At 42.6% G+C, this 105,763-nt stretch overlaps 7 protein-coding genes and 3 long non-coding RNA genes across 14 annotated transcripts; 3 read left to right on the top strand and 7 right to left on the bottom strand.

The window, feature by feature from the left end:
* The first annotated feature begins 4,522 nt into the window (after positions 1–4,522).
* LOC140581947 (uncharacterized) lies at positions 4,523–8,692 on the top strand. 3 transcript variants are annotated; one of them, XR_011985006.1, is made up of 4 exons: positions 4,523–5,576; positions 5,940–6,042; positions 7,253–7,338; positions 7,626–8,692. It is a non-coding gene; the product is annotated as an uncharacterized lncRNA (long non-coding RNA). The 3 variants fall into 3 exon arrangements; XR_011985004.1 differs by lacking the exon at positions 7,253–7,338; XR_011985005.1 differs by having other exon boundaries at positions 7,253–8,692.
* A 661-nt stretch (positions 8,693–9,353) lies between these two features.
* On the bottom strand, positions 9,354–19,849 carry pex1 (peroxisomal biogenesis factor 1). Its single transcript, XM_023811947.2, has 24 exons — positions 19,417–19,849; positions 19,063–19,209; positions 18,510–18,593; positions 18,281–18,395; positions 17,511–18,199; positions 17,192–17,311; positions 16,916–17,039; positions 15,678–15,784; positions 15,190–15,275; positions 14,802–14,934; positions 14,475–14,571; positions 14,176–14,346; positions 13,720–13,874; positions 13,440–13,629; positions 13,028–13,194; positions 12,811–12,945; positions 12,639–12,703; positions 12,418–12,560; positions 12,162–12,265; positions 11,456–11,632; positions 10,528–10,758; positions 10,187–10,384; positions 9,887–10,017; positions 9,354–9,715 (listed from the first exon to the last, which is right to left on the bottom strand). The coding sequence occupies exons 1-24, from the start codon at positions 19,633–19,635 to the stop codon at positions 9,631–9,633; spliced, it is 3,873 nt and encodes a 1,290-aa protein (XP_023667715.1). The 5' UTR covers positions 19,636–19,849; the 3' UTR covers positions 9,354–9,630.
* A 53-nt stretch (positions 19,850–19,902) lies between these two features.
* Positions 19,903–23,180, top strand: rbm48 (RNA binding motif protein 48). Of its 2 annotated transcripts, XR_011985028.1 has the most exons (6): positions 19,903–20,074; positions 20,274–20,464; positions 20,573–20,718; positions 20,877–21,406; positions 21,888–22,560; positions 22,664–23,180. XR_011985028.1 is itself a non-coding variant. In XM_023811948.2 (5 exons), exons 1-5 carry the CDS (start codon positions 19,952–19,954, stop codon positions 21,954–21,956), a joined length of 1,059 nt encoding a protein of 352 aa, XP_023667716.1. In that variant the 5' UTR covers positions 19,903–19,951; the 3' UTR covers positions 21,957–23,180. The 2 variants fall into 2 exon arrangements, 1 of the variants encoding a protein (XP_023667716.1); XM_023811948.2 differs by having other exon boundaries at positions 21,888–23,180.
* clxn (calaxin) lies at positions 21,927–24,231 on the bottom strand. Its single transcript, XM_023811950.2, has 6 exons — positions 23,959–24,231; positions 22,959–23,114; positions 22,645–22,749; positions 22,401–22,552; positions 22,199–22,303; positions 21,927–22,108 (listed from the first exon to the last, which is right to left on the bottom strand). The coding sequence occupies exons 1-6, from the start codon at positions 24,032–24,034 to the stop codon at positions 22,058–22,060; spliced, it is 645 nt and encodes a 214-aa protein (XP_023667718.1). The 5' UTR covers positions 24,035–24,231; the 3' UTR covers positions 21,927–22,057.
* A 1,761-nt stretch (positions 24,232–25,992) lies between these two features.
* LOC111843941 (progranulin-like) lies at positions 25,993–28,323 on the bottom strand. The gene is made up of 5 exons (XM_023811951.2): positions 28,230–28,323; positions 27,393–27,530; positions 26,665–26,949; positions 26,286–26,456; positions 25,993–26,197 (listed from the first exon to the last, which is right to left on the bottom strand). Exons 2-5 carry the CDS (start codon positions 27,528–27,530, stop codon positions 26,189–26,191), a joined length of 603 nt encoding a protein of 200 aa, XP_023667719.1. The 5' UTR covers positions 28,230–28,323; the 3' UTR covers positions 25,993–26,188.
* A 19,472-nt stretch (positions 28,324–47,795) lies between these two features.
* LOC111843974 (progranulin-like) lies at positions 47,796–50,246 on the bottom strand. Its single transcript, XM_023812021.2, has 4 exons — positions 50,046–50,246; positions 49,734–49,871; positions 48,373–48,744; positions 47,796–48,251 (listed from the first exon to the last, which is right to left on the bottom strand). The coding sequence occupies exons 2-4, from the start codon at positions 49,869–49,871 to the stop codon at positions 48,126–48,128; spliced, it is 636 nt and encodes a 211-aa protein (XP_023667789.1). The 5' UTR covers positions 50,046–50,246; the 3' UTR covers positions 47,796–48,125.
* Positions 50,247–51,303: 1,057 nt separating this feature from the next.
* On the bottom strand, positions 51,304–59,329 carry fam133b (family with sequence similarity 133 member B). The gene is made up of 11 exons (XM_023812019.2): positions 58,923–59,329; positions 58,114–58,211; positions 57,648–57,726; positions 57,167–57,247; positions 56,920–56,952; positions 56,697–56,762; positions 56,383–56,472; positions 54,997–55,053; positions 54,813–54,902; positions 54,664–54,714; positions 51,304–52,045 (listed from the first exon to the last, which is right to left on the bottom strand). Exons 1-11 carry the CDS (start codon positions 58,944–58,946, stop codon positions 51,959–51,961), a joined length of 756 nt encoding a protein of 251 aa, XP_023667787.1. The 5' UTR covers positions 58,947–59,329; the 3' UTR covers positions 51,304–51,958.
* A 205-nt stretch (positions 59,330–59,534) lies between these two features.
* Positions 59,535–61,342, top strand: LOC140581834 (uncharacterized). Its single transcript, XR_011984850.1, has 2 exons — positions 59,535–59,791; positions 61,114–61,342. It is a non-coding gene; the product is annotated as an uncharacterized lncRNA (long non-coding RNA).
* Positions 59,864–101,386, bottom strand: cdk6 (cyclin dependent kinase 6). Of its 2 annotated transcripts, none has more exons than XM_023811861.2 (8): positions 100,782–101,386; positions 99,636–99,882; positions 93,997–94,132; positions 88,886–89,053; positions 72,864–72,973; positions 66,419–66,469; positions 65,247–65,382; positions 59,864–65,118 (listed from the first exon to the last, which is right to left on the bottom strand). In XM_023811861.2, exons 2-8 carry the CDS (start codon positions 99,854–99,856, stop codon positions 64,975–64,977), a joined length of 966 nt encoding a protein of 321 aa, XP_023667629.1. In that variant the 5' UTR covers positions 99,857–99,882; positions 100,782–101,386; the 3' UTR covers positions 59,864–64,974. The 2 variants fall into 2 exon arrangements, with proteins under 2 accessions (XP_023667629.1, XP_023667628.1); XM_023811860.2 differs by having other exon boundaries at positions 99,636–99,981; positions 100,782–101,377.
* Positions 77,853–79,270, bottom strand: LOC111843898 (uncharacterized). The gene is made up of 2 exons (XR_002838271.2): positions 78,717–79,270; positions 77,853–78,368 (listed from the first exon to the last, which is right to left on the bottom strand). It is a non-coding gene; the product is annotated as an uncharacterized lncRNA (long non-coding RNA).
* Positions 101,387–105,763: the final 4,377 nt, after the last annotated feature.

Genomic DNA, 105,763 nt, shown 5'->3' with positions numbered 1-105,763 from the left:
ACACAGTTCATGTTTTTGAAGTGCATTATAAAGTACTCTGTCAGCTTAATTTTTCCGGCAGTTGTTCATCTTTATTCTATTTTAAGTTTGAGGATATAAAAATTAATTTTTAATGTTTTGAAGTGCATTTCAGTGCAGCGTGAGGGTTTTAAAAAAATGTTTAAAAACTTTGTGAAGGTGAACAAAGTCATTGTCAGACATGCTGAGTTGCACACAGCCCTCCTTGAATACTAAACCGTTTGCATGTTGTTTAATTGAACCATTGCCTGTTTTACTTTCTGAGATTACACTGGTCTGTTGTTCAGTTTCTCTATGATGAATTGCTTTTGTAAAGTCTAATCTTATACCTTCTAGGGAAAAAAAGAAATGGTGTGGGCATATCTGACACTTCCGGTCAAGGGTGATTCATTTCTTCCCCTCTCAAGTCCCTGGCTTAGACGCCCCTTTTTCCCAGCTGTACGGACTGTTCCCTGGCCCCCATTTTCAGAAGCAGGGGTGTGGAGCGGCAGTTTGCTGCCGGGTGATTGGCCTGCTATGTCACGATCTCATTAGTATGCGCTCTGATGCTCTATGTGTCATTTGCACAAGTACAGGTACATTGGAATACTCCTTTGAGACATACACCAACAAATAGAGCTGAGAGCGAAGGTTGGGGTCTGAATCCAGGGTGGGGCTATTTATCTGACACCCCCGGAACATTTTAGGGGAGGTTAAGAGTGTTGCTTAAGGGCCCAACGGAGATTATTCTGCCTATTTTGGCAAGCACATGATTCAAATTTGGAAGGTTCTGATGACAAGCACAGAGTCACTGAAGTCTCCTGACGATTGCCTAATTTGGAAAGCGGGTGGGGGGGGTGCACCCACCAGTGCCGACACTCAGCAGGTCTGCCGGGACACTGTCCTGCTGAGATCACATGGCTACGGTACGCTGAGCTGTAAGCTGACCTGAACTTTAATATGATCTACACAGCATCACTTGTGTTCAGCGAAGTGGATTTCCTGTGCTTATGACCGAGCTGTTACTAAAAAAATGAAATTATTATGGGATTGTTTTCTGAGGCTGCTCATTTCCTTTAATAAAAGTCCCGTGAGATGGTTGATGGCCACACAGCTGTCACGTGTGCTAGTACTGCATCCCCATTACGGGCCTTTCTCTTTTTGGCTTCTGACAAACATATCAAATGCAGCCCTTCCGGGTGCTGAAAATGGTCAGATGTTACTCTGATCATCCGCGGACACAAGCCGTACCGGCCTCTGGATCACGCAGAGCTTTGGTTTGGGTTCCAGGCTGAAACGTCGGCAAGTTAAACAGCACAGTGACGCTCTGATTTCATTATTTATAGGACGTCGTTCCGCTCGATGCCCGGTAGATGAAATGCACGCCGGGTCTGAAAATGAAATAACTGATCGCTGCAGCTTTGCGCCAGTCAGATCAAATCAGCGACTTCGCCGATGAGACGTTCTGTACCCCGTCGCACCGCACAGACATGGCTCCGCATGGCTGCTTTTACGAAGTGGAGTCCGGCCGCCCGCAATGGGAGGGGGCCGCCGCAACATTAGCATGCTGGAAACCGCTGCGTCTGGCTTAACCCGTGATGCGTCAAGTATAGATGCAGCTGCTATTTATCTCTTGAAAATTAAACGCATTCCTTTTGGGGCCGTTCTTATTAATTGCAGTTCCATATTAAGATATCTGGGATTTGCTGCTGATTCTTAAAATGATTATTTTGTTAACGTTATATCACAACGACTGTCAAGTATATCAGTTGTACAGAGAGCTGTAATTAATAATAAGTGTACCCCCACGCTTTTGTATTGTACTGACTTTGAGCTTTAACTGACTTTGTCACAAGGCACATCATGTCCCAGGAAAAGTTATGCAGTTCGTTATTTTTAATTTATTGCATTTATTATTTTTAAAATAATGAATAGACTTATAACCCTAATGTAGACGATTTAAACGTAGCAAAAAAACAAGGGGGTATTTTTCAGTTTTGGTCCTTGGAAAATCGTCTGATGTGCTTGATAAGGACTAAGTCTTAAAGTGTAATAGTAGAATGTACCTTTACATTAAGTTTAATATGGAGGGAGGCTGTTTAATGTGGTACAGGTACAGAAACAGATTAGAAAAGGTGAATCAATCAAAATATAAAATTATTGGTCAAAAATTATTAGTCACATTTCTACATAATGAAGGCATAGGACCTCTATTAATAGTTAGGCTTATATATGAAAAAATTTTACCAATGCAAAGATGTTAGAAATGGTGCAACCTGAATTCATCTGTAATTATATCCAGTGCACATTTTCTTAATCGGGACAATTGCATTGCAAAATTTATACCGGTGCACCGATGCCAATTTTACCATCCCTTAAAGGCATTGATAAGTGATGAAGATGAACTGTTAAAAAATGACAAAGTGCAGGACTGAATGCCTGTTCATAGACTTGCATTAATGAGATAGCATTGAGTTACATCAAGTGTGCTGGTGTATTTTCTCAAAGGGGTCCCAGGGACGTTGCGTGGCATTTGTTTATTTATTTGAGTGATTCCCTTTATGAGTAGGAAGCTATTAAAAATCGGGGCAAAGTTTTATCTTTTAAAGGACTTCTTTTGGGTTTCTTTCCCGATCCATCTTTGCGTGGAGTTTGCATGTTCTTCTCATGTTCACAGTGGGTTTCCTCTCTATATCACAGTTTCTATCCATGGTCCACATGATCTTCTTAAGTATAATTTTCACTGTAACGCTGCACTGGATGAATAGTTTTGGAGAAGCGATGATGGATAAACCTATTTTCTTATGCTTTATTCTCTAGGTACAGAATTATACAGGAAGATTAAAACATCTCTTCGAAAATAATTCCTGTCCCCCAGGGCCTTGGGGAAAGATTAATATAGTGCTGTGATTTAATTAAATGTTGCACAGTTCAGGATTGGTTTGTCATGACTGCACTGAGTGCGGCAGAGAGGTATGTGCTGCCTGCCATAGGCTACACCCCCCCCCCCAACACTGGCCAATGCATGAGGTGGATGGATGGATGGATGGATGGATGACCACACAATTCTTTTTAAGCTCAAAACTTAAAACAGATAATTTGGGCCTTGTGCTTTTAATGAACCATTTGATTTTTGGTTTCATCATGTGAAGGCTGTTTTTGACAAACTATAGTGTAACAGACACATCCCTTCACCCATCCATCCATCCATCCATCCATCCATCTTCTAACAACTGCTATCTCATGCAGCACAAGGCTGGAGTACACCCTGGACATGGGATACCAGTTCATCACATCCTTAAATTGCTAAACCAGTTTGCGAAAACACTTTTGCCTGATAGAGAATAACTAACCTAATCTTGTGAATCTTCCCTAAATGTAAATTGTCTGGTTACTTAAAAAGTGAAATGTCCAGTTATTCACTGTCAAGGGTGCGAGTCACTTAAGACTGTTGATAAGAGGACTAATGTGATCCCAGCTAGATTTTTTGAGGCCAGGGTTGGTGTGGATGAATCTCTTTACTGAGACAGCAATTTAGCCTGACCTGCTGGGGAACTCAGGCGCTTCATATGTCTGTTAACATACCATCTGTTATTTGAAGCAATTAGCTTAATTGTCGATGACAAGTGGAAGACTGTAGACTTGGGTCCTTTTGTGTATAAATGGAATTGTAAGGAGAATCAGTATCATTTGAAGGAAGATTTATTTAAATATCTGTTTGAGTTTAAAAATCTCCAAATAGCTATTACAGTTACGGATAAAATGGATTACATATGATTTCACCAAAATTTCAGGATCATGAATTTTCAGCTGACACGGGAAAGTGAATCCCGGGCATGAATTCTAACTGTAGGTGTCAGGAGGATTCGACCATTTTATGGGGGGCAGGTATGAAATCAAAGCCTGCAGGAAGGGCCCAGGCAAACAAGAAGAGGAAGTAGATGGCCATCTGAAGCCAGTTAATCCGACTGCCCTGTGCTGTCCTGCCACATGCAAGGCTGTGATGTCCCGGGCTGACATCATTATGAGGGTGAAAGAAATCAACAAAATGGCTGGTTTTCTCTTAGCTTAAGGAACCAATGTCAAAATGTCTGTCTCTTGTGCTGAGGCTGAAAAACGAGGTGCATGACGCACTTTGTCACTAGTTGCCATGACACGGCAGGGTCAGATGGTCAGATCAGCAGCCTACTTTCAATGCCCGAGTGCCAAATGTGTTTCGTAGTCTTGCTATGAACAATGGCCAGCTTTGCTCATCAGTAAATCTGCCTCGCAGAGGGATGCTTAAAAAGGCCTCTTATGACGCCGTCATTTTTCCACTCCCCCTCTTTTTTTTTTCATTCTCTTCCTGAGGCAGCCAAAAAAAAACTGCTGGGTTTTTACATAAAGCTAGCGATAGGAAGATCTTGCAACTTTGCCAGCAGAACCATGCTTAGCAACGCTGCTGCCAGATGCTTGTAGATGGGTCTGCATCTTTCCCCTCTGGGCTTGGAGGAGATAATATTGAGGTGAGTTGAGTAAAGGACCATGTAACCAGCACCATCCGTATATAAAACCCAGCAGGGACCTGCTGACATAACTATTCCCGAAGCATCTTAATTACTTGAAATGCTCTATCATATGAGCATCTATTATGGAGCTAAATTCAGCATTTTTTGGGTGGGGCTTTGAGGAAAATCATCTTTGAAAGAAGTTTGACAGAGGCTTTGTGGGTATTGGTGTTGTGAAGTCTAGCCTCAGCTGTGTGTGTGTGTGTGTGTGATGTGTGTGTGTCCACAATGTGATAAAAATCTGTTATTGTGACCTTTTGGTCCCTGCAAAGGGAAACTGAATTTTATAAAAACCTGTGAATGCAATGAAAAAACTAAACATGCCAAAAGTCTTGTACTTTGTTTGGTCACTTATGGTTAAGGTTAGAGCTGAATAGGGGTTAAGGTTATAAGCGGGAGAAAATGGATGGATGGATGGTTATAATTGTTGGGATTAAAGTTATGCCCGTAGACATGAATGAAGAGAAATAAGATATAGATACCTAATTTGAGTGTGTGTGGTTTTCATGTCAGTCCATGTTGTTGTGAGCTTCTTCTGTGTATGCTTGTCTTCTCAGACAGTTCAGGGACACCTTGCAGATGTGAATTTGTTACTTTCCATCCTGTGTTTCCTGGTATAGACTCTGCGTCATCATTTCCCTATCAGGGTTATTTTCGGCATAATTCCAATATTCCTTTAACATGCTGAAACAAGCCCGGTGCAACTCTGAAGCAGTGCTGAACTGAAAACCCAGGCTCTCTGTGTGTCCAGGGAATCGTGTTAAGAATGATGTGAGGGTCAGTTACAAAATCCATCACTACCTCTTTACCCAGATTCTCTCATTTGAAATCCCAGTTTTTAATTATATATTGTGTCATCCCCAATCCGACAAAGTCTTCGCTCAAACGCAGTGGTAGGAATCTATAATGCACTGAAACTGGGGTGTAAGCAATGAATGCTAACAACGGCTTCCGACAGGAGAAAATATCAAAGAGAATAAAGAAATCAGGAAGTTATCTATTACCAGCACCTGCTTCTTCAGTCCCATTATGGTAAGATTTCATGAACATGCTTCTCCAGTCTGCAGTTAGATGGACAGTGTCTGGTTCTCTGGAGCTTCTGCATCAGCAAACACTCTTATGCCTTGTGGATGAATGCTGGCTTTTTGTTCCTCATAAAGCTTAACAGCTGTCTAAGGTTTGGCTCTCTGTTAACAAGAGTATCAATCTGCCAGTATGCTGTACTGCTAATCTCAGTTGCACTATAGAACCACTATTATTAATACACTCCAGCCCACGTTTGTTGTGTTATTTTTTTCAAAGAAGTGGAATGGATGAAAAACGCTAAAGCATTTAACAATGTACATGGGAATTTATGAAGTGGCTGAGACTGTAAAAAATCCATTCATTCTCCAGCCACTTATCCAGCAGATGACCACAGAGAGCCTCAGCCCAGGAAGTGCAGTGCAGGAGGACGTGCTGGATGGGACACCGATCCTTCGCACACAAACACACACAGGTAAGTTACAGACTGAAATTCACCTAACGGCACACTGCGTGGGAGAAAACATGCAGACATGCAAACTCCACACCCACGGAGAAGGAGGGGGATTTGAACCAATAACCATGCAGGTGTGCAACCATAATGCCACCTAAGGGCATAATCCTCACCAAAAAAAAAAAACATTTATTTTTAATTGAAGAATTGTGCCTCCGTGAATTTCACTTTGGAAACCGAAAAAGCTGCGTAAACACAACCGTGAAAATAAACAATGCGGTGTGAAGCGCATCTTTACAGAAAATACCGGAATGTCCGCACACCACGAGGCACCTTCTCTTAGCAGAAGGGGGAGGCCACAGATTTCAGCTAGGTGAGCATTCTTACAGACACTGGACTCATTCCCAGTGAGAGATGGGACGTGGGAGAACTGGCCGTGATTTGCTGTGACTTGCTAATTAGGCTCAGGTGCAGGCCTGAGCTGCACTCAGAAGCGGCCACGTTCAAACCTGTGCTTTTATTCCAAAACAGTTTGCACAAGACAGATGGGACCTTAATGGAAGGATGGGTAGTATAGATGTGATTCGAAGCATGGCTGCCTTCTTCTCCCCCATCTTCCCTGTAGTGAAGCAGGCAGTTTGAATTTGATATGCCGTGTTAAGGGGTGCAGTAGGATGGGATGCGGCTGCATTTTGTCGGGCTGAGCTCGTTGTTAACTCCATGTGTTCAGTGATTATCAGCTTGTGGTTGGCTGAGTAGTAAAGTTACATTGGATGGCTGCAAGCTAAATAGAGAAGTGTAAATGCTGTCTGGGAACAGGACAGACCGACTTGGGTTCTGCCCTGGGATTCTGTTAATGAATTGCTGAATGCATGTTTCTTGTTTATGTAGACCTAGTCTTTGGAGGATGTGAGCCAGATCATGGCCGCCTCGCGCTAAGATTTCCTTTTGTTCACAGTTTGGTAAAAATATACTTGATAATTGGCAGATGTGGAGTTTCGGCGTCACATTTAATGTTTTTATGGGAAGTCTGGAAAAGAGAAGACATTTAAAAAGGGACTCGGAAAGAATAATTACATGCAACAATTCAATGTGAAACCCTGAAATGATACTGCGGAAATGATCTCTGTCCCGCACATCTCACCGCAGACGGAGCTTATTCTGACACTTTATTTCAGGCATAGCAAGATGTGGCCCTTCATTTCACTGTTTTGAGCATGGCCTCTTTTAGGTGCAGAATGTCCATCCCTTCAGACAGGAGCCTGGGCCGTGGGAATGAGTCCAGGAGCACCGGCAGAGCCTGACCACTGTGGTCATGTATGTTTTGAGGGAATCAAAATGCTGCAATTAACTTAAGCACAGATAAAGGAGAGTGATCGAGTGTTGCATCATATAACCAGAGGCGGACATTTCAGGTCCAGAAAGTAAAAATCCAAACCAGGATTTTGTTTCAACCAACCAGTTGAGATCCTGCTCAACTGGTTGGTTGAAACAAAATCCTGGTTTGGATTTTTACTTTCTGGGCCTGAAATGTCTGCCTCTGCACTTAAGCCAGACAATTTCAGTTTGTAATTTTCTTTGTGATACGCTTTGTTCTAATTAAGGAACTACTACCGAACACGAGAGGACTTTTTCTGCAAAAGCAGGTATGAGGACCTGGAATCTCAAACTGGAATGAAGACCCCACTTTTCTGTGCCTGCCTGCTGAAGCGCGAGGAGCCCAAGAACCCAAGAAGCAGCCACGTGCTTTCCTGGTGCTGCACTGTAATCAGGAAATCAGCCATGGCCATGATGCACAGGAATGAGGGACAGAGATGATCTGAGGCAATCAGACCCACAGAGCCTTTTACGTCTTCCCTTCATGCAAAAAAAAAAATTAAAAAATGCAGGATCTTTGCCCTAAGCTCCATCTTCATTGGTTAAATTCATTTGCATATAAATCACATGAGCCAAGATTTAAGGAACGAAGTCAAATCTGGAGGTTGCAGAATCCGTCAGGAGTGGGGCCACATCCTCCCACTAGAATCCAGCGCCACCTGCTGTCGACAGCCGGCCCCCGGCCTCGCTTTCCTCCAGACGTGAGAATTTACCCACACACATGCCCCTGATCCCGAGGCAGCGAATCCAGAGCAGCCAGAACCTCCACCGCGAATGTGTGAGATGGCGGTCTTCCTGATGGAGGTGCTCCACAGTCAACTTACATCAGGAACCCACAAAACACCCCAGAGCACAACTAAATGCCAGGACACGAAACCAATCAAGGCTATCCTGACAACTGTAAACGTGGAGTATCCCTTAGCAACCACGGGGCACGTGCTGGCTGCACAACATCAAAGCATGGATTATATAAAGAGGCAGGCAAAAGGCTTCAGAAAAGTAGGGCGGCCAAAGTCTTTGGACAAAAATGGAGACAGAGGACACACGGCAATACGAACAAACGTGATTGGGCTTTTAAAATCCAGATTTAACGAGATCTGACTTGGGCAGCCCAGGGTGATTTTATTGGAGTACTATGAGGAAACATTTCAGAAGTAGCAATATAATGCAAATGTTAATGTTAGTGTTGCTATGAGTGGCAGCCCTTCGCGGACAGCTTACTCTGCAAAGAGCAAGCTGAGGGAGGCGTAAAGACAATTTCCCCACGGGGACAATAAAGTATCAATTATCATAACAGATTGTGTGCTGCTTTCTGTTACTTTCTGCTACGTGGAGGATACTTTCATGTTCTGGGTACTGTTAAGGTATTAAATTCACTCAGTGTTTTGAGTTTGACAACAACATGAGACTTCTAACCTTGATGTATGGTCACGTGGGTTAGGGTTAGGGTTGCCGGTTCAAATCCCACAGCCGACAGAGTCATTGCACCACTGGGCCCTTGATCCCAGTTGCTGCAAGGATTAGTTGAGCCTGCTCTCTGAAGTGCATGTCGCTTTTGATTAAAGCATGTGCGAAATACATGTAGGAGTGACCCACGCAAACGCAGAGGGCAAAACCAGCTGTCGTTGGTTGTGATGGAATCAACCAAGAGCTTAACTAAGGACGATATTTAGGCCATTGTAAATTTGTTCTGTGGATCTGTTGAAATAAAGCAGTGGAAATGTTACAGAAAAGACACACATAAAATTCTGTGTGCCTTTATAAACAGCTTTAGACAGAAATAGTTAAATCATGAAGCTGAGCTTTGAGTTTAAGCGAAAGACAATGGATATTTTAAATGAAGGTTTATATTGACTGCAGCACCACCCAATGGCAAATGTTAAACACACAAAATTTAGTACAAACAGATCAAGTACAAGCAGCGAGACTAGTGTCATAAAGGTCACAGAGGTTGGTTTCAGGGAGATTTGTTATTTGTCTTTATTCTTTAGAAAGTTCTTAATCATTTATAGCTACTGTATACAATTTAGAACCTATGTGCTTATTATAAACAGACTAGTATTTACATATAAAATATCTAGATTAATTTACACACTGGGAAATTAGAAATTACACACTGGAATATTTATGTTCCATTAGAAATTTATAGGATTTTCAAGATTTTGCAAGCATTGACTTTTATAAGCATTGCTGTCACACACACACACACACACACACACACACACACACACCCTACGCTAAAGTGACTCGCTGACCCGGCTTGATCGTGGCCAGTCCCTGGAACATCCCATCTCCTGCATTTCCAAATGCTTCATATCTTTGGAGAGAGGGGGGAAAGATGCAGGTCATTAAAGACACATTTTCTTTGTATGGAGGTAAAAATGTCAAGGGAAGGTGGAGGCAGGACTAAAGGAGATGGAGGTAAGGGGATGGAGGCAGGGGGATGGAGGCAGGGGGATGGAGGCAGGGGTGAGGCTAAGAGACTCACAGCTCTGTGTAGCGCTTCCAGTCCTGCTTGCCGATGGACGGTCTGGTACTGGCCAGCGCTGAGGTGATGTGGGCCTGGCAGATGAGGAGGGCTGGTTTTCCAGGCCCAGTGGGGGCCAGCAAGGACTCCTCCTGCAGACAGTCACGGGGTAAGAGAGGGAGGGGGGAGTCACTGAAGTACCATGGCCCAGCAATCACCGGTGTCAAGTGTCAAATCCACAAGGCAGTTTTTAAACCACTCAGCTTCCATAAAATGCTGCGATTGGGCGTGAAACCTGACTGAACCCGAGAATGCATGTACCGTGGCCCGGCCACGGAGGCTGGCTTTGATGTCGGCGATCTCGACGCGAAGCCGCTCCAGCTGCTCGGGGCCCAGTTCCCGGAAGCCGTCCTGCAGGGCAGCCATGAAGGCGGGTGCGGAGGAGCTGCCCGGCTCCCGCAGTGACGCCCCCGTCAGCTCATGGGTAGTGGAGTTGGGGCCCGACTGGCACTGAGAGTTCTGGGGAGACAGATCCAGCAATGTCACTCGTTTAAAAAATTAAGCCTGTAAAAGTTTATTTAGATCAGCAAACAAAGTGGTCTTGGCCAAGCCAGCACCAGACTGGGACAGGGTTAGGTGAGGGTTAGGACGGTGTCCCTCACCAGCTCGGAGGGGGACGGGTTCCCCAGCTCAGATTCGTAGGAGCTGCCGAAGTACAGGCGCCAGATGTTGTGCCTGGACTCCTCGGGAGCCAGCTCCCCCCCCTCCAGCAGCACAATGGACTGGTCCATGCCGCCCTCCCCCTCCCCGGCCGAGTCGTCCGACCCGCTGCTATGGTTCAGGAAGATCATGGAGGACAGGCTGACATCGCTGTCCGAGCCTGAGCCCAGATCCTGGAGGTGGACAGCAGAGGGATGTAGCTCAGAGCTACGGGAGCTGAGAGCAGGGTGTGACACACAGCTGCGGGAGCTGAGAGCAGGGTGTGGCGCAGAGCTACAGGAGCTGAGAGGAGGGTGTGGCGCAGAGCTACGGGAGCTGAGAGCAGGGTGTGACGCAGAGCTACGGGAGCTGAGAGCAGGGTGTGGCGCACAGCTACAGGATCTGAGAGCAGGGTGTGGCGCAGAGCTACAGGAGCTGAGAGCAGGGTGTGGCGCAGAGCTACAGGAGCTGAGAGCAGGGTGTGGCGCAGAGCTACGGGAGCTGAGAGCAGGGTGTGGCGCACAGCTACAGGAGCTGAGAGCAGGGTGTGGCGCACAGCTACAGGAGCTGAGAGCAGGGTGTGGCGCAGAGCTGTGGGAGCTGAGAGCAGGGTGTGACGCAGAGCTACGGGAGCTGAGAGCAGGGTGTGGCGCAGAGCTGTGGGAGCTGAGAGCAGGGTGTGACGCAGAGCTGTGGGAGCTGAGAGCAGGGTGTGACGCAGAGCTGTGGGAGCTGAGAGCAGGGAGTAGCGCAGAGCTGTGGGAGCTGAGAGCAGGGAGTAGCGCAGAGCTGTGGGAGCTGAGAGCAGGGAGTAGCACAGAGCTACGGGAGCCAGGTGCCTGTTAGGCTGCAGCCCAAGGAGAGTTACAGTAATGGCGTCGGGATCCTCACATGGAGGATGCAGGTCCCCAGGCTGCTGTGCAGTGCTTCCAGCTGGGCGTTGTACAGCAGGGCCTTCAGGTCCGCTCCAGTGAAGCAGTGTGTGGAGCCGGCCAGCTGCTCCAGGTCCACGTCTTCTGCCAGCGGGACCGAGCAGGTCAGGGCCTTAAGAATCTCCAGACGGGCCTCCTGGAAGGGAAGACGAAAGACCACATAGGAGCTGACGGGGTCTCCCTGATGTGATGTCATGAGCTGACGGGGTCTCCCTGATGTGATGTCATGAGCTGACGGGGTATCCCTGATGTGATGTCATGAGCTGACAGGGTCTCCCTGATGTGATGTCATGAGCTGACGGGGTATCCCTGATGTGATGTCATGCATTCGGGCCATGAAGTTCACATAAGCGTCTGATGAAATGACGTTTTGTACCTTGTAATCCAAACCTAAACTGAGGATTAGCTCCATCTAATGAGCTACATAATATTAGGTTCAAGATAATAAAAGTAGATTATGCATTCTGAAGCTAACACTGAGTTCTCTGGTAATAAATTAAACTGCCCATTTTGCATTTTGCCGTTCTCCTGTGTAACAATGACGCGCAAGATTCCTGTTTTGAGCTACGCTACGTGCCAAGTTTGCCAGGCCAAAATTTAAAGTATATTTGGTGGGAATAAATAAGTAGTGAGACATAAACCCTGCGGGGTGGGAGGGGCAATACCTGGTCCGGAGGGGGGCAGTACAGGGACTTGTCTAGGCGACCTGGTCTCAGGAGGGCGGGGTCGATCAGGTCGGGGCGACTGGTGGCCGCCAGCACATACACACCTGGGGGGGGAGGTTCACGTCACTGAGGTGGTTTGGCCACCAGGGGGTGCTCACACTTACATGACTGGTGGGGGGAGGGGTTGTCCATTGACTGGGTGCACTCTTAAGGCGCACGCTGGGGGACAAGAAGCCGGTCTGTGTGGCGCACTCACCCTGCAGCCCCTCCACGCCGTCCAGCTGAGTCAGCAGCTGGTTCACCACGCGGTCCGTCACTCCGGTGCTGTCGTGACCCCGCCGGGGTGCCAAGGAGTCGAACTCATCAAAGAACAGGACACAGGGCCTGGCTGCCTGAGCCCTGGGGGGGGGGCAGCACAGGTGGCCCTCAGCTGGGGGGCTGTAGGATGTCTGGACGAGGGTCAGGAGGCATACTCACCTTTGGAAGACGTCCCTCACGGCCTGTTCGCTCGCTCCGATGTACTTGCTGAGAAGCTCGGGGCCCTGGGGTCATGCAGCCACAAGTCACTGAGGCAGTATGGCCACCAGGGGGCACACACTCACACAACAGATCATTACCATCGATTTTTATGGGGATGGGGGGGGATTACCTTAATACTGATGAAGTTCATGCCACTCTCCCGAGCCACAGCCCCAGCCATCAGGGTCTTTCCTGTGCCGGGGGCTCCGTAAAGAAGCACGCCTGACCGCTGCCGGATGGGCAGGCTGGCGAACAGCGCTGGGTACTGAAACAGGCCAGCGAGAGGCTGGCTTTAAGCCACGCATGTACCTAAATGTCACCACGCCAGCGACGGAGGGTGAGCCCACCTTGGCTGGGAGGAGGACGGTGTCCATCAGAAGCTGCCTGGCCTCGTGCAGCCCCCCCACCTGCTCCAAACCAGCCCCGGCGGGGGTGCCGAGCCGGGCGTGCCACAGCGAGGGGGGCCGGAAGCCTCTCAGGGCCTGCAGGAAGTCAGCCGTGGACAGACACCCTTCTGAAGGGCACAGAGACACCAAATCGTGAAGAAATACAAGGCAACCAATCGGAGGATGGGATTTGCAATCAGTGAGGACGGTTGCGTTCCTTACTTTGTTTATGGCTATGGAACAAAGCCTAAACAGCATTAACCAAAAAAGGAGTTAGGAAGTATGGTGAGGATGGATGGATGGATGGATGGAGCATGTGAAGCTCACTGCTGAGGCTCACTACTGGGCCTCGCCCATTCCCCCTCCTTCGTACCCGAGGCAGTGCCCACACGGCCATGGATCGCGTTGGCGTGGACGGCCCTCTCCACCAGCACTTTCAGGTCTTGCGGCCAGCATCCCTCTGTCTCCCTGGCTACAGCCTCCAGGTCCAGTGTGTCCAGACTGCCGCCCGTGATGGTGGTCTTTCCACGGATCACCGCACTCAAGATCTCCGCCCTCTGTGCCTGCAACCACACATTTCCAGACTCCTTATCCGTCGGTTGCCCCAGCGGTGCTCAGGTGAAGCTCATCCCAGCCCCGCGACGGGTCCACACCTGGTCTGGGCTGGGGATGCGGGTGACACTCTGGAAGAGGCAGGACCCCTGGATCTGGCGCAGAGACGGGTGCAGGCTGTGCTCGCTCTGGCTGGTGGCCATCAGGCAAACCAGACCTCCATGCAGGACGGCATCGTCCACCAAGTCGCTCAGACCTGAAGTCAGGAAGCTGCCTCAGTCTATAGAAGATCTCACACCTTTAATCTCAAATGCATTACAAGGCTACAGGCGGAAAACTGTAACTTCTTAGATTTCTTTCACTTTTGTTATAGATACAAGTCATATAATTAGATGTTATGTTCACTCTCTGTTAAGCTTAAAAACCTGTCAAACAACAGCCAAACACAAAAACTAACACAGAAGATAAAAACCAATTTAAATCTATAACATCACCCCAAGACTCTGAGGTGTAGGCAGGATGAGAATGAATTTTGAAGCAAACTGAATGTGTCCTACTCTGGGCCAGCTGCAGACTGCGAATGGCCTCCGGGCCACGCTCATGCTCCTGGGAGCCAGCCGCCCCCATCATGTGATCCAGGTCATCCAGCAGGACCACTGAGGGCTGCCTCCACACTGCCTGCTCGAAAGCTTCTTCCAGCCTGCGCCGAACCGTCTCCACTCGCTTCCCTTTAGACATCCGCATCGCGCCGCAAGAGTGGGATGGAGAGTAAAGGGATTAAAAGCCCTTCATCCTAGATTTCTCCCGCTAAACACAGCCTATTCTCCCATAAGAGGATGCACATGCTGATACCCACCTCTTAATGTTTTACACTCTATCACTTCTACGTGGGCGTCCAGGAGCTCCGTGGCCTTCCTGCACAGGGCCTTGCACAGAGCTGTTTTCCCACTTCCCTGCGAGGGGCACCACACAAAGCACAAAGCACAAAGCACATCACGCTTCAACACCAACACTGAACACTGCTGGGTGAAAACTCCTAATCCGCATTAAGGGAGAGCCTCTTTCCCAGTTGCACCATTTAAGAATGATTTGGCATATCCTTTCTAACTGGGGAAATTCAGGCTTGTGTTTCGCTAGACGGGCAGGGATGACGGCAGAGCACAGTTCAGACTGGGCCGCTCACCTTGGGACCCGCGATGAGGAGGGCTCCGCTTCGAAGTCCCGAGCTGGCAGACACCAGCTCCTCGGAAAGAGGCCCTGCCATCAGGCTGTGGGCGATGTGCTCAAAGGCTGCCCCGCAGATCTCCTGCACCCCTCTGGAGACAAGAGGAGCAAAAGCTATCAGGTGTTTATGTCGTGAAGCCTCCTGGGATGGGGCTTTCAATACTGTCCCCCATTGAATTTGTGTGGAGCATTTGTGGGTGGGTGGAGTTATGATCATAGAGACAGCCAGGGGAAAACAGCAGCTAATTGAAATTGAAAAAGCTTACATCTTTAAAGACTTTTTCCTCATGTAATGCGAGGTAACCGTTTTCTTTTCTTTAATTAGCTACTTAAGAACTGCTCCTTACCCCAAGCTCTCGAGAGAAGGGAAGGTGAGGCGCTGGTCATTATCAGCAGTCTTCTCAGCGTTCACGGGCAGCACGTCCCTCACAATCTAGAAATTCACACCAGACATATGTAATAGAATATCTCACGCAGTGAGGAGATAGATATTAGCACCGTCTGCAGAATAGATTCACTGGGTCACTCAGCCCCCCGATTTGAACAGTGAGATCACTGGACCAGGATCATTTGTCCACCACTATTCCTTTGCATCAATGCATTTATATGTAGAGAGCTGACTGGGGAATTATTATTATTATTATTATTATTATTCTGTACTTCCTGTAGAATCTGTTTGTATACAACTCAAATATATATATATATAAATAATTTGTGCATCCTACAGACATGTTTTCTCAGATGGACTTAAACAATTCTCTATTCAAAATAGCTGTCTTGTGCTTCCCTCTGCAAGATGAATCATTTTAAACGTCTTGGTGACAGCCGCGTGTACCTGGACGTCCGCTTTCTGTAATAAACTCGGGGTCAACAGGAAAACCTCCTCAGATTTCTTTGCTTCAAGCTCTGGCTTCAGCACCGTCAAGGAAAACTCAAAATTTTCTGTAAGGGAAATCGAGAGTGGCAGGTCATGGAACAAATACTCATAAATTATCAGCTAATTTGAATGTGACGTGGTATGAACTATGTTTGACATGTAAAACTAGTATTTCTAATATTTATGTTTGTGGGCAGTGGTGGCCTAGTGGTTAGGGAAGCACACTTGTAATTGAAAAGTTGCTGGTTTGGATCCCTGACCAGCAAGGAACTACTCCCCAGGTGCTAAATTACCTCCCCCCAGCAATGTCACACATGGGTTAAACACAGAGGATGCGTTTTGGTGTTGTGTGTCGTCAATTATAACGTTTAGCTTTCAGCAGCTAACATTTGTATTCTTGATGTGCATTTCTATGGATTACATATCATCACTTATTTTAATAACTTAACCTTGATAGCTAGCTGACTAACACCATTGTTAATTGGAAATATAAAGTGAGATCAGGTTGTATGTTGTTTACACTGACATATTTGCCTAGCTGACAACAATCCACACAAGTCCATTTAAAATGTCAAACTGTTCACCGGCAACTGTGTAAAGACAGGTTTCTATTTGTGGTGCTAAAAGTGCCTCATTATGTGCTTTTAGGTTTATTTTGTAAAGTAGTTTAGGAGAAAATGCATTTTTCCATGTTCTTGGAATAATGGATTTCTGAAGAAACACGTTTTTCATTGGACAGCAGCATTATGTTAAGTACGGTCTAGTCCCTGGGGAAGATTCTCTGGATAGACAGACGGACAGATGTAAGGAGCTACATAGAGCTATGATTCCAATGTGCATCTTTTTCCTGGAGTTACCAGATTATACGCAGCATGAATTTAAAAGCTGAACTCAAAATACTTTTGTATCAATTTAAGTGTAACGGTAATGGATACAAGATTTTTGACATTTTTAGTTTTTTGATTGCACTCAAAAAAGCCCACAATGTAATTATTAGTACACGTATGCAAGCACACACAGGAAAAACAATTTCACCAACTAGTTTTGGTGTGTCCGTTAATGTGGCTTTGCATGAAAGTGTCTTCCTGGTAAACTCTAAAAACATGCCCGGCTCTCTCGGTCTGAGCTAGAAAGAGCCGTCATCCTAAACCGGTTTGAACTGGATGCTGACCAACGCAGCTTGATTCTCGGCTGACCTTCGGTGACAGTCATTTGGATGGAGCTGGAGCGTCCGGTGAGAAAGGCCAGCTCCTTGCTGCTCTGAGCGCCGAGCCAGCTCAGGAAAGCACACTGCACATTCGCCTCGCTCATGTGCTGTGGCTATAGGGATTTAAACGACAGAAAAAGATGTGATCACAAACTGCGGGTGCTGGAGAAATTTACTTGGCTGGGAGCTGGAATTAAGGATGATCGTATATAAAAATAGATTTTTCTTCAACTGGATGTTTGAAATACAAAAATGTCTGACTCACCAGTGGCTGTAATGGCTGTAATCTGACAGCAGACCCTATTCTAGGAGTTGATTTTAATGGCTGAATTCTCACAGCCGAATGTAATTCGATATTCAGCCTTCTTCTCAAGGGCTCTGGGATCTGGAAATTGCAGAAAGCGTACAGAATTAAATAAAACGTGCATCTTTTTCCTAGAGTTACCAGATAATAGGCCACATGAATTTAAAGACTGAACACTCAAAATGCATTCGCATCAATTCGAGTGTAACGGCGATGTCTAGCAATCACATAATGGAAGATAATGTGACTCGCAGAATGATTCTGATGGTAATTTCCTCACCCAGACTCGCCCACTGTACAGGGCTTTCCCCTTTCCACCACTCCGTCCCTGCAATAGCAGGTCCACACAGTGGCAAACCATCCGCACCACTAGGGGTCCCCGTTGGTCCTTTCCAGTAGGGGAAGCTCTCTCCTTGGTGCCGCTTTGTTTCTCAGGGGGCCGTTGGCCTTCCTCCTTGAGCTCCCTGGCAGAGTGCAGCTTTCTGAGATGACCATAAGTCACAGCAGACATCCCTCTGTCCTGCTTCTCCACCACGTGACCCCAGGGAAAAATATGGATCTCTCCCTCAGAGCTGGCCAAGGGGGGCAGCTTCCCACACACTCTGAGAACTGAGTCCCTCAGGACGGGAGACGCTGATGGGACCGAGGGCACCTCCATCTTGGGGCTGAAGCTCCCAGTGAACATGTACCTAATGAGGCTTTTGAAGTCAGTGATTCCACCTTGTGAATCACCATCCGCTTGTTCATGGAGGCCCTGCAGGAAATCTCTACTGGTCTTTTGTGTATCCCCAGCCAGAGAAGACATGGTTTCTGAAACGTCATAGTTCTTTTTCAAGAGCTGATTCTGGTCCGTATCTGGGAAGCGATTCGTCCCTGGCCTTACGGAGATATCACCACGTAACTTTGGTGAGACAATGAGCTCGGTGAACTGCTCGAGGCGGCCAAAGGGAACAGATGGTCGCAGAGAACCTGTTTTGCAGGAGGGGAAGAGAGGTTAGAGTGCCACCTTCTGGGAATCTCACCTGCACAAGGGAAGGTTTTCACACCAACCTATTCTGATATAGATGATTGTATGCTGCTCCACCCACACAGGGAACACACCCGTAGGGAACACCACCCGGATCTGGTCCAGAAGTTTCTGCTCAAGTGCTGAACTGTGAAGTTCCTGAGGGCATAGGTATTAAGGGGTAAGTCTGACCCCCTCAGAAAAAGAAAGACATTAAGCTCTGTTCATAAGGTCCAAAATGAAATAATTATTCATGCAAAATAGAAAACTGACCAGTATCTCCCAATCATCTGAAGAAAGAGGTTCCACAAAAACTTGTTGAACAGAGAGAACCTGGTAACACGGCCTCAAAAATCCCTGTAAACCACATTAAAGAAACTTTATTCTAATCAAATCAAGTACAAAAAAGCCCAAGAAACAGTCCAGGCATTATAAAAATATAAACCACATAAGATAATAATCAACACCACAAAAAAGCAGTTAGTTAAGCCACCAATGATGCAGGGTTTCTTACAGCTTGCCTCTTAGGCTTGAATGAGGTAACTGTGACATGCTGACATCTCTGCATTGTATTAAACAGAGGTGGATAGTTCAGGTGCAGAAAGTACAAATCCAGACCAAGGTTTTGTTTGAACCAAACACTTGAATATAAAGAGTCACATTCACAGAGTACTCAACTGGTTGGTTGAAACAAAATCTTGGTCTGGATTTGTACTTTTTGGACATGTACTTTCCACCAACAGAGAGGGATTGCCCTGAAAGGTCCTGGAGATGCATTCTGTTGTTTTCATACACCTTATAGGATTTGATCAAAGTGCTGAATCACCTGCTGCCCATCTTTGATCCCAAGCTTCTCTCCAAGTTGCCTGTTCACCTCCACAGTGGTTTCTTCCTTGTTCAACCTGTGTTGACATCTTGTCCAGCTGAGATACACGGGCGTACAGAGACCCCCGGACAGCTCCACAGCCTGACCCTGATTGAACATAAGTTTGTCACCTTAGTTATAGTTGTAATATACATAATTTGTAATACCATTGCTATATAATTACGTGCACAATATCAAACAAAAGAGGTTCGCAGCTCATTCACTATTTATTTAACAGAACACCGATCTGGATATGTATTAACAAGTTACCAAACTACTTGCGCCGCAATAAAACCATAGGACGCCATAGCATACCTCTTGGAGAGATAGCTGTGAAACTAACGCTGGAGGAAGGTGGAGGAAACAGTTTTTCGCGTTGTTAAAGGCCACACTGACAGGCTGAATCCCCTGACCACCCAGCATGGTTAACATGCAAACCCTACCCACCGCTACCCTGCTTCCCGTCCGCCTGTTGTGATTCCGGGGTCCCTGTGACAGGGGAGAAAGGCCGAAGAAATAGAGAGAAGAACGCATCGATCCTTATGTTGAAGTAAATCATTGCAGGAAATATCCTTTAGAACTATTCGCTGTTTAAGTTCTTATTCTACTTCCTACACTACTGTAATCACGCGTTGTTAACCAAGTAATTGCCATGTATATTTTCCATCTTTTATGTCCCGGGCTTACAGCCCTGTTGGACGTGCCTTCGCTTTCAACATCGGATCAATCGTCCATTGGATAGATTGTCTACATGTGACCAGCGGCCCGGTTGTAGATTGGAGGATCATCAAAGACGTGTTGATGCTTCAGACACTCGATTAACTGTCCCTTTCAGGGGAATAGCTGGAAAATGGCAGCTCCCGGTAGTAGCTCGGTTTGGAGTACCCCTGAAGTTCAAAAACACCACGAACAGCAGTCAGTTTGTCACACGAGACCCACATATAGAGAAGGGAGGAGACCCAAGGCAGTTAAAGTAAGTATTCAAAATACATATTAGTTTTTATTCCGTTATTCAGTTAGTATTGTACGTCATTTCAGGAATTTCAACCCGAAGACCTGGGGTTTGTTTTAGGTACCTGGTTGGCTACACCAATTATACAATGCCCGCCTAATAGATGCATAATCTGCTTAATGTTATCCTAATCTGTTCTGTTGTATTTTCTCTTTCTCAGGTGTACACGATCAATCTTGAATCTCGTTATTTGATGGTACAAGGTGTCCCAGCCATCGGAGTGATGTCTGAACTGGTGCAGCTCTTTGCACTATATGGGGTGATCGAGGAATACAGAGTGCTGGACGAGTACCCCGCTGAGCAATTTACTGAAGTGTATTTAATTAGATTGCAGAAAATCCAGAGTGCAAGGTAAGCGGCGGTATACTCGCCCGTAGTTAGAACTGGTTATGTTATATACTGGTGCTGTAGCTATAGTGGACGTAATATATCATTGCTTTTAACATTGTGGTCATATAGAGCGGCAAAAAGAAATCTCGATGAAAGGAGTTTCTTTGGAGGACTACTTCATGTGTGCTACGCCCCTGAGTATGAAACTGTTGAGGACACCAGGGAAAAACTACTGGACAGGAGGCGATATGTTGCTTGGTCGTTGCATAACAAAGGTAAAATAGCGAACTATTCGAATTAAGAAAATGCATATTGTGGTTTTACTACTAGTAGTAAAAATGTATAGCACACTTCTAAACAAACAGGCTTTTCCACAGTACTTGCTTACATTATACTTAGAAACCAAAAAGGTGTCTCATTTTTCTCCTTACAGTGAAAGAACTGGATAAGACTGATCAAAACCAGGGTGAAAAAAGCAAAGAAGCCACAATGGGACAGACTGCTTTGGAAACTCAGAAATCCATAGAGGCTTGTGTTGAAGGTGACAGAAGTGACTTTAGCAGTTTCAGATATCCTCTATTGCCCCCTCCTCCGCAAGAGCGATTTCCACCCTATTCTGAACAGACATTGGTGAAATTCACAGCCGGGGAGGACAACATGGGATCAAAGTACCATTTTATGGACTCAAGTGAGCAGCCCCCTCCCTTTACAGTGCAGAAACCTTCCTATCATGAAAACACACTGCGGAGGGGGGCGCTCCCTGCTGCCAGATTTATACCGAGGACGACACATTTAGAGAACAGAAAACGGAAAGCTGAAGAAGCCAGTAAGACTTTGTTTTCGGGAATTGGGGGCAAATGTGAAACTCTGATTGGACCAAAACTACCGGAACCACCTAAACTGGATATGGAGGATAATTCCTTAAACATCACAGCTGGTTTAATCAGAAACACCATGAAAAAGGTGGGTTTTGTGCTGATGAGCAGACATGTATTATGACAAACCCGAACTTTACAGTAAATGTAATACTGTTTGCACCTGCTACTGTAAAGGTGTATTTGCATGTGTCCCCCAAAAACAGCTCATGGGTGCTTATTCATGTAAAAATTGATAATTCTTTAGGTGTTTGTAGATGTAAGCTAATTCCAAAACAGTTATTCCCCTCCATTCCCCCAATATACTGAAATTATTTAAATTGATTCTACCAAAAATGTACTCCTTTGCTTCTTGTGAGCAAATGTGTATGAAGCACACATTACCACCCCTTCAGAATGAATAAAACTGAGGCTCAAGGCATATTGGTGATTTATGAGTGATATATCACCTGGGAGACAACTTGTTAAACATTTACTGTTTACTGTGTGGGAACTACTGTAGCCCAGTCCTTGTTGACATTAACAGTCTTCTTTTGGCTAATCATTTATTCATCTCATTTACTATGTAGATTTCATCTGTCCCGGAGCACAAGTCAACAGAAAAGAAATCTGCAGAAAAACCAAGAAGGAGAATTTAATAGATGGATTGGCCGCACCAGAATAAAGTGTCCCACTGAACATGTGGATTGCATATATGCACTTAGTAAAAAATGTAGCTTGGGAACAACACTTGCTGCAGTCAGTGTTCCGGAGGATTCTGGAACGCTTGCTGTTCAAATGCACAGATTCTCTGCAAAAGAAGACACGGGAGTTTCAGATGTCACGTCTGTCTATTGTAAGACACGTTGTCTTCATTGCGTTGCGTGAAGCTTAGTGTTACCTTTGCGTCTGGAAGACACGGTCCAAATGCTTCAAGTAAGAGGTTTTCTTCTCGCACAGCTGTCTCAAAGTCAGTGTAGGACAGTCTCCCATCGTGGTCATGATCCTGGTAACAAACGTACCCTTTAATTATTTCGGAAATAAGACGGGCACAGTTTTTGTAAAGCCGTTTATGTCTGTATGAAATTCAAAATGCACGCTACCATTTTCTTGAGGGCAATTTCCACTAGATCTTTGACTCCTTCATCTGGGTCTTCCTCTGTCGGCTGCCGGATCAGGCTGTCTTTCAGCATGTGAAACATCTCCTCCCGGGATATGTATCCATCTCCATTCAAGTCATAGACATTGAAGCTGTCTAAAGAGGTCAATTAAACAGAATACAATACAATAAACATGCTGTATGCTAATGTTTTAGTATATCCTTGTAATGCGCCAGGTTCGTTTTACATTTTATTTTTTCATCCAGGGTCCCACGCAGGAACACGGCCAAACCTTCTATCCATTCCTTCACGCTGATATAACTGTCGTTATCCTTGTCAAATGCCCGGAAAACTGGAAGATGTGGGAAGGAAGCAGAGCTTTATAAAAAATCTGTAGTTGGGGAAGCCATCCAATGTGTATCTGAATAGTATGACTAGAAAATGGTTTTCCCAGCCAAACTTTAAGACCGTGTTTCTTAAACATTATTTAAAAGAAAGTGATGTTAATGGTTACATCAGTTGTTTCTACACATCTTTGTGACAAAGTGTTTTGCACTGCACCTCTGTCCATGATCATGTCATCTGTCATCCCAAATGTGTTGTGTAATATGTTTCTGAATTTTCCTCGATCCAGGCCATGTCCTGTTTTCCGATCATTCTGGTCCCCAAACCGTCCATTGAACAGTCTGATTAGACACTCTGCTTCCGTCCTGTTAACTGCGGTCAGGGAAGTTTATTTAATGTCAGAATAGTTCTGAAACCAAATACTTAAAGAATGAATAAGTTAAAGACTTGGGTCATTATTTATAACATAGTAGGGAAATTGTAACAATCAGACTGACACACCATTTCTCCTAAACTGACAGTAATGTGTTTACATTTCACTCTTATCCATAGTGGGATATAATTGAGAAATTAGGCTCAGACAGTCCAGGGAGTAATGTCGGGGTAAATGCGGAGCACACTCTCTTAACCCGCTGAGGGACAGACCTCCCGTATTAACATGAAGTTTGTCAAAAACACTTTTTTTTTTTGCATATGGTAAAATTGTTCCTTTATTTCATATAAATATATTGGAAACCGTGTGTTATTCCATATTCATTATGGCTCAATATTAAGCAGAGCGTTGGTCCAGCTTTTAGCGTGTGCTACAACACATTATGTATACTAACTTGACAAAGTGTCAATGAGGACATCTTGGCTGTTTATTGCATAATGCACATTACATTTTCATCATTAAAAAGTGCAACTCCCACATTTTTAGTAACCGCTGCAATATGTAATAATTTATTACAAAATGCTGGGAAATTTATGATATATTGTGTTCAAACTATTACAAAATGCGGGTGCAATTACATAATGAAGTGAAAATTTGTTACATTTTGTCGAATAATGCATTATAGAGCTTAAATTTTCTGCAACGTAGCGCAACCGACGATTTATTAAAGAAATAATCTCACAAAGAAATTTGACCGGTTGAATTTAAGGTAAATTATGGCGTTGCAAGTACTGATGTAAATTTGAAAAGAACGAATTATACGTTTCTGATTCGGGTACTTACAGTGCTTGACTTGTCGGGAAAGAGTTTCTGCAAGATTTTGAATGATTTTCCTGTCCATTGCCGACATTTCAGACATGTTTGCTGCTTGTTAACCAACCGTGTTTGTCGGCGTTACCATGGAAACGCCGCACCGGGTCCCATTTACTTTGTTGTAAATAACATCATAAATGTCCCCCGCTATCGTTTTTAAAAATGAAACCGAAATTAAACAATTACTGTGAAATCGATTTTAATTAATTTGTTTTGGTTACAAAAGCAATACCGCGTTCAGATATTTCTACACCTGTGTACGTATTAACCAGAAATACTTGCTTCGTCAAATTTTATCCGACCACCTGAATGTTGCAGCAGAAATCGAGACTCATCTGTCCAACAACGTTTTCCATTGTTCCATTGTCCAGTTTTGGTGAGTCTGTGCCCACTGTAGCCTCAGCTTCCTGTTCTTAGCTGACAGGAGTGGCACCTGGTGTGGTCCACTTCTGCTGTAGTCCATCTACTTCAAGTTTTGTGTTGTGCGTTCAGAGATGCTCTTCTGCAAGCCTTGGTTGTAACAGGTGGTTATTTGAGTTCTGGTGCCTTTGGATCAGCTTGAACCAGTCTGGCCATTCTTCTCTGCACTCAACAAGGTATATTTTCACCCAGAAAACTGCCACTCAGTGGATGTTTTTTTGGCCCATTCTTTGTAAACCCTAGAGATGGGTGAAAATGTGTGAAAATCCCAGTAGATAAGCAGTTTCTGAAATACTCATACCAGCCCATCCTGCACCGACAATCATGCCACCTTCAGTCACTTAAATTACCTTTCTTCCCCATTCTGGTGTTTGATGTGAACATTAACTGAAGCTCCTGACCTGTATCTGCATGATTTTCTACACTGTGCTGCTGACATATGATTGGCTGATTAGATATTCGCTTCAATGAGCAGCTGAACAGGTGTACCTAATAAAGTGGCCAATGAGTGTGTAGGTGTGTGTGTGTGTACTGTGGTAGAAATTTCAAAGAAGCCGATTTGTTTACCAGTCTAACAACACTTCATTACCGCAATGCTTTGGGGGAACAGACACTCAGCAGTCTTTCATGCGTTTCGTGATCTGCTCCCCGAACAACAAGTGCTTACATCTTTAATAGCCAAAGGTAGGGTACAGTTTATGTAGGGGTCAGATATCTGCAGACACCAGTTACTTCTGTTAAACTCAATTCATTATTAGGCAAAAACAATTTGACCTTTTCATGATCACTCTTGTGATTACATCACGTCCTTCAAAACACGTTTATTTCACTTCTCCATACAGTACGTTCCTTTAGTTCTCTTTTCCCGAATCTTGACTCCCAATATAGACACTTTTCTTATAAATGTTTACTGCAGCAGCCTTACTTCTTGAATCAGGTCTGGACATTGACCTTTTGCAAAACCAAGCTCCTGTGCTAAAATATGTTAGTTCCCTTTATCTAAATGAAAGCCTAATACTTAAACAAGTTTGCATTATATGCTCAGCGCGTTAAATGTATCAAATCATAAATTAATCATTGCATCATCATATATGAATCAACAATGTTATAAGTTTCATTAGTAATTACTGACTGAATCTGCATTGGATTTGCATAATCATGGATTTTTCTACCACAGTACTCATACACACTTGTGAAAAAGTAAAAACATTTCATTAAATATTTATTTTAATCATATTTGAACAAATATTTAGTCTTCATTTGAAGAGTTTTAATAGATGGATGTAATCTAACAAAAATAACAGTTTAACTTGAAATCATTTATTGATATCAACAAAATTCAACAGAAATATAACTTTTCTCTGTGGGGAAACATAAGTACCTCCTTACATTTAATACCTGGTATTGCTCCCTTTGACAGATATGTGGATCTGAGAAAAGGGGGGGGGGCTTACATTTGAAAAGTCACTAGTGATAATAAATCTTAATTTATGTGCCAATGCTCACACTATTTCTTAGTTTCAGAACCATTATTTATAATGTTTTGCATGTTACTCATGCATAGTCATACAATAAGCCAAGACAAAAATTTGAATCCTTTTTATTTGAATATGACCAACCAAAAATCGCTCATGGACACATTGCACCCTGACTCTTGGTTATTACATAGGCTGCAGCTCCAAATGGGCCGGTGGCGTCATAATCGTGGGTGGGGCCCCGTCTCATGGGGGGGGGGGGGGGTGGGGGGGTGTGTTGTTGGATTGCCCCGGCCTAACGGACATCACTCATCCTGCAAAGCAAAACGCAAGCTTGACGGGTGTTTCTGAGAGTGCCTGGGACTACCAGCAACCGGAACAAAAGCTGTGACTTTACTTCACCTCCGGTGACATCCTGGGCTCCACCACAGGAGCCTTAGTGGGCTTAACTGTGGCGGCAGGCTTGTGTAAGAGAAACGGGTAAGGCACCCCTCCCCTCAGACAGTGGGTGTAGGTCCTGTCACACTGGTAGCCGTACGGGCAGCAGTGGTAACCATCCAGGCAGCACTGAGCCTGAGATACAAACACCCAACAAAATAAACAGGGAGCATATTACAGTATATAAGTCTTGTAAAGAAATTATACATGTTTTTAATCACACAAATCTCTACATTTGGTTTCAAGCTGCATGTGTATCATCATTAATAGTTCATACTATTAACACTAATAGTTAATGAAATGAACATGTGGTAATTCAGCTGGCAGACAGATGTTCTCTTACAGGTGAGTAGATACAGCAGGACCACCCCCCCGCAGGGTGATGGCAGCACGTCATTCCATCGGGACACGCGTATGTCGCATCGCAGCGCACCACCAGACTCCCTGCGTTCTCTCCTCCAGCAGAGGCACCGCCCAGGGGAACAAGGGGGATGCTGGGCTCTTCTGCCTGCACCTTCATCAGCATTGGAGCCGTGGCCTGCAGCCCCGACTTCTCACACATCTGAGTCTGCATGTTGCACTGGAAGCCCTCGGGGCAGCAGTGAGACAGGTCCGGGCAGCAAACTGCCTGCAGCCACAAGTACATGAAACGTAATACTGTACTAACCCCATTGCACTGAATGTATTGTCAACTCTCCATCCATCCATCCATCCATCCACAAAACAGTAAATCGTCATACAGAATCTATATCTAACCGGCATTCAATGTTTAGAGATGCAAGTCGGTGACAGGTTTCACTAGTACAGCATTCCAGCTACTCATACTGAAACAAGAAAACAAAAACTGATATTTCTGGTTTATACTGAATATATATCATATGACCTATTTCATGTAACTAAATATATGTAAAACTCACACTGAAGTGCTGAAATCAGTGTCAGGATTTTACCATTTCCTCTTTTTGTCATGATTACCACAAGTCACACGAAATTAGTTATCTGCAGTATTGCACTCGTTGAAGACGTGCATTGTAATGTACATTAAGTCAGGATAAAATGGATGAAACTCACATGTGGATAAGGGCAGCACCCATACCCACGTTCACTCTTGCAGCAGGTGGAGGTATCAGGACAGTATTTTCCATCAGGACAATTCAGAGAGACAGAAAGTCCTGCCATCAGCAATACTAATGCAGCAGCACCTAACATCTAAGGGAAGAAAACAATAAAGACTATAAAGGTTGGCCATTTATACATCTTACTTTTATTTATAGGCTTACGTTGACATAGGCAGTTTCACAGCACGAGAACATCTGTTCTACAGAACTTGGAAAGCCATTATTGTTAAGCTCAGAATATCAAGGAATATTCTTGTAAATCCTTTTTCATTCCAGTCGCAAAGAATATGAACCTGATCTGACCAAAGTGGAAATATGCAACAGATTTTTTAAATTTTATTTTAACACTTTACTTGACTGGGCAGAAATACTTAGTAATAACTCAGATACTACTGAAGTACAAATCATGAACAAATATAGTTGCTACTCGAGATCAGATTCTTCACGATTCATTAATGATTAACAAGTATCAGATCAATACATCCCTTGTGTTATTCGTGACTTCTTCCTTCAGCACTTATTTCAGTAGTTCACAAATGCTTACAGAATTAACAGATATAGTAACAAACATAGTAACTGCTCGAGATAAAACACGCATTACGATTCATTGATGATGAATTTGCATGAGATCAGTATGTAACTAAGACTTTTTGTAGTTAATTAATACAAAAGAGAAATATAATTATAGTACTATATTATTTGTGCCCCGTCAAATAAAGTGTTACCATTTTATCTGACTTCGGTTTATCTTTTAAGATAAATCGTTCCTGATAAGATATATAGATGTTACCTTGTTTTTGTAGTAGCCTCCTATAGCAGCAGTGCTGTGAAGTTTGAACTAAGATAAGGTTTAACTTCCTTTCTCAAGAACTGGGGAATAGAAGGGAACACCCCCATGCTGCACGCGGATAAGAATTAACTCTTTATGGTAAGAAGCATGCTATAAATGAAGCGTATCGTTAGTATACAGTTTCATTCATCGTTTCTTATTTTAAAATGTTTTAGCACATTTGAGTACACTGTTACTATAGATGTAATTTCTAATGATCCCACCTTGAACAGAGTAGCGCCTAAAATTTGAATACTTCAAGCGTAATTTAAGCAAATTGAGGAATTAACTGCAGAATTGTTAACACAACTGTTCTCTGCAATAGATCTAATGCAAGGAAATACAACTGAAATAAGAGAATGCTTAACTGATAAAGTCCAGATTAGTAAATCAAAGGGAACCAGATGAGAGGTATTTTTCAAATTCATTTTCCAGATGAGACCCCTCCCCCTCCCAGGAAACAATCATAAACCAATGTATTATATCAAATATTGTGGCATGTGTGCGGGTCGGAAGTTCCGACTTCCATTTTTCTCGTAAATCCCTTTTTATTCCAACCACGAAGATTATGACCCTGATCTGAACAAATAAAGTGGAAATATGCAACATTTGACGGGGCATAAATACTTAGTAATAATTAACTCAGTTACTACTGAAGTACAAAATATTAACAAATCATGAACAAATAATATAGTTCGTAACTGAGATAAAAGAGGCTTCACTATTCATTAATTATATGAACAAATATGAGATCAGCTTGGGTAATATATAAATCTAATGTATTACATAAAATATTGTGGCATGTCTCTTTGGGTCGTTTTAAAAAAAGTTATGGAAGCTCTGACTTCGAAGCCAACCCACCGCCAACGTTAAGAGTAGCAATCACACTCGGGTTAGACGCCAACGCAAACACGTACTCTACCATAAAACATTACACGGTTATATCAGTTACTTATGGGAGGTAAGTTAAGGTTATATCCCTTACTTCCTGGCCTCGGGGCAAGGATGGCCTTGGGCAGAGATGCAGGGCAAAGTCAAGGTGTGCGGCCCCCTGTGGGCCAGGCTCAGGCAACTCAGGCTGAGCAGATGCGGCGGCGGCTGTGACTTCCCCTGGGCAGGGTGGCTGAAGATTTGGGAGACAAGAGACCCTTGGCCCAGTCCATCCGCCGCCGATTGACGTTCTCCAGCCCATCCTCCCCCTCAACAGGCATTGTAGCAGGAACACCTGGAGGCAGATGGGGAAGAAGTTGAAGAAACCAGATGGTTAATAGTGGTTATAAAGTATTCTTCATTATTAGAATGTGGCAAACACTTGCCACACAGTAGTGAGTAACAAAATGACGCTTCTGGAACCCTGTGCACTATTTTCTGACCCCACTAGATGGAGCAGCAAGATGCGCAGTCAAGGGTGAAATCTGCAGGCGCTAGGATGAAGACCATGCCGAAGTTTCCCCACTACAGCAGAAAGCGGCTGCTGGAGTTTTACCTCACTCAAGTGCACCTCACAATGTGGGACAATGCTGGAGCAATGAGGAGATGGTGGTCCAGCTGACCCCAAAGGAGCAGCAGGCTTGTGTCTCCCTGCCGGGACAGCAGTTACATCAGCAGCCGATAGAGGAAGCAGAGCGAGGGAATCTGGTGAACCAGCGGAGACAGGAAGGAGACCCTGAGCATGCTCATTGTGGACCTCCGCATCTACGCATGACAACGGTACCCTCCTTTCCTGAGCAACATGCAGGAGGAGATGACTCTCCATGTCTTTCTCAGGGTCTCCCAAGTTGCTGTGCCACCAGGTCCAACTGCAAGTGTGAGTTGGGCTTGGCAATGTCAACGAGAAAGCTGGGCAGCTGCCCTGTTCCAGCAACCTGCCTCGGCCCGGTACAGCCATCAGAGAAGCTCCAAGTGGGGTGCTGCTCACATCATCTCACCAAGTGGGTCGGCTGGGCCATGAGCATGAGCTCTTCATGGATTGCGAGGTGGAGGGTACCTGATCCCAAGCTTTAGTGAATACGGGGTCCACCAACACCCTCGTCTGGTCAGGTGACTTCCAGTTGCAAAAAGCATGAATTTCCTCATTTCAACAGCCATAACCCACAAACCTGATACACTGTTTGTAGAGCTCTATCAGATTCTTGCAGAAAAAAAAGAAATGAGAGTAAAACATACTATTCAAGTATGTTCTCATAGGACGAATCAAAGAAAAAAAGGAAAAAGAAACAGAACAAGCATGACAGAAAAAAGAAGAAGGATGCTTCCTAGGAGCACAAGTCAGATTAAGGTATTGTCCTATAGCACCTTCTAGTGGTAGCAGGCAGATGTGTGAGTGCATCACGACTAGGTCCTGTGTGACCTATTTATTTGTCCCTATTTTTCTTATGGGATTTACAGTCTGCTTAGCAAAATGGGACTGGAAACTAGCTGGTATGTGATAGATGGTTCTCGTGTGACTTTCACTTTACCCAGCGGTCAGTCACATGTCTCTCATGGCGATATCACAGCTGAGTTGCTGAAAGTAGGTTTGCTTTGTGACCTCCAGCTCCCTCTGAGATATGCCTGTATAGGACCTACACCGCATGTATCGGTGGTTTGCTGTTACCAACCTGATATTGAAGTTGTCATGATTTTTGTAGCAAAGAAATTTTAATTAAAAAATTCACACGCCTGTAGTGTGCTTATGCTATATAACATTATCTTTGTATATTCAGTAATCCTATTAACACCTGCTTGGCAGGATAGCAAGGTGAAAGTTACTATGCTCCAGTATGGGCAGAGCTTAGCAGGTGGTGATGTCATAAGGGGGTGGGGCTTCTATGGCATTCCGCCACAAGCTAGGTCACGTACCCCCTTCCTCCACCCCCCCACCACACATGCACCCACACCCCCTCCTTATTGCGAAAACCAGGCACAAATAGACATAAGTTTTAAGGTGGGTCACACATCACCCACCCCCCTATCACAAACACCAGGCGCAAACAGACTTGTTTTAAGGAAGAAAACTTTAACAGTATTTCTTAATGTGTTATTTTCAATAAGTATAAAATGTGCTATAAAACATTTAGCCAACAAGAGTTATGGAATAATGTAAATGCTTTAACTCACATGTGTTCTGGCCTCCTATAAAGGGGTGTCAGACCACTGTACCATGCGCTAATGTTTAAAAAAAAATGTACTTAAGCTCTTTTTTTCTGTTATTATTATATTATTATATTAAAATCTGTTATTTTAAATAAGTATTAAATATTTAACCAATATAGTTTTTTTTTGTAAATGTTATTTTAAATAAGTTTTAAGAAATAAAAAACTTTAGCAAGACGAATTTACATTTAAACTTTGGAATCATGGAACGTTACCCCCAAATCTTGACCAGGATAAGCTGCTAAAAGATGGATGAATGGAATAATATATTCTAGGGTCTTGTTATTCAACTCATGGTCCTCAAGGTCAAAGCACTGCTGGTTTTCCAGCCTTCCTTTACCTGTCAGTCAGGTGTGAAGCCTCTGACCAATCAGAATCAGTAATTATTAAACTAACTACCTGGGAGAACTGAAAACAAGGCCTGGATTTGGAATCGAGGTCCAAATTTGAAGAACGCTGTTCTAGGGTGTCCCTGGGGCTCATTGTGTAACACAGCTGTCTCTCCCACCTCCAGGGTAGGAGGTTTAAAGAGCCCCCCCGGAGCTTGTATGTCCCCCCCATGTAGTGTGGGTTACCTACAGCTGCTCCAGTTTCCTCTCACAGTCCAAAAGCACATGGTTCTGGGAATTGCCTTCTCTAAATTACAAACAGCGTGTGTGTGTATTTGGGTGACCTGTAATGGACTGACTCCCCAGCCAAGGTGACCTACTGCCTTGTGTCCAGGGCTGCTGGAGGCTCAAGACTCTCTGTCAGCCTGTACTGTATAGACAGGTGGATGGAATAAAGTGCTTGATGGTACCAAGTGTTGGAAATTCCAGGGTACAAGCCTTTCAAACGTATTAATGTTTCAGAATTGAAGTTAATATGTGTTGACATGTTATTTCCTATTGCAACACTTTCGAAGGGAAAAAATTTCATCAGCAAAAGAGCATTTCAAATTAGAACAGATCATTTAGCCAAAGAGATTTAAGGCTGAGTTGAAGTACTGTAACACTCTGGTCTCGTGGGCCAGTGCATGTTGCTCACATGCTCACACCCATACTGACACCACGGGGCCTTCAGTGACTGTTAGACAGGGTTCCAGCCTGTCAGACACTGAGATACTGTATAGCAACTGGGTTGGGTTTTATTACAAACAACACAGGGGCTGCCAATGAGAATTTAGGATGAATTTAAACACTTTTTTGTTAATGTGTTATTAGAAATAAGTATAAAATATTTAAACAAATTAATTTTAAGGAAGAAAGCACTTAAACTCTTATTGTTAATGTGTTATATTAAGTATAAAGTAAGTTTTAAGGAAGAAAACCCCATAACGCTTCTTGTTTATGTGATATTTTAAAATAAGTATAAAACATTTACCAGTGGTTTCACACTCATAGTCCAGCAGCATACTGAGGTTAATTGACATTAACTTATATGTGTTAAGCAGATAACTTAAATGTGTTATTTTAAACAAGTATAAAATACTTAAACTAATACCTTTTAAGTGAAAGTGTTTTATTACTTAAATATGTCATTTAAAATCAGTATAAACTATTTAAGTTTTAAGGAATAAAACACTTTCACTCTTTTTGTGGTGTTTCTTTGCCACAATGGTTTTAAAACCTTGCTCTATTGGATTAGTGGTTAGTCTTCACCCTCATCGAACTCACAATCATTTTGAGTCTTTTATACCAAAGTCATTTTAAATACAATTTGTTATCCAAGAATGTAAATAGGAAACTATATTTTTCACTATGACATTAAGAATATTAAACATTCTAATTCCAAATATGGTTTGAGGCTGATTTTTAAAATCATCAGTTAATCTGTAATTAGCATATGAGTCAATCTACAGTAAAAACCGTGGGCTTTTAACCGTGACACTAGACACCCGAATCAGCTCCTTAGGTCAGCAATGTCCCATAACATGTACCCAGTGCAGCCTCTGGTCCACTGGAGGAAAATGTCGTCACCTGCTGCATTCATTACTCTCTGCTGTGAAAGAACGACCCGCTAATATTTTATGTATCAATAAATCTATAACCATTCTTTCCATTTATTATATGCTGAGTTGCATTACTTTCCAAAGTGCTTTTTTTGTCTGAAACATAAGTTGCAACTGCAAGTACATTTAATAAAAACAGGAAGTAATAATCTACATTTAGCAGCACACATTAAAAACACATTTAAAAATATGGTGGTTTTCCAACTAAGTGGCCGTTTGGCCTGTGTTTATCACATCCGGGTGCTTGATTTGAGATGCTGTTAATTTGACAGTGATAACTGAGCTGCTGTGTGTTTGATACTTAACAAAACTTGGTCCTAATGCAACAGGACCAGTTGCCATCCACTTTGCAGTAAGAGTACTAAGCGAAAGTTAAAGTTTCATTTTCTTACTTTACACCGATCGGTAAGCAAGGGCAAACGGAGGTGGTACAGTATGTCAAACACAATTACACTGAGTGCGAGAGAGTCTGCAGTGCTGCACGTGACAAGGTGGGCGAATGTAACGCTCTGAAAACCTAGACGTTCTTTAGGTGGACACTCCACAGCGCTGTTTACGCTTATTAGTGTACAGCTCAGGCTAGGTACCCTAGCCGTCTCATTTGAAGCGGATGACCGGTAGCTCTTAAAGTTGGCGTTTTGTTCAGCGTTATAGATAGCTGGCTAACAGCAGTGTTTTTAGATGGTCTTCCAGTTTGCCGGGTTGTTTATTCACTGCACTCACAGCTTAGGAAAAAACCTAATAACCTTTTTAAAAATAAATGTGCAAAACTACCGAAATGCATCAGTAGCACTTATATTTGGTTTTCATGTTGTGTGTGGTTGCCAAAGCCCAGTCGGCCTAGGGACGTGTTTGATAGCTAATGGAGAAGTGTACAGTCATGGGGACAGTAAACTGCAGCCGTTTATACCACGATGTAGTTAAGTAGCTACAAACATTGGTACTTTCCTTAGCATGAAACAGCTAAAGGCTGATTCTGTTTTGTTTAATTTCAACTAGCCTCTAATCACCTTACATTTGTTCTGTTTCACTATAGTCAACAATTAGAATATTTTCAAACCAATGTCAACACATATTAAAGCAAACATGTTAAAAGGATTATTTCAGCAGAACAAACCAGTCGCCGGTATGTGTAAAGAGATCGTGTTTTGTTTTGGAAATCAAAATTTACGTCCTCCTTAAGAAAACATCCAACTCGTAACATTAAAAACCAGAAGTTTCATGATGCAGTACACTTTAATATAAAACAAAACAATTTATGCAGCTCGTCAAGGAGTGGCAGTGCAAAAGGCAGAGAATTTAACAGACCAATAAATACTCTTACGAGACCCAGGGTCAGCAGTGGCACCAATAAAATAAGAAAAGCCACCTCCACCCACACAGCTACACTCTATTGCCAAAAGTATTGGGACACCTGCCTTTACACATACATAAAGTTTAATGACATCACATTCTTAATACATAGGCTTTAATATGGAGTTGGCCCAGCCCTCCTCTGTGAAGGCTGTCCACAACGTTTAGGAGTGTGTTTATGGGAATTTTTGACCATTCTTCCAGGACAGCATTTGTGAGGTCAGGCACTGATGATGGACGAGAAGGCCTGGCTCACAGTCTCTGCTCTAATTCATCCCAAAGGTGTTCTGTCGGGTTGAGGTCAGGACCAGTCAAGTTCCTCCACACCAGACTCGCTCGTCCATGCCCTTATGGACCTTGCTTTGTGCACTGGTGCACAGTCATGTTGGAACAGGAAGGGACCATCCCCAAACTGTTCCCACAAAGTTGGGACCAAGAAATTGTCCAAAATGGCTTCAAATGCTGCAGTATTAAGAGTTCCTTTCACTGGAACTAAGGGGCCAAACCCAACCCTTGAAAAACAACCCCACACCATAATTCCCCCTCCACCAAACTTTACACTTGGCACAATGCAGTCAGGCAAGTATCGTTCTCCTGGCAACCGCCAGACCCAGACTCATCCATCGGATTGCCAGACAGAAACATGATTCATAACTCCAGAGAACACATCTGTACTGCTCTAGAGTCCAGTGGCAGTGTGCTTTACACCACTGCATCCGACACTTTGCATCGCACTTGGTGATGTAAGGCTTAGATGCAGCTGCTCGGCCATGGAAACCCATTCCATGAAATTCTATATGCACTGTTCTTGAATTAATCTGAAGGCCACGCAAAGTTTGGAGGTCTGTAGCTATTGAACCTGTAGATAGTTGCTGACTGTGCACCTCAGCATGCGTTGTCCCCACTCTGTGATTTTACATGACCTACCACTTCGTGGCTGAGTTGCTGTTGTTCCCAGTTGCTTCCACTTTGTTATAATACCACTAAGAGTTGACCTTGGAATTTAGTAGCGAGGAAATTTCACGAATGGACTTGTTGCACAGTTGGCATCCTATCACGGTACCACACTTGAATTCACTGAGCTCCTGAGAGCGACCCATTCTTTTGTAAAATGTTTCTAGATGCAGTCTGCATGCCTAGGTGTTTGATTTTATATAACTGTGGCTATGGAAGTAATTGGAAGACCTGAATTCAAAGATTTTTTTTGGGGTGCCCCAATACGTTTGTCAATATTTTGTACCTATAACAATATAAAGAAAACAAAGCCTTTCCTACTTATTCCAAAGGGAGGAAAAAAGCAAGGGGTGGTGACCAGCATTAACCTTGTGTACAAGACACTCCAGAAAACAGAGTACAGCTGGTTCATAAGTGTATGAAGCTGTACAATCAGTGATCAGTCAGAAGTAGTGAGTCTTGGCCTAGCCTGAGTCTGGCACTCTTAATCCACAAGTATCACAGCAAGAGCACAGGTCATTCTGTGGGTCTGGATCTTCAGGTCCTTTATTTTGAGAGCCCACAGAACAGGACTTAGGGCAAAGGCCAGAGGGTCCCATTCCAAATTCTCCAGTTAGGCCTAGTCCATCTAGTCTGGTTTGGCAGCGGGAGCGGGGGGAGAAAATTGGAGAAAGGATGCGGGAGCAGACGGGATAAACTAATAAAGGGGACTTTATTTAACTAAATAGAGCAAAACAGCAAACCAACAAGGGTTCCAAACATAGAGAACAAAGAGGGGCAAAGCCCTGGCAACATTAATGACAGACCTGATTCAAGGAGCTGATTCATATGTGTCTAGTGTCACGGTTAAAAGCCCACGGTTTTTACTGTAGATTGACTCATATGCTAATTACAGATTAACTTTGATGTTTTTAAAAATCAGGAATGTTTAATGCAGGGGTCACCAACCTTTTTGAAACTGAGAGCTACTTCACGGGTACTGAGCCATACGAAGGGCTACCAGTCTGAAACGCCCTCCTAAACTAATCTAAACTTCGTGTATAATAAACATGTTTCAAATGCTTTTTTTATTGTCATTTTCAAATCTATATAAATACAAATGTGATTAAAGAAGAATAATAAGAGGATAAAATTAAATTTTATATGCTGCTCATACTGTATGTGCTTATATGTGCTATTTTTAGAACTGGTCCGCAGAGACTCATGTGGTCTTTGGGGGCATCCTGGTGCCCACAGGCACCATGTTGGTGACCCCTGGTTTAATGACATCAGACAACAGGTCCAAAATATTCTTAATGTCATAGTGAAAATATAGTTTCCTATTTACTTTCTTGGAAAACAAATTGTATTTAAAATGACTTTGGTATAAAAGACTCAAAATGATTGTGAGTTCGATGAGGGTGAACATTAAACACTAATCCAGTAGAGCAAGGTTTTAAAACCATTGTGGCAGAGAAACACCACAAAAAGAGTGAAAGTGTTTTATTCCTTAAAAGTTAAATAGTTTATACTGATTTAAAATCAAATATTTAAGTAATAAAACACTTTGATTTAAAAGGTATTAGTTTAAACATTTTATACTTGTATAAAATAATACATTTAAGTTAACTGCTTAACACATATAACTTAACGCCAATTAACCTCAGCATGCTGCTGGACTGTGAGTGTGAAACCACTGTTAAATGTTTTATACTTATTTTAAAATATCACATAAACAAGAAGAGTTATGGGATTTTCTTCCTTAATACTTACTTTATACTTAATTAATATAACACATTAACAAAAAGAGCTTAAGTGCTTTCTGCCTTAAAACTTATTGGTTTAAATATTTTATACTTATTTAAAATAACACGTTAACAAAAAGAGTTCATCGTAAATTCTCATCGGCAGCCCCTCTTTATTTGTGATAAACCTAGCTGCTATCTCTGACTGTCATGAGGCTGGAACCCTGTCTAACAGTCTCTAAAGGCCCCGTGGTGCCTATATGGGTGTGTGCACATGCATGCTTTGTCTATATGAGTGTGTGAGCATGCATGTTTTGTCTATATATTTGTGTGCGCATGCATGCTTTGTCTATATGGGTGTGTGAGCATGCATGTTTTGTCTATATAGTTGTGTGCGCATGCATGCTTTGTCTATATGGGTGTGTGAGCATGCATGTTTTGTCTATATAGTTGTGTGCACATGCATGCTTTGTCTAGATGGGTGTGTGAGCATGCATGTTTTGTCTATATAGGTGTGTGCGCATGCATGTTTTGTCTATAAAGGTGTGCGCATGCATGCTTTGTCTATATGGATGTGTGCACATGCATGCTTTGTCTATATAGGTGTGTGAGCATGCATGTTTTGTCTATATAGGTGGGTGCGCATGCATGCTTTGTCTATATGGGTGTGTGAGCATGCATGCTTTGTCTATATAGATGTGTGCGCATGCATGCTTTGTCTATATAGGTGTGTGAGCATGCATGCTGAGGACTCCTCCATGGCCAAGTTTGCCTGTTCATTTGTGACAAGACAACTGACAAGACCAGAATGTTACAGTACTTAAACTCAGCCTTAATCCTCATTGGCTAAGGGATCCTCTCACAAGTCAGGGGTACACCCTGCATGGTATGCCAATCATCAAGCATGTTACTGTAATAGAACATTTTTAAGGGCATTATCAATACAGGCAGTGCCTAGGTTATGATCAAGATCCATTCCCTAAGTCAGTCTTTCAGTCGAATTTATAGCTAAATTGAAACAATATTAATCCATCCATCCATTTACTGTAACTGCTTGTCCTATTCAGGGTCGCAGGGAGTCTGGAGCCTATGGGCAGAAGCAGGGAACAACCCAGGATGGGGCGCCAAGCCGTCGCAGGGCACACTCACACACCATGCACTCACACATGCACACTTACGGGCAATTTGAAAGCTCCAGTTAAACTCGGCATGTTTTTTGACTGGGGGGGGAAATGGAGCACCCAGAGGAAACCCCACAATGACACGGGGAAAACATGCGGATTCCAGACACATGGAGTCATGGCAGAGGCCTGAGCCTCGATCCCACAGGTGTGAGGCAGCAGTGCACCACCAAAGGATGCAAGTTTGTGCACTTGTGCCCAAGTACTCTGAGCCAGTGAGCTGTAGCTAAGCCAGGGACATGCACTAAAAGTTACAGCTCATGAGACAACACTGTGAATCATCACTTTTTTCGCTACCCATGATGAAGAAAAGGCACAATATCTCAAAGGGATTTTACAGATAAAAAATAACCACAATTTCATCTGTTCTTCAAAAAGTTATTGATATCTTGTCGGATAGCTAGACAAACTCCATTTTGGTTCCGAAACCTCTCCTTAGGGGCACCTTAGACATTCTATGTATTTCTTAAATTTCTCCACCCGCTCAATTAATTAATTAACTGGATTTGATTTGCCAAATAAGGTGGGTAGTGGTCAAATCAGAAAACACATGAGTGAATTGGACAGTTGCTGCAAATACTGTGGTCATTGCAGGAGAGGTTTTGAAATAGCTGACACACTTTGACAGACATAATATCATAGTTTTATGAAGATAATTTAAATGTCATTTTCTGTGACTGCCTAAAACTTTTGCACAGTACTGTAAGTCTATGAATGACAACAGAATAAAAAACTTCCTCAGTATTAGATATGAAATATATAATAGTGATGCGGATTGTATTTTGCTAACCTAAATTAATGTACTAGCATATGCAATGCATTATAGCTCTTGTTATTTCTTATACATCAAACAATAGGTGGTTCTGATGAGTATGCATGCGTGTGTGTGTGTATATATACACAGTATATGCTACATATTATATGTGTTTGTACGTACGCTGTATATAGAGGGCATGGGGTATATCTTGCTGTCAACACAACAATGTTAATGACTGGCCTGCAAGGAGAAAAAATGATAGCTACAAAGAGGAAGAAGTTGGCTAAGGCAAACTGTTTAAGGAACCAAAGGTGAGGCGTGACTATAAAAGTTTGCGCTGGACAACAGAGCATCACTGTTGCTCGTAAGACAGAAACTGATCTGCTACAAGGACAAGGTGAGTGAAGTTACCACTATATTTATATTTTATTTGCATGCTTACATGTTTGAAGTTTAATGCATGACCTTCAGAAATCCGTGGATACTTCTGTCCCATTCTATATTGCTTTATTTCGTGGTTGCAGAGGTGGCATCTCTCCGTTTCGGTGTGTCCGTCTCTTTTCCCTTAGATGATGAACATCTGCACTTTCTGGCTGCTGATGGCAGGACTAGCCTCTGCGCTGCAGGCAAGAGCTCCAGCGCTGATGAAGATGGAGGCAGAAGAGCCCAGAGATCCCCTCGTTCCCCTGGGCGATTCCTCTGCTGAAGGAGAGAATACAGGGAGTCTGCCGGTGCACTGTGATTGGCAATATTTTTGTCCCTCTCGAACGACGTGCTGCCGTCATCCAGCTGGGGGGTGGGGATGCTGTCCCCTCAGACATGTAAGATGACTTCTATCTACCAGCTTAATTACCCAATGTTAATTACATTAACTATCAGTAATAATACCAGTATAAACTGTACAGTATATCATTAATGTAGACATTCAGCTTGCAACCAAATGTAGGGATCTGTGCAGAAAAAAGTGTAATATAAAAGATACATAATAAATTTACTGGACATATATGTTGTGATACGTTCCCTGTTTATTTTGTTGGGTGTTTGGTCCTCAGGCTCACTGCTGCCTGGATGGTTACCACTGCTGCCCAACCGGTCACCACTGTGACAAGACCTACAGCCGCTGTCTGAAGGGAGACCTGCCTTACCCGTTTTTCTTGCCCAAGCCTGCCACCATGATAAAAGCTGTTAAGGTACCTTCAGAAAAATCATAGAACTGCCGCGCTCGCTTAAGAATGCATTTACTGTTTGTCAGATGTTGTGCAGCAATCAGCATCATACATCTTGTTTTCTTGCAGAAGGATGGGAACCCCTGAAATGATCAAGATTAGAGTATGAATGCCGCTACGCACCATCGCAAATAACCAGCTTTTACACACCTTTTATATGCACTCATAAATATATCACGACTAAGGCATGAATTGCAGCTTAAGTGTATGCTTTTTTGCATAATAAAACAGCCACATCTCTTCAGCGGTGTGACATTTAGCAATGAAAATGTCTCTGTGTGCTCTTCTTTTGAAACACTGATACAAATATGCTTGAAAACCTATGAAATTCATGATGCCGTGGTACTGTAATGATAAATACCGGTTTGGTAAGCAAGGCTTCACATTGCACAAAGAGGACAAACAAGCACCAAAACATAATCCAATGGAAATGGTCAAAAACACAAGTCAAGTCCGAAGAAAAAGATCCAGATAAGCAGACAAATCCAAATCACAATCAGGAAAAAACCCAAGGTTCCAGGAAGCAGGCGCACATTTATAGAGGTTTCGTACAAACAAAAAAAGACAAGAAACATTCGTACTAACATTTATTAATGTACAATTGCTCGATTATACTTAATTACTCAGTTATTAAAAAGGATCGGTAAAAATTTTCCAAATATGGCTGAAGGAAGAGCATGCATTGAAGATGAGGGTCCAAATAAAGACCAAAAGCATCATTTGTGTGGAGTCACTTCAAATTAAAAGTGAATGAAAATGCAGGCGTCTGTCAGTATTGCACAGCCAAACTTAAATATCACCACAGCACGACTGCAATACAAATACATCTTAACAAAACAATAAGGTCCCAGCACTACGTATTTGGACCCCTAAAAAGACATTCAGGTTTGACGGACTCACCCAATAATTCAAAGTTAGCCGTATATGTGTGTCATTAAGCCTCTCGAAGACCCAGCCTGTCTTCATCATAACATTGACTTAAATTATTTTGCCTGATATACTTTCTACGATTCCTGTAGGCCAATGTCAAAATAATCGCTTCTAAAACGAAGGTTCGCTCCGTCACTTAGCCACATAATTTTACATAATATAGTACATCTAACCATTTACAGCCCTCCAAAAAGGCTGGGATGCTGTGTAAAATGTAAATAAAAACAGAATGCAATAATTTACAATAAACCCATATTTAACTGAAAATAGAACAAAGACAACATATCAAATGTTGAAACTGAGAAATGTTATTGTTTTATGACAAATATATGCTCAGGTTGAATTTGATGCCAACAATCCCAGATTATGAGACGCTTCTTGTAGAAGAAAAAGTTTCATTATTAGCTGTTAGGCTACATTTCATTTAGCGAAATTAGCTATATTATCTGTAATTACGTTTATTTATTTATTTTTAAATCACACTATAAACATAAATTTCTAATTCATCACTCTCTGTACAGTTTATTAGTGGCTCGGGCCGTTTTATACATGTTGTTGCTATGCAAGCAGTGCGGCTGCTCATACTAGCCAGCAGAGACCACTTGCCCCGAGGGGCATTCACATAGAAACAGGAACACCCTAAACAGGAACGCCCCTCATCCATTTCATTGGTTCTTACCCCATTACGTATTAAAAAACAGGAACGCCCCTCATCCATTTCATTGGTTCTTACCCCATTACATGTTAAAAAACAGGAACGCCCTAAACAGGAACACCCCTCATCCATTTCATTGGTTCTTACCCCATTACGTGTTAAACAACAGGAACTCCCTCAACAGGAACACCCCTCATCCATTTCATTGGTTCTTACCCCATTACGTGTTAAACAACAGGAACTCCCTCAACAGGAACACCCCTCATCCATTTCATTGGTTCTTACCCCATTACGTGTTAAACAACAGGAACTCCCTCAACAGGAACACCCCTCATCCATTTCATTGGTTCTTACCCCATTACGTGTTAAAAAAACAGGAACGCCCTAAACAGGAACACCCCTCATCCATTTCATTGGTTCTTACCCCATTACGTGTTAAACAACAGGAACGCCCTCAACAGGAACACCCCTCATCCATTTCATTGGTTCTTACCCCATTACGTGTTAAACAACAGGAACTCCCTCAACAGGAACACCCCTCATCCATTTCATTGGTTCTTACCCCATTACGTGTTAAACAACAGGAACTCCCTCAACAGGAACACCCCTCATCCATTTCATTGGTTCTTACCCCATTACGTGTTAAACAACAGGAACTCCCTCAACAGGAACACCCCTCATCCATTTCATTGGTTCTTACCCCATTACGTGTTAAAAAAACAGGAACGCCCTAAACAGGAACACCCCTCATCCATTTCATTGGTTCTTACCCCATTACGTGTTAAACAACAGGAACGCCCTCAACAGGAACACCCCTCATCCATTTCATTGGTTCTTACCCCATTACGTGTTAAACAACAGGAACGCCCTCAACAGGAACACCCCTCATCCATTTCATTGGTTCTTACCCCATTACGTGTTAAACAACAGGAACTCCCTCAACAGGAACACCCCTCATCCATTTCATTGGTTCTTACCCCATTACGTGTTAAACAACAGGAACTCCCTCAACAGGAACACCCCTCATCCATTTCATTGGTTCTTACCCCATTACGTGTTAAACAACAGGAACTCCCTCAACAGGAACACCCCTCATCCATTTCATTGGTTCTTACCCCATTACATGTTAAAAAAACAGGAACGCCCTAAACAGGAACACCCCTCATCCATTTCATTGGTTCTTACCCCATTACGTGTTAAACAACAGGAACGCCCTCAACAGGAACACCCCTCATCCATTTCATTGGTTCTTACCCCATTACGTGTTAAACAACAGGAACGCCCTCGACAGGAACACCCCTCATCCATTTCATTGGTTCTTACTCCATTACGTGTTAAACAACAGGAACTCCCTCAACAGGAACACCCCTCATCGTTTTCATGGGTTCTTACGCCATTACATTTACCACGCATGCCCACACCAGGAAACAAAGTATTATGATACCACAGCTACTGTTTAACTTACCTGCATTAACATGTCTGATTTAGGATATTTTCATACCTTTTTTGTCTGGTCACAATGGACTCTGGATCGATTTCCCCCTTGGTGCAATCTGTTTGGGCAGGTGTGAACAGAGTAATCGCACTCAGGTGCGGACCCAAACAACCATTCTGAGACCCTTGAGAGGAAGTGGTCTCAGTCCGGTCCCCACGAACTCTGGAGCCGTTCGTTTGTGGTGTGAACATGATCTAACTTCAATCCGACCCAACTTCCTTGTGCAGGTTTGAGCTAATTGTCTCCTGTAGCCAGGTGTGCTTTGCATTCTTGGATGAGGTAGAGCATGCAAACCAGTAGCAGAAGCTAGGTAGAGAAAGAGAAATGAACCGAGGTCTTACTTGGTCTAGCAGCGTGGCATGCTGGCGTCTTGAAATCTAGGCAGATGACTACATCTGTCAGCTCCCAAAAACAAGTCATAAAAACTCTGAAGTTTTCAAAATGTTCAGTCAATGGCTGAAGGAGAGAGGATTTGACTGGTCGACTGAACAGTACTGTATGAAAGTAACAAACTGAGGCAACAATACATAACACGGGAGACGTTCAATTGCATAACCCATGACACAGAAACTTCTTCCTGTATTTACAGACACATCTGACCAATAAGCAGAATGAACATTCTCACTTGGTTTGTAGTGGTGCATTGTTGCTTTGCTTGGATTTTTCTCTGTGTGAAAGCAAACCAGACCGTGGGGGAAAGTGCTCCAAGTTTACAAACTTAACTGATTTGGACCAGAGAAACCAAACTATAGGTATGAAAACACCCCAAGACAGCAATTATGGTGGGCAAAGTCACTGACAGCCAATCAGAATTCACTCTTTGACTTCAATGGGAAAATTTAAACTGCTGCCATTCTCACACTTCTGATGGCAGAGGAGGTGTGAGCCAACTTGCGGCACTTAAGGGGTGGAGTGGCAGAAGCCATGATAGGGCAGGTGCGTTTGGACTGTGGGCTGCCTCATGCCTCGCCCACAGTGCTGCCCGGACTGTCCCCTGCTGCTGCAGTTCCCCCAGCTACGACTCGTCGGTCGCCTGCGCCTTTGCCGGCTGTGCCGTCACCTGCCGCAGCTTCTGCTCCCTCCTCCAGTGTCCCCTGCAGCTCCCATCCAACGGGGTTCCCTTCGGCTCCCTGGTTCCCCCCTCCCTTTGCCTCTTTGCCCCCTAGTGTGGTTCCCCCTGTGGGTGGTTTCCCTGTGTTCCCCCCTTGTCCATTTGTTCCGCCTTTTTTCCCTCCCTGTCCCTTCACTCCTCCTGTTGGTGTTTCCTTTGGTGTCCCCAGGTCCTGTGTTTTCACCCTTGGTTCCCCAGTGTCTGTCTGCGCTCCCCGAGGTGTGTCAGTTGGTGTTCTGATTGCTGTCCTTGTGCCTGTTCTCTATGTCCGTGCTGTTCCCCGTGCCTTGTTCATGTTGTTGCATTTGTTCCCGCAGGTGCCGTCATGTCCCCGTTCTCGTCCCTTTGGGACGGGGTCCTGTCCTGCCCCGATCGTCCGCTCCTCCTGTCTGCCATGCCCCCTCATTAATCACGTGTGGAATTCCTGTGTTACCAGCTGTGTCTAGTCTTAAATAAGTCCATGTATTTAAGTACTTCCCTGTTAGTCTTTCCCTAGTCCTGTCATTGACGTCGCTGTGCTTATATTGTGAGTTTCCTTATTAAATCCTTCGTTTACCAGATTTCCTACTTGCCCAGTCACACTGCTAAAAAGTCTCTTGCTATAGAGGGTCCTTATTAACAAGTTCTCTCATAAACCACGTTACTGAAGGGGGTTTATTGTAATTCACTTGGAAGGAAAACTACAGGATCACAGGGAAAACAGGAACTAACAACTAGAGTAACAATGTCAGGACTGGATAGTGCAGGACTGGGAAGCACTTGTAACAAAGGCTAATGAGGGAGCACAATGAGAGGCAGCTGGAGTGAATCACAGTAGGGCAGGAATGAGTGGTAAGACTAATACAAAACAGGTGTAGCTCATTAGGGCCACTCTGGGGTAGGACGTGGGCAGAACGTGACAAGGTTGTTGCTTTAAACATCACAAAAACAAAAACATCAGCTGGAAAGATAACAGGATAATATGTCCCCTTATTATAAATCAGAAAAATCATAAATATTAGTTTAGGCGCCTTGACTGTGAAGAAATAAAGCAAGTATGGACTGATAGGATTTTTATATTTAATGGATATGAACAATACATATGCAATTCCGATTCCTCCCCAGTGTTGTTTTTTGCTGCAGCATATGCTAATCTGTGGATCTTGGAGTCCATGCATTAACTGGCGTGTTTTACAGCATGCAATACTGACTGCTGCACATGTCCAAGTATGATATCTGTCACTAACAGCCATCAATTGAACACAGTTTGTTTCATTTATATTTTGTATTTGTATTTTCGTCTTGTATATTTATATTTTCATTGGTATAGTTTTACACTTGTTCTTTTATTATTATTCCTTATTTGAGTATTATTTGCTGTAATTCTATACGCAATGTAGCGCTGATTTTGCTGATTGGAGAGTTTCATTATTTAGGACCAACCACTTCCAGAAAGAGGCTATTGGATGAAATGTTGCACCAGGCCGATTTCTGATCCCTGGACCAGGTCTGCCTCCGCAGGATCTGCTCCTGCCCTGGATGTAACCAGCCTGGGTTGGCAGGGTGTGGGATGCCATGGGAATACTATGCAAGGCCTGGCAGGATGAGAAAGAAACCCAAAACAGGGGAGGGCCCATTCCGGAAGAACTTAAGGAAACTGACACGCTCGATTAAACCCTTCGCTTCAATGCATGGGGGTAACAAACTCCTGCACTACTCCTGTACTATGGGGGAAATACTGTCAGTGCTATTTTAGGTCTAAACTATTACATTAAAACAGCAAAATCCCTACCCCCCCACCCCCCAGGACAGCTGTTGGCATGTCTATAATAAGGCACATGCACGCAAGCACGCACGCACACACACACACGCACGCACGCACATGTAGGGTAAACATATACTTATGGGGACCGCTCATTCATTTCAATGCACGCACGCACACACACACGCACGCACACACACACACACACACACACACAGATACAGAGGCTCCTCAGTTGCTGTTTGAGTCAGTCTCAACTTATGCATGATCAACAGTCCTGCTGTTTTTGCCATGTCATGAATAAAAGGGGAAAGTGAATTAATGCTGAATGTATAATCTTCCCAACACTGATGTTCACTGTAAAGGGCTGGCATCTTGTCTGGGGTGTACCACAGCCATGTGCTTTCTGCATCCTTGGAGAGGTGGATGGGTATGTGGGTGGATGTAGAGGTATGCTACCCCATCTACTATGCATCCATACTTGGCTCCAGGCATTCACTGCTGACACATCAATCCGCCTGTCGATCTCCTGCTGAAGCAGCACCACATAATGAAATAAACAAAGTAGTTTAAGACATTTGATCCCATTAGGGCTGTAACTCAAAAAGTATTTGACAGATCTTTTCAACCGTTGCAAACATGTTTTAAAGGCGAATATCTGGAACTGACCAATTTTTAAACAAATAGCACCAAAATCGAAAGAGCATTGCATAATGACAGCAAAGAGGCAGGCAGTTTACACATTGATATTGTCAGCATGATAACCCTTTTCCAATCTTTGCAGGCACATGGATGGATATTGGATTGGATTTTGAGACAAATTGCTCCAAAACTGAAGCAATGACATAACAGTGAAGAGAAGGATCAATGAGATGTGAGGGTTAACTTTGTGTACCGGATAACTGTTTTTGTTGTAAGAATTCAATTTACTTTATTTGATCTTTGATGGATCTTATTACCACTTCACAAATACATGATATGAATGAAAATCTACACCTGATAATCTTTCCCATGACAGACCCCAATTTTTGGGCCCCCAATTAGATGGGCGTGAAAAAGTTGTCCAGGGAATACAATGCTATTGTTCCAAAAGCACCTCCTTTCTGGTTATTTTCTTGATACGTTCCTTCTCAAGTCTTCTAAGGCAACTGTGATCAAACCTCTTTTCAAGAAATCTATTCAGGAAATGTGTGGTGTCTGATCATTTTACAATTACACTGAATGCGTTCTGATTGTAGGTATTTTTGCTTTTCAGTTAAAATAATTATATTGGTGTGAAATTTCTGCTTATTTATTTATTTATTCATTCATTCATTCAGCTGCAAAAACAGTACAGTTCTGATATTTCTACACATAGGTATTAATTATCTAGACCAATTTGCATTGGCAAACATCACATTCATAGTTTCACTGGTTCCCCCTGCAATCTTTCTTCTCTGTGTCTTCAAGGGCAATCTGTCTAAGCTACTTGTAAAATGCATATTTCCTGATGTCCAGTTTTGTGAGCTCTATTCTGCAAGCCGTAATTTTTTATGCGTATTTTAGGGATATAACAATGTAAAAGCAGATATTTGTAACTGGTGTGTCTATTTCCAACAGGAGTAGTCAAACTGGCTGGGCCTCCCTGTGAGCTGAAGGGAACTGGAGGTATCCTTTGGTGCATTTCAAAGATGTCCAGTCACACCTGAAGCCATATTCACAGCAGTGTCTGCCGTCCTTACAACACTGGCCCTGTGAAATCCAGAAATGTCTGTTTGTCACGGCATATTTCAAATCATTTTAACACTTCACAGCATACAAAGCACATCACTGTCGCAATTTTCACTTTGCATATGAAGCATTTGATCTTTACCAGTGAATATGGACAGCAGCCCCACTGTCCAGTTGGGCCCTGGCAGCACGTGTTACCAGTGGGGCAGAAGAAATGCATGTCGCAGATAATGATGGAGGACTGCGGCAGGCCAGAGAGGGCCGGACTCAGGGCCATCTGCGCCTGCAGTTCCTCGTCTCCTGAACTCAGCCCTTGCTCCGTACATTGGATCACTGCTTCTCCTCCAGCAGAGGCACAGCCCAGGGGAACAAGGGGGATGCTGGGCTCTTCTGCCTGCACCTTCATCAGCATTGGAGCCGTGGCCTGCAGCCCCGACTTCTCACACATCTGAGTCTGCATGTTGCACTGGAAGCCCTCGGGGCAGCAGTGAGACAGGTCCGGGCAGCAAACTGCCTGCAGCCACAAGTACATGAAACGTAATACTGTACTAACCCCATTGCACTGAATGTATTGTCAACTCTCCATCCATCCATCCATCCATCCATCCATCCATCCATCCACAAAACAGTAAATTGTCATGTGGAATCTATATCTAACCGGCATTCAATGGTTAGAGATGCTACTTGGTTACAGGATTTAGTAATACAGCGTTCCAGCTAGTCATACTCAAAGAAGGAAAAAACAAAAAGATCATACTGATATATACTGGATACTGAAAATATATCATATGACTTTATTTCACTTTGATTTCAACATCAAAGTGCTGATGTCTGTGTCAGGATTTTACCATTTCCTCATTTTGTCATGATTACCACAAGTCACATGAAATGATTTATCTGCAGTACTGCACTCGTTGAAGACGTGCATTGTAATGTACATTAAGTCAGATTTATAAAGATAGCACGCTATGATAAAGTACTGTGCAGTTGTCTTAGGCAGTCAAAGAAAATTATGTTTAAATGAAATTGATATAAAAATGTCATTACGTCTGTAAAAATGCGTCGGCTTAGCCATTTCAAAACCTCTCTTAAAGTCACCCCAGTATTTGCAGCAAACATCCAATACACCCATGTATTTTTCAAATCAGCCACTAGCGCACCGTGCATGGCTAACCAATACCTTATTGACTTCTTTAACCAATTAAATTAATTGATTAAGTGGAAATGGTGATGATTTGGAATGGCTGGTTGTGCCTCTGAGGTTTGGGAACTGAAGCAATGATCTTCTAGCCATTCAGCAAGATATCAGTCATTTTTTTGGAGAACAAAAGAAATTCTTGTTACTCTTATTATATTACTTTTTATGTGCATGTGTTCTAATGTTAAATTATGTTTCTTGCTAAGCAAATACACTCTTATTACCCAGATAAATAACTTTAAACGTTGCTTTGACTGCCTAAGATTTTGACACACTTCCTAAAAAAGCAGACGGATAAAACTCACATGTGGATAAGGGCAGCACCCATACCCACGTTCACTCTTGCAGCAGGTGGAGGTATCAGGACAGTATTTTCCATCAGGACAATTCAGAGAGACAGAAAGTCCTGCCATCAGCAATACTAATGCAGCAGCACCTAACATCTAAGGAAAAAAAAGGAAAAACTTGTACCGTTATGGCCGTATTATCGAGGTACAGTGATGAAGTTTCTCAGAAATCCCTCGAAAACTCAGATTTTTACATCATTAAAAAAACATTTCTACAAACGTCAGGTTTTGCAGCATATTTATCTTTTGTATAATAAGATAACGAGTCACCTTATTTTGTCGTCGTCACCTTTGTCTTCTAGCAGCAGTGCTATGAGTTTGCTGAAGATCTTAAGGTTTAACTTCCTTTTTAAATAAATGGAAACTGAAAGAAACACTTGCTTAATTAACCCTTTATGGTAAGCAATAGGTCATAAATATATGTTTGGTATGCAGCCCATTCATTATCATTTATGTTAGAACTTCAGAAAACACCATTTTGTATGCTGCGTTGCAAATAGATTTTATGAAAATCAGTTTGTTTTCCAGTTTGATTCAAGGTACAAACGAGAAGCATGTATTAGACTGAACACATGACAGGGCACCACCTTGGACAGGATGCAGATCACAAGGCACTTTATGGGGCAACTACGGGCAATTTAGAAATGCTAGTTCACCCAACCCAAGAATTTTTGATCTGTGGAAGGAAACTGAGGTACCTGGAGGACGTCCACATGAACACAGGAAAACTGAAAGAGGTCTGGTGGGATTTCTGGTGGATATGTGACATTGATTCTCCGGTCCCCTTGTACACGTTCTTGAATGTGGTTGCTTGATTCGAAATATAATAGGACATTAGCCAATGCAACAGTGATTTTGATTGGGCGCCTCCGAGTGAGACTGAATATTGCCCATTTGATAATGTTCTTTTATAAATGGGCAGGGCCATCAAAACTCCAACCTGACCATCATGGCATTAATTCACACTCCTGACCATAATGCTACTTAACTGACTATATAATCCTATCAGTTCACATACGTTTCCAACAAATATATGCAATACTGCATCATCAATAAATAAATGAACAAAAACAACATATTGTGTTGTATGAAGTTCTCGTTTTCATGACTTAGCTTACCGGAATTACTAAATTCTGTAAAATTCAGGCAAACATTATAACGGGTTCACACATTTCCTAAAAATATACCAGTTTTATCAAAATATCCTTGTTTTATGACTTAGATTATCTAAATCACTTATGTACAATTTCACTTGTTCACAAACTTCCAAATGTCATATTTAACTCATGGTGACGTCTCTTATCTCACTGCCACTTCACATTCAGCCTAACCTATGTAGCTGCGCTTGTAATATAGGTATTCAATCCTTTTTCATGTAATGTTCTCATTGTTTTGTCCACCCCAGATATTTTTACATATAATTTATAGTTGTATATATAAAATTTACATCAAATATTTTGGTAAACAAAACAAGTGGTTATCAACAAGACTACCATTTATACAAGAAAAAGTCATATAGCATGAACAGTACATGCATGTGAATTTTTTAATTCAAATTTCTTTGCTACAAAAATCAGTGCATTTTTAATGACAACTTCAATATGAGGTTGGTATGAGCACAGCACTGATACGTGCAGTGAAGGTCCTATACAGACATCTCATAGAGGGGGCTGGAGGTCACAAAACAAACCTCTCAGCAACTCAGCTGTGATATTGCCATGAGAAACACCTCACTGACCGCTGCGTAAAGTGAACGTCACACGAGAACCATCTATCACATGCCAGCTAGTTTCCAGCCACATTTTGCTAAGCAGACTGTAAATCCCATAAGAATATTAGGGAGAAAAACTAAGGTCACACAAGACCTAGTCATAATGTACATCATATACAAATATGTGCAGGAAATTAAAATTTTATTGCAGATAATCCACGCGACAGTCAAATGGTAACACTTTTATTTTGATTGAAAATTCTTAAAAAAAAAAAAAAAAAAAAAAAAAAAAAAATTCCGAAACAGCAAGACAGTTTCCCCATATTAAAAGTTTTGTGAGTGAAGAGTTTGCTTTTCTCCAGAGTCCTGGCTCATGCAGGCGTTCTTTTGCCTTGGCAGCCCGACACCCGCCTTTCTAGGCATGCACTCACACCCCTGCCTGTACCACTAGGGGGCGTCACACAACGACGCCTTAATCCGACTCGTGATCCGAGCTGGAGGCCTTCTTCTTCTTTCTGTGCTTCTTTTGCTTCTTTTTCCTCTTTTTCTTTGATTTGTCCTGGAAGAATACAAGATAATCCTTTTGGTTTGGGTTTCTCCAATTCCTCATATGCACACTTGGGTCGTAACGGTATGCGTCTTTGTTGTGTACGCTTTTGTACGTTACCGGTTCAATATGCACAATGAAACAAACTAATACATTTATGCAGACACTAGTGCACGTAATACTGAAGTATCACTGTACTTAAGTTTTTTCTGGATTTGTATTTTTTACCTTTGCAACTTTTACTTTCACTTCACTACAATGCTGAGCAAAATGACTACGACCCACGACACCTCTGCACGAGACCACCGTTACATTACATGTCGGCTCATTTGCCACTTGTGCGAAGTCTCGCCTACGACATGTTCATTATTAAACCTGGCCCTTAGGGCCAGATCAAGCTTTTTTCCCATAGAATGAAAAATGATGTAATGTCATTCTGCCAATCTGCACTGCCAAGCTCGGCAAATTTCACAGCTTTTTCCCCAAAATATTTTCTTTATATCATCTTCTTATCCTCGCAATTCAGTTTTCCTTATTGTGATGCACCATAACTTACAATGCTGTATTAAACCTGTATTGAGTGGATTTTAAAGGGTATTTTGCTTTTCTCAAGATCTAGAGATTTTAATAAGTAGTACTACTTTTGAAACTTAAGTACTATTAAAACCAGATTTGTTTTACTAGGCTTTTTCTTAAGTAATACTTTGATGTGGAATCTATACTTTTACAACACGAAAAACATTATCAAAATTCTGACTGAGTTGATTATGGCTAATGCTGATAACAGGCATTTTGGGAACATTTCTGTTCACTAATAAACTACACCATCACTAGAGAGAGTATTTGGTAATGCCAAGACTGTTGGCTGTTATAGCAATATCAGATATGTTGCTGGAAACACACCCAACATGCTAACTCACTTGAGACATCATCCGAGTATGTGTACGACCAGAGCACGAGAAACATCCTCTGCAAGTTTTTCTCCTCAGCTACAGGGTTGTTTATTGCTACAGAAATGTGACCATACTCTGTAGTAAAGAACATGGCATTTAGTTCATTATGATTGTTATATTATTGATTTTTTTAATTTTACATTTTTATTTTTACAATATGCAAAATAAGCTTCCCTTAGATCTTGTAATTCAGACATTTTGACAGACATTGCCTTTGGTATACAGTTCTTCCTAATTGTGCTTGCAGTTTTAAAAATAAATTTCAAAACAAATTTTGTCTTCCCTGCTGTACCGAAATTGCACTGAACTGTGAATCCAAAACCAGGGTTTGTACAAAACCATGATTCTTGTGCACCATTATATTCCACAACATGCACAGAGTTACTGACCGTACTTCTCTCCATATGTTACTGGTGCCTGCACACGGTTACTGACCGTACTTCTCTCCATATGTTACTGGTGCCTGCACACGGTTACTGACCGTACTTCTCTCCATATGTTACTGGTGCCTGCACACGGTTACTGACCGTACTTCTCTCCATATGTTACTGGTGCCTGCACACGGTTACTGATCGTACTTCTCTCCATATGTTACTGGTGCCTGCACACGGTTACTGACCGTACTTCTCTCCATATATTACTGGTGCCTGCACACGGTTACTGACCGTACTTCTCTCCATATGTTACTGGTGCCTGCACACGGTTACTGACCGTACTTCTCTCCATATATTACTGGTGCCTGCACACGGTTACTGACCGTACTTCTCTCCATATATTACTGGTGCCTGCACACGGTTACTGACCGTACTTCTCTCCATATGTTACTGGTGTCTGCTCACGGTTACTGACCGTACTTCTCTCCATATGTTACTGGTGCCTGCACACGGTTACTGACCGTACTTCTCTCCATATGTTACTGGTGCCTGCACACGGTTACTGACCGTACTTCTCTCCATATGTTACTGGTGTCTGCTCATGGTTACTGACCGTACTTCTCTCCATATGTTACTGGTGCCTGCACACGGTTACTGACCGTACTTCTCTCCATATGTTACTGGTGTCTGCTCACGGTTACTGACCGTACTTCTCTCCATATGTTACTGGTGTCTGCTCATGGTTACTGACCGTACTTCTCTCCATATGTTACTGGTGTCTGCTCACGGTTACTGACCGTACTTCTCTCCATATGTTACTGGTGCCTGCACACGGTTACTGACCGTACTTCTCTCCATATGTTACTGGTGTCTGCTCACGGTTACTGACCGTACTTCTCTCCATATGTTACTGGTGTCTGCTCATGGTTACTGACCGTACTTCTCTCCATATGTTACTGGTGTCTGCTCACGGTTACTGACCGTACTTCTCTCCATATGTTACTGGTGCCTGCACACGGTTACTGACCGTACTTCTCTCCATATGTTACTGGTGTCTGCACACGGTTACTGACCGTACTTCTCTCCATATGTTACTGGTGTCTGCTCACGGTTACTGACCGTACTTCTCTCCATATGTTACTGGTGCCTGCTCACGGTTACTGACCGTACTTCTCTCCATATGTTACTGGTGCCTGCACACGGTTACTGACCGTACTTCTCTCCATATATTACTGGTGCCTGCACACGGTTACTGACCGTACTTCTCTCCATATATTACTGGTGCCTGCACACGGTTACTGACCGTACTTCTTTCCTTCTCTTCACTACTTCTTTTCTGTTTCTTCGAGTCACCCTAGGATGGCAGCACAAGATCACTTTATAATAAAATTTTTTTATTTTATATTTTAAGAGCACAAAGAGAGGAAAAAGCATAGGGCTCGGGGGGCTCACCTCCCCGATTTCGGAGTCCGCATGCGACTCAGGGGACGAGGCCTTGTCGGGATGCTCCAGCTTCATCCGGCGACGGCTCCCCTTGTCATCCTGTCAGGCAGAGTCATTGTCACACCTGAACACAGGGCAGGTAAAGGGTGACCGTGCTGAATGGCCAGTGGCTTTTACTATGAACTGAAATGACCTTTTCCCTTTCGGCGTTGTCCCCCCTTGGCTGCTTCTTTTTCTTTCTGGAAGGTTCCTAAAGAGAAGTAGAGAAACCACTCGCAGTGACCACATAACGGCACACTAATGGCTGCATGCTGCAAACATGCATGTAAACGCTAAAATTCACACTTGCATTCATGTTTTTAAACAAAGCCTGTGTTTTTTTTTCCATGCCATTGGTATATCGGATTTTATAATCATGACGTTTTTGAGACAGATGTTGATGGGCAAAAGCTTGTGATGGAAACCTGCTTAAAAGCTTATGGAATGACCTGTTCCCTCAGCACATTTCAAGCTTGAGAACCAGCTGACTAGCTGTGGCTCTTTAGTGTTTCCCCAAATACCAACACAAACACGGGCTGAATAGTAGGGCTGTAACGATGCATTGATGCATGGTGAAGAGTTGATTACCAAGGTCAATTCACAAAGAACGCGCTACACTGATTATCTTTGCTGTACAACGTTTTTGTAAATCTCACCCAGTTTTGCAGCGCAGAACGCTCTATATAATAGTTAAGATTCTTTTTGCCACAATGCTTTTTTTTTTGTAGAGCAAAAGAATTCGTTGTTTTTGCTATACATGGTAGCAATGGTCAAGACTAAGTTAAATGTAACAGCCTTAGAAATGCATGATATACTGGCTAACATATCAGTATTGACCAATATGTGTTAAAAGTCAAGACAGATATCGCCCATCAGTCTAATGTGTCTATCTTGGCCAATATTTAAACTTAATGAATACTGAAAGCTAGCAGCAAAAGAACTAAAGACACAACTACTAAAATAACGGAGATGATCGCATTAGACAACCTGCCATTTTCCAGAGTTCAGAATAAGAGATTTTGTTGGATCATTCACCACTTAGGTTTCAAAGTACCACTTTTATAATAGATTTTTTTTTTAATATTAAATCTATCTTGCAGGTAGGTCTTTTGTTTTCCACAGAATAAAAAAAAAAAAACACAACGCAACGTTATTCCGCTAATCTGCGCCAACAAGCTATACCTCCAGCAACCACCAATCAGGTAGCGCTTCCATTCATGCAATAGTTCGCAATCCTGTTCCTGGAGGACCCCCTTCCAGAATGTTTTGATTCCAACCCATGGTGTACTATGGACCATCTGAGCCTGATTAAGATTTGGTTTGGAACAGGAGCGTTACAAGATATTGAAAGGATCAGGGACTAAGTCAAGCTTACCCGGGGACTTTTTAAAGAAGGAACGACATTGGGGCTAAAGTATTCGGCACTAGGCTCAAAATACTCAGGGCTATAATCCCGAGTGGTCAGACCTAACAACGCCTCTGGGTTTGAATAAAAAGAACCTGAGATGTCAGCCGGTGCCCAGTGAGACCAACAAGGTACCTTGCTGTCAGATTCTGATTCTGATGAGTCGTCATCTGACGCCTTTCTGACACGCTTCTGCTTTTTCTTCTTCTTAATCTTCTTTTCCTCCTGATTACACAAAAAAAAAGATTACAATCATAGAAAGAAAGAAAAAAAAAAGAACCCAGCCATCAAATAATAGTGAAATATTTAAGGACTGCACAGAAAAATATTACCCAAAGGATCTCAAAATGTTTTCATTAACTTATAGTTTTAAGTCTAATTTTAATGAAATATATGACATTTTAGATATGCAAACTAGATTGTTACGTAAACAAATAAAATATTCTTGCCTCATCAGATTCGGACGAGCTGCTAGAGGAATCAGAACTTGATGAAGAGGAGGAAGACGAAGAATGCTTGACCAAACACAATGGAAAGACTTTATTAGATTTTAAAGTTGTCTAAAGCAGTGTATGGCACATCAGATTAAACCACAAAGGGTTAAACGGATAATGTTCTAAAGGACGCCGAACGCTTTTGCCGTTCATTAGGACAGAGGAAAAGTTCTCTCACCCTGCTGGCTCTCTTCTTCTCTCGTCGCTTTTTCTGGACACAAAGACAACGGGAGAGCAGTGAGCGGTCAGCGGAAGAGCAGTGAGCGGTCAGCGGAAGAGCAGTGAGCGGTCAGCGGAAGAGCAGTGAGCGGTCAGCGGAAGAGCAGTGAGCGGTCAGCGGAAGAGCAGTGAGCGGTCAGCGGAAGAGCAGTGAGCGGTCAGCGGAAGAGCACTAAGGGAGATGTGACCGAAGCGACAGGACGCACCTCTTTTTTTTCTTTGTCCTTCCTGCCGTCGCTCCCCCCGAGAAGCTTGTCCCTGTTCTTCTCTAGCTCCTTCTTCCACTTCTGCAGAGAGGCAGGCAGTTTGGACATCAGGGGCCACATAGGAATCACATTATCAGAATAGATACTTTCTTCCTCCCTGTGGGGAAGTTTTGCAGTCAGAACACAGGGTCAGCCAATGTCCAGTGCCCAGGACCAGTTGCGGTTAAGGGCCATGCTCAGGAGCCCAACAGCGGGATCACTCCCGCCACAGGATTTGAACCGGTGACCTTTTAATCAGGGGCACAGTCCTAACCTGCAGAGCCACACAACCCTTATACATGTGTGACTCTGATATAGCCTCAAAGACTCGCTACTGTTCAAGTCATAAAACAGCCACAGACAGCCCAGCCTTTTGGAATCCCAAATGAAAGGCACCCTAAAAGCAGAATGGATACAGAGCCCAAATGACAGATGTTATTACCGCATTCATTTTCTCCTCAAACTCTGCCAGTGTTCTTGATCCCTTCTTTTTCTTCTCCAGTTGCTCCTTCACCTCCTCCCTAAAAGATTTAACCTTCAGACTCCACAAGATTCAGCAGGAACAGTCACACTACAATAAACTTACAATAGACTTTACTATGTACTTTCACTTGTAGAAGGAGCTTTCAGCTATAACATTAAGTGTCAAGATGGCACAATGTGTTGTTTTGTACACAAAGCATGAAGAAACATCTTATAAATTGTGATCTCAGGGTCTGTAGGGTTTGAATCCCAGAGTCAGGAGCTACTCAATACATTTTCACGTCGCCTTTCACATTACGAAATATAAAGATGCAAATGTTAATATACAAAATTATGTTACAAATATTAAACAAAGGAGATCAACACCCTCCCTTGGGTTATTTGCGGGACTGCATGCACACAGGTGTATTGGTTGCAGCCCTTACCACGTCGGCCTCGGTCTGTTCAGGTAGTCCTGGATCGTGGTTCCGGCAGATGGCGGGGGTCCCCGGGCCCGAGCCGCCGCTATGGGGTTAATGTACGCCTGCAGACATTAATTAACGGGGGGGGGGGGAATAACATACGCCGCTAATTTACCACACCACAGTCAAACCAGTGCTGGGACCCAGGGCCGGATTGTACTGCATAGTTGTCCCTTCCATCCGATTATGGTTAAATTACAGTAAATCCAACTTCGAGATAGATAATTAGGCAGCCCAGGCAATAGGTTTAGCCAGCGACTGAGAAAACTATTTGTTTATCTTGCTAGTCAGTTATCCAGACGCACGGTGCTTTTATCATAATTCCCGAAAAAGGCAACATTTTGTGACTTCATCACCTCTCTAAATATTACTGGTTAAATAAATAGGCCGGTAGCATGGTCAGCCGCGACTTAAACGGGACACGTAGCCACACGGGAGTGAAGCCGCCGAGTCGGCTGATAAAAGCATTACCAGGTCTGTATTTGGTAAAGATAACGGCTGGTAATGTAATGTTCCCGTTAGTTTTGTATATTCGGCAGGCAGAAACAAAAATGAAACAAGTTTTTTTTCCAACATTTTTAGAAATCACATTCTGCACCAAAGGCAGCTCGAGTCTTTCAAGAGTAGGCCCTTCGGCCACGGGGTCCGTTTGTTTTGCAGACCGTGATAACGATGCCAAACGCGGTGGAGCCTTCCACGCCCATCTCGCTAACCAGCCCCCGCTGAAGCACTTTTAGGGCGCGCTCGGGGAGGTCAGATTAGCTTGGACTTACCACTCTGTTGTCTCTCTTCCCCATTTTTACGGATTTAGCCGCGCATGCATACGGTTAACTTTGAGGCTTTATTTACATCCCTCCGCCGATGATGTAATTCTTCTGACTGGGCCCGAACCGGAAGTGGTGCCATCTAGCGGCCACTGTGTTCAAAGGTCCACAGGGTGGGCTGGTGGTCATTGCCGTTTAGGAATCTGTCTGTGTGGAGTTCGCATGTGTTCCCCGTGCAGCGTAAGATACCTTTGGGTGCTCTGGTTGACGAAGACATGCACATAGGCAAATTTTCCCCATACTTTGGGTCAGAAGGAGACAGTACGCAATACATGTACATTTATGTATTTAGTAGTTAGCTTTTATGCAAATGAGAAATCAGGGTCAGCCACTCCCTGTGGCAGTTGGGATTTAATGGCCCAGTCTGGGAAATCACTCTACCGAGTGCGGGATTTGAACAGGAAACCTTCCGATCGCAACATGCTCGCACTTGACCCGTTTGCCTTGTACTGTCCCCCACTGCCCCGCGCTGACATTGCGCGTAACCCACTGAGCCACGCCCCCTATTCTAACTATGTTCCCGGAGGTTTCACAGTGTAAAGCCATACTACCGCAAAATTAACGCAGAGGGATCGATTAGGAGGTGGGGCAGGATGATGAAAGCTAAAAAGCGGCCGGTGGGCTGCCTCTTGCCAACATACGCCTTATAAATACCCTGTATGTTTTGGGATAGACCACAGCAGTGCTTCCCAACCCGACCTACAGGGCCACGTTTTTGCTCGCTCCCAGCTCCCTGCCAGAGAGTGCACACCGAACTACAGGGTCACCGCAACACAGCCTAAAATAAGTGATAAGGAAATGTATAGGTGGACACATGGGTAAGTGTCGTTTTGGTTGTTGTTTTCTCTGTTGTGACAGAAATGTTTAATGTAGATGAGAAACAAAGGGCATTGAGTTTACACACAGAAATATTTATTTTAGAAAAATAAAACTGTCAAGCAGTCAAAGCAGTTTGAAACAACAAGCTTACATTCAAGCAGCTTTAGTCATTGGCAGAAAATTACCACCTTTTATTTAGATTGGCTGGATCTATACATGGGTTGGGCCAGAGCAAATAGCAGCAAAACCTGTTTATAAAATCCTACAAAAATAAAAGTACACGCCCCCACCTCTTAAAGAAAATGTTCATAATTTTTTTTTTTTTTTACCAATACTGGTTATCATACTGTACAATTTAACATACTTTCCAATTAAGAATGATCTTAGCAATCAGTTCAAATCAGAAAATAATACACCACCAAAAAGCAATTGAACTCTAACGTTTCAGGGTGAATTTTATAAATAAGGCTGAATTGCATGTAAATAAAAATAAAAAGCTTATTACAGGTTTCGGCATAAAATTGGCATGTAATCTACTGCATTAAATTTGCCTCCGGTTGGTTTACATTACAATACTGATTCTTAAATTTACTGATCTAACTAGATCCACATACACGAGAATACAGTACATAGTTACTCTAGGTAATGCAATAAAATCAAAGCATTTCTCTGTCCTGAATGGTTTCTGACTTGGCACAAACCACTATATTGTCTGTCACGTGTGAGCCCATTGCAAACGTAACATTTTAGCTAAATACAGTAAAAATTTCTCAAGTTCATTAAATACCCTACACCAACATTTCTATTTTAATGGTATTTTACTAGCAAAAAAAAAAAAAAAAATGAAAAAAGATCAAAAACAATAGCCCCAAATTTGTTAAACACCTTTTCTGAATTGTTCAACTGTTCATCTTTTAGAATCCTTAATCCATAGAAATGTATTCAATACAATGTCAACCAATATAAAGATTAATATTGTTCTTACATTTTTAAATAACAGTAATAACAATATTTGTATTCTCCAGCACTGCCGACTGAACTTGAAGCGCAGAAAATGAGCAGGATCGCTATACTTAATATATAATGAAAATGTATGCTCATCGCACCGATTTCACCACCATGAACTGTTTATTCGTTATGAGCATGCGCATATTTCACAAAAATGTCACTCTAACAAACTGAATATTTCATGCACAACAGCATAATAGTTTATATGCATTTGTTATACTTCTGGTAATAGTCTCCTTTTTTTTTTATCAGTAACCACACTTAATGCAGATAAAGACACCTGAAATATTGAAGGTGGGTTTGATGATTGTAGGAACGACATCAACGAGAATAACAAGGTGAAGAGGAGCTGAGCATGGGGGCCGAAATGGCTGCACAGAAATACTCCTAAAAAGTCTCATTTACTGACCCCATTTCTCAGGTAGGCCTGTTATTCAGGAATGTAAGCTGGAACATGTGAGTGTACCAAACCAAAAAATAGAAATATTAAAGCCACATTTGAACGCCACCTTGTGGGCTTGTTTAAGTTAGAGTGGAAACTGTCCAGAGAGGGTTACAATAACGCTAAACATTCGCTATCTACTGTAGTCCCCCTTACAAAAGACCCCTCAACAGTTTCATTACAGTCTCATTAAGAACCATCAGAAGAGAGGAACATTACAAGTATAGTCCACCAGAGGTATCAGAGCTTTTTAGCTTGGTAAGGACATTTAACAAATATATATTAAAATAAATAAAACAGGAATATTTCTTATTTTGTAGGGCAACAGAGTGCTAAAGATGTATTTTAGCTCATAAAACATTGTTTTTGAAATCAGGCGAAATGCACCATGCAACAATTTCCATGGCGAGCTCTGGCATGCTGGCGCTTCAGGTTCGAAGGAGGTGCAATGGCTTATCGTCATTTGCACATGATGCCAGACAATGAATGTTAGCAAAACTTAAATACGAAAATCGATAGGGTCAATAAATAACTAATACAACGACAAGGCAAAATCAACATTTTCACTGAGGTTGGCATGGCACAGTAGGAGATACTGTCTTGGGGGAGCATACCACCCACAATGCACTGCAGCAACACTCAGCAACATGGAAACCCTCCAGCTTAATTTAACCTAGACTACCCCTGTAAAGGTAGGCCTGTATAGAATGGGTTGATCTAATTTTCAAAAATGTCTCAAAAACAAGAACACACTCGTTTTCCCTGGGAGGTACTGAGATGTTACGAGTGGAAGGTGCTGAAGTGTGCAGGGCGAATTTGCCTGTATTAAGGCACAGGATTCTGGATGGGAGCATCTGTATATCCCAAAATCTGGTGCAACTCACAACAACATAGCACCAATGACAATAACCCCGTAGCACTGGAAATGCACTCGACAGGCTGCTATCATTGCTGAAAATAACTATTTACACCATCATCAGTATTCTGTAACTGATATGGAGAACCCCATTTAGCATAAGAACTCATTTTGCTCAATAATTTCTTTGACAAAAATAGATAGAAGTGGTAGCAAACAGCCAATGGGGACATAATACTCAACACAATACTGAATTTTCCACAGCATATTCACATTTTCTGAAGGCATTTAACTAATGATTTTTTTACAGTTGTATTTACACATAACAAGCAACAGGCTGAATCATAGTCATTCAGATAGGTTCCCTGAATTTCCCGCTATGGGGGCAGACATTTGAGTGAGTTGCAGTAAAAAAAAAAAAAAAAGACGATGAAAATTGGCCCAAGTTTTTAAGATAGAGGGTTTACATATCCTCAACTCATAATTAAAAAATAAAGACACACATGAACGCTAATCACTTTAGTCACTTTACTTACTGCGGACTGTTTGGAATACCACTTGCACTTTATACGGAGATTTTCCATCTATAATGACAAATCTTTACATTATCCAAGACAGAAGGACTGTGTAGTGGGTAGTTACTACATGTCTAAGTAGATAGAATACTGTTGGAAAAATTACTTTTAGCTTATATATAAATTAAAAACGTTGGAAATTAAACCTGTCCTAGTTAATTAAAAAAATAAAGGTATTAACTGATATATGTGCGTACTGTACCTTTAAATTACCTGCAAATTGCTGGTAAGCATTTATATGACATTAGAGTGAATGGTAAGAGGACACATCCCTGTGATGGGTGTACGTGATGAAAGTGAAGAAACAATCTGTCAGAATGTGTTCTTTTACCTAAATGAATCCTGAGTATAAACATACAGAATTAAGTTTAAGGACACGAAGATGTCATCGGGTCCGGCTCCCCAGTCAACGAAACCCTGTTGTCTGAATCCTAACTGCTCAGCTGAAGACCAGCAAACTCACTTTCAGAAGTTAAACATTTAATTACATTTAACATGTACAGATAGCTTCAAAGTCTTTGGATTTTGTTCATTGTAGTTTTTCAGTAACAAAGTTATAACTTACTCTGCAGGTCTAAATTATTCCCCTAGTCATTTCAGACTTATTTTTACTGGCCAAAGATGAAATAATGCAACAAATAAGACATTAGTGTCACAATGACATAAACATGCATATAATGTGATGGAATTAGTAAGAGATCTGTTCTAAAAATAGATGTGAAAGTATACATATGATGTGTAATCGTATCACATTTACAGTGTGTCCTGCATATATTTTTATTTGTGGAGTTTAAACCAGTAAGGTCTAGTATACAAAATTATGTTTGATATGTAATGACCTGTTGCATCCTATAATTTGTCTTTCTTTTTTCTATTGTGATACACAGCGTACCCGCGCATGCTTACATCCCCAAAAAAATGTTCTTCGGGACTGATAAACCAAGCTTTCTAGTGCAGTCCTGGGTCTAAAAATTCAGGATATGGACAAAAGGCCAGTTAAAAGAAGGGAAAAAATGACCGCTTCATCCATGCAAACACTTTCTGTGACATGACATACCTCCAACAATGAACACTTACACTACCCTAACCCTAACCCTACCGCTACCACACTACGTCCTCCGATCTCCGAAAAATTCATGGGTCACGCCACCTACGCTGTGTCTGCAGCCACCTCATCCACACTGACCCTTTCGTCACCACGTAAGGCCCACCTCAAGAAGCTTTTTTCACAAACTACACACCACACTTACTGGTCTTCTACAATGACTGGCTGCCATTATGTACAAACTTAATGGTTTTCACAGAACACATTTACATGGCAGTAAACACAATGGCCTGGAAACAACTCCTGGATTTTTACATCAACTCCATTATCCTTTATCAAAGACCTAGAAAAATATATTACAGAGACATATTAGAACTTGTTTTTCATAACTCAGCAGACCCATCTTTTTCTTTTTGCACGCGTCAGGTAATGTACCGCAATTATTTAATCCTGCTTTGTATCAGTTTGTCTCCAGCAGCCTTGCAGCAGTATATCGGAATAACTGCAACGCTGATTAACACTTGTAAAAGATGGGAGAGCATTTAACTTAAAAACACACACACAGACACAAACTAGAAAAAAAATTCAACATAAGTATATATATAACTGTACACACAGTCATCTCCATCAGCTTCAACAGCTGAGGCTGCTTTAGAAACTGAGAGCATATAAAAATTTAATTCACGAATGACAAAACATAACCAAAGGCACTCAGCAGTATATATCGCCGCCACTAGGGGGCAGAGATGACACAGTCACTTAGCACATTCCATGATGTGATATGCAGAACGTTGATGTTCCGGGAAGTGGGGGGGGGGCACAAGCCAGATGGGGAGGGAGGGAACTGGTGGGGGTGCTGATGATCAGCTAAATAGATGAGCAAACATAAGTACGGCCATGAACTGAAGAGAACAGCTGGAGTGGTGAGACCCAGGACCCCCTGTCTGGGGGGGTGGGGGGGGGTTCTTCGAAAGGGTGTCCTCTGGAAGACAGCATGTGAAGAAGCAGCTTCTGGAAGTCCAGATTTTTCCCAGGTGGTCCGATTCTGAACAGGATGTCTTTGCATTGTAGTAAAAAAAAAAAACAATTCCATATCGTGGGCAAACTATTTTTGATTCCATTATCAAGAAATCAAAAGAGCAGCATACGTTGTTGTGGAAGACTTTGTTCCCTCTCTTTTTCAGCAAAAAATATTTCAAACCACCCAATTAAAAGCTAATCTCCTTGAGTCGAGTCCGTGGTGGCAGACTTGTCCCCTAGGCTGCCTGCTTCTCCAGCGATGACTTGTTGCTAGGGATTTGTTGGGAACTCTTGTTGCTAGTCTCCATATTCTGGAAGTACGGGTGGGAGAGAGCAGCGAATGCCGAGATCCTCTTGGAGGGATTAAATGTGAGAAATTGCTGGAGAGAAATCATTTGCGAATAGTTAGCGGCAATTTAGAACTGCACTTTCTAGGCAGAGCCATGACGGTTAACACACCCTAGAAGGTGCGAGTCCAAGGTTAGTGAAGTGGGGGCAGGGGGATTACCAGCAGCAGGGCCTGTGCCTGCTCATCCATCTCCAGGACGAGCTCAGCGATGGGCCTGGGGGGCCGAGGGGAGAAGGCACTCTGAGGGAGGGCCACGTCCATGGGCCAGTCCTCCACGCTGGGCACTCCTACAACACTGCGAACAGGAGCAGCATGTCAGTCAGGGTGCTGGACGGACACACACACACACACACAACGTCCTCATAAGGTCAAAATAGCATTTTTAATCACATTGCGGGGGAAACCTAATTCACACACACGCACACACACACACTACTCAGGCCAAAACTTGTGACAGATTTTTATGAAACTGAGTTTCCCTTTGTGGGGACTGAAAAAAATGTCCCCAGAATAACAGGTTTTTATGACCTTCTGGGGACATTTGGTCCCCACAATGTAATGTGTACCTGGACCACACACACACACACACACACACAAACTCACTACAGGCGCAGTCATGCATTCTCGATTAGGTTAATTGAAAACTCTAGTCAGCATTGATGCTAATCCAACCCACCCCCCCTTCCCCCCCAGATATCTTAGGCATCAGAAAATGAGGGGGGCATTCTACCCGAATGGATGGCTGCTACCTTCTGACTGCATCTGTCGTAAAGCCATGTGCTCAGGACCGCCGCGGTAACTGGAGCCGTGACCATGGCCTGCTGGGGTGTTAAATTTCCACCGGGCCTCCCATGGAGGCTGGGTCTTGTTCACTAGGACTTACAGGAGTCTTACAGGGGTGTCAAGCGAGCCCTCGCCGCAGTACGGTGACATGTCTGACTGCGCTGCCCTGCCCTGCATTATCAGCCTAGCAGATGCACCCATCAGATGACTGCACTGTGAAAAGCTGTTTACACTATTTGCATATGGTGTCTGAATCATGGGGAACCCAGCACTTACTCAAAATCTGAATCATGGGGAACCCAGTACTTACTCAAAATCTGAATCATGGGGAACCCAGTACTTACTCAAAATCTGAATCATGGGGAACCCAGTACTTGCTCAAAATCTGAATCATGGGGAACCCAGTACTTACTCAAAATCTGAATCATGGGGAACCCAGTATTTACTCAAAATCTGAATCATGGGGAACCCAGTACTTGCTCAAAATCTGAATCATGGGGAACCCAGTACTTACTCAAAATCTGAATCATGGGGAACCCAGTACTTACTCAAAAATCTTGCCCAGCTGGTCTACATCAGAGTTTCCCTGAAAAAGTGGTCTAAAAAGGAAATAGAAAAACGTAAGTTACTGGCAACATTAATTTTTCAGGACCGTTCTGCCTGTGACCAAGCAAAATTAATTAAACTCTAAATACATTGATCTGAATAACAACCGAATGGCCAAAGCATAACTGGACCTTTAAGGATAATCTTATCGAAGTTCAAGAAATTATTTTTTGAATGGGATATAGAACTGAAATATATTTATATTAGGTGAAGTAAGTAAAATATATATTTTTATGGGAATTATAGGGACTAAAGTTTGTGGGAATTGCTGCAGTAGATCTGAACCATTAATATGTCTGCTGAGACCCTACATTTCCCCCAGGCTATGATCAGGTTCGAGGGTGATTAGGAGGGGTACCAAGGGGTAGAGTATCAGGCCGATGGGGTGGTCCTCACAGAAAGAGGCCTTTCGAAAGGGTGTCCCTCTACAGGCTCAGAGCAGCTGCTGGAACTGATGTCATGGTTCCCTCCCTCTTAATTTACAAGTGTCGGTTTAGAGTTCCCACCAGCCCACGCACACAGGCGATGAGGAAATCTGCATGTATGTTCTCAAGCATATTAACTACGGCTGATTGGGGACACCACAGCGAGCGATCTCCAAGCCTCAGGCCCAAATCGCAAGGCAGGCACCTTCCACCACACACTCAGCACCTCTGACCCACATTGTCTGGTGTCTCTCCTCCAGTACTGGAACCCCTTACACGTGACGTGATGCTTTTAAAACACAGTGCACTTTTAAAACTTCAGTGCTGATGGCTGGGAGCTGGACCACTGGCAGTTCCTGTTATATGTGAGACTGAACTCCAGAGCCCACAAAATACAGTTAAGCCCCAAAACAACATGTCCTTCTGATTCTTCTGACCAGTGACCCCTGCTGGGGTGGTTGGGGATCATGGCTGATAAGTAGAGTCTCAACTGCTCATTGTAGACGAGTGTGAGAGGAAGAATAAACTAAAGCCCACATCAGCACCTTGCTGCACATGGGTCCCAATGCTGCTTGCTAACGCCAAACAGTGTACCGGAAAGCCCTCTCTCGCAAAACAGCTTGCCGCCACCAGATGTCGACCTGCCACAAGGCAGCTGAAGCAGAGCAGCTCTCCTACTCCTTAGCCAGCTGCAGGGCCATTCGGCCTGGGAACATGTTGACTAGCAGCTGCGTTTCACCCTGACCCTTTAAAGAGACACACATCTGGACTGGTTCCCTCATACTGAACCCAATGCTATCAATAGCTTGTGGGCTATACTGTTATACCCTTTGGGCTTTTTACAGATACTCCTCAAGCATTTTCTATGACAATAGGCAGCCATGTTATAAACAGGAAGTACTAAATGTAGATCTGTTAGTCAATGCGAGTTGGACAAAAGTAATTATCATAAATAACAGTCATAATAAATTTTTAAAAGTAACTGTCAGTGATATATTGTTTCTTGTTGTTTGGAATGGAAAAATCAAACAACGCTCACAGGCTGGATTAGCACAAAACACCTCATAATTCCCCTAAATAGCCATATGCATCATCCTTTCATGGTTTCATGTGTATGGCGCACCTCAGAAAGGACGGTGTTCTTTGCAGTCTTGCAGGTGAATAATAAATGACTTAAAGAGATTTACAATCGAACAATATTGCGATTTTAAGAATTTGCCAAACCAGTTCTTTTTAAAAATAACCTTGAGCGATGTCATGCCAAAACAAGTACATTTGAAATTCTTCCCAAGGTATTTTCCCAGAACTACTCCCTTGATATTAATCAACAGCTTCTAGCAGGATCTGTGCTCAGTTTGGAGTGTGAATCTGCAGCATTGTGTGATGTTCCAGGTTGCTGCAGCTCCAGGCAGGACAGTGAGAATCTGGCAGGTTAACAGAGCCTGAGCTTTGACATGCAGGCAGTCATGCTTGGTTAGAGACAGCACTTCTGTCCTGCATTCCAGGACTGTGTGTGTGTGTGTGTGTGTATGCAATTGAGGATGTGAGGGGTGCAGAGTTATCAGTGGAATGTGTGCCTGTGTGCTTTACAATTCATGTGTGGGTAGGGAGGGGTGGCAATGACTGACTTATCAAGGGAATTTTTCTGCAAATATGTGCGTATCAAGACAGTCAGAACTGAAACGTTGGGTCTCTTTTAGTGCTGATTGCAGGAATGGCAGCTGGACCTTAGCTTGCAGAAGGTATCGTTTTAATGGATTACGTCTCTATTCGAACAGAGAGCCCATGGGTGTGGTAGACTCTGAAAAGGTCGCCTCTTGTGGTCTGTGGGGGATTGTCCCTGTTCTGGATACAGAGGAGGTCTGGGGATGTTCCAGCACAGCTTGACGAAAGCGGGACATGCAGAGGAGTGTGCAGAGGGTGTTTTGGTGGTGCACTGAGGAATAAGGCTGTCAGGCTGAGGTGTCAAGCATGTCATGTCTAACTAACAACTTATCGCTGGGAGGGCAGGGCTACTGTGCCCTCATACCTCCTGGGTTGTGGGTTCGAGTCCTGCTCAGTGTCTGCATCTAGCACGCAGACCAGCTTTGACCCACAATGCAGATTTTAGCTGGATCAGTAGCTGGTCTCTGAACTGTGCTTTGTGTGTGTGTGTGACCTGTGAGGGCTGAGCAGACTCTCTGTGTCCGGCTGTCTAATACTCTGTACTTCCTGAGATACAGGCAGACAGAGACCCTGCACTGGATAGACAGCTATGAAAAACAAACTGATGGTATTGGTAATAGTCTGTGAGTGTAATACATTTACTAGGAAATGATTATGATAACATTACTCATATGAAATGTTTGCTTTTAGGTGAGCAAATGGTGTCATTTTTATATTTAAAAAATCACAATGCAAATAAAGACCTTGTTAAAGAAATTCCCGAACATATAAAACATAGGAGGGCTGGCACAGTGGTTAGCCCTGTTGCCTCACACCGCTTGGAGTGAGGTTCGAGACTCTGCTTGGGGTGGGGGAGAGTTTGCTTGTTCTCTCTCTGTCATTGTGGGGTGTTCTCCAGTTTACCCCCCACAGTGAACTGAAGTTGCCAAATTGGCCATGGGTTGGCCCCCCCATCCTGGGTTGTTCTCTGCCTTGTGTCTATAACTTTTGGGATAGGCCCTAGGCCCTAGACCCCCTCTATCCTGCATAGGATGGATGGATAGGAAAGATATAACAGGTGTCTTAATTATGAATGACGGCTGTTAGGATACATTCTTCTCCGCATACCATAAATTCAGATGTGAATGCAGACATTTACTATTGTTCTCAGAGAGTGATCAGAAATGATAGAAGTACTTCCAATACACTCCCAGTTCCTTTGAAATAGAAGGATGCATGTGGTCATCTGAATCTCATTCATGTACCTGTCCCATCAAAGCAAAATGTGAGAACTGTGATCTGCGATGTTTTGTTGAAACAAAGGATTAGGTCCTACTGGGTGGAGTACCGTAACCTAGAGATGATTTTAAACAGAAATCTTAATAACAATTTCTGGCGGAATAACCCTTTATGGTATTATGATACTTCAGCGGTAACTCAATAAGAGATACTTTCAGAAGCTCATATTAACTAAGCATTAAAATGTATCAGCAGATATTAATAGCAAGACTCTTCTTACATATTTTCATCATTTACATGCAATTATTCTCTGGATTAACAAATTAAGTCTGGTTGTCAATCAATTATTTTTATTAATGTCTTACTTCAGTGGGAAGTTTCATATATACTGTAACTTGATAACAAAGCACTATTGCTGCAAATGGCATGTGGGTGCAGGTTAAGGGAGGTCCGATTATCCAATATGAAGGCCGGGGGCCATTACCATAGAAACAGGAACTAACTGATGGCAGCGACCCTGTGGTTGCTAGCTGCCAGATGATGACACACTCCACTGCACAACCCAAACTTACGCTGTGCATTTGCCTCCTTTTTGGGATTTCCCCAGGGTTCCGTAGATCTGCCGGGTTTGAAATTGACACTGGCATGGTCAGGGCTTTCGGTTCTCAAGGCATAGTGTGACACAGGCACAAGAAGCGTGCATGAGTGTGAAATGAGTATGTCAACACTTGGGGGAGGCTCCGCATTAAGAAGAGGAGCCAAATGCAAGAGTTTGTCACTGCTAAGACAGGCATGGGGAAAACCTGGCTGACGGTGAATATTCTCAAATCATTTACTAATACAGCCGATGGCTCTTCGGTAAATGATAAAAAGGGCCTTCAGGAATCTGAAAATGTTTAGAGACAAGTAACGGTAGGTTGGAAAATGCAAAAACACCACAGATCTTTGGGTTTCCTGACCTGACCCCTGCACCTTCCATGCAAGCCTTCTTCGTTTGCAAGAAAGTAAGCCCCCCCAGTTTCATCAGGAAACCAAATAAGAGTGACAGCTTTCTCCATGTGTGGGAATTTGAGGGCATTTTAAAAGGAAAACAACACCCCTAGACAGGAGCGGGGTGGAGGCAGACTTTACTCAGTTACCCCCCGTGTGATTGGTGGTTAAGGTTTGGAACACGGAGTATGGGTGGTGGAGTGCCCTTTTAGCCTTGAGCGAGGTACCTGGCCTGAAGTGAAAGTTATCCAACTGTGTCAATGCACACAACCCGTGTCTGCTGTCACGGGAATGACTCAGTCTCCGCTCCAAAACATTCCTTGAGGATTTGTGAGACTTGGCACGTGGTTTGAAACAATCTTTAAGGCTGGAATTTCACCTTCAGATGCGCTCTATCTGTCCCACGCTATTTAAGGTCATTTTGGCAACACGTGTCTGAAGTGTCTCATGGCCAGCTGGGTGTTAAATGTGATTGTCCCATTACCTCTCAAATCAAAGCTGCTGAGCACTAAGTCACAGCACCCTGTGTGATATGTGAAAGACTGGCACCCAGAAACTGATTCTGTTCTGCAGCGATTCTGCACCCAGACAGTTGATGCCCAAAGAGAGTTATCTTTCGGACATACAGACCCACAGGCATACTTCGTTGCATCCAAAGTGAGAAATTCTACATTGCTCTATTGCTTTTATTTAAAGAGACCGGCTGGAGAGACAGAGCCTTTTATCTTTATGGACCAAACATACAGAACCTGTGTAGCGTCTGGGGATTTTCTTTAGGACGTGAGAAGCTGGCCAGAGCGCCGTTGAAGGTCTCGCTCCCAAAATCGTGGCATACGAGTAAAGAGAGTGTTTTACTGGGAATGGAAAATCAGGAAGGACATACTCATGGCAGAAATAAAACAGGAAACTAGGAGATGGATTATGGTGTGAACAGAAGGACAATGAACATGGGAACCAATGTTTCGCATTACTCTGCTATAAAAAGTCGTATACATATTAAAAAGAAAACATACTTATTAAATAAAAGCTGAAAATGTTGTCCTTCTCAGGATACAGGGCCAAAGAGTACAATTAGCTCAACTACGTATGACTGAGTATTTTGCATTGATGGTCTAACTAAGTTAGAGTAACAGGTTACTCATCTGGTTAGCATCTGGTTAAACATACAGTCGCAGTTAGCAACTGAGTATAATCAAAAAATGTGTAGTAATGGTGACAGGTCAGATGGGGTAACGGTCTACAGCCTGCCTGAGCCCAGAGAGCTGAAAAGGGGATGTTACTTATCAGGGGAAAGACACAGAAATGACCAGGGCCTCACTCACCTGGCAGCAGTCCTCCGCTACGAATGACCAGCCGAGCACCAAATGCCATTCAGTTGGGCTTCGTTTTCATGTCAATCCCCAAACGTTAAACAAACATGCATCTACGCAGGGCTTGTAAGCACAGCGGAAGACATATCGCATGGGGAAGCGGATCCAGCCCACCCCACCCCATCTAAACCAAATTTTCGATGTGGGCTTGCTAATCACTGTGCGACTGGTGATTCTCTCTCGCTGTGAAAATTAACGTTAAACCACAAACGGTGAAAAAAAAAAAATATCTGAAGCTGAATTCTCAGAAGTCTGAAACCACGGAAAGGCTCCAACTGAATTTCATTAACGTTCAACAGCCCAACCGTCAAAAAAGCAGGAAGTTATGCTCTGCTTCCCAGGTGCCAGTGAAAGGAGGTTACCCCTAGGGCCACGTGAAATGTGAAATCTAATGTGAAATAAGAATCAATGAAACATCCATCCAAACTTCTTGTAATTGCTTACGCTTCTTATAACCTCCTTGTCTTTATATATTTTAACCAGTTGTGCTGTTCAGGGTCTGGGGACACTATCAAACAGTACATATCCATCCATACATCTTCTAACCAGCAATCCTAGTCAGGAATATGGCAGACATTCAAACAGTATAATCAAAGGAGAACTATAAGTAACAAGTGAACATATAGTGAGTTGTGTAGTAGTGAAAAGACGATCTATGATACAATACTATGTGATTTAATATGTGATTATAGAAGCTTTCACAAAGGAAGTACACTAACCTCCTGCTGAACATCTCGGCGAATATGCAGCCCACGCTCCACAGGTCTACCGGTGTGGCATAGCTGGACTGCAGTAAGACCTCTGGGGCCCGGTACCACAACGTGACAACCTGCAGCGGAATAGATACACACACACACAAAGGGTGAACACGGTGTGGAAAACCCATACAGCCTAACGGAGGTCAGTCCTGCCGCGCACACAGTAGGCGCACCATGATTCTGAGTTAGGCCAGGAGGAAGACTGACACTGACTCAAAGCTTCTTACATTTCAAATGTCTCCTTCAAATTGAGCCTTTTTTGAGTCCCTTGGTGGTTAAATGCTGTGCTGAAATGTTGGCATGTGGCATGAAAAGCCAGCAAGAAAGAAGAAAGGTATAGAAGCCCCTGAGTGGATCATTGCCTGCAGCAGATCATCAGAGGTGTTCCCCTCGACCCTGAGCCGATCCTGTTAGCTATTTCACTGGGCAGTGAAAAAGAGACTCTTTATGGGTGTAAAATTATTATGGATAGCACTGCAATGATTTTATACTTTAAATAAACTCATAAGAAATTGGTCTATTTTAAAACATCATGTATTGACTCAATGTCAATTTTGATAATTAACACTGTATTCTATATTTGCTATTGTATTTAGGATTTCGACCATTGATGTACATTCTCCCTTCCATATCTGCGAATTTGGCATTAGTTATTTCTGTTTCGTGAGCTGGCCTTGAGCAATAAAATGGGCATATTTTAGGAGATTGCTTAAAATATATAAACAATACTGAAAATATTTTAGATCACATAAAATTATATAATATATAATTAGTGTTATTTAATATTTGTTAGTGTCAGTGCATACTATATCTTTAATATTAAAAGTCTGCATGCCATGCATTTTTTGTCTTAACAACCAGCCTCACTCATTTGTTAGTTGTCGCTCTAACCGTGAAACTTACATTTCTTGCAGAAACTTTTAAACTTTTCAGTGCTGTTAATTTTGCATTTTTAATAATGGAACCAAATATTATTCACAAATTTCTGCCCCTAAGCCTCACGAATGTGAAGGGGTGACTGTAATTATGTTTAAATTTATTTTAAGTAATTCTTTTCCTATCATATCTAAATCAGTGCAGGAATTCCTTCCAGTTGTGTTTTTTGCTATTATGGTAACACTACCAGTCAAAAGGTTTTGCACATACTGAGATTTTCTACATTTGCATGTAACTGACTTATCATTTACTAAAAATACACTCCATATTCTTTGATAACAAATAAATTTATAGTATGTTCACCATTTGAGTACATTTTTAGCAAGAAAATGTCATATTTTTCATTCATCAAAGTAACCTCCTCTAGCAACAGCAGAGAAAATTCATAGGGATTCTTTCTACACGGGAAATTAAATACTGCTGTTTTATTAGATGAAACACTTAATTAGCGCATTTAAAGTTAAATGACAGCCTAGAATGTGACTATGTCATCACCATATAACAATAAGATATAATAATAGGATGTCAGACATACCCTGAGACATACTCTTTCCATATTTATAATATGGAAAGAGTATGTTTCTTTTATAAAGAAACTTTTCACTTATATTTTCATTTATACTTGTTCAACTTTCCAATGCTTAAGAAGAATAAAAAGTTTATGCAGTTTATGAAATAGTAGTGAAAATTACATTAAATAGGATGTTATTGGACAGTATTGCTCCATATAAATGGCTCTTTTCTTATATCTGCCAGCAATCCTATTTGCATCAGATCACCTCTCATAGGGATCCATAATGGGCTAAAGGTGATGTACTGTATGCGGGAACCTCATCCTTGCTGTCATTTACCTCCCAAGGATCTCCAGGTAGGTCACACAAGACGGCATGCCACTGGGTCCCTTTGAGCTTTGGCTTACGGCAAACATTAATTCGTACTGTAACTAACAACTGAGGGTCCTCCTTTCTGCCTCAGATGACAACCCACATACAAGCTAAACTGGCAATATCATCTGTGTTCACTGTGTCCACTCAAAATATAGAGTTTGTTATATACTCGCCGTATAAGACTACCCCCTCTTCCGCACACCCCTGTGTGCTATTATTGTTACCGGTATTATACCGGTATTACATGAGTGCCATTAGTATTAGTATTAGTGCCATTACAGTAACTGTCATTGTCACCATTGTACGGCCGCAGGGCCTCCGGCCCGCCCCTGCATCTCCTTGTGACCGGCACTAGTGCGCAAGTGCGCATGTGCGAGCTCTGCGTAGACAAGGGGCGGGCCGGAGTGCCGCTGCTTCCCGCCGAGCAGAACGGGCCGGTCACGCCGAAAAGGCTGGCACCCCTGTCTCGCTGCTGCTGCTCGCCGCAGCCACGCTGATGACCCGCCGCCGCCGCGCTGGATACCGCGTGATACTGGATGGTATGTAGAATGAGGTGGGCGGGCATCGGGAGGCCACAATGGGCACCGGCGGGCATCGGGAGGCCACTATGGGCACCGGCGGGCATCGGGAGACCACTATGGGCACCGGGCGGGCATCGGGAGGCCACTATGGGCAGCTATGTCTATCCCAACTGAAGTGCACCCGGCCTATAAGACGACCCCCCCACTTGGAGGCATGTTTTTCAGGGGGAAAAAGTCATCTTATACGCCGGCAAATACGGTACATCAACTAGCAAATATGTCACAATGGTCTTTCACAGAGACTTTGCTAATCTGACTCAAGTAAATGTTCCCGTTGACACCCACAGCACCAAGATGCCACATGTGCAGACATAATACACAATTTTGAATAATAAGAATGTCCAGAATAAGCAGAATAATAATGAATACACATACCAACTCACAAAAATACCTTACCACAACAACATCAGTGAAAATAAATAAAGCCAAAGTCAAATTCACTTCTACTATTGGAATTACTTTCATATAACTGTAAGCATATTGAAACTTTTAAAAAGCTATATTGTTTCAAAAAAGTCCAGGTTATTCAAATTGCACAATGAGAGTATAAAGCATTTAGGATGGAAATAATGATGTTTTTATCCATTACTTGTATTTCAAATTGTCAAGTTACACAAAAAGAACGCTATCCACAATCTTGTCCTCCAGCTGCAGCCTCAAAGGCGAGAGGATTAACTTGAGACACGCTAGCGTTTGTGGTACCTTTACTGGAGTGGCTGACACAAGGCTGATATTTAAGGCAAGTTTGTACAGCTCTGGGTCTGTGAAAGGCTGGCCAGCCTGCGGCCTGGGTATGCCTGGAGACTCAGAGCGAAAACGTGAAGAAGACAGAGTCAGCGTTTCACACTGCAACTCCGTCAAATGGCTTTTGGGCTTGGCCTTTCATACACTGCACTGGCTGTGCAGCTCATCTGTATGCGGGACTCGTTTCCAGAGAGCTCCACGGAAATGTCCAGCAGTCAGCCAACCGTAGTGGGAAGGACCTGCTGTTTACATTAGGTAAGGCTCCTCTCCTCCTTTAGAGCCACTTAAAGACAAATCTGGGAAGACTGTAGACATTTCCAGTCCATGTGTAGGCTGAGACCAAGCCATGCCATCAGACGCACCTCCGTAATCTTGAGAAGCCCAAATACCATCTGTATATGCAGATCTTTAGATACCTTGTCAGGTATTATAATTCACTTGGGTGACTTTTTAGCCATTTAGGACATCAGTGGGTGAATGTGAGGTTTAGGCTGAACACCCTTCATCATGCAGTGAGGAGAGGCTGCTTATATCGCTATATAGCAGGGTTATTCAAATCACGGTCCTCGAGGTCCGAGCACTGCTGGTTTTCCAGCCTTCCTTTAACTGTCAGTCAGGTGTGAAGCCTCTGACCAATCAGAATCAGTAATTATTAAACTAAGTACCTTGGAGAACTGAAAACAAGGCCTGTATTTGGAATCGAGGTCCAAATTTGAAGAATTCTGCTATATAGATATCACTGCAAGTTTCCACTGTGGTTGTCAATAATTCTATTTTACATAAAGTTTGCACAAGGGTGTTCAATGACTCATCCAAACATGGATTTTTCTGATTTTTGATATAACTTTCCATATAATGGACAGATGAGTGTTTGATTATCAGCGGATGTAAATAATTTACATAATAATATGGCAATTGTAAGACAATAATAATTCAAAGCATGGAAGTATACTTTAACATCCTAACATAACTTAGCAGCTTAATAATAACAAGCATTACAATTGTATAATGTTTATTAATGTATATTAAGGCTGTTAAGGTATGTTAGTATGTTAAGATATCCTTACATGTTGCTTATGAATGTTCTATGAATGCATCATGAAGATACACTGAATGTTCTATAAATGCATTATAAAGGCATTATGAGGGTACAGTTAATGTAAAGCATTACCGTTTATGGAATCTTTTTTGTGAACATCTAAAATGCTTCCTTGAGCAGGATGTTATGTTAGCAAGGTGTTGTAACCAGATGAGCTAGCCTTTCTTAGAAATGTCCCATAAATCCTCGCATGCTCGTCTTCATGAAACAATAAGGCATATGTCCAAAAGACAATAAACCTGCATCTTTGTCCACAGTGCCATGTTCCTTCCTGAAGAGAACCAAAGCCGGTACTATCTGGATGTTACCAACCCCCACTGTCTTAATCACTTTTTTGCAAATCTGCAAAGATGACTAATGGGACAAGACAGCTCATATAATTCTACAAAAAAAGAGAGAGGCATCGATTGGAGGCTTACTGATATTAGTGCCTTATTGCTGCACGATTGATAGAAACAGAAACCCCAAGAATGTAATCTACAAAGATGACTAATGGGGCAGCCCTGAAAGCAAAGCACCGATGGCGAGGTACATAAGTGGACATAAGGAGTGAGAGAACCCACCTTTGGAACTATGGGAAACATACCGAATCAGTATATAATAGCAGTGTTATGACATATTTAATGCTTTATTTGGCCATATGTTTTCATTTGATATCAGTGGAGATGACATCTGTGTTTGAGTTAACGCTTGATTCAAATGCTTCCTTCATCACTGTTTCTTTTATTTGGCTTAAACAATTATTTTCACATGGGACAGACACTACACACTAAATATGTTAAATGCATATCTGCCAAGATGAAAATGTTATGAAGACACAAACTAAGAGTGAAAAAGTCATTGGTCCTGCAGATTAGCTCCCAAACAAGGGCGTCTGATATTTGCAATTATTCTGACTCTCAAAATAGCAATTTTATAAATGGGATTTACAAAGAAGCTGTAGGACTTAAATAAGCTACTGTCTCTTATTTTAGCCTTCCTGATTAAGTGGAAATGCACAGGAAGTCATGAAAATATTGCCCTTAGTCTGTGATGATGTGATCAAAGCGGCCGTGTGTGGTTACTGCGTGATGGTTCCTCTTCAATCTCACACCATTCATTGAAAACTTGAAACACCAGGCACCCACAGGCCAACAGTTGACGCAAAAGTGAGCATCTTCCGCTGCCATTTTCTAACTCTGCCTTCCGGGGGAAAAAAGGATTTATATCTTGTAGGCACCTTGTGGAGAATACACGAGGTAAACGAGATAGCTATTAGCATTATAGACAAGCTACAAAAACTGGGACAATGTTTAAGACCAGGCTATGAAGTTTTAATAAAATAGCATTCGAAACGTTTTTTCTTTTTTGGAAGTCTTACAATTTACAAGTACAGGATGAACAATGAGGCTTTTTGAAAACATGGCTAATAACTTGTTTCTTTAAAACTTTACATTATCATAGACATGCATCTTAACCCCTAATTCAACACATAATCAAACTTCGCCTGTTTTCACAATTTCTACAAATGCTGATCTCAAGCCCCGTAAAGCCACTTTGTTCTGAATGCTTTGCCTTTACACGGTACCTTAACAAAGGAGAGAGCTCTTCCCATCCTCACAGAGTTTACCTTCCCCTCCAATTAAATGTGCAGAATGCAAACAAATTCATACACCACTTTGGTCTTGATCTGAATCTGGTCCTTAAAAAACAAATATCCCTGCTCTGAATCTGAAATAAACTTTTGCAGTTGTCTCTTTCTACTGTCTCAGGATAAGCAGCTGGTTCCTGCTGTTGTCTTCTGGGGTAAGGCCTCATGGTGGAGCCTAATGTCAGTCCTGAGAGATTAAGCCACAGTTCCTTCCTGATAGGCTATTCATTACATCATTCTGTTATCACATGGCTTCCTAAATCTGGTTCCCAAAAAACACCTGATTTTCAAAATTCAGCTTCCCTTCAGAATGATACCGACTCTTTAAAACTTTTATCATTATACAAACCATGTCAAAATAGGAAAATTACTCAACTGTCAATGTCTACCAAGCATGAGAACCCGACCTTAATCAGATACTAGATTCCCCTTTAAAAAAACGGTAGACTTATTTGCACTTATGCAACAAAAAACCACAGCCTTTTTTTCCTCTTAACTGCTTTTCAGAAAAAGCTATAAATGTATAGGATTTTGACTTCTAAGAAGAACCGCATGCTACAGTGAAGCGACGTTACCATCTGAGCATATCCGCCCCACACAGCCGCCGTTAATAGAAGGCTTCACCAGAGGTCTGTCCCACCAGCAGGAACCAGGGCTGTGAGAGATGCCGGTGTCAAGTGGAAATTCTTTGAAGCACAGCAGAGTTTTGATGTATTCTGTGAGCGAGCATTTGCCTGTTGCAATTATTTATATATGGTAAACATTACACTGCAACGACAGCGTATTGGGCAGCTTGCAGAGATACACGTCATGGGCACCACTTAAAAGGAGAGCAGAATGGTTGCATGATGGAAACTACTGTATACTGAAGCGTTTACACCTTGAACTGTTGCACTGTTATACCTCCTAAATACTAATTTCAAGCTTGCAAATGTTTTACTGAATCTCCGGGTTAATCTCAATATCGAACCACATGAATCAAATCAGTTACACTTTTAGCAAATTTGCAAAAAGACATCACTTTTACTCCGCAGATTGCAGCCCAGTGTATCATCTTTTAGTAGCTTTATATGTATTTAATATGTACTCCAATGAGCCAAAACATTAAACATTAAACAAAACAAGTAATTAATCGACCAGTTTATAAATTAGTATGAACATATTTCTTGTTAAATAAAATACAATTTATCATAGGCATGCACATTTCAAGTCCAGTCAGCCTGGCAGAAGCAGGCTGGCTATCACTGCAGATGAAATGGCCACGTTCTACACCTTCCTTTCTGAGGAACCACTTGGTCTTTCCCTAGAAGCTCCACTCATCAAGCCTGCACCCAAATCCATAAAATTAATACTCCTCAGGAGGGAAGATTTTGTTTTTATTCACTCAGAACTGGTCTACGGTCCCCCTCTCTCTAATTCTATTTCCTGCGTGCAGCTGAAACAATGGCACACAATGCAACTTAGAAGAAGGCAGGCCGACGGAGTTGGATGGAGCCCTGTGTTTACATTCTCGCTCAAGGAGGAAGTGAGGGATGAAAGAGCCTTTAATATGGACCTTCACATCCTCCTCGGCAGGCCGGGGTGGTTTTAAAGGGATATCCGCACATCCACAAGCCAAGATCTCTGGCTGGTGCTGAAGCACTTTGCAGTGCTTATACCGTACCACAGACACAGAGGAGCTGTGTCTCATGGGAATTTGCCTCCCGATTGTGGCGGATCCTTGCGTCACCACTGGATTGTAATATGTACCTAATTTCAAGACTGTGCCAGCTACACACATCAAGCTTGCACGAGGGGTGATGATCCAGTTCTCATTGTCCGTCGTGTCCGTGGGAGTAAATGTCTCCCTCGTAATCCCGACAGTAAAGCTCTGAGCTCGGGGGCAAGGTGCTCCTCACTGTCCCTTTAAATTCTGAAGATTCACCTTGGCAAACCGTCAGCTTTTGGATACTTGGATAGCTTCTGATGGCAGATACTGTTTTGTTGCTTAGGAGACGTCCAAAGCCCCTCGGTAAATCCTGGCACGCCTCCTGACGCCTGCCGAACGTCGGCCAGCCACACGGCCATTCCATCCGGTCTGACTCAACAGCACGTGGTCAAACACGGAAGAAGCGGCAGGACTGAGAGGCTTTGCACAAGATAAGAGGTTTGGCAGCTTGTAATAGCATCTATTTATACAACTGAACATTTCAACTGCTCCTTGCGAGGTCTCCAGTGGGGAAATCAGCACCCTTAACCAGCACACCACCTGGTGCTTGAAAAAATGGTTCTCCAAACTCCTGTGTTTTCTCTACCTGTCTTACTCATATTTCTTTTGTTAGATGCTTCAAAATGCAAATAGTGCATGTTGTCAGAGAAGGATATCTTGTATCATTGAAAGCAGGAAGCCAGGCTTGCATATCATGTGTCTAGTTTTTGCCTCAGCAAGTCTTGGGAGTGACACTTGGTATTGTCCAGCGCACCCCTCTACATTATCCTACATATGGTACAGGCTGTCAGCAGCTAGACAAACTTTGGTGTTACCCACACTGGCCTGTGCAGACTGGGACCTGAAGTGAGTCCCCACCCCTTACTGGTCAATCTGTCCCTTACCGCGTCAATAGAGTGACCTGAAGTCGGCATCAGCTCTCCCGAAAAAGACTGTTTACAGGGCAAAATAAGAGACACGCACATTTAAGGAGGCAGCTTGGAGGAGAGTGATACGCTCAGTGCAAATCGCAGCGCAATGGTGCACAGCATACAGTTAAAAAGTGCACAGCGGCTGCCAAAGTATGCAGCGCTTAAAGGAATTCAGTGTGGGGCCCAGTGTTCGCGAACAAAGGCGGCTCAGTAAGGCCCCGTTTCCCCAACGCTTCCACATCCGCGAATCATTACTTGGAAAATTCCTGATATATGCTGTAATTTTTTATTTTTTTTTTTACCATTTTTTCCCTGGTACAGGGAAAGCTTTAATATGCAGAATCCCATTTTTTTTTCTTTCCCCCTCAAATCAGGTCCACACGAGGCGGCCCCCTGCCCAGCTTCCTTCGACAATTAACCCAGGAGAAACTCGAATGATTGGCAGAGCCCGGAGCATAAACGCTGGGTCAGAATTGCAAAGTGCGTCGATTGCACGATATTTGTGTGAACAGCTTCACCTCCTGACACAGCGTGCTGAAATCGGGCCTGACCTGTCAACCTGCTGGCCGTTCATTCGCTCCAAGTGCTACATTGTGTGGTGCGTCTGTCCCGGATTATTTGCAGGAACCCCCACTGCATGCAGACAGAAACATAGGTGGAAAATCGCTTGGTTTGTTCTCTGGTAAAATCCGGGCGGGCAGGTATTAGTCATACCGAGATTTTCAGCCTTTCCTGTCACCAGGTCTTTCAAGGCAACATGGAAAGTGAAGGACATGATTTAAAAATAACGTACAGAACTGAGGGTGGGATGTGAACAGAGGTGATTATTACCAATGAAATGGTTAATGGAAAGACAGGTTGGTAATGGCTGGTCGTTTTGTGTTTGGTAGCTCATCTATTTCTTTGAGTAATACCTGTCCAAAAACAAACGTATCCTGTGTTCGGTACCATGTACTGTGGTTAGTACCAGAATCCTGGGTTATCTGTACTCTGTTCAATGAACTGTGTGATCTGATCAATAGCACACGTCATGTGTTCACTAACACCCCTATCTTATGTCACATGACCTCTGTTCAGTAACGTGTGTCCTGTGTTTGTTACCTTTGCTACCTTGCAGCTGTTTTGCACAGATGTCTTGCTAAGTGATGGAACGGGCATGGAGATCGTGCACGTTCATCTCAAAAGGATAGTTGCCATGTTAGGCAAACATATGTTGGACTTTTCCCCGAAGAAAATGGAAGGAATCCCTGTTCTTAAGAAGGCTAAATACAGAGAGTAACTTAATTACAGAGAGAAAATGCCTCTCTGTCCCAGCTGCACAGGAAACACCAATAATTCATACATGACCCGATTAGCTAGCTAGCTAGCTGGTTAGCCGCTGAGAGGAGGCCTCTGTCGTGCATGGAACAGAGAAAGCAACTTTTATTTTCCCACTTTTAATTTTCAGTTTCACAATGCGTAATGCTATGATCTCTGCAATTGCACTATTTCCAGAATTACGTCTGCTTCTCTTAAGGTATTTATATATGAAAACCTTGCAATGCTGAAATCAAATAAGTATGTTAAATAAGTATCTTAAATACGCATGTTAAATGCAAAGGCCAATAAAAAGTTCAAATACAGATGCTTAGTAATACAGTAATACAGTAACTCTACTCAGCAGGCCTGCCTTTCAGTCTATTTACATCCTTTTATTTAAGCCGCTCATGATCCCAGATTAGCTCATATTTTGCAATATATTTAATATATCTTATTCATCTAGCCATGTATTTATATTTAACGAATGGAAAGGAAAAATACAAATGTATCTCTTTTCTTTAAAAGCAGATTATACAAAATGAGACACTGCCACAAAGGTCCTGCCGTGGGATTGGAGTCTGAGCGAACCTTGATCATTGGAGGTGGGTTTTATTAACGTATTCCCCTCCGCCTTGTTTTGCACCCTCCTTCTTCTGTCGATTCGGCGGTTGGGCACGATTTGCTTCCACACGAGACCTTAAGTGAACGGGGGGCGGGGGGCGGGGGGCGGGGGCCGCCTGAAACAGCGGTGAGCTTCGCTAACATGAGGAATTCATTCCTCCAGTTGTGGGCAGGAAGTGACGGGACCCAAAGGACTCCTGCTGGCGCGGTTATTTTGGGTCTGGTATGCAGTGGCTGCCTGTGGAAGGCCTTTTTTTCACGACACAATGCGTGTGCATAGGCGTAAACAGGGCACAAGCACGATGTTGTGCCCGTTTCATGCGTCACGGGACTGCCCACTCCCCCATTCACTTTTTATTTTAACCACAACAATAAATGTAATTGCTACATTAAACCTCTAAAGTTAAACCCTTAAAGCACAAGATTTTGTTTTCTGTAAAGACGAGATCATTTTCCTGATGAATATACAGTAGGAAGGTTTTTGACACAATTACGCAACTCTGAAGCTAACAATACGGGCGTACAGTATCAATTATTTAATGGTGAGGTTATATGAAAAACTCAGCTGTTGCATAGAGGGCTGAACTCAGGGAAAGGATCTTTACAAAGATGAAATTTGATGGGTAAACAATGCTGGACATTCGTTTTGCTTCGGTCGCGCCTTAGGTTCACTGCATTGCAACCATTGCCCACAGCACTGCAAATGGGCTTCTGGCACCACCTGTTAAGGCTTCCCCACTGTAAAAACTGGATTTAAAATGCCACATTCCTGTCCCCTTTGCCAATCGGCCCGTGGAGCATATTTACTCTGATTCAAATAGGCCGTGCTTCTGAGGTTTCTGTAGTCTGCGAGACCAAAGACCCTGAGTGTGCGTTCAATTGGGGAGCCATTTTGAGGGCAGGCAGATGGTTCCAACATCCGTCCATCATCCATCAATTTTCTAAATTTGTCCAATGCAGGGCCATGGTGGTTCAGAGCCTACATGTACATTTTATTCATTTAACAAACACTTTTGTGCAAAATCAATTACAAGTCAGGATTAGGCAGTGTTCCAGAAACAATTGGGATTAAGGACTTTGCTCAAGGGCCCACCAGTGATGTCACTCTACAGACTATGGGATGTGAACCAACAACCTTGGTTGTTGCCTGATCTCGGGCACAGAGTCTAAACCCACAGAGCCACACACCACCCCAGAACCATAGAAATGGCTGTACGGTGACACATTATCAGCATGTAACCATCACTTGAGATAGTGGAGTTCTTTGAGAATGATCCCGTGGTAGGTCATTATCTACCACCACTGGCATCGGACATTGATATGGCTGTACTGAGATATTCTATAACCCTATATATACATTCTATCCTCTTGTACAGACTCCACTCCAAGGATGATAACAGTAACATCATTGTATGTTTTAAAAACCATGAGTCCTTTCAGGATTGTAAACCGCTACACTGCAGCCATGGGGTCTTACTTAAAAACACTCGTGCCATAATAAGAGTAAAGAAAAGTTGGGTCAGAACTTGTTCTGCTTTCCTCAAGTTCAAAACTGTGTCTCGGGATGCCTTCCTGGTGGAGATCGGGGAAAACAAGCGACGAGCGAAACCCATCAGTGCCATGTCTCATATCTTCTGTCGGGCGGTGCAGTTTTGGCCAATCTGGCCATATCCATCTGGGTGTTTGTGTTTATGACACTGCCATAGTAACGTAGTGCGAACTGCGATAAACGACTTGTGACTGTTGCTTGCGGATCCTGAATCGAGTTACTTGTGCAATTCTGTGCACGATATCTTCAGAATTGACTCCTGAACACTTTGATGGTCTCAAGGCCTCCCGTAGTAACTCACATCAGTATGAAAAGTTCCCCAATTAACCTCAAATGTAAGCAAACTACGCAGTTTTCACCCTGGCAAGCACCTGAGTGGGATTCTGAAAGAAGGGAAGGCAACACCAGTGTTTTCTGGATGAAAAATCTTCTGTTTAATTTAATCGAGCAGTATAGAAATTACAGCAGAATATCTTTATACTGGTAATAAGTGGCCTCCTGTCATTAAAGTTTGTGACTGAAAAAGGCTGTCATTGTAAATGACCTGAAATGTGGTATAAAGCAGGACAATCGCTATCAATGGGGACAGGGAAAAAATAAAATGTGCCCCTTTGTGACCAAGCTCCTCCCCACCCCATGGTCTGAAGCTGTGAAGCTGTCAGTCAGACGCAAGGACAATGCAAGGACGCTGGACTCATAATAAAACTATCCGATGGTGGGAGGACAATACGTGAATTGCCTATCCATGCTAATCCCCCCCGATAGTGCCCAGTGGGTGGTCCCATTTGTATTGAGGGACCCTTTTTCCATTTAACTAGGTCCTCTGAAGGCAACTTGGGGGGGTGGGTGCTAAAAGAATACACTACAGCGTGCTGCACACTGCAAGGCCGCTTGAATGCCATGCCAGACTCCCATACTGAGGTGGCACCCAGGCTGCTTGGTTACATCATGGCAGCAATTCAATTACATGACATACCTCAGCTTGGTCTTGTTCTCGGGTTTATAGCATGAGGATAATTCCCAATGCATCGCAAATGCTTCCGTCAAAGCTTAGACTGTTACAAGTATTAACATCTGAGCTAACTGTATCCAGTGCACCTTCATAAAGGCATTCATAATGCATTCATAGAACATTCATAAGCAGCATGTAATTATACCTTAACATTCTAACATTAAGAGTATTAATATACATTAATTACAAACATTATATGATTATAATGTTTGTTAATATCATATAACATTTGTTGTTAATGTATATTAAAGCTCTTAAGGAATGTTACGATGTTAAAGTATACTTACATGCTGCTTATGAATGTTCTATGAATGCATTATGAAGGTGCACTGAATGTTCTATTAATGTATAATGAATGCATTATGAAGTGGTAGTTAATACAAAGCGTTACCCGATCTTGGTCAGGGTTGCAGGGGGTACTGGAGACCATGTCAGGCAGCACAGGGCACAAGGCTAGGGCACACTGTGCATGGCATGCCAGTTTATTGCAGGGTAAATACACACAGTTGTACACTAAAACGAATTAAGATACGCCAATTAGCCTAACTGCAGGTGGAAACCTGAGCACCCAGCGGAAACCCATGGGGAAGCATGGAAACTCCACATGCACAGAGCAAGAGATTCAAAGCTCAAAACCTGGAGGTGTGAGGCAGCAGTGCTACCCACTCAGTCCTTGTGTTGCTAAAAGCATCCACGCTGTATCTAAATACAGCCAGCATGGGAGGGTCAGTCAGGTGATCAGAACTTTGTGTGCTGATTGGTTGATGGGTTAGCATTTGTTCCACTTAATATGTATGAAGTGGTTTTGTTTTATTTTGCTCCTGTGAATCAGACTGAACTTCAATATAACGCCCCAAGTCAGTCCTGCCTGCCTCGGTTCCACACATTTGGCTTTTCTCCGTCCGCATTGTGTGCCACCAGTCTCGCCCCAGTGCCCTTGAACAGCACCCTGATGTCTCCAACGAACATCCAACTCCCTGCCCAGCCAGTCCTGGGTCATGTGGGTCTGTATGCCAGCTTCACCAGAGACGGTCCTACGGTGGCAGTTTATGGGGGTGGATGTCGCACGTCAATAGACAAGCGGATCACTGGCTGACTTGCCAACAGTTTCCTCACCGTGTACGTTTGTGTAGGTTACCAATTACCACTCACAGCAGAGATCTTAATCAGTCAGAAGTCTGTGGGTAGCTACTGACTTTGCTGAAGCCCGTAGTGGTACTGAGGTACCAAGTTGATAGGCAGTCCTTTTCAATAATGCCAGATGGTCATTCACATATGAGTGATGTGCCAAAATAAAAAGAAAAAATTCATGAAAACACCATAAATAAACCTTTATCTCTTTAATCTTGAAATGAAACCTATTACTTAAAATAACCACTGCTCGTTACACCTCATACGACATACTGTTTCACATTTTGGGAATGAGTCACTGGGTTTCTTTTTACATGTTACTGTTACAAGTCTGTTTTTTCCCCTCACTTACCCTGGTATTCGCTGTAGCCAGGATCTCGCCCAAGCGGAAAAAGAAAAACTGACTATCAACTGCTTTTGCATACAAAAATAACGATATTCCTTCATCTGCCAAGACTGAGAGGAAGTGTTTGTTTTCCCTCTGCGCTCCCCCCCCCCCCTCGGGGAAGGTGATAAGGGGAATTCAGAGGCCAACGACGTGTCTGTCCCTTCCCTTTTTTGAAAAGTCGTCCCTGTGCAGATTTCTATGCTTCCAAAGTTATTTTGTCCAGCGCCTGGTGATTCCTCATAAAAACAAGGACCTAAAGAGACTGGGCAGATCTCTGGTGAGGTCCAACACAAGGAATCCCGAAGAAAAGATGCCTTAAACACGTTGGCCTGTGTATCCAGGAGGCTTCTGTAAATGACCGTTTCAGTGTAAGATAAGCACAAAAACGCGTCTAAGGCCTGCAAATTCCCACGCCTACATTGAACAAGGCAGCATATTATATAAAAAAATCTTGAAAATCTACAAAAGATGAAAGGGGCCGATGATGAAAAGCGGCCGGAGACCCCCCCCCAGCCTCGTCCGCGTGGCGTGTTCTGAGACAGGGACGGCCAGCTTTCACCCTGCGCCCGCGGTGTCGTCTACAAGCAGCTCGGTCGCATTCCAGTCTCCGTTTTGGCGGCGTGCGACCCTCCTTCACCCGCGCCGAGCCTACCTCTGCAGACACGCCCACATGGAGCTGACAGCCACCCACAAAGGCCCTAAGAAAATGTTTTCGGCCTTCACTTTGATATGGTGGGTTTGCCCCAACCGAGAGCGCGAGGGAAACGAGAGAGGTGCATAGGAAGAAAAGAATGACAAACACAGAAAAGAAGGAGAGAGAGAGACGGGGATCAGGTTTAGGCCCTCAAGCAAACCTTTTCTGCCAACATGTACTCCTCTTTGTCTCGGGAAAAGAGTATTGGGGAATACGCTTAAAATCCCAAGAAAGCTGTAAAATGCCATAGCATCAATCTAAGCGGGTGGCCTGACGTCCCTCTCCGTGCACAAATAATAATAGCAGGGAATGGAGAGCTTTCTCACCTCTGAGTACCTGTTGCTGGCTACTAATGACTGCAGTAGGGATGTCATTGCTGATATAATTATGTGCAGTGTTGTACACCATTAAAGTGAAAGAAAAAGACGTGGGTGTGGTGAGTTAAATAATTTATGTAATTATGTAAACGTACTCACCGCATTATTTGGCTGAGCTCAAATCTACACAAGCATAAGCTGTGGCTCTTGTTTATATACCAAACTGGAATCTGAGTAGGATTTTCAGAATGATTTTATATACCAAACTGTATTCTGAGTATGATTTTCAGAATGATTTTATATGCCAAACTGGAATTTCAGTATGATTTTCAGTATGATTTTATATACCTCACTGGTATTTCAGTATGATTTGGTAGTGCAGGTGTAGCTTAAACTCGACACCAGTTTATTTCTTAAAGGGCAACACAGTAGAAGATCAGGACGGATCATCTCATTAGCAAAGCCAGGATACTCACTACTGAGGTGAGGGCCATCTGAAAGCTGTATATCCTGGCCAGGCCAAAGTCAGCCAGCTTGATCTGGCCGCCACTGGTGACCAGAATGTTCTGGGGCTTCAGGTCACGGTGCACCACACGGTGGGAGTGCAGAAAGTCCAGGCCTTGCAGGAGCTGGTACATCATGTCCTGGGAAAGCAGTAGGAGTGACACGGCTCAGATCAAGCAGAACAGCATGAAAAGGGAGCTCCTTCATTCTCTCTGTGCGTGGCGGTGCCTGGTGAACCATAACTAGTATTTATGAGCGATAACCAGCATGGTCCATGAGTAACGCGACAAAGATTCAAAACATGCCGTGGCGAACATGGGCGGATAACAAACATCCTGACTCATATTTTGGGATATGATGGCACCTGTTACACGAACCTTCAATAAAATATTATTACATACAGATTCTCCATGTTGAAATTGCGGAAGCTTTTTGATTAAGAACCGGAGAACAACTTCCGCAAAGAGCACGGCATTTGCGTGTGATGACGGGATGCGACATGGGCCCCAAATCTGAGCATCTGCACCAGTGTGCCCCACGTGAAGAGAGGCTGTGTGCTCTCCTTGAGAAATGCGGCCATGTGCCTTTAAAAGCAGTGCCTGACAGATGTCGATAACCGTCAAACCGGCTAGCGGGCCGGGCCTCTGCACTGCAGCTTACAGTGCCTCCACTCGTCCTACGTTGAGGGGCAATTTATGCAGTGGTGGCCCTGGTGTAACAAGGGCCCCGGGAAAAAGAAAAAAGAAAGAAACACGGAGGCTGTTTCCTCTGGCATGAGCTAGGGTTAGGGTGTCCGGTGAGGAGAAGCATGTGTTAATGGAGGGGGGGGGGGGGGGGGGGCACGTGAGAGACGAGTGGGAGGAAAACAGGGCTGGTTAGGGGGTGGGGGGGCGGATTCGAGGGAGCGGTCTCACATTTACCGCTCGAATCGCCTCGGGCCAAGACCTCACAAGTAACATGGACACGGGCCCGTGGTTCCATTCACTAACGAGCCAGCTGGTCAGTGATTAAAAACACTGAGCACAGCCGACCAGAAGATGCCAGCCAGCGGCAGCGATCTGACCGGGGGCAGCCTGACGCCTTGGTAAACGTGTCAGGAAGGTTTCTGGAACTTCGCAGCCTTTAGTACAAGTATCTTCAGCATCAAGTGCCCGTTTTTTCTGCAGTGCTGATTACTGTAAAATTTAAAATGAAAACAGATTTTGAAATAACCAAGAGAGTTCCTTCCAGAACAAACCTCTGCCACTCTGCTGTTGTATGGACCACTGTTGCCATTGAGATGTTTACCATGTATAATTGCTGGGGCATTTGTGTTATATTTAACCAGTCACATGGCCTTCAGGGGGGAAGACACACCTGCATGAGGCACTACTCCAGAGAATATACCAGAAAACCTCTAAGAAAGTGTCGCTCTGCTCCACCTATAGAATGCAGATTAATATTCACCCTGTATCCAGGGCGAATCCCTGGAGTAAGTTTGCATTGAAAGCGGAGAAGGCTGCTTAATAAAGGGTAGGTAAATCAGCTGGAATCTATGGAATCCTCTATTTCTATTCCAAAACAGTGAGAAACAAACAGCAAGCAGGCTAAAAACAAGGAGAAAGTGCAGACTGACGGTGCTACCCCTCGGCGATTCGCTTTTCACGGAGAACCGACTTGCCCGGAGTAACCTCGCATTTTAATTACGAAAAGGATAGCCTTACCAAACACTTGTCTGAGAATTAAAATGCGATATTCTGATATTCTGATGTGAATGGGATACAAGAGGGAGATGCTAGGATACCTTCCATGGTGTTTGATTGGGCGATCTGAAATATATATGTGAGAGTGATTATTTCACAAGGCCTTCACAGAGACTGGAGGAGTGGGGTGTGAAAAGGGCGAGGAGAAAAGGCCCCCGGACCAGCCGAAACATGCTTACAGAGGGCCGCCTTTTTAATGCAAATGCGGGAGAAGCTGCAATATTGTTTATTGTCGGCAGGCATAATGCAGGACATCTGGCCGTTACCGGCGGTATGATCCCTGCCCATGCCTCATTAACCTCCTCTGTATGAGTGGGAGATGGGATTCTGAGGGCTGCAGGCCCAGCCGTCCCGCCACACTCCCTGGCCCAGAGCAAACCTGCTTGATATTCTTCCACCCCATTTCATCTGTGGGCCTCTTTCATCACTGCCCATGCGGTGGGTCTGAATGGAAGGCGGGGGGTGTTCTCCGCAATCTGCTGTCCTTCGTGGGGGTGCAGATTAAGATGTTAAAGGTTTGCGAAGGAGTTGCATTTATTTAGTCTTTTGCCACTAAAAGGACGGTATTCCCGTTTGCCCAGTTTGCTTTCCCGTTTCTGGGGAATCTGGTGCTCTGAAACGGGGACCACGGCCTCCAATGGCTTCGGCCTGGTGGCTCAGGCTGTTATTTCTCCCTTCGACTGGGAACGGGCCTTTTGAACGAGAGGGTTGGCACTCGAAGCCCCGCGACCGGCCTGTTGCTGACAACTGCTTGGTGACCATGCCACACTGCGAGCACACATCACAGATGTGTAACGGACCTCCAACGATGAACGATTACTGTAATGGCTCTGCTCAAAATGGCATAACCTGATGTGAAATGGGAGCTATGTAAAAAAAAATAATTAACCCCAGGGTAAATATTAATATCAATATCAGTGTCTTACTGCTCTTTAATCTCTAATATCCCTGTCACAAGGTTTACAATGGTCTCCTGTATAGGGGAATGTTGATGAAGAAGAAGAGAGTGTGGAGAAAGGGCATGTCCTCTCTGAGGGCCTCAACAATCCCCACAGGTGCAGGATTACCTTGTCATACAGTATATCCTCAGCTACCCAATCTATGAGCCACCTCTCTGAGTCCGCAGGTCGCAGAACCTGTGCACTAATTCCACTCCAGCAGCCTTGCATCCTCTGCCTGTGTGAAAGGCTATCCCCCTCCTTTGTTCAAAAAACCACAACAGCAACGTGTGAGTCTCCTCTTTTACTTACAAAGACAGTTAGGCTCCATTAAGCAGTTTCCGTATTAGTTGTTGATGTACAGTATGATAAGAATAATGGTAAATGGGTGGGACAGAAAGATCAGAGAAACTGCTTGAAATTAAATCCATCCATTCATTCATCTTCCTTACCGCTTCATTATAATTGTTGATATGATTGTACATTTTATGAGCAATTTCCATAATGTTGCAATGTTTGTGCTTGATATAAGGTTTTTTTAATCATATAAGCCAACTAAAATTATGCTCCATTCATTCATTATTATTGGTTTAATTCAATTTCCTTATAATATAAAGACAAAATTTACAAATTCTACATTATTATACCCTTACATTCATTAGACCCATATTCACTCAATGGGGAGTACCAATTAGTTATCATAATCATACCACTTGCAACTTGCCATTGAAGCCAAGGTGGTAGGGGGGGCAATAGCCGTAATTATAATGTATTTTATATTGGGGGGGGGGGGGGTCATTGTGAGCACATCTGTATTTTGAGGAGGACATGTCCCCCCAGTGCATGTGATAATTACAGCTTTGGTTGAAGCCCAATTTGAGCAGGACACTGAATGTTTTGAATGGTAGATTAATTGCACTTCAGTGCTGGACCCCGTGTGCCACACATGGCTGTAATCTGTGCTCCATCATTCAGTTCCAATCCACTTATCCTACTGTGGGTCACAATTACCCCTTATTATCATGTGCAAGTAGACAAGTAAAAACAATTTACTGTCATGATTGTTAATATCATGCAATTGTACTACTACGTACTGAGGCGTAAGAACCTAGATATAAATAAGTCACTGAGTGAAATTCATTAAAAAAGGTAAGGTAATATTGCAGGAATATGTTCTTGTTTTACATTTATAAATACATTAAATACAATGAATAATAAAGTAACCATAAATTCAACTGTTTGTACCAAAAGTTAGCCAAGCACCCCGATGTTCATAGTACAGACTCTAGAACAGCATTCAGGCTATTAAAAATCAGAGCCAAATAAAAATAAAAGTACTGTATCGTTTCACTCCCTTAATTTGTAGCCTTCCACCACATGCAGTGCCCTTCAAAGCAGCACAAGTCTCTCAAACGTTATTTTTTTATGTCCTTGTGTTTCCCAAAGCCAGCAGAACATATTTCCTGCAGTTCATGCAAGCAACAGGGATAACTAAAAATGTTCCCTGCAAAAACAGATTTATTTTATTGTTCACAGCAATTAAGGAGCTACAATATAATCCTGCCAGATCAACGCCAAATTCTGAAACTATTGTTTGCCATTGAATTTACTGTGTGCGCATTGTTTCTGGAAAATGCATGATTGCTAACATGTGTATCCCTGCATCTATTCCGTTATTTCCAAGTCTATGGGCATGTTTCCCTCTCTACTTGCAAAAGGTTAGCAATGGAAGGTGTGGTTGTTCAAGTATTTATTCATGGGGAAAAAATGTTCAAGCAAGTGTGATGTTTTCATCAAAAATGGGGGCCACTGTTATAATTACTTTGGACGGACGGTTGCACCACATCTGTTGAAAGTTCATATTATTACACAACAGAGTGCATGACATGGCTGACCCAGAGCATGAGAAAAAATAGGAGAAACAGCCTTGGGCTTCTCATAAATCAAAAATATCACAATATATTACCTTGAGGTGCTTTTGTGTTCATTAATTCTCTATGACATATGTATGGCCTTAAATCAAGAAATTAAAAATACAGGCGCTTCCTGGGTTACAATGGTCCGTGTTATGATATTTCGAATTTATGATGGGTTAATGTTTTTCACTTTCAGTACATTATTCAATAAATTCTATGAGATATTCAACTCTTTATTATAAAATAGGCTTTGTGTTAATGATTTTGCTAAACCGTAGGCTAATGTAAGTGTTCTGAGTATGTAGGCTGTAGGCTAGACTATGATGTTTGTTAGGTTTGGTGTACTGTAATAAAATGTATTTTCACCGATATGTTCGCCTTCCGATAGGTTTATCAGAACGTAACCCCATCGTAACCTGGGGAGAGGCTGTATAAGGAACAATCACAAGCGCTCTCTATACAAGCAGGATGCGGGTATCCAAAGTACCTTGATGGTTTCTGGTGGTACACCAGGTTCAGGTGCCTTCTCCAAGTACGTGGTCAGATCCTGATCCACATGTTCGAAGACCAGTGTCAGTTTTGTCTCTCTGTCAGTTCTGGACACCGTACATACATCAAAGAGTCTGTGGAAAAGCATACAAGCAAAGTCAAAATGCTGACCCGTTACTCATTTCAATATTTCGATACCTCTTATAGCTGTTTAAAGCTCCACGATGACTCGTCTCTCGACTGGCAAGTCATTAAGGGAACGACAAATATAACTAGAGAATGAGTTTGACTAAAACAGCATAAATCATCCTTGCTTTTTAAATGAATACACATTTACTGTAAAATGTGGTGGTAAGCCACGAGAGTTGATTAATCCCCAAGGTTCATCAATTTGTACTTAATCCAAAACTAATACTTAATAATGCTTAGAAATGGCTGCCTTTTGAAGTTACTTATAGAGTGAGCTGTTGGTGCTGATATTTATAGCATTTTTGGATTTTTAATGTCCCACAATTAAAGAGATTTTGGGCCCCATGAAAGCATGTCGTATTGGTCCCCCAACCCAGACCAATCCAATTATGTTATGCAAACTTTAAACAGAGGCCCTTGAAATTGTCCTTACTTTCCCCAGCTTCACAGCACCCCTGTCTTGAGGGACACCTGCAGGGCCGCTGAGAGAAAATCCGGGCCCCGGCACGAAGAAGGTGTGTGGGCCCTTATACAAAATTCTACACAGACGTATGTGTGTATATTATTATTTATTTATAACAATTGTAGATTACATTGCTACATTTAGATAAGTATGTATAGGTATAAATGTGATAATAAAGTAATATATTTATAATAGTAAAAGATGTTTATAATAGCATTTATTGTCTGTTAAACAAAGGTGCTTTTCTGGCCTTTTTCCTGGCGAAACTCTGAATTACATCATCAAAATTAATCTGTTTTGCTAGATCAGACTCAATACTGAGTCTTGCCATATCCACTAGTCGCGCTTCTGACACAGTGGATCTTAGAATTTTTTTTTTACTAGCTTCAGCTTGCTGAATGAGCGCTCTGCAGAGGCGACAGTGGCAGGGATTGGCAACAGAATACGCAGACGGACGCATATATTTGGAAAGAGTCCTTCCAGTTTGTACTTTTTCAAGCAATTCAGCAGCTCCAATGGGCTTAGTTCTCCAGAATTTGATCGATGAACAGCTGGCAGATGACTTATCTCCTTCACTAATATCAGCAGGATATACCCTGTGACCCACGTGCCTTTTTAATTTTTAAGCTAAACAGACTTGCAAAATTTTAAAAATGGCAATAAAAATTAAATTAATTAAATAAATAAATGCTCAAATTACAGTGATCCCCCCCTATTGCGGAAGTTACGTTCCAGCCCCATCAGCGAAAGGTGAAAATCCGCGATACAGAAAGACCATACAACTAAACATTTATATATATATATATAGTTTAAGCCTTAAAATACCCCTCCCACTCACTTTAAACACATGTAAACTTATTAAAACACACTTTGTAAACACATATGATATGTGGATGTCGGGCTAAGGATACGAGTAACATAATAATAATAATAATAATAATATGTAATATATATATGTATATTTATAGTTATTATAAATTATAATACGTATTGTTCTAACAAACTCTTATCTAGCACGCGTAGTGACAAATGAAAAGCGTATGAATTGCATGTCAACGTATTCCTGTACGTAGCAGTATGTTTTATGATTTACTAGTGTATTGCTTAAATGTTACGTATACGTTAGTTATTATTAATTATAATATTGTTCTAAGGAATTATTGTCTATCACACGTAGTGTCTGCTGACAAACCGTATGCTTTGTTATGAATAGGCTGCACAGTACACTACAGGTAGGATGTACTTATTGAATTACTACATTTTTATTTATATACAGTACAGCTATATATATGTTATAATTACAGTAATACATTGTTGTTATTAATAGTTTAGCGTAGAAAAATGCTAATTTCAACGTAAAAAGTTCTCAAAAACCCATAAAAAATTATCACTATAAAACCAAAGATTTCCGCGATACAAAATTACATATGTTCCACAAAAAAATCCACGATACGGGGGGGGGGGGGCAATAGCTGAACCGCAGTATAGCTGGGGATCACTGTATAATAAAAATTATGGGACACGTTGGACTTCATGGGCCCCCATGAGCTTCATGGGCCCCGGAGCGATGCACCGGCTGCACCCCCCTCTCCTCGGGCCTGGATACCTGTGCTGGATTTAGGTAAAACATACTCTGAGGGTAGAGAGAGGGTAATATTACAGGTCCAGAAAGTAAAAATCCAGACCAAGATTTTGTTTCAATGACCCGTTGAGTACTCAGTTAATGTGACTCTTTACACTTAAGTGGCTGGTTGAAACCAAATCTTGGTCTGAATTTTTACTTTCTGGACCTGAACTATCCACCTCTGCTATTAACTTATAACATCACTCACCAGTACAGAAAAAGCCAGTGCACAGTTACACAAATGTGCTTGTAAGTATCTCTCATTTTCTGCCTTCTCTGCTTGTATCCATTGTGACCCGAATAGAAGTTTCCCATCTACCATGGTAGTTTACTGCTCCCCAGCAACATCCCATATCATTTAAGTTTCATGCTCTCTCATTTCAATTGTAAAGGTCTCAACACTCTTCCCTGTCCATTTCTGAGACAGTATCCTGCCATGACTGACCTCTGTTCCAGTTTTGTAAGATGAGAGATTATGTGTAACATCATTACATTTACAACTGTTCCTATCCACAACTGCAAACTTCATGGCAAGTTATTCGCGACCCTGCAATAAGCACTACGAACCATCTCTCTGCTTTGTCCCTAAAATCCATTCCATGATATATTTAAGGTAAATACAAGAAATTAATCTACATAGGCACAAGAAATCACATTAGAGACCAATGAATGAATGAGTATACATTGATGCACTACACCAAGGGTCATCAACCTTTTTGAAACTGAGAGCTACTTCACGGGTACTGAGCCATACGAAGGGCTACCACTTTGAGACGTCCTCCTGAACTTATCTAAGCTTCGTATATAATAAACATGTTTTAAATGCCTTTTTTTTTAGATATTGTTATTTTCAAATCTATATAAATGCAAATGTGATTAAAGAAGGATAGAACAGGATAAAATTAAATTTTAGACGCTGCTCACTGGTGAGTTGCACTATTTTTGGAACAGGTCCGCGGGCGACTCATATGGTCCTTGGGGGCATCCTGGTGCTCGTGGGCACCATGTTGGTGACCCCTACACTACACTTTACGTTTTAGTACGATCCCGTTTCCATAAAATGTTGGTGATGCAACACAGTGGTAAACATGCCCCTGTCCCGACGTTTTTGAAACATGTTCCTGGCATAAAATTCAAATTGAGCATATATTTTGTCAAAAAAAACAATAAAATTTCTCAGTTTCAACATCTGATATGTTATCTTTGTTCTATTTCCAATTCAATATGGGTTTATATGATTTGCAAATCATTGCATACAGTTTTTATTTACATTTTACACAGCATCCCAACTTTTTTTGGAAATGGGGTTGTAATAATAATAATATAATAATAATAAAGTTAATTAATAGCTACATCCTTTGATGAAAATGCAGAAGGATAAGTTTTAATTCATTTTATGAAACTCCTCCATAGAATAGTAAGGTCTTTAACTCAACCACTAAAAGACTCTTGAGTCATAAGGAGAGCCTTGGCTTGGTGCCGTCCCTGCTGATCACTTTCAAGCTGAAAGGCAGATTTTCATCATCATTTTCAGTTGTTGTCTGCCTTGTCTGCCCATTCATCCTCCAGTACTGACCCACTTTGCAGGGGACCTTGATCAGCAGGAAAAGCATCTCCACACTGTCATCATGTGACCACCTAGGTCCACTGCTGAGGACGGTGATCAGCATTTGTGTTGGGACTTCCCCAAACATAATGCTATGGATTTTCTGTTTGGTCTCATTTGAGCAGATGGAAATTCTTAGACGTATCTGTTTCTTGTAGTTTTTTTTTTACACTCCCTGTCACACCAAGAGTTTCTAGCCGCTTATAGACACCATTTTTTTATATTCTGAAATCGAGACACATCATTCTGAAATAGTATTATTACACACATACAGAATATACTTATCTGTGTAAGCTGTCTAAGTAATTTTGTGCACCTAAATGAAATCTAAGTTACTAAGGTACCTTTAAAATAACAAGAAACCTGTAAATAGGGCCAATCAGCTTTTCAGGGCAATCAAAGTATTTTCATCCCAAAGCAAACTGAGGAAAGGAGACAAGGGATTTCAATGTATGGTCAAGCGTAACAAACATCCTCATTGAAGCATAGCGTCAAATTACACATGTCCCAAGAGAACAACTGGAATTCACTAGGATTCATGGAATCAGAACTTCCTTGAGATACATTTAAAGGGAAAAGTCTGAAACCTGAACGCTGACCTGAAAGCTATTAAGAGGAACATAATTGCTATTTCAATCAATTATTACATTTCTTATAACAACGTCTTAGGTTGTCTAAGTCAGGATGCCTTGATCACCAGCAAACTGCATGTTGGGCAGAGACTGAAATATACCCCAAATAAAAGGCAATCATTCTCTCAAATCAGACCTTCAAAAGATTAAATGTAGCAATTTACTTGCTTCCAGCAGCTCTGAAGAAAATTAAATAGGTAGATTGTTCTGAGAAATGTCATATTCAACATAACTTTCCCAGCAACACAAGACATTTTGAAAAGAATTCCCCCAGAAGCAAATGGTAAGTCTGAATTACTTAGTTGACTCATATTCTGAACAGATATGATTAAGTGCGTTAACTAAGGAATATCTCAACAAACCTATTCAGTTCACTTCCTGAGTCATTAGGGCACATGTGCTGTATTTTAAGACAGATGACTGAAAGGCAAAGCTTTCGGGCGCTAAGCAAAGAGCAGCGCTTTTCTTAGAAACAACATCCCTTAATGAAGAATCTCTAAGAAATATGAACTATTTTTGTATTTAAACGCAAACCTGGAAGATATAAAAATCTGCCACCTGTTGAATGTCCTCATTTAGAGATTAAAACATTTAGCAATTCGTTAATTTCTGCTTCTGAAGCTAGCAGGCCGACAGCTCTTCGTCACGTTAAAAAAAAAATCGTTTTATAAGCCGCGCGATACAGCGCGAAGCGTCTGCACGAGCTTAAGCACAGCTGGAACACAGGGGGCGCTGTAGTTAAGGTACGGATGGCTCGGCGGATTTTGACAGGTAGGCAAACGGACGACTGCACGAAAAAACAATTCCACAAAAGTGCGCTCACTCTATTCGCATACTGAAACTAGAGGGCCGGGGAAATCACACATAAACGTAAAATTGCCAATGAACTAAATATTTAAATTAATTCAGAAAACTCATTCAAAATGGTGTAAAATAGGCTTGAACGATGTTTTAAAAACATCTGTAAATGCACAATTTACACATCAAGTTAAATAATTACATAAAATCAATGTTAAAAATAAGCAAATGCCATGTATTAAAATTGTATAAATCAACCCCATATTTTGTATAATATGTGCATAACATTAATTCCATTTCTTATATTACTAATCCCATTCCTTACCTGACGACGTTGGGGTGCTCAAATGATTCCAATTGCCTCAATACTGCCACCTCTCGTATGGTTGACAAAGGCATCCCCTCTTCCTCTGTCTGAACCCGGACTCTTTTGAGGGCTACGAAGCGGCCGTTCTTCAAGTCGCGTGCTTTGTACACCTTCCCGTACGCACCTTCGCCGATCTCAGCAACAGGTTCGTATTGTGGAGCCGTGCTGTCTTTGTCCATCTTACACTTCTTTATTTTCTCTTTCACTTGCGGTTAAAAATATCGCCGGTGACAAATCCCGACGAAAACGAAGCATTAAAATTATTACAACATCACCAGAAATGCATGGCTTGTATTTGTAATACCTATAGTTAAACAAATAAAAGAAACAGAAAACAGCGGGTCATACTGTGTTCGCATAATAAAGAGTTAAATCGCCTTTATAAGCTTTATCACATTTCTTTAATGTCGCCGAATAATTAATCTATTCATAAGTAAACATTGTTATTGCAAGTTTCATTTTTCTTATCTAGCAAATTAAATATTTGGGTCCTGAACTACATATAAGTCAATGTACTGCAATGAATATCATAACAGTACAGGCGTGTAGGACAAAAGCACGAGGTATTTGCCCCTATGCATGGTGTTATACAACTCGGAATTAATTAAGTGAAGACAACAAAATAAGGATAACATGCAAAGATATCAACTGCATTCGTGTTTGCCTAAATTTCAAGACTTTCAAAATCAGATAACATATACTCTTTCAGATGCGAGGCTCTAAAAATTGTGGCGAGCACGTGGTTGTATTGTTTCGACTTCCCATATAAATAAAAGATGTGAGTTTATATATTATCTATTTGCTTCCAAACTTCCTGTAACATTTAAAGAAAATGTTACTTGGACATCACTTTGCAACATTAAGTTTACCATCATATTTAAAAGGATCGAAAGTTTTAATTATACATTTCATGGCTAGCTCAAATTCACAGCGTCAGTCTTGAGCAGAATATACATTAGGAAACACAGAACTATGTCTTATAGGCTAAACACTGTTTTACAAGCATGCACTAACACCCACACTGTCGACACAGCTGCATACATGCAATAAAAGATATGCGAAAAAATCCTAGAGGAAGCTAACATTTTGCAGAAATTCAAATACCTGATAGATATAGATTAAGAATCCAAATCCGCAGCGATGTGCACGTCCTTACAATCTGCGATGAAACCAGCGCTTTCTTCGCGAGCAGAAGTTTGCAAATACTTCACAGATCCCTCACTGTCTATGCCCTGGGCCACACAGGTAGAGGGATGGTGCACGCGCTGGAACCCCCATCCTCCAGCAGTACCAAACACAACACGACCTATTCAAGCAAATCAACTAAAAGGGCTTTTCGGTTTTTTTTTTCACACTAGATCGTGTACTTTAAAAACTCGGTTTTCCCGGAGATCACAGTCCATACCGCAGGCTCCTCAAGGAACGAAGTGCTGTTCCCCCGTCCCAGAGTATGGAGAGTTCGCTCAGATTCCTTTTCCCTTTCCCACGCTAGCTGAATGCGCCTTGACCCCCTTCAGAGAAGTTTGACACAGAGCAGGAACATTTCCGCATTCCTCTCTAACTACAAAGGCAAAACCGCCTCGTTCTGCTTTCTTTCTGTCTCCTTGGTTTCTCTAACATTCTTGACCGTTTTTAAAATTGTCAGCTTCCAAAACAGGGATCAACAAGAAGAAAAAATAATGATGATAAAGATTATTTAATGCAACAGCCGAGTATCGGGATGTAGAAAAAATTCTGTTCCTTATTCGATGCAGAGCAGATTCACTGCCGACACGGGCAGTCCGTGAGGCCAGGTTCAAGACCCAGAGGCACAGGATTAATGTCATGAGATGTTTAATGCAGACTCAGTTTTAAATTGCTTGCTCAATTTATTTTTGACAACACGACTCCTGCGCATTTCTGGAAAAACTAAAATTAACATTCATGCATGTGAGTACATGTATGACGTACATTTTCTGCATAAATGCGTGCAGTAGGCTTAGCACTATTTATTAAAAGTACAGGCAAATGGAGAATACGATTAACATGCATAGTGTTAAGAATGTATGTATTAATTTCATGTATTCATGTGCACAATTGCACATTTGCGGGAAAAATCATTTATCACAGGCGTGCAATGCTGTACTAACGCGTATTAAATGTGTCGATATACTGTATGGTATTCGGACAAGTGAGCCACTGTATGCGTGGTATGAATCCCCACTGCATAGGCCGTATGAAATCAGTCCGAGGCTATACTTGTTAATAAGAGTATTTGCATGGCCCAATGAGGGGGAAAACCCGCATGTGAAACGTGAACTCAAGAGAATCGTAACGTGCAACGTACCTTACAAAACAAGCCGTTGTTGATAAATGTTAGTGAATTTCAATTCGACTCATTGTTTTTGTAAATTTGTATTGTGTCCCATCCACATTTATTGATGTATTTCAAGCTGTTGTTTGAGATATTGTGCGAAATATTTCCTAGGATCATTCTAATGTTGTTGCATTAGGAGAAACCAAAGAAAGAATCCTGAAAGACAGACGCCTCGAATTCCTGTATGAGAGAGCTGTGCATTTCTTGTTCACTGATATGTCGTTGCTCTTAATACAGACATTTCCAGTGCGTAAAAGTTAAGGTTTTTGACTAGCAAAGAAATACAGAATGTTATGCTTTATTCACAGCCATTTTCCATAAAACTCTAAACATCCAAAAATTCTGTGCCATACTGATCAAATCCCAGAAGTCTCTGGGAAAAAGTGATTCTGTACCGAACATTTTATCTCTCATAAAAATGAAGTTGTTCTTACAAATTGCACACGAGGACCATCAGATACATAGACCCAAGTGAATGCCTAATATACTTGAAGCACAGCAGAACACTCTTTAAAAAAGACAGAGCTCACTTTCATAAAAGGCTAAAGAATTGATACCAATGTCCTTTGAACTATATTATTATATTATTCTTTAATATGTTGCAGTGCAAACTTATCTATCAAAAGCTCAGATATGTTCATAAATAGATATGCTTATGGATATTATCAAATATATAGTATTGTGCAAAAGTCATAGGCAGTCAAAGAAAATGTTTATGGCTATTTATCTTGGTGGGACACGTATATTTCCTCAGAAGGCTAGATAAACTCCACTTTGGTTCCTAAATCTCTCCTCAGGGGCACCCCAGCCATTCTATTTGTTTGTTAAATTTCTCCACCCACTCAATTCATTAATTAACTTGATTTATTAAATAATTCAATTGGGTATTGATTACCCAAACAAGATGGGGTAGTGGTAGAGTCAAAAAAATACACGGGTGTATTGCATGGAAATAGTGGGGTGTCTTTAGGAGAGGTTTTCAAATGACTAAGCTGACACACTTGACAGATGTAATATCATAATTTTACACCAACATGAAGATCATTTAAGATCATTTAAACATTATTTTCTGTGACTGCCTAAGACTTTTGCACAGTGCCTATATGTAGATATGTTCAAAATGTTACCAAGTTTATCAACAACATTTGCTAGCAGAAGTTACAGCAAATGTAGCAGAAGTCAAAATGGAAAAACATTAGACAGACGCATTGTAGGTACAGAACAACACAGAAAGGAAAAACCCCACCATGGTCTCTGGCCAGAAGTTTTTATCTAGATTACAGGCTGTACTTTCTGGCCAGGAAATGGGGTATACCCTCAGATGTCCTCTCTAAGTCTGGTAGCGCTCCAAATGCACTGTCCTATTGGCCTCTGTTTTAGAAGGGTGAACGCCTTCCTGTTCCTTGAGAATGCTCAGAAATGATGCATACATCGGAAAGAAATGCTGGGAGAGACTTGGCTCATCTTTCTCTCAGTTGTGGATGAGAATTGTGGAGTCGCAAATGAAACTTATCAGGTCTTCTCCAGCCACGTTGGGTCCCATTACTCTTTATGAAACAAAGCATCTTGTAGACCAGTGTTTTCCAATGCAGTCTTCGAGGACCCACATTTTTGCTCCCTTCGAGCTCCCTGCCAGACAGCCCACATTTTTGCTCCCTCCAAGCTCCCTGCCAGACAGTCCACATTTTGCTCCCTTCGAGCTCCCTGCCAGACAGTCCACATTTTTGCTCCCTCCGAGCTCCCTGCCAGACAGTTCACATTTTTGCTACCTCCGAGCTCCCTGCCAAACAGTCCACATTTTTGCTTCTTACTGGGAGCTGGGAGGGAGCAAAAACGTGGACTGGCTATCGGTCCCCGAGGACTGGATTGGGAAACACTGTTGTAGACCATAAAGCAATGTTAGAAGGTGGCTTTGCTTATGGACCCAGGATGGTGTGGTACTGTACTATTCTAAGTATGTTGCATTGTACTACAGTGCCTGACAAAAGTCTTGTCACTTAACCAAGTTGTAGGAACAACAAATAACTTGACCTGTAGTTAATCAGTTGGAATCAGAAATGGCTTATAAGAAAGGCAAAGCCCTCTAGATTTTGCTTATTATACCAAAATAAAGTTTTTCATCATTCATTGAGTTTTGTCATGTAATTAGGACCTTTTTGCCTGGACAAAAGTCTTGTCATATACACAAATAATGTAGAAATTATACATATACTTTATATAGAATACACAAACATGCTACAATAACATCAGAACATAAAGTCATGGTGCCTTGGAAGAAAGAATTAATAACATGTATGACTTCCATGAGCTTGGAAGACCGCATCCATACGTCTTGGCAATGACTGAAATAACTTGTTGATGAAGTCATCTGGAATGGCAAAGAAAGCAGTCTTGCAGGAGTCCCAGAGTTCGTCTAGATTCTTTGGTTTCGTCTTCCAAGCCTCCTCCTTCATCTTACCCCAGACATGCTGAATAATGTTCATGTCTGGTGACTGGGCTGGCCAATCCTGGAGCACCTTGATCCTCGTCAGTTTCAGGAACTTCAATGTGGAGGCTGAAGTATGACAAGGAGCGCCATCCTGCTGCAGAATTTGCCCCCTCTTATGGTTTGGAATGTAATGGGCAGCAAGAATGTCTTGATACTTCAGGCTGTTGATACTGCCATCCATTTTACAGATCTCTCGAACACCCCCATACTGGATGTAACCCCAAACCATGATTTTTCCTCCACCAAACTTGACTGTTTTCTGGGTGAATCCTGGGTCCATGCGGGTTCCAACAGGTCTCCTGCAGTGTTTGCAGCATTTGATATGCAGTTCAATGGATGATTCGTCAGAAAAATCAACCTTCTGCCACTTTGCCACTGTCCATCCTTGCTGCAAGCTGTGGGCTTTGGCAAATTCAACACGCTTTTTTTTGTTGTGTTCTCATTAATGCTGGTTTCTGTGCACTAATTCGGCCATGGAGACCACTGTGTGCGAGAATTTGAGAAACTGTTCTTGTAGACATAGTGGTTTCTGGTGACCAGTTCTGATGTAGCTCTGCTTCAGTTGAAAAAGGGTTGGCCCTGGACTTTCGAAGCAACAAATGGTCCTCTCAAAGAGTTGTCTTACGTGCTCTGCCTGACCTGGGCTTGTCATGAACATCACCAGTTTCTTCATATCTTTTTTTAATCCTCTCCACTTGATGTTTGGATACATTAATGACGTCTGACACCTCAGCAGACTTGGTCTGTGGTTGAATCTTTGGCATGTTTTCAGAAGCCAGGCTGCACTTCAAGTGAAGGTCTGGTGTTCTTGGGGTTCTTTTTATACACACCTGGGATTATGCTGATTACAGTATTTGTCACAGGTGAACCTCTAATCTGTGATTGGTTGAATAATTAAAAGACATGACAAGACTTTTGTCCTTGCAAAAACAGGTGTTTATGGACTTTAACAAGCTGTGAACATCAGGACACTTTTCATTTGTTTCATTTTGCACCCAGTTATTAATGTGAAAGTCCTTGGCAATTGATTGATTAGAAATAAAGTTATATGCCTTTTTAAGTTACTATGTCCTTATGTGACAAGACTTTTGTCAATGACTGTACTCTAAAGCAAATAATAGATTCCACAGCAGAGAGCAGCATGGCGATATTTGTGAAGCTAGTTCTGTTCATTTCCAAATTTCCAGATTATAGATGTAACAGTAAATAAAGCTTTATAAAGTGGTTACAGTTTTTGGATAG

This window comes from Paramormyrops kingsleyae, chromosome 23, assembly GCF_048594095.1.
Source record: "Paramormyrops kingsleyae isolate MSU_618 chromosome 23, PKINGS_0.4, whole genome shotgun sequence".
NCBI lineage: Eukaryota > Metazoa > Chordata > Actinopteri > Osteoglossiformes > Mormyridae > Paramormyrops > Paramormyrops kingsleyae.
Note: the sequence above shows the minus strand (reverse complement) of the source record. Positions and strands in the feature narration are given on the sequence as shown.

What these genes read in the sequence shown, in the direction of transcription:
- clxn (XM_023811950.2), bottom strand. Translation starts at nt 24,034, where the DNA reads ATGTCTGAAATGTCGGCAATGGACAGGAAAATCATTCAAAATCTTGCA. An exon ending in AAATTGCCCTCAAGAAAATG is followed by an intron (nt 22,304 to 22,400) that starts GTAGCGTGCATT and finishes GTTTGTTACCAG; the next exon opens with GATCATGACCACGATGGGAG. An exon ending in CGTGTCTTCCAGACGCAAAG is followed by an intron (nt 22,109 to 22,198) that starts GTAACACTAAGC and finishes CTTCTTTTGCAG; the next exon opens with AGAATCTGTGCATTTGAACA.
- LOC111843974 (XM_023812021.2), bottom strand. Translation starts at nt 49,871, where the DNA reads ATGTTAGGTGCTGCTGCATTAGTATTGCTGATGGCAGGACTTTCTGTC. An exon ending in GGTGCTGCCCTTATCCACAT is followed by an intron (nt 48,745 to 49,733) that starts GTGAGTTTTATC and finishes TTGTGGCTGCAG; the next exon opens with GCAGTTTGCTGCCCGGACCT. An exon ending in GCTGCTGTCCATATTCACTG is followed by an intron (nt 48,252 to 48,372) that starts GTAAAGATCAAA and finishes TGGATTTCACAG; the next exon opens with GGCCAGTGTTGTAAGGACGG.
- LOC111843941 (XM_023811951.2), bottom strand. Translation starts at nt 27,530, where the DNA reads ATGTTAGGTGCTGCTGCATTAGTATTGCTGATGGCAGGACTTTCTGTC. An exon ending in GGTGCTGCCCTTATCCACAT is followed by an intron (nt 26,950 to 27,392) that starts GTGAGTTTCATC and finishes TTGTGGCTGCAG; the next exon opens with GCAGTTTGCTGCCCGGACCT. An exon ending in CCTGCTGTATCTACTCACCT is followed by an intron (nt 26,457 to 26,664) that starts GTAAGAGAACAT and finishes TTTGTATCTCAG; the next exon opens with GCTCAGTGCTGCCTGGATGG.
- rbm48 (XM_023811948.2), top strand. Translation starts at nt 19,952, where the DNA reads ATGGCAGCTCCCGGTAGTAGCTCGGTTTGGAGTACCCCTGAAGTTCAA. An exon ending in GGAGACCCAAGGCAGTTAAA is followed by an intron (nt 20,075 to 20,273) that starts GTAAGTATTCAA and finishes TCTCTTTCTCAG; the next exon opens with GTGTACACGATCAATCTTGA. An exon ending in CAGAAAATCCAGAGTGCAAG is followed by an intron (nt 20,465 to 20,572) that starts GTAAGCGGCGGT and finishes GTGGTCATATAG; the next exon opens with AGCGGCAAAAAGAAATCTCG.
- fam133b (XM_023812019.2), bottom strand. Translation starts at nt 58,946, where the DNA reads ATGGGGAAGAGAGACAACAGAGTG. An exon ending in AACAGACCGAGGCCGACGTG is followed by an intron (nt 57,727 to 58,113) that starts GTAAGGGCTGCA and finishes TAAATCTTTTAG; the next exon opens with GGAGGAGGTGAAGGAGCAAC. An exon ending in GCTCGTCCGAATCTGATGAG is followed by an intron (nt 56,473 to 56,696) that starts GCAAGAATATTT and finishes TTGTGTAATCAG; the next exon opens with GAGGAAAAGAAGATTAAGAA.
- cdk6 (XM_023811861.2), bottom strand. Translation starts at nt 99,856, where the DNA reads ATGGACAAAGACAGCACGGCTCCACAATACGAACCTGTTGCTGAGATC. An exon ending in AGATGGCCCTCACCTCAGTA is followed by an intron (nt 72,974 to 88,885) that starts GTGAGTATCCTG and finishes ATTCCGCTGCAG; the next exon opens with GTTGTCACGTTGTGGTACCG. An exon ending in AGGCACAGGCCCTGCTGCTG is followed by an intron (nt 65,119 to 65,246) that starts GTAATCCCCCTG and finishes ATTTCTCTCCAG; the next exon opens with CAATTTCTCACATTTAATCC.
- pex1 (XM_023811947.2), bottom strand. Translation starts at nt 19,635, where the DNA reads ATGCGTTCTTCTCTCTATTTCTTCGGCCTTTCTCCCCTGTCACAGGGA. An exon ending in AGAGTGTAAAACATTAAGAG is followed by an intron (nt 14,347 to 14,474) that starts GTGGGTATCAGC and finishes GGATGTCTAAAG; the next exon opens with GGAAGCGAGTGGAGACGGTT. An exon ending in GCATCCCCAGCCCAGACCAG is followed by an intron (nt 13,630 to 13,719) that starts GTGTGGACCCGT and finishes GTGTGGTTGCAG; the next exon opens with GCACAGAGGGCGGAGATCTT.